The sequence below is a fragment of the Alligator mississippiensis genome, chromosome 1 (assembly GCF_030867095.1).
Source record: "Alligator mississippiensis isolate rAllMis1 chromosome 1, rAllMis1, whole genome shotgun sequence".
NCBI classification, from domain to species: domain Eukaryota; kingdom Metazoa; phylum Chordata; order Crocodylia; family Alligatoridae; genus Alligator; species Alligator mississippiensis.
The window spans coordinates 214890133-215007796 of record NC_081824.1 but is presented as its reverse complement, the minus strand read 5'-3'; the positions used below and the strand labels follow the sequence as shown (position 1 = coordinate 215007796).

General features: G+C 42.8%; 3 protein-coding genes and 1 long non-coding RNA gene across 6 annotated transcripts; 2 read left to right on the top strand and 2 right to left on the bottom strand.

The window, feature by feature from the left end:
• Positions 1-383: 383 nt before the first annotated feature.
• ACTR2 (actin related protein 2) lies at positions 384-32969 on the bottom strand. 2 transcript variants are annotated; one of them, XM_019500825.2, is made up of 9 exons: positions 32848-32969; positions 24130-24240; positions 18129-18344; positions 13030-13102; positions 8128-8264; positions 6280-6429; positions 5226-5371; positions 4756-4888; positions 384-3386 (listed from the first exon to the last, which is right to left on the bottom strand). In XM_019500825.2, the coding sequence occupies exons 1-9, from the start codon at positions 32893-32895 to the stop codon at positions 3216-3218; spliced, it is 1185 nt and encodes a 394-aa protein (XP_019356370.1). In that variant the 5' UTR covers positions 32896-32969; the 3' UTR covers positions 384-3215. The 2 variants fall into 2 exon arrangements, with proteins under 2 accessions (XP_019356370.1, XP_059575906.1); XM_059719923.1 differs by lacking the exon at positions 32848-32969 and adding an exon at positions 30634-30729.
• A 42-nt stretch (positions 32970-33011) lies between these two features.
• Positions 33012-76927, top strand: LOC102575296 (N(4)-(Beta-N-acetylglucosaminyl)-L-asparaginase). Of its 2 annotated transcripts, XM_019500843.2 has the most exons (7): positions 33012-33220; positions 35017-35155; positions 36913-37069; positions 40983-41028; positions 69873-69940; positions 73589-73693; positions 74891-76927. In XM_019500843.2, exons 1-7 carry the CDS (start codon positions 33109-33111, stop codon positions 74990-74992), a joined length of 729 nt encoding a protein of 242 aa, XP_019356388.1. In that variant the 5' UTR covers positions 33012-33108; the 3' UTR covers positions 74993-76927. The 2 variants fall into 2 exon arrangements, with proteins under 2 accessions (XP_019356388.1, XP_059575914.1); XM_059719931.1 differs by lacking the exons at positions 69873-69940; positions 73589-73693; positions 74891-76927 and adding exons at positions 52591-52629; positions 53628-53880.
• Positions 76928-84275: 7348 nt separating this feature from the next.
• On the bottom strand, positions 84276-87180 carry LOC132246594 (uncharacterized). Its single transcript, XR_009457989.1, has 2 exons — positions 85197-87180; positions 84276-84623 (listed from the first exon to the last, which is right to left on the bottom strand). It is a non-coding gene; the product is annotated as an uncharacterized LOC132246594 (long non-coding RNA).
• Positions 87181-87629: 449 nt separating this feature from the next.
• On the top strand, positions 87630-112338 carry RAB1A (RAB1A, member RAS oncogene family). Its single transcript, XM_006264903.4, has 6 exons — positions 87630-87824; positions 100647-100719; positions 104563-104658; positions 108309-108404; positions 109725-109856; positions 110153-112338. Exons 1-6 carry the CDS (start codon positions 87802-87804, stop codon positions 110348-110350), a joined length of 618 nt encoding a protein of 205 aa, XP_006264965.3. The 5' UTR covers positions 87630-87801; the 3' UTR covers positions 110351-112338.
• The last annotated feature ends 5326 nt before the right edge of the window (positions 112339-117664 follow it).

The window sequence follows — 117664 nt, the reverse complement described above, 5'->3', positions numbered from 1 at the left end:
GCATTTTGCTCTATAATGTGACCTGGGGTCAGTACATTTCTCAGAGTATTCCAAAGTCAATGGAAGTTGAGAGGTCTTAGCACCCCTTTGCACATTACCATGTACAGAAAGTGTAACACTTGCTAGCCTTCAACTGGGGGACGAGTCTTGATAAGATTACTTTCCACCCATGTTTCTTTTCCAATCATTTAGGAAACATAGGTCCTCTGAACATGGGGTGCCAGTGCATAACCAGGAGCAATTAACAGTGGGTTAGTTCAATGCATCAGATTCCCCAGGATTACCAGTCTGTAATGTTTCATACTGAAAAGGTTAGTTACAGGAGAAAAAAAAAAAAAAAATGACAGATTTGTGATTTCTGAAAGGAGACAAAGCAAACGAGCCACCTTGAAAAATGTGATTTTATTTTTTCGTAATTGAAAAGACCTGTCAATTTAATGGTGTTTCCATTCATGATCTCTCATATGGCATTGTATGTTTTGTTTTTAACATTGCTCAGAACTATATAAAAAGCCATTTGTGTTACTACATAGGTTAACATCCTAAAACATTGCATTTTCAAAGCAGGTTAAGTTTAAAAATAGGATGTTCCCAAGAACTCTCACAACTGCAGAGGCAATTTTAATGGGAGCTGAAGCATATTGCAAATTTGAGCATTTGGTCTTCAAAAAGGTTTAAAACCAGATCGCTTTTGCAGCAATAGGAAAGGTCCAAACTGACAGCCCACACAGGATAGGAGGAGCACCCAGAGCAACTGGAACACTCGTTCAACACAGACATTACCCAATGGTAAGTTGGTAAGAGCAGTCTTTCATATCCAGGGTAGCAATCATTTAAAGTATTAAAGATTTTCTTTTAAATAATTATGCTGAGTTTCCACAGAAACCCAAGTTACCGCACAATCAAGTGGTGCCTCACTCGTCACATGCTCACGGTACTGTAAGTACTCCAGTGCAAGGGCCAGATTCTGAAAGGATTGCAGGGTCAGGCCCTATATTTGTGAAGTCAGATGACAGATTGTCATTCTAAAAAGAAAAGTCCTTATGTCATTCTTTGGTTTATTCCCATGGTTCCCAACACTGTGTCCACAAGCCCAGAAACATACACCACATGAGAAGCCATTGCTGCTAATTTGTTCTAAAAGCAAGTCCTCTACTACTGTCTGCTGTATAGCATTTCTAAAGGATTTTTTGTGTATTGAGTTTACAGAAAACTATAGGAATTCAGAGTACCCCTTACATTCTTGTCCCCAGAAGTCTAGCGACTGTTTAAAGGTATGCTTTGAGGCATGACCAGCATGCCTATAAATTCATATTGTTCAAGCTGAGGGTAAATATTGCTGAAAAAACACCCTCCTATAATTAAATGGTCATTACTAACAGTAGTTCAGCGACTATCTTAGCGTTAAAAGAAATTCAGACATTATGCCTTCTGCATATTAGTCCTCTAAGCCAAAAGGAAGGTCTTGCCATCAACTTATGAAAGAAAAGTCTCTGAAATTAAAAGGAAGGTTTGAGGGCAAAATATTGATATCAAAAGATGTGTATCACTGAGATGCATGCCAATAGAATGCATACTGAACTCTGAAAGTCTAGTTCCTATTTTTTAAATAGATTGTAGCTATCTTTTCCTCAAATGTGATAAGGAAGAAAATACCTAATTTGTTAGTTCCACGAAGAGTGAAGCAAAATTAACTATCTGATTGGCATGCAGATATGCAAGCAGTTTTTGCTACACTTCACATTGAGGTGACAGATTTTATTCTGAAGATGTTAACAATATTTCTGTTTACAAATAAAGAGACTGGTAACTAAACTCAAACGAGATGGCTGTTGATGACCAGTGACACCACCTATTTTTCAGTAGAACTCAGCTTTAATGTGCTTTTATAGAAAGACTTCCCAACACTGGTTTTGCTTCCTTCCCAATTCCACAGAAATAGCGCAAAAAAAAAAAAAAATCAAGACCGGACAGATTGAGTTGTTACTAGTTGGTAAATAGCCACAAGTCTCGTATTCCAATGTTATTTTTGATTGCAACAAATATAGGTAATTCTTTATAACCTACTGCCAGTGGCTGTTTATAAATCTCTCTTTGTTTTAACAAACACTGGTCAGTAACATGAAAGATTAATTTGCAATAACTACTTGGCACTAGGTTAATGTACTTGCTAAGTTGTGATATACACAAAAGCACTTACAGAAATGTCAAACTTCTATAACTTTGTTGGGGTTTTAATGTCACATATAATTACAATTTTCACAAGCATTTTTTTAACATGTCCATCTACCAAAAAAGAAAGGCTTTGGAGGCTCCAGTCCCAGCTCATCTTTTAAATTTGTTAGGCAATAATTTAACAATCCTTGCCCTCTATACAGAGATACAGGATGGTACCAAAACTTAACTGTAAAAAAAGAAAAGAATTTGCAAATTAAATTGACTCCGAGCATTCCACTGCAAAAAAGCAACACAGCTGTGAACAACTGGAAGGCCACAAATCTGAATTTGTCAAAATGTTCAAGATTTCTTAATGTTTATTTTGTGGTAAGAACTGATTAACTATTCGCTTTTCAAGAAAAAAGGTCAGCCTGAAAACCCTGATCTATTAAGTCACTTAGTTTAAATAGTTCCAAGTAAATGTTAGCCAGTTTAGAAGGCTAATGCATATAGAACATCCAAATGTACTCACTTGGCTGCTTAAGCTGTGTGTTTAAATCAAAATTTCTAACTGTGGTAAAGAAATGCCAACATAGATGAAGGCCAAAAGATACAAAAGGTAATCATGAGAATAACAGGTGGTAAAAGCTGAGGCTCAAAAGTTTTCTTATGTTAAAAAGGCACGCCACCCTCAGGGAGCTAGACACAAAAGCTTAGCAGTATTACAACAATAAACCATGCCAGAAAAGCCTACCAAATTACCCAAGTGCCTACTGGGAGGGAACAATGAGGAAAACAGGCCACTCTTGCTCTGTTCTGTTTGCAGGGAAATGGTCAATTTAAATAGGCAAATTTAGCCACATTAAGAAACATTAAACAACAGCTACCCCAAGAAACCAGAACAAAACCTGACCTTTGGGTCAAAGACCATAGACAGGTTTTCCCATGTCATGTAGCTGAGTGAGTTCAGATTGGCAATGAAAGGGGGTTGGGGGGGGGGGGGGGGGGGGAGAAAAAAAAAAAAGCTTTAGACATGTGACAGGAATAAGCACTGAGCTTTATCGAACAGTCACACCAAGCTTCTCCAGCACACGCACTCCCTTTTCTTGGTATTCTTGTCGGGTCATCCAGAAGTTGTCTTTGTCTTTCATGATGTCTGCTAGAACTGCACCACCTAAGAATACCATGTGCTTTCGACGAGGTGGATCTTCAATTCGGATCTTAAATTTCTAGGAAGGAAAAGGGAGACCATATTGTTGGGACTCAACATAAAACCACACAAAAAAACCATGCCATTTGCTGCAACAGTGGAGTAGGAATTGTTCAATACGGAGAATGTGCACACAAAACTAGAGGGCTTAGCTGAGGGCGCTCAGTGTGCAAGCTTCCAGCTTGTGCAATCTGAAGGAAAATAACTATGATGCACCAGAAATTAGAGACAGACAGATGTATTTCCTAAAGTTACTTAGCAAACTATCCATTAAAACAACAAAAACCAAAACGACATGCACACAATGCCCCCCCCCCCAGCATTCAAATGTAAAACATGGATTTTGAATTTAGCATTTCATGAACAGCACGGAATTTCTAAAGTTTTTTTCCAGTGCGTGGCTAAGATTATCAGAAGAGTGGACTTATTCACAAAATACTGCAGGGTTTGTATAAGCAAAGTTAGGCTAAATCATGGATAGAGACAACAGGAAAGGAACAGTCTTATGCATATATTCTGACCACAAGAGGGCCTAAAGAATTCTCCTAGTGGATTTCAACTTTAACTCTCCTATAGAAGAATGAACCAAAGTAGCAAGTTATTTGGAATTTTTTTATTTGTAAAAAATTAAAAACAGACCAGGTCTCAAAGTTGGGTTAAGGTTCAGAAGTTAAATTATTTTGATATGGTTAATATTCTGTACATTTAAAAGATTATCTGGATAATAACTGAACTTTTTTTTTTGGGGGGGGTGAAATAAGCTGTTAGAGGATAGATGTTATAATAAAGGATATTTTTTTAAAATCTGGACATAATTCAACGTTAAAAACAACATGCATAAAGCATTTCCTCTATAAAAAAACCTGCTTAAAAAGCAGGCAGCAATGCAATACAGGTCTAGTTCTGTAACATATGAGCAATACTGTTATCTGAACATAACAGTAATCAATGAATAAAAGGGAAAGGGGACAGAAAATTGACCTGCACAGAGTAATGGTAGAACTGTTAAAGAAAAACTTGGCTACACGGGTGAACTACTCAGAGGTTAAATTCAAACCTGTGATATGCAGCATGCAACAATACTCCAGAAACCCCCCCCCAAATAAAAATCCCAGTTGATTTTGCTCATATAACAGTATTTTATTAAGATACAGGGGGGCTTTGAAACACTAAAGCTTAAGAGCACATTTACATGAAACAAATCCAAATTTCAAACTTCACTTAGTACCAGAGTATGGCCTTACTTCAAGTTCATTTCAAGAAAGACAGAATGTTAAGAGACATATGGCAGGAACTGTTCTTTTCTATTCCTGTCCATCTGGCTCCCTCTTGTGGTAATTCAGGATACTGGATGTAGCTACGAATAAGTGTGTAAAATCATTACTTACAGAAAGTTTTTCAACATCTCCTTTGAGAACTCGCTCCAGGTACAGCTGTTTAAGTTCACGTTCCAACCGTGAAGGCAGCCCAGGGTACATAGTGGAACCTCCAGACAGCACAATGTGCTTATAGAATTCAGACCTAAAGAAAAAGCATTCTTTCTAGTGTCTCCTTGCATAACTAGTAGATACCCGTGTATAAACAAATGTAAAACCAAGAAATACAGACAATTATCACTGACGCAAAGCCTATACATTCAACAGTAAAACAGCTATATTTTTCTTGCTCAATATAAACTCTCCATGAACAGTGTCCTAGAGAGCAGAGATCTTAAGCACAGGTAGGTGTTCTTCTCCTAATTATTTTGTTATTTACTTTTAAGCACTGTAACTTTTGTTCTTTAACTGATGTTATTCTGGTCTATCCTTTTTTGTTGACAGAAGTTAGAGAGAAGTATTATTGAATGTTCTGCTCTCACCTGGTGTCAATGTCAGCAGCCTGGATGGTGTTAAACAGCAATTCAGCAACACCAACCCCCTCTACATTGATTAAATGAGGCTGAAACAAGGCTTCTGGTGCCTCAAATCGTTCACCACCAACTTTGATAATCCTGCCATCTGGGAGCTATAGAAAAGAGAGCACAATTTTAACCTCATTTTAAATTTCTACACTGCTTAACAATATGAAACAGAAAATAAATCTTTGTCCAAATTTGCAACAGCAATACCAAGTCTTGCAATTAATTTTGTGTGTTTTTTCCACCTACGTACAGAAGTTAGAAACTTTTCAAGTTTTAGCCACATACCAGAGAGATTCTTTGTAAGCACAGTTTAAGTTAGTTTTAACGTATCATGAGTTACGTTAAAAAACGTAGTAGTAGGAAAAGTTACTGTGCTTTTCACTAGTCAGAACAAGATATCAGTTTTCAGGATGTCTCAACAGCTAGATGTATGAAGCTAGAGATCTGGCAACCATCTGCTGTTCTCCCAGTTTTCTATTTTCTCCAAGTTTGCTTTGGTAATACAGTAATTTGATTTCAACTATTGATTAAAAAAAAGGAGTAGAAAATCTCATTGACAAAAAAAAAAATCATAATTTTGCTGTTGAATACCCTCCACTTAAAATATTCTGATAGGACAACATTGGCATGGCACATATGGTACACCCTGTAAGAGAAGGCAGCTTTAAGCAACTCCTCTCATAAACCATCCTGTCAGAAAAGAAAAGAAAAGAAAAGAAAAGAAAAGAAAAGAAAAGAAAAGGGTAAAGACATAAGAAAAAAAGAACCACGGCTGTTAAAAGAGAAAGACATTAAAAAAAAAAAATGGATGTCCATACACTTGAGAGATTTTGGACTTTAGTAGGTTTCCTTTTTACTGTTGTTGGGGTTTTGTCGTCTCTAACCGTTAGAAAAGCTTATGACTTTACATCTATAATGTTACTATTTTTTTTTTTTTTTTTTTGACGAACACCAGTATTTAAGTTAAAACTATGATTTTTCTATTCCTAAATTACTCTCTCTCATTACTTACCGTATAAGACTCAACTAATACTGTGGTCTCCAATGCCAACTTCTGTTCCTGTTCTATGTTGTATCCCACATAACATAACTTTTCCTTGATCATTCGAACAGTCTCAAAATCAGCAGAATGGTTGAAGGCATAGCCCCTCAGTAACAGCAGCTGTTTGAAAATATTCAAGTAAAGTTGGAGTGACTCAGTTTTGTATCAGTGATTAAGTGTGAACATACATTTAACTGATTTTTTATTCAGGGACATACTGACTTCAATGAGAAACATGGCTGAGGTCAAAGAAATCATGCTTGTAACATAAAATAAGAACAGAGGTCAAGTTACTCATTTCCAACAGCAGAAAAATCATAGGATTACTCTGGAAACTGGAAATCACATTTACCACTATAGTTCACTATAAATGATTTTTTCAAACAAAAGAAAAAGGCAAAAATCAGATGCTTCCTCTGAACTAATTAGGTGCCACCCTGCCCTCAGAGCTCAAGTGTGTTAATATCACTTATAATGGTACAATTCATTTTAATTTACCACTTTAATTGGACCAGAGTTGCTATTTCTACAGAGCCACATGAAAAAGCTAGCAAAGCTGTTCCTACATCTTAGAAAGTCTTTAAAGGCTGACTCCAATTTTAAAGATCTACAAACACAGAAAATGCCCCCATCACTAGACTGGCTAAATCCCAAACTACACCAGAGCAAAATACTAGCTTTAATATGCAGGTCAAGAAGTATGTATTTTTGCCAAATAAGACATAAATCTTTTTTTTATAATATAGTCATTAAATGATTAAATTTGAATCAGGAGTGGATTCACCCATCTTGTGAAACTGGACCATGTGGAGTCCAAATTCAGACAATAATACTTCTTATCCTAAGGAACTAGGAGAAGGTGCAAGTTATACTTCAATTCAAACTGGAACTTTGTATCTTAGTATAAATCCAGCCTATTTTGGAAGTTTCTAAGGAAACATGATGTCATCTAGTACACCACATCTCAAGCCTAGCTTCTCCTGCGAGGTAGACATGATCCAGGAGCACCCTGTCTGTAATCAGTTTGCTGTTCATATTTAGAATGTGGTTTATATAACCCAGGGGTGTCAAATTCACCTTGTGTCCCATGCTGGATCTGGGGTGTGGGCCTCTGTGCAGGCCAAGTACAGCCCAGGACAGGAGGTAATGGTGGTATCAGCTCTAACCTGGAGTACGTGGCAGTGGCATTAGCAGCTCTGGCTCTGACCAAGAGCATGTAGCAGTGATGCGAGCCCCCTGAGACATGCCTGTGCTGGAACTGGAGCTGAGGCTGCTCCTGAATGCTCTGTGCCACTGTGGCAGCTCCAGCACAGATCACACGGCAGGAGCCATGCGGCCAAGAAGGTAGGGCTGAGGTAGTGGAAAGAGGCAAAGGAAAAGGAGGGCAGACAGGGTTGTGGCAGCCTTCACTCCCCCTCCTGCCACTAAGTGTCACTGACACCAGGGCTCAAGGGCCCTGGATTCTGCAACAAACTACTCCTCCCAGCTACATTACCCAAAAATCCAGTGACCAACTGGCAGTCTGGCTGGCCAGATAAGAGTACCCCTGGGGGCTGGATCTGGCCCACAGGCTGTAAGTTTGACACTCTTGATGTAATCCACAGACTAAAATTGTATTTTAAAAGAGGATTCTGGAGCAAGAGAGAGATTCCATAGCAAATTTTCCTATAATAGCTAGGAAACATTCTTCTTTCTGAACAACTTTTAGTAGCTTGTGGAGCAAAGTATTTGATTTTAAAATCCAAATCTTGAAGACAATATAAATGTGCTTTCATTAAGACATGGACAAACTCACGTTTTCTTTTTTTTCTAGTTTACCTTGATAAGGTATCTGGTAATATCCCTCCCAGCAATGTCTAGTCTTCTGGTGAGATGAGGAAGAGAGAAACCTTCATACACGGGGCAAATATGAGTTACACCATCTCCAGAGTCCACAACAACACCAGTCAATAAGCCTAAATAGGACGATATTAGATCCAAAGGCAAAGATTATTAATTAATTGCATTATTTCACACCCCTGTAACTAAGGCAACCTAGCAGGCATGCTAACATCCTGATGAAAGAACTGGCTTAATTAAGACAAATTATTTCCTTGACTTTATGGGGAAATCTGTTCCCACTTTAAAATAAAGTGTGGAGCTAAAATAAGTGCGCTACTTTATTATACCCACTTATTTCAAGGTTTATTTGACAATTCTGTATGAACTTCCCCAACTTCCCATCAAATTGTATTCCAATTAAATAGAGAACACTCAACTTGTTAAATACTGGCTAGGACAAGCTTCTTGTTTTCTGCACTAATGTGCAATTTAATATTGGCCTCATTTCTAAACAGTGCTTACCTGGAGCTCATTCGCGTGGCAATTTAGCTTGTCCAATTTAGCTTGTCTGAATAATTAAAAGCAAAAGTCTTAATTTTTTGGTCTGTGCTCAAGTGCAATATTTTATAAATCTATAGGGAATTTTTTAGGCCAAAGTCACTTCCAAAAACTGAAATGTAAAACTGTCCAGTTCATAGGTTGCACTGTAGTTTTTCAAAGGGCAGTGCTTATTTAGAAATTTCCTACCCTTATTTCCTACCCTAAGGAAATATAATACTACATCAAGGAGTATTTCTGTTGAGAAGATACAACACCATGTGACCAGTCAGAAAGTGAAACTTGCTTCTATTGGGGTCAAGCAAGCAAAGTGTAGAAGGAAAGGTGAACAAATGTTGGAAAATAAGTTAGATGTAGAATCCTTCATTTTTGTTTCTGACATGTTAACATAAGCAAAATTAGAGACCTTTAACCTGAGAATGTCTTTTAAATATGGTTTTTAGGACAGGTTATATTAGATATTTTGGATTTTGATAAAATGTTGGATTTCATAAGTCACTCTCGAGTCTTGACCCTTTGAGGCTGAGGATATTTTGAATCAATTACACCAAGGACACAGGAGTTGTCCCAATACTGCATAATGAGACGAAGTCATTTGGAATAATCCTTAACTAATCTACCAATGAAATATTCCTCCAGAAGGCTAAAATGGAACAAAATCATCACTGCAGCAAGAAAAGAACTAGTCATAATCACAAGAGAATACTTCACTAATACTGTTGTGGAATCTTGGTAATAAAAAAATTAAATCTTTTGTTATTTTAATATTAAAATGACCCAAAACTCAAGGTAAAAGCAGCAGTTACACTTAGCAGTCATAATTTAATAGCAACCACATAATGCACTGAAATAATCTTTAATTTGAAGGCAAAAAAAACAAGTATAATAATACAAAAGGTCTCTAAAGCAGTGACTAATACTACATACCATCTGCATAGCAATTCCTAGGAAAACAGGGCATGTAAAAGGAAAACATGGATCTCTTTCAAAGAACAAACACCGTGTTTGTCAACATCAACTAGACTTAACCCTTCTGGATATGGATTACGTATTTAGAAGTCTCACAGGTCCCAAACACTTGTTTGGCTGGTAGTTTGCAAGTGTTCTACTTTGTTTGATAGCTAACTTGTATATATAGTAATTGTCTGAGCAGCATTCATTGACATCCATATGGGCCCACAGACTTTATTTTCCAAATCTTCTTGCCTAACCATCAAGCTAACAAAAAAGAGGAATCTGATTTTTTCATGTGTTGAGCACCTGCAGCTCCAGTTGACAAAGAGAACTGCAAGTGTTCATCACCACTGTGGGAGGGGAGAAAAGACACCCCAAAAAATGATCAGACCATTATTACTTAAAGCCTTAACTTTTGGCATATTCAGTGGAAACCTCTAAGGCAGTCCCTTGATGCTGTGTGAAGAAAATGGCTGCAGTTCTCTACACTCTTAGGACTTCTGGTCTCATAGCCTGGAAGTAGCTTGAGATTCAGTTCCCTGATATGGAATGGCAAAGTTTATAACCTAAATTAGTAGTTTTCAAACTTTCTGAAGTCATGAAACACTTTCAAATCATTTCTGCCACAGAACCCCTACTTCCTATCCTGTGAGCTGATGCAGAGAGTCTGGCAGGGGACTGCCTCGGCTACTTCTTACTTCCAATCTCCTTGTGGAACCCCAGCGTTCTTCAGAACACGGTCTGAGAACTGCTGACTTTAGCCAGTGATAGCTAACCTTTTTGACAGGCCTGCTAAAAGTTAAGGCCAGCCCTCTCCCCAAATGCCATTCTGATCCTCACTCCCCAGAGACACACACATGATAGATTGCGTCCTAGGCTCTGGTATGGAGGCATAAGGGCTTGAGCCTAACAGCCATGGGGAGCAGAGGAGGACACTGCTGTAAGAGAAGCATCAATGCCAAGAGCCAGGTTAGCCTTTCAAGGACTCTGCCAACCACTACAGTTTTATGTAGTGAAGAAGGACCCTAAGTCCTGAAATTCGTGGCAGCTGCAAGGCCAGGGAAGGGGACACCTGACACCATCTTGCAGCAACATCCTGATCCTGCTCCACTCCATGCAACCGAAGACATGCCTCCCTGCCTCTATTCTAGCATCTCCCTTTACTGAACACCTGGGACTCATGTGCCCCACATGACAACTCCCTATGCTACTTGTTACAGGTTAGCCATCCCCTAACCTAAGCTAAAGTGGGAATGCTGAGTACATCTCCCTTTAAGTGAAGGAAACGGATCAGAAGAAAAATCCCCCCCCATTAAAAGTGTGCGTCAGATTTTAGCCTGGAAAGAATTTCTATTGTTCAGGTAACTCAGTGAAAGGGACTGAGGGAGGGGTTTTGGCACCACCTTAACTCAAGCAACATAAATATGTCAGCTGGATGAATGTTATCTTTTTCACTTTTCTTCTCTTTTATAAGTTTTGCACTTTGGAAAAGCTTGGGATTTTTCTCCTACTCCCTCTTTAAAAAGGGGGTCAGGAGGGAATCATAGTTGGCACTAGATGAAGTTGTTTCGACTGTTCTTCTGCTATAACTTTAGTCTGTAAACGTATCCATGTTCAGCTGTTAATATCTTGTTCTTAAATCATAGAAAATATGGGTTGGAAGGGACCTTAGGAGGTCATCTAGTCCAACTCCCTGCTCAAAGCAGGACCATCCCCAATTAGATCATTCCAGCCAAGGCTTTGTTGAGCTGGGCTTTAAAAACCTCCAAAGATGGAGATTCTACCAGCTCTCTATGTAAGCTGCTCCAGTGCTTCACCACCCTCCTAGTGAGAAGTTTTTCCTAATATCCAACATGTGTAGCACAACAGACCAACATATACAAGCTCTCTTAGTTTATTGTTCTTGACTTAAAAGTTGAGGTTACAGCTGTTATTGGGAGAAGATGGTCCATATCCTACCATTTAAAAGATCAAATTCACCATGGACCATGGTAGGTACAACGAGACGAGATGAAAGGAGTCACATTAACATGCACGCTTGAAATTTACTCTTTCAATCCCAGCCTACTGCAGTTAATAGCAAACTGACACTTAAGTCAAAGGAGGCAGAATGTCACCTCCACTCTGATTTATTCCAATTTATCTACAGTAGCCAAGCCTATTCTCTCTACTGAACCTAAAATAAACACAAATCACATAAACCTTTTCACAACTGTTCAGTAAATACTAAAAAGCGAATACAAATAAACGGTGGGTCAATTTGCACTCCAAAGAGAATGCAAATAATGCAACCAGCTCTCAGTAACTTTTAGGTTGCAGGGAACATGGATGCAGCACCACGAAAGAATCAGAACAATTGAGACATAAGCCATCATAGAAAGTTAACCAGAATTCACTGCAATTTGATTCAATTAGGAGGAGTCAAAGATAATGGGGTTGGTCTTAAAGCATCTTCTTGAAGTCCGAAGATACACTAAGGGCTACCTGAAAATTACATTTCAAATGTCAGAGATGTAAGGACGGTTTGACTACATTTTAACAATAACCTATATACTTTGGTTTACAGGGAAAGGAGAAATAAATTACCAGCAACGAGTACTTCTGATCATCTGTTTTTCCTTATAAACCCTACAATCTTGACTATCCAGTCAGCTGTGCTTACTTATACAGGGTCTTCATAAAGTCGTTGTACACTTTTAAAACTTTAGAAACTTAGGTTGTACGTATGATAGAAACAATCTGTGAACAGCATTTAAAAGCAAATCTATTACAGTTTTAGGACAACTAGAGTACACAATGCTAGACTTTAGGTAGTAATTAATTTATTCTTAAATAAGATGGAGCTCCATGCCACTATGCTCTGAATGTACGACAGTTCCTAAATGACGTTTTCTCAGAGAAGTGGATAGGCAGAGGTGGACCAATTGCTTGGCCACCTCATTCACCTTACCTGTTGCCTTTGGACTTCTTTTTATGGGGACATGTTAAAAGTGTAGCTTATTTGTCAAAACCACATTCTTTGGTTAAACTTAGGGATAGGATCACCACTGCAATTAGTGCAGTAACTCAAGAGCAACTGGGAAGTGGTTTTCAAGGAGTTGGAATATTGGATTGAGCACTGTATCACAATGGATGGTGGTTATGTTTAAGTCTAGTATTGTGTACTCTAGTTGTCCTAAAACTTTAATAAATTTGCTTTTAAATGCCCTTTACAGATTGTTTCTATCATACCTACAACCTAAGTTATTAAAGTTTAAAAGTGCACAAGGACTTTATGAAGACCCTGTATGTAGTCAATTAGGCCCAAGATCTTTTCTGCACACCATCCTGAAACTTCAGCCAAATAATACATTAAGAAATCAAACATTCTAAGTTACCTTTACTTACCTTGGGCATACAAAGTAAGGACAGCCTGAATGGCTACATATACTCCAGAAAACTGGTAAGTCTCAAACATTACCTAAAAAAAAGAAAACATCTAATAAATACAAAAATTGCTAAACCTTTATATATTCTTAAAGGACATTTAATTGAGTATTCACATATTGCATAATCTAATCTTTACTGTCTCATATATTCTGCAGCATTCATCATTATGTCACAACCTGGTGCAATGACCACAAGTTGATCCTTTGTACTTGTCAATCTTTACTAACTTTTTGGAATGCTAATATGAAATCAGATTTTCAGCATACGAAGATTAGCGTGATTTACTTTGCCACAAGTAATACTTAATTTTTACACAGCAGTTGCTGCTAATGCAAGTAAAATAGTAATAATACCAAATAAAATTGACAAAGGCATTCCACAACTTAACAAGGAAGGGTTAATGCTGTTTATAAAAAAAAACAAAACAATTTCTCTGTGGCTTTATGAAACTTTGAAAATAAACCTAATCAATGAGTGGGAGGCAACAGTTGTAGAGCAGCCAAGTACTTTATTACTGAAGTGTGACTTTGGAATGAAATGTTTGTTAAAGGTGTATACACCTCTATGACTGAAGTGATAAAGCTAACTTTTTTTCAGGTGCCAAAATTACTTGATTCATTCATTCAATTAGCCTTTGTTAAATGTGCAAGAAGGCTGCTGAAAGCTATAAAACAGGTCCAAACTTTAATAAATCTGCACACAGGACCAATTGTGAGTGTGAGTGCAAATACCACAAGGCTATTCCCTACAGCTGTTCCTTCCTGCTCTATGTTCTTGGGTGAAGACAGAAAGGAACACAGTGTTGCCAGCTCATTTTATTGTGGTCTCATGACTTGGTGCCTTAGGAAAACACAAATCCTTCAGAAATGTAAAATGAAAAACAGTATCAGGTTTCATTATAAAAATAAGTTCCTCACCTTGTCATCATGGAGAAAATGTGAACGTAAATATATGCCATAGGGTCAGAAACCAGGTGGCAAATAATGAACCCCTCCCACCCCTTAAAAAAAAATAATTAAAAAAATAAAACGTTTTCTGAATGTTGGGGCCTTACTAATGAGTTTCTAATGTTTAGGGTACTGCGAATATATACTGTATTTACTTGAATACAAAGACAACCCTGAATATAAGATGACCCCAGCCAATAATTTGATTCTCTATCTGGAAAATTTATAAAATGAGTTACAATTTTCCAGATAGGGAACTAATTATTGAAGATTTAAGTTGAATTTGTCTACCTCCCACTGCTACAGCAGAAAAAAATAAATAGGGAAGAGGAGAAAGGGGAGTCTGTGCTCAATGGCCACCATCTTATTTAGATGAGCTGTGCTAACCTATCCTTGCAGTAGACTCTAATCAGCATGTCTGCCCATCACAGGCTGTGTGTTTTATAGTCATGCTCAGTGTTAGCTGTGTTTAAATGAACTTCGTAGTTGGTTTCCATTACTAAGTACCTGCTGCTTTTGGCAGCAGTTTAATGATAGACAGTGTATTTAGTGAAGTTTCTTTGTATGCAAATGTAAGATGAGGGGTTCCCCCCTGTGCTGATGGGGGGTGGGGAAAACACCGTCTTGCATTGGAGTAAATACAGTACAAATAGTTACGTTCATTAATGCTGCTTATTGCATGTAATGCAAGGTAAAAGTAACTCTTTCAAATGCACTAACATCCACCCGGAATAGGCAAACAGACTTCCTGGATTTAAAAAAAAAATGGCAAAGCAATGCTTTAAGCTAACCACAGTTGTTAGATAGAGCTCTATTTAGTCCTTGTACATACTGTCTTGTATGCTACTCAAATGCCTTTATTTATATAGATTAAACTATGAAAGAAGAGTATTTACCTTATGCTCAAGGCTCTATAAACCATTAAAATATTTTAAGTACTAAAGAAACACTCCATATATAAGAGGATAGTGGTTCATGGAATCTAGTCCTCACTGAAGACAACTTAAATAAAAGCAAAGGAAACAATTTTTTTTGCTGCTATGAGTCAAAAGCAATTGACCATTTCACCTCGTCTCAGGCTTTTTACAAGACTCGAAGAATACCTGGATGTATTTTAACTTGCACAGAACAGTGGCATTTGCACTATGTGGTATTCTGAAGCCTTTTCAGTAGCTTTCAGCATCTTAAGTTGATTAAACTAGAAGCTCACTTTCCTACTGAAAGTCAACAGGAGCTAGGTGCTTTACTGCCATTTCTGCCTTAGAAAAGAATAAACTGGGAGGGGACTTTTCTAGGTCAGTGAGTAGGCTACAGCATATTACTATTCTTCTATTTTATATGGGAAGAAAATGATTCAGATAAAAATTAAAAAATTACATTTTTTTATATTTAAAAGAACTGGAACATATCTAAAATACTTCTGTGTGTGTATTTTTATGCCTCAGTTTAACAGGATATTTGCGCAAGATTAAAGCCCTAACTCTTACTCCCTCCCCCCTGCCTTTTTTTTAAGCATGCCATCATATTTAGGAATGGCTGCAGAGTTGAAAGAATAAATAAGTTATTTTACAATATCAAGAGCTGACAACTGAAAATCTGCTAGCTCAAGCACATTGCAAGCGACTAGGAAAACCAGCGTTATCTAAACTAGTTTTGTGCGAGCACACTTGAGAAAAAAGAAGTTGAAGACACCAAGTCCAAGGAACGTACCAAGACCAAACTGTAGATCACCCTGCCACAAGGTTATAAATGTTTGCAAGGCAGAATGGATGAGCTTCCTGACATGGAAGACAAATTTAGCAAAATACCCAGGTAGATTGTCAGCGTTCAAGTTACCACTAGTTAATAACAGGCTTCTGTAGCTTCTGTTATTTAGCGTGTACGCAAAGTAATTTCCTAAACTAAAAAGGCAGATATATAGCATTTTACCGCAAAAAGGAAGCAAGGAAAAATTAAGCAAGCAAAAATAAGTAACCTGACTTAAGCAGTAAGTGCCTGCCAACAGTTGTAACCCTAGGTCAGTCGAGGCCTGTAAGCAACCTAAGTGCAGACTGAGTTTATAAATGAAAAACTGCAATAGAAAAAAGGTATGCAAAATTTTAAACTGTCAGTAACCAAGTAAAATAAGCATATAGGTTGCTTCCTTTACACTTTGCAATGCAACTCCAAAATTGGAAAAAAGTAATTTGCAAAGGCAAATATTTATTCTCTGACATCTATAATTGTCATTTCACTACATGACAAATACATGTTGACAGATTTAATAAGTATTAACAAAATTATTCTATTCAGAAGCAGCTTTCCTTCTATTAAGAGCAAGTTTTGTTGCCAAAATTATCTATTTTTCTCACATTACCATCTTTCAAAGAACTGTGCTTAAGACAAAATTACTAAAAATAGGAACCAAAATAATGTAGGCTTTTCATGGAGGCACTTATAAGCCTGTAACAGATTATTATACCCCAGGAAATTATGCACAGAAAAATTCAAAATTCTGTGCAGACAATTCAAAATTATACAAAATTACATTATTATTATTATTTTTACATATTAAACTAAATATAACACGATTTGTACTTTCTTTAGAAATATATGCAGGTACTTGTGTGTGGGGGGAGTGTGGGGTGTAGTTGGGGGATGGATGTCAGATGTGTGTGTGTGTGGGGGGGAGGGGCTTGTGAAGGTGAGTGGGGGGGGGTTGTGGATACGGGAATGCATGAGGTTTGTTGGGGAGCATATGGAGTTTGTGGGTGGGTGTGGACTTCCCCTGCTACACACCCCACCCCATGCACAACCCCAGTATAGCTCCCCTGCCAAAATGCCCCCCCACCTTGCCGCAGCAGGCAGAGTCCCAAGCAGCACATGGCTCCAGCCAATCCTGGGGGTGGCACATAGCCAGCCCAGTTCAGCCTGCTTGCAGGGCCTTTGGGCCAAACTGGGCTGGCTCCGTGGTAGCACATGGGGCTCTCAGCACTGCAAGTGGAAACCATGTGCAGCCCCAGGCACTTAGCTGCAGCCACACGCTGCCAGGGCTTCTGCCTGCCCTCGCCAGGTGCACCCTGAGGGTCTACCACCAGCTGTTGCCACCATTGGGGTGGGGGAGGACATGTGGCAGGGTGGCCTACACACACCCACAAACTGCACACCCAATTCCCCTCTTCTGCACGCAGAAGCTTCTCTTCCCACTTACCAGCTACACCACAAGAATTATGTGATTATGCACAGTCATGTTTTACGCGCAAGTTTATGTGGGTGTATAATTGTCTAATTCCCTGGTGTGTAAATTATGAGTAGACCCTAAACGATCTCTCCCACTTCAGGCTGCAATGTGGCATTCAAAGGCCAGAAGCAAAATCATTTTTTTTTTTTTAATGGTTTCCCACTGGATAATCCCAAGCACCTAGTAAAGGTTAGGTGATTGTTGGAAGCAGCCGAGTCAACATTGTGCATTCTGCCAAGTAAACCTTTCTTTACTTCCCCATCTACAGCATTAATATTTTACTCTTTCCACTGTAAGCATTGCTGGCCTACCAAAAACAACTGGAATTAAATTTATTTAAGACCTGAGCTGCCAGGATGTTGAGGAAGTCTCCTTTACCAATCCAATATATTAAAATCAGCATGACTGCTCCCCCACACTTGAAGGCAAGCATGAATTTATTAAACGTTTTTCTAGACTAGATCTGCTCAGAATACTTCAGGATTATGGCACTGAGGAAAGGAGGTTAATGAAGATTAACTGCTTTTTTGGAAGACCTTATGTATATATTAAGCATCAGTCTACTTTATGCACAAATATGCATGAACATACAAGAATATCCAAACTTTCAGTGCCTAGAGCTCAGTAGTTTCTCAGTGAAGAACCTTACATGGAATGAAAACCAGCTTAAACTTTAGAATTAAGGAAGTCTGTTTGACTTTGGTTAAATCAAGTTTAGTAAACTGGGTTAAGATACTTTCTGGCTAGAAGTTAAGGGGAAAACTGTGAGACTGAATCGCTCTTAAGTTGTTTCAATACAGTTGTACCTGTTAGCTATACCTTAGTACCTGTCATCATCATCAGCTGCTGCTCTCTACAAAGAGATTCCCCACTCTGGTCAAAAATCATACCTCTACAATCTTCTCCCTGTTTTTTGTTGGATTCATCGGTGGTTCTGTGAGTAATATTTTACAGTTTTTTGTGTCAATGTTAAGTTTTTCTGGTCCAAATGTATAGTCCCAGAGGTGTTTCATATCATCCCAGTTCCGGACTATGCCATTCTCCATTGGGTAGTTAACTTCCAGCATGGAACGCAATTCACTTGCTTCATCACCAACCATAAGATCCTATAAAGTCACAATATTGAGAGATGTGTCTAAGTTTTTAATTATTCTTTTGCAGTTTGAATATTTTGTGCACTCTTCAGTTAAGTATATGCAAGCTAATTTCAAGGAATGAAACATTCTAAGTACACACAATCAGATGCAAGTTGGAACAAATTCTTCTCTTATTATATCAAGCTGGCATACACCCACACTAAATAGGCCTTTTTACTTTGAGCCATGTTTGGAAAATTTTACATGTTTAAATAAACCTTACCTTAGGAAGCTGCCAATATACCCTGCGTATTTTGTCACAATGAAACACTAAATAGACCTTAGTATGTATAGGCTCTTCACCACTGATATCTCCAGGATTCCTTTATCAAATATTCATATTTGAAAAGACTGAGATGTAAAATAGCACATACGGGTAGTAGGTGGGGTTGGCAGAGTAATTTTCCATGCATGCTGCAATCTTCTGTGCACATTACCAAAATAGGAATAATGAGTGATGCATAAGCATACAGAACAGTAGCAAAAGCAAATAAGGGACTGGAAGTTCCACGCTAGACGTTGAAACAGTAGTCTAGATTAGACCGTGCAAGTTGGGTTTTAAGAGGATAGACAGATAATTATAACCCAATTATATCCAATTTGTTCCACACCAAAAACTAAAGAACCCAAACCAAGAAAACCCAGTAACATACTTTCTTATCTTATGAATCACACGTGGGCATAAAGTTTGCACAGTAATTTCCAAACTGATTAAATAGCCCTTATATTTATTCTTTACTTGCAACTTAGTTATGCGAAATATAGCACATCTAAGTTAGCAGTACAAGAATAAATGTATTTGCCACAAGTATAAAGGAAAGCTGAACAACAAAAGGTTACTTTTGGTTGCTCTTCCCTATAGATTATTACGCTCTTCCAGAAAAAGTCTCAAGACCTGGCCTAATACCTTATTTAAAAAAAGAAAATTCAAATTTCATCCTCTTTTCTAAGAACACATTTCTATAAGTACCGATACAAGTACAATTCTATGAATTCTATTTACATTCCATTCTATGAATTTCTTCCTATGAATTCTATTTACAATGTAATAAGGAAAACAGCTGCTTTTGAACAAAGAGCTGCTCTGGTACAGAGCTTGCAACCATTGTGGGACTAACCTAAGTCTCAGCATGAACATGACTCAGCTGATCTCTTTGTCCAAGACAAGAGAAGCAAGATAAATATACGTTGAAAAATCCAATTGGAATTGTAAAACCATTTCTAGCTTTAATAATCTAAGGTGTTACTGGTAGCAAGTAAGGAAAGCAGTTTATAATGTGGTTTATATCACATGCCCCCCATCAAGTCCCTTACTAACTTTTCTGGATTTTATAGATCATTTTTAGAACATTTAGCACTTCTATAGGAAGAAATCAGAAATCTAACCTCCTAAGCTTTAGAAGGTTCATGACTAGATGAACCTTCCAAACCTATTACCAAGTTACTATACAACTATCACAGAGTTCACATAATTCTGATTTTATTTAACAGTTGCCAGTTAAAAGGACCTCAGTGAAATTTGTTTTGCTTTGGATTTGTATACCTAGGAATAGACATGGCCAAAGGAAAAGCTGCAATTCTAAAGCACGATGAAAGTCACACAAAACCCTCAAATCATCTTAAACAAAATTAAAGGGAGGAAAAACAATTCTCTTCAGGAGCATGCTAAAAAAAACATCCCACACACACAAACCCATGGGGGAAGGGAGAGTAGCATTAAACTCTTAAATAGGGATCAGTGTCAAGGTACATAATATTTTTCATCCCTTTGTACTGGGACCAATGTTTGGATAGCTGAAATTTGAGAATCGTTTCCAACCCTCATTTTGTTGTATTAGATAAAGCAGTTTAAAGTGTTAAGAACACCAAGCTGACTTTCACCCTAGAAAAGTGTTATTCTTGCATCTACACGTAACTAGAGGTCATGTCACATTCAGAAGCAGTAAGATAATCTTATGGAAAAAGTTGCTGTTAAATAAAAGCAATGAACAAATTTTAAAATAAGTATGTATTCAAATGTAAAATGTGGGACAAGACAAAACATTAAAAAGCGTCAAAAGAACATAACAGCTACCAGGTCCCATCAAGCAAAAATGGGAAACAAACAGCACGGGGGGCACCTCACTTACCATCTTTTTGTTATTCTACTTCAACAGGTCAAGAAAGGTGAAGAAAGAAGGTAGAAGCAAGAGAGTCAGAAAAGGCCTAAATGAAATCCTCAAATTATTTAAAGTACGCAGCAGAAATAAAGCAGAAAAGAGATGTACAGCTAGAAGTGTTCTGAATTAGTGTAGTTAGAGATGAGCTTATGCTCAGTGATATTGCTGCTCTTCCCAGACAGAAATGGCTACTTGGAGAGACTTGTTTCCATTAGTTACCAATATCTCATTTTTATTCACAGTATGCGACTATCTCTTCAGAGAAGCAGAATCCTTTACATATCAATTTTCCTTTATAATGAAATTTCATCCAAGGTGGAGGGTATATCTGGAACAGACAAAACTACATGCCGTATTAGAAGGTAACTAATTGCTAACAGACTGCTAAATAACCTTATTAACCTTTATTTTTGTGCAAGATGTTTATCATCTCACTCCATGGGAATTGAATTTTACAATAGCAATACAAATATTAAGATAAAAAAAAACCTGTAGCTCCTTCGACATACTGAATTATGAACAAATGGAATCCACAAACAAACATATTTGGTTAAATATTCGGGGTTTGGTTTTTCTAACTGAAATACATTATCATGAAGTGAAGTAGTAACAGTGACTTGGAAAAGTTCTGGCAGGCACTAGCCTGTTGTGCTAAAAGGTTAGGAGAATTACCAACCATTGTGGTACTCTGAGATACGCATTTCTGTGAACAAGCAGAGACAAAGATGACACAAAAGCTACTTGAACTTGTGGATTTCTTTCCCCTCCAAAAAAGTGTCTCCTTTTGGTCATGTACACTTACTGAAAACTATCAGCTTCAGTAAGGTATATTTACTTGTTCTGTTTAGAAGTAAGCATATCAGGACAATTACTGTGTATAGGCAGCACTCAGAAAACCCATGTCCAGTAGCAGAAGGGGGGAAAAAAAATTAGGTGAGATGACCATTTTCCTCACCTAATCAAAATGTGCAGAGATGGGTTTCCTTTGATAGGAACTGAGAACTATGGTATACAAACTAGAAATAAAAATGGAAGAGCTGAACCAAACAGTTTGGCAATGTCTACCCAAAATTTCTCTCTTGTTTGTTTTTTTTAAACACTGGCCCAAGCAAAATGGATTTTTAAATCCAGCTGAAGCCCTGGCATAGTTCAGGCTTCCTGAGCCAAATATTTTCAGCAAACCAGGTTCAAAAACTGCTGAAGATACTTCAAAAGCTGTATGAATAAACAAGTGCCAAAAGCATGGTTTATACCCAAACTCCATTGCTTTAGCCAAGCTGGAATTTTGGGGAAATTGTGCCAGGGAAAACGGAACCATTGTGTACTCATTTCTCTGAACTGTGGGGCTGTGAATATGGAAAACAGCATTCCCCCCCCCCCAATGGAGGATGAAGATGCTGTCAAACATGTTTTTTTTTTTTGGGGGGGGTGGGAAGAGGGGTTGTGAGAGTTTGGTTTTTTGTTTGTTTGTTTTTTTAAAAGAGCCCTTCTTTGGGGCCCATTTCACTCAGTTCTTGCAACTGGCTCACACAAAAGCCAAATATGCTCAGAATATTTTTGAAAAGTTAAATTAATAAATCTTATCAGCCTTCTATACTCAGGACTCTAAACATTCATAAAGAGCTCTACTGTTTGTAGTTAAATTAATCCATTTGAGTGTTAGTATAACTTTTTTTAATTTTTTTTTTTTTTTAAACAGCAATAGTAAAAATTTTACAAGTCAAACTTCTTACCAAAAATATCCCCCATACGGTCAGAAAGGGAGATGAGAGGTGTGTGTCACATGGCTTCCCCCTCAAGTTTTTTTTTTTTTTAGCCTTATCTTATGGCAACAATTGCTGTAAACTGTTTAAGAAAAAAGATCAGGGCACAAAGCCCTGCTCCCCATTAAAACATATTAGAGTGATTCCATGTTTGGGAAGGCAAGCTTCGCATACAGTGGGTAGGTGTAGAAAAAACCCTCACCTCCTTCAGCTGATCCTAGCACCTTTGTTAACACTAAGTCAAATTTTGACATGTTCAAAAGCCAGATGGCTGCACTGGCAAAGTGAGCCCTTGCAAAAAATACATCAGAACCCTAAAGCTTTTGGTCTAAGCAAGGTGCAGATCCACTGATGAGTATCAGGCAAAATTCCTTGCTGGGAAGTTCAGCGCCTTGCCACATCCAGCTGTTCTGTAGGGCAATGAGATTTCTGCCAGGACTGTAGCTGAACTCTGCTTGGGGAATTTAAATTTTCACATCATGTTCCTGCAAGCAGATGTCTGAAAAATATGAGGCTTCAACAAACCCTAGTACAGCAGCTAGAAAGATGGGGGCACTTCCCTTTTTTCTGTCCAGATCCTCCTACTTACTGTGAAAGGAACAAATCTCTTGCTCTGCAGCTTCTGACTGTTTGGGGAAGTTTAAATGAAGGATCTCTTGCTACTCTAGCTTTCTTACCTGCATTTTGTAAGATCTTTCCCCCAACAGAATAACTAGTGCTGCCCTCTGCAGCAGGAAACTAAGATATAACTGGTAGTTTCACTGCTGTCTATACAGTTTGAGTTCTCATTAGTGACACGGAATGGCTCACTTCACTCTGCTGCTGCATTGCTAGGTAGAGTTCATTGAAAACCAAAACTGAAAATAAATAAACTGAACGTTTGCTTGCAGACTCAAGAAATCTGCACCATATGTACTTACAGCCAAAGTGTTATCTTCGTAATCCCAAGCAGAAACTTAGGCTCCCAAGTTCTCTGGGAAAAGCTTCCCAGTCCGGGCCAATATGTAGGTTTATTTTCCAAACCTAAAATACCACCTGAGTTCTTAGACTGTAAGCTCCTCAGAGTAGGGACCATGTGTCTCCCTATGCCTTGTAAAGCACTAACTTCACTATCATTAATCAAAGCATAAGGAAAAATAAATACAAGCAAGGTTAGGCATCTCACACAGGATCAGGTGGTCTTGCTTACAACTAATTTGTATTATGCTATGTATTTTTTTTTTTTTTTTTTTACTATTCACGAAGTAAGACATTGACAGTTATAGTCATTATGCATTGTCCTAAACAAGTTACTGGGAGACTGAGAAAGGCAAGGCTTTACTGAAGAGCAGCTCACAAGGGGCCTCTCCCTCGGGTAAATGAAAAATTAGTGAAAGAAGGGCAAGCTGCCAAGGAATAACTTTCATTCACCACAGCAATAAGTGCAGGAACACAGGCAGCTACTGTAAAGCAGCTAACACACTACAGAGCCATGCCATCTTCCACCTCACATTAAATTGCTTCTGTTCTCCCATAATCTTGAATTAAGGCTGAATGGCAACACAACTGCTTTTGCCTGATTTTCCCACATCTATTCACAAGATTTGAGGCCCCTTCTGTTCATAACTGCACCCCACCCAAATCCCAAGAATCCCACCCCACCCCAGTAGTATCTCTCTACCCTCTTGACTACCACATAATGACCCAACAGAGAAAAGTTTCAAAGTTCAATAAAGCAGTGAATCAGAAGGACTGCCAGAGGATGGCAAACCAAAGGAAAACATTTTCATGCATTACATAACTGAAAGGCTACTCTGAATGTTTCTACCCACTATAGTAGAAAAAAAATATTACCTTGATTTCAATGTTTCCCACTTTGGCAGTTGATCTTATTATTGGTCTTCCAACCAAAGCTGGAAAGATGTGTTCTGGAAAATTGGAGCCTGCATATCCACACTTCACAAACTGAAAAGAGGGAAGAAATTTCATAGTTTGAATAATACACATATGCAGTACATTGCTTTGTTATTAAAAATAAGCTTACACATAGGAAGAGATTCTAAATTTGAAGAGAACAAGTCCCAGTGAGAGTCAGTAGGAAAATTACTCCCCCTAGAACAGCAACACACACAAGTACCTTTTAGAACCCTGTTTCTGAAGCAGATTCTGAAAAGAACACCGATTTCACTTGGTAGACGCACTGATCTCAATTATACAACTCACGTTCCCTTCCACACTGTGCGGGCCGGGAGTGATCCGGGCCCTTTTTCGCGCCGCGCGGCCTGTGGCCAGCAGCCCGGGCACGCTGGGTCGGAGAAAGCAGACGACACGCTGGAATTAGGCATGGACGCGTAATGGTTGATTCAAGATTGTTTACTTACACCGAAGATAGTCGCGGTGTAGGCTGGACAGTTTCCCAGGCAAAGCTCCGCTTAAATCCTCGTTTGAGGACTCCGACAGTACTCGGATCACTCCCATGGAGTTGTCGAGGCTCCGTGGATCCTTTTTGCGCGCAGGGAAGAGGGATACGTCGAGGATTGCACTCGGCGATGGGGAGAGGCTAGAGGCTGATCAGACCCCTGTTGCCTGCTTGAAATACACTGGGTCCAATAGGCTCCGCAGCACTTAGAGATCTTCACAAGACATGAAGTCTCCTCCTCCTGGTGTTCGTGGAGTCCTCCAACTTAGGCGGAAACCACTCAAGCCTTTTATACGGCTAGCAAGCCAATTGCTAGCCGCCATGCGTGAATAATTTAACGCAAGCCAATAACGGGGCTCAAATTAGAATACAAATGGCGGGAACTCCTTGCAACGTGCATTTCTTAGCTGCAAAGAAGAAATGCACACTGCAAAGAAAGCTACAAATTGGCGGGAAAATAATTCAGTGGTGCCAAAGCACACAAAACAAAAATCACACCCTTGGGTTGTGACACACACCATGCGACTCTACATTTAGACAGACTGATTATTCTCAAATGGATAACCTTTCAGGGTTGACCCACTAACAGGGGGAAAAAACCCCAACCCCCCCCCCCCGTCCGATGTGGCTGATAAATGGCTGTGCATGTGCCCAGCTGCAGCGCAGCATGTAGGCAGCTTGGAGAGCTGCATGCAGCTGGTAAGTCTGATGTGGTGGAAGGGGATAGGGGATGGAAGGGGTGTGGAGGGGCAGATCAATGTCCCCCACCGTGAGAGAGGAGTGGGGCTGGGGCAAGCACTGCCCAGTCGGGGCAGGGCAGAGTGAGCAAGTGTCAGACCAACAGCTTGTCCAGGGGGCGTGGGGAGGGGAGGGCCAGCTCCCGCTGCTGCGCGCCACTCATCCAGGAGCCTCTGATCCAGCATTCACCTACTTGTCCGGTGACTCCTGTCACTGCTCCCGCAGCTTGTCCAGGAGAGCGGCACGTGCCTCCGGATCAGCACTAAGTGACGTGGGGTGGGCTAGGGCTGCACAGGGCTCTTCCCACCCTGCCCCATGCAGATCTGGTGGCACAGGCTCCCCCCATGTCCTCCCGGATGAGCAGCAGTGGGAGCAGCAGTGGCAGCCAACGGACCAGTGGGCAAGTGCTGGACCAGCGGCGCACAGCAGCAGGAGCCACCCCTCCAGCCCCATGGCCAAGCCATGGTTCTGTCCTGTGCCCACCGCACCCTGGCTGGGCAGCACTTGCCCCAGCCCCCACCCCACTCCTCCCTCACCACAGGGGCCTTGATCTGCACCCCTCACACCCCTTCCCTTCCCACTCCGCTTCCACCACACCAGACTTACCAGCTGCATGCAGCTCTCCCAACTGCTGGGCTGGTATCAGAAATTGGATCGGTATCAGCTGAAGTGCCACCTTAAAAATCGGCTATCAGTATCGGCCCCAAAAATCTCTATCAGCGCAACCCTAACTATTACAGTATACATATAACTGATTTCTTTTAAATCGTTCATAGAAGCAAATCAGTGCATAATGTCAAACCCATCCAATCCCAAAACACATGCAATCTGCTTTGCAGTCTCAAGTTCTGCAAAGTCCTTGAACTCAGTAAACCTATTACTGGTAATATGAATTACTTTATTGATTAGTAATGGCATACCCATGTTTTCATATGTCACTCCTGTCATTCCCTCCCCCCTCAAAGTTTCTCTCTACCCAATTTGTGAACTGGACTATAAAGATGATGGCCATAACTACCATAGCTCCACATGTGTACTAATTCATGCTTCTCTGGAGTTCACATCAACTGAGATTTTCTAAAAATACAATGAGGAATCTACCTCTCTATCAAAAATGGTAGTATATGCATTACTGCATTTCTGTTTAGAAAAAGGATATGAAACTTGTCATGGGAAAGAGCCAACTGGTAGTTTAATTAAAATTCCCTGGACTACAACTAAAAAACTGAAGATATACCCATGCCTCTGTCCACAGGAGAGCTCCCATCAAGCAAAGTCCACACAGAGTTGGTTATTAGGCAAAGTAAACACTAACATTTTAGTGAACAAGTCTAATTTTCATTCCACGGCCTGCCATGGGAAAGCAAGAGGGGGAAGTATTTTTTTTGCCTGTGATTGCTCTCGCTTTTCTTTTGCTTCACTTATTTTTTTTTATTTTGTCAGCTCCAACAATAGACCCATTTTGACGTTTGAGGAACGAAAGAGCTTTACTTAATATTTTTGTCTCCTCTGCAAAAGGCAAAACTAATTTCCAAGTAGGAGAAGGCTTTCCAGGAATATAAAATAAATTAGAAAGACAAGTTCTTGTGATCCCTTCTGCTTGTGTTGAGACCACAAATATCTAGAAATTATTCAAATTTGATCTACATCTAAAAGAAAGTGGTGCCTGCTGACAGCAAGGAAGGGGCGCTAGTTATTTTAGGTCTGAACTGGATAGAGTCACAAAACCTATCTGTTTGTGTGTTTTTACACTTAAGAAAGGGTATTTAAGAAAGCCTGAAGTGCTCTCAGGGCGCACTGATTAATGAGGAATAGCTCCTTACAAGTCTATTACTCCAAACTCGTACCATACACAAAACCTCAGCAATCTCACAATATTGCTTTTGGTTAAACAATATTACTATATTGCTTAGGACCCCTGATCATAGACCAAGATCCTATGGATGCCCCAAAGAGACAGTCCCTCCAAAAAACTTGCAATCCAACAGACAGCAACAGATTAGCAGGACTGTCGCATTTCCTATGCACTTGTGAAGTTACAGAATATTATTCTGCCTCAACATACCAGGTTTTGCAACAGCGTAGGCTTGATGAAAATGGGGTAACATTACCGTTACAGATGAAGCAAAAAGCCTTAGGGAGCATCTGAGTCTAGTGTCAATGATGTCGTGGGCAGCATAAAACTTAATTTTTTTTAAATGATGTTTTCCCCTTATCTCTATGCTTCTAAAGGTCCTGCACCAATCTGAACTGTCACTAGCTTTGTTCACTGGGTTCATAGCTTTTTATACAGCTGGCATGCCCCAGAAAAGTAAACATATAAAATATTTTATCCCTGTTTAAAAAGTACCACTCTCCTGGTTTAATGCAATTAAGTCAGCTGGAGAGAAATTCCGTGAAGGAGCAGGTATCATTCACTGCCCAACACATTTCATAGCTTCTCATGGACATCTGTGAAATTGGATGCATACAGCCAAAACCAAAAACAGCAGCATTATATCCACAGATGCGTCTATTGCTTTTTTCCTTCCCTCACAATATAACCTGCACACCTGAAACTTGAGATGCATTATCGCAGGATGCTTTAAAAAGCAGAATGGTTTTTACAGCTTGTGTTAAGTGCGACTCTCTCAATCTGAGCTGCCAGCGTTTCACATGCCTTGAGGACTGAGAAGGTAAATACCCTTTTCTGGCGCACTGGTTGAGGAGTTAGGCCATCACATGCAGCAGTAACCAGCGTTTGAATCTAATGACATTTCAAAGGGCTGTAGACAAATACCACTTGAAACGGGAGAGATTAACTGACACTTTGGACTGTTCATCAGCTGTTCTGATTTAACTTATATCTGTCCATTCTTATATCAGCATAAGCGAAGATAAACCACTATAACTTTAAGCCTCCTTCATTTGAGCTAGAGAGAAAACAAATTTTAAGTTGCAGTTGTTCAGCTCCATTTATACCAATACATAAACAGAAAAATGTAACAGTTTTTATGGCCATGAGAAGCTTCAGGTGCCAATTTGATTCGGAGACTTGGCCTGATTCATCAGCTGAATCTCCTAATTGAATCAGGAGACCAAAAAAAAGGTCTGAATCGATTCAGAAAAGATTCAGAGAGCTTTGGAGATTTAGGCAGTCCCCGCTCACTGCCACAGGGAGCTAGACGATAAGCGGAGAGAGGTGGCATGGGGACCCATCCCCTGCCTGCTCCCCCAGCCCCCCTTTGACCTCCCCCAAGGCTGCCCCACCTGGCCCCAGCTCCTGGTTCTTTAAAGAAAATGTCCTGCACTTATCAGCTATTGCAGTGGCCATTGGGGCTTCTGGGGGTTTGTGGCAGAGCCCCCACGCAGCGTGGGGCATTGGGGACCACCCCCCTGTTTGTTTGTTTTTTAATGACCTGACACTGGGGTGGGCATGGCAGCCATGGGAGGGGACTGGGGCTCATGGCAGAGCCTCCCACACAGTACGGGGCAGCAGGGATTGCCCCCCTGCCTGGCAGCAGCCAGCGAGTGGGGGCTTTTTAAGAGCCAGGATGAGCTAGGATGCTGGGGCTGGGAGAGTGGGTAGGGGATGGGGGCTCATGACAGAGCCCCCCACCCATCATCGGGCAGTGGGGAGCAGCAGGGATCAACCCCCTGCCTGGCAACAGCTGGTGAGTGCCCTGGGCTTTTTTTTTTTTTTTTTTGAAGAGCTGGGAGGCTGGGGCCAGGCAGGGCAGCCATTGACAGGGCTGGGAGAGCCGGGGAGGGGGGGGGGGAGCGGCGGCAGCAGCTGTTTGATTCAGATGCCAATTTGATTCAGGTGATTTGGGCAGTGATTCAAATCACTGTCCCCTGAATCGGCTGAATCCGAAGCGACAGGCCAACAGTTAAATATGAACCACATACACCAGAATAACTTGTATATTAGTTTGCACTTTTCAAACTTCAGTGTGAACAACCTTTACAATATCTGCTGGCTTTTTCCTATATCAGCCACTACAGAACAACCTGACATGCCTCTTCCCAGCAAACTGAATGGCTACTGTCGAGTAAGCAAAAGAAAGGCAATCAGAGACCTCTGGATTCACTCCCTGGATCTGTGGCATACAGTGGTTAGAGAGAAGAGAACATCAAAATGATTTAGATATTCTGAAAGACAGGATGGTGTAATGGTAGGACTGAGATATACCATTTTAGGCACTGTTCTGGGAAGTGATCTTAAGTGTTCTGTTAACGTTTTGAGAAAATGGGAAGATGAGAATGTTCAGAAACTGATTACTTCCACCTCTTTTTTTAAGTTAGTGTTGGCTGACAGCATTGATAATTTTTACCACAGTTACCACTGATAATTTTTTACCAGGTGCCACAGGAACTAGAAGGGTATACAGAAGAGAGAATGCTTTAACTTCTGGTCTCCTCTTACCCAGATTAGGAAGCTCCCTGTCCCCAGGTTCATAGTGGGCAGGGAACTTTAGTGAATGGGATAAATGACCAAAGTCAGCCTCATTTTTCAGCTGCCCTTGAAACGAAATAATATAAATTCCATTATCACTTTGTATCATCAAGTAAGATTCAAGTGGTTCAGACTGGTACATGTTTGCGATTTCCAGCTGAGAAGTTGTGTCACACCAGCAACCAATAACTGATGCACAAAATGCAAACAGCAAGAACGTGACAAAAGGACAGATCCCAGGGCATTTTAGATTTCTTGATAAAAAGACTACAAAGGAGGAGGAAAAAAAGTCAAATATGCCCAAGAAAAGATGGCAGGCACTTAGTTTCCCCAAAGATTATTATCTCTCCAAGAGCATCACGTTATATAATAGAGGGCACACCCCTCCCCCCCTTAAGGTAACCTGATCAAGAATTATAATCAATTTTGATTTTACTAATGCTTAAATACCCAGTATTCACCACTCTTGTGAAACTGGAACTCTCTCATAAAACCTTAACAATGGCACAAATCCTGATGCACCACATCATCATGTATGTACTCCTTGAGGTACCAGTCATCTGAATTCAGCATGGTGCAACAGATTCTTAACATTTAAATACGTGACTGCATCCGTCTTTACATAGTGAAGAACTTGACACTGAAATCCCCCCCACATCTTTGCAAGTTGTAAAGGTTGCACCTTATAATCCAAGAGAGCGTATTAAGAACAGCTTCTTAGTTTGCTTGATCTGTGCAAGATACCGTGTGTAAGAGATTATTTTACCATATATAGTTTCCTCTTCATAGCATTGTGGTTGAAATGACTTCTCTCACTTCCTACTGAGTCATCAAGTGGTAAGAACATGCAGGCTAAAGATATTCCTTTTAAACAAAAATAAGAACACCATCTACATCTGCTCACAAACCTGTTTTAATGACAAGTTTCATACTGAACAATCTTATGTCTCCCTGGTAAAATACTGTTATGCAACTCAGACAAAAGAATTCTAAATATAATTAGGACAAAATTCCAAGCCTACAGTAATTTGCCATTTGCCCTAGAAAAGCACAGAACATGCAGCTTAAATGTTCTAGATTTTAAAATGCTTCTATGGAATTTCTCAAAGTTCTTCCTATATCACGTGTCATGAGAATACACTTATGATGCTCTTTGTAAAACAAAAACAAAAAAAAGATTGCAATCTGACTGAGGCTGCATTTAACATTAGATGAACAAAAGGTCTGCAATAAGTATATATAAAACTTAAGTTGAAAATACTATAATTTAAAGTATGATCTATAGCTATACAGGTTTCCCTCTCCAACCATGGGGGTTAGGTTCCTGAAAGTTTCTGTGGTTGGCAAAACTGGCAGGGCTGGGGGAACAGGGGCTGTGGGTGGGGGGTGAGGAGCACCAGCAAGGCTGGCCGGGGGGGGGGAGGGGGGGGGTGTAGGGTTGGGGGGGGAGTGAGAGTCACAAGCAGGGCCAGGGGCATGGGGGGTATTTTCCAACTGCATCCCCCAGCTTCTCTAAAGCATGGATAATCAAACCGTGGTTGGTGAGGGAAACCTGTACTATAATTTGAAAATAGTTCTTGTTTATATGGTCAAATCCTTGGGTTCATTAGGCAATTTTAAAATTCTAATAATGGTGCTGTTGCTTGCTTCAGGAGCATTCAATCCCTGGCCTATGGGCCACATTTAAACCCTGGTGCCATGTTAGCCAGCCTGCAGGACCCCCTGTGGGTCCAAAAATTTGGTGGCAACAAAGTAGTGGCCAAATTTTCCATGAGGAGCCCTGCATGCTGATTTAGGCATATACAGCAGCGTGGGGCCCAATCCTAATGTATGTGGTCAGGCAGGGATGACACAGGGGCCATGCAAGTCTGTATATGACCCAATCCAGGTGTGTGGGCTGGGCAGAGGTACTGTAGGGCCCAATCCTGGTGCAGGGGACCATGACCAAGCCCTACACCACTCATTTGATCCATTGGACCAAAAGACTGAGCATCACTGCCTTACATAGCTCAGAAAAAATATTAGTAATAATTATTCTAAAACAGCAAACTACTTTTTTCTTTATAATAAATAAAGATGACCTAAAGATTCCATGCCCTATCACTATTAAATAGAAAATTATTTCTTTTCCTTAAGCACTTTCTTAGGGAACTTGGCTATTTATTGAGAGTTGTCAAGTCTTAAAATAGCAGTGTTGAAACAGCAGCAAAGATGCACTGTGTCTCATGTGCTCCTTAGCTTTCAGCATTATATATTTAAGGGGAAGGAGTACTTTAAAAAAAAAAAAAAAGAAAGTCTGAATAAAAATTACTTCCCCAATTGCCTGATGCAAAAGTTCTTCCTCCCTTGGTAATGTCAGTTTCTTTAGTTCTCTAAATGTTCCCAAGAAGGAGAAGGGACCTAGCAAGGCTACAATACCATCATCCAATAACTGCAGAGGTGCTAAACCAGTGGTTTTCAACCTTTTGTTCATTTGCGGACCCCATAACAATTTAGAATGGATGTGTGGACCCCTCCGAATTGTAAGTGTGGGTATTCACGTACATTTAATTGAGTACAGTCATCTTCTGTGGACCCATCAGGCCGCAGGATCCCAAAACGGCCGGATCCTTTCCCACCACCCAACGACCCCGCTCGCAGGCCCGACCCTCGCCCCCTCTTTGTCCCCGCCGCCGGCCGCAGGCGGGCGCGGAAGTGGCGGGGAAGGAACACCGCCCTCCACGCCCGTGCGCCCCGCCCCACTCCCGCCTGCCCGGCCCCGAGGAGCCCCGCCTTGCGTTACAGCCCGGGGGGGGGGAAGCAGTGCCGCCACGGCGGGGTAACCACGGAGCGGGGGTGGGGCAGCGGGGCTGGGGCCTCAAGGCGCCGCGATACAGCGGCGGGGGTGGGGTAGCCCTGGGCGGGGACGGGAGCCGGAGCCCCGGCAGGAAGCAGGCCGCGCTACCACGAGAGCCGAGCCGGGCCGGGCCCCGCCACTCACCCCGGTGCCGTTGTCACAGACCACCACCTTCCTGCCCAGCGTGTCCATGTCCGCGCCCGGCCAATCGCCCCACTCAACCGCCGGCCTCGCACACACCGGAAGCCACCGCTTCTAGCTCCGCCCTTGGCGCGCCGTGACTGACAGGCCGCCGCCAGCCAATCAGCGCTCTGCCCGTCGGTTTTCCCCCTCTCTCCCACCTTTTTTTTTTTTTTTTGCCGGTCGGCATGTTCGCCCCCTCCCCCCACTCCACGAGGCGTTGCCATGGCGGCGGCCGCGGGCACTTGGGCCTTCTCACTGCCCGCCCTGCGCAAGATGCGGGAGTTGCTGTTGCGAGGCGCGGACGCCACGGACTGCGTGCAGGAAGCCATGGCAGGTGAGGGGAGACCCCGTGCAGCAGCGCTGAGGGGTTAACACCTGGTTGTTGTTTGGTTTTTTCCCCTTTAAAAAGCAATGGGAGCTGGACTTGTGGGGATGGGCCGCGCGGGGTCGGAGGAAAGCCCCACTGGACGCCGCCCGCTCCTGGGAAGGAAGGAGGCGCAGGCGCAGCGGGAGGGGCCGGGCGCGCCGCACGGGCGGGACGTGGGAGCGCTCCACGGGCGCGGACAGACGTTAACGACCCGAGAGTGAAGCGCTTGGAGGGGAGCGGCTCCGGGAAGTCAAGTGGCTCCCTCAGCTTTACCTGGCTAGAAATGCTGCTGCTAAGTGCATGGTTTTAAGCTTGGAGTGGAGCAGGGGTCAAAAGTGGGGGGCACAGATGCACTAATACACCCCCCCCCACCCCCCCTTTGGATCTGCCCCTGATTCCTAAGAGAAACCCTGAGTTTTCAAGCCAGCGGTTTTAAATCTGTTGTGTCCTGCTGGGGGCTCTCCAAAGGCTTCAGCTCAGCGGCTGTGGAAACATGAGTGAAAATGAAGAGCTGGCATTTTCTGAATGTTGCCCTGAGTCTGGGAAGGGTGAGAGCCCCTGCTCTGCGTGCATCCCAGCATAGTTTGTTTGTCTCGTGACCTTGCATCCATCAACACAAACTTAAGGCACATTGTGTATAAAAGTGGCAGGACTTCAAGTGTCTGCCCTCATGGAGTTAAAAAAATACATGGTCAAGTACCCTGTACTGTTTTGGGGCAGTTGTTACTTTTCCAGGCTGACTGGAGCCCCCATCAGTCCCCTTCCCTTGCCAGTTTCTGTCCCCTTCTGAGTAAACAGGTGTTTATTTCTTTAAAGAAACAGACAGACAGAGCTCTTATCGAGTTTCCTGTCTTTTTGGCCCAGAACTGCTTTGCTTTTCAACTGCTTTGCTTGTGTATCCAAATTTCCCATCAACTGAAATGAGGCTACAGAAATGCTGTTCGGCTTTTTGGATAATTCCTGTATCGCTGGTGCTACCTAATGTTAGAACAAATGTCTTTTACTTCAATGTAGCCAAAGGCACTTGAGCACAATTCCTTTGTTTATGGCAGGGCTGTCCAGCTGGCAGTCCATGGGCTGCACATGGTTTGGGAAGGGTTCACAAGCAGCCCGCAGACCAGGGCCAGACACAGGCATGGGTGAACTGGGCAGCTGCCCGGGGCTTGGACAGATATGGGGCCCAAAATGGTAATTTTTCCCCGTTTTCCTGTTGTTGTTGTTGTTATCGCTGATGAAGAGTTTGCCCGGGGCCACAATGAGTCTAGGTATGGTGCTACCCCAGACTTCCACTAGGTCGTTGCTGCCCCTGTTATATCAGATGGGATCTTGGGGCTTCCCCTCCCCCAGTTTCCACTGCCTGACCTACCCCCAGGGGGGACAAAGGACATGATACAGTCCAGCTTAACCTTCCCCCACAACCTGTGGTGTCAGGGGAGCTAGCAGCCCAGAGCCCTGTTGTGACAAAGTGCCTCCAAAAAGTCCACAGGGAGTTGTCGGTGAGGCACGGCACTGCATAATGGGGTGGGGGTGCCCGCTTCCCCATTGTAACAGGATGTGGGGTGCCTATCTGTAGACATGGGGTACAGCCTGGGGGATGTAGGTCACTCTTTCATATGCGTATGTCAGTCCCCCATAAATAGTGTTCGTTTTGACCCTTCTGTACTGTTCAATTTCTTAATGGGATTTTGGGAAGCACTCGGATTTTTAAAAAATGGAAACTTGGGTCTAACGCTTAACTATTTTTAAACTTTACTTATCTCCAGCTATTGAAAATGATGAGGAGACAGGGAGTTATGTAGTAGGACGAGGAGGCTACCCAAACAAAGATGGATTAATCCAGTGTGATGCTGCTGTAATGGAAGGGCATTCTTGTCATTTTGGAGCAGTAGCGGCTCTGTCTGGGTACGTAATGTGCTTTAATCTACCTGCGGCAACATGCATAGATTTTTATAAGTATGTGGAAAGGTTTCATGTCCATAAAAGTGAGGGATTTGCATTGCTGGATAAAGCACAATAAGCAATTGCAGTGGAAGCCTCCTATCAAGCCTGAAATATTAACTAAACTGAAATCATCTGACTTGTTTTACACTGTGGTCCTGTAGATAGGACACTGGTTTGATAGGCACAAGAGTTGGGCTCTATTGCCTGGTCTGCAGTTGACTAACATACACAACCTTGGATGAGTCATTTGACCTGGCAATTTCTTTGTCTACAAACTTATCCCACAAACAAAGACTTATCCCACATTTGTAAAATGCTTGAGGTAAGGGGATGAAAGTGCTACACACGTTTATTTTCCATTGGGTCATATCCTGCAACTAATTTTCATGCAAGCTTCCAGTAATTTTCAATGATTGTTTTATAATGGCAAAGTATGGTCCAACTGAGGTAAGCTAGATTTCCAACCTCATGTGCTTAATGTAAAACACTAATGCATTAACTAATACAAGTGCTGTATATTAACTAGGTCATTTTAAATATGCAAATGATCTTTTGTCCATCTTAGTAACATTGCCCCCATGACTTTCGTAAATGACAGTTTTTCCAGTAATTGGGCTACTAAGGAAGAAAGCCATGCTCTAATTCATAACAGAGTAATTGAAAACATTTTTGTGTAAAGACGGTAATGTTGAAACCTGGCATGTAATACACCAGTAACCAATTAATTTTGTTAATCTGACACAGCAAGTAAGATTAGACATCAACAGGATGCAAGTTCTGTAATGGAAATAGGTCTGTTAAGGAGGACCTCGGGTGTATAGTACAGCATAGCAATTAAAATCCATTGCTATATTTGGTGCTAACTACTGCTGATGGTTATTGAGTGGTCTTATGGGATTCTTATGTTTCGTTATAGGACAGGTATAATGCAGGAAGGAATGTGTTCTGAACTGAATGACATTTTAAAGTTGGGTTTTTTTTACCAGTTTAATTCAGCTGGAGCCTGACTTCACATTCACAAGTGTATTTAAAATATGAGAAGAAAAAGAATGAACACATCTGTAATAGGAAAATAGGGATGTGTAACTTATAATGAGTGCAGCTCTGTTGTTAAAAATGATTCAAGTAGTAAGGAGTGTCAGGAATTGCTACAGTGATAAAGATGCAGAATAGGTTTAGACAACCCAGAATAAAAAGGGTCTGAGCTTTCTCTATGCTTAGTAGTGTTTCCACTGCTACACCATCAGTAGAGAATAATGGGTCCTCAATTTTAACCAAGTAACTGCATAAAAATCCACGAGCCCTGTTAAAGAAACAATGTATTTTTTGCGGAATCCTACTAATAGGTGGCTTAGTTGAACTCTAAATGATATGAAAGGAACTGACAGCTCTTTTATGGTCAAAGGATCTAGAGCAGATAAGTCTGTCAAAGAAAAACTTATAAACAGGAAAATTTAGGGGAAACACAGTACAGCACTAATTTGGACTGTCTAGGTTGAGTATATCCTGTTCAGACTGCTTTAAGGTTTTAAAAAAGTTCCAGTAAAAAGATATTTACTAACAAATTATGCTCTCCCTGTGCTTGGAATCTAATTGGTTTCTTGTTGGTTTTAACTTCCTGTATTTTTGGCACTTGTTTTTGTTGTTACACTGAGTTGAGAAAAAATAATCAGTACATAAAAATTCAATAAAAGTGTAAATCTTCCCTTTTGCAAAAGAGTTGGAACACCACTAGCTGTAGCTCGTAAAGTCATGGAGAGAAATACCCACAGCTTCCTGGTTGGAGATGGTGCTGCGGCCTTTGCAAGAGAGCAGGGCTTCATGGTAGAGGACAATGAAAGTATGATGACTGAACGGAGTGCAGAAGTTTATAAGGTACTGTCTACAACCAGTATACCTGATGTGAGTGGACTTTCATATGAAGATGTCTGTAGTTTATCTTGCTGGGCATTCATATGGAGATCATGCTAATATGGGCAGGAATTACCCATACACATAAAAGAGAGAACAAATTTTGGAGGGAAGTCTGTATCATTTCTTAGACGAGGCTAAGGAGAGGTGCAGTGAAGCACCACGTGCTGTCTGAAGGTGATATTGGGTGCTTGCCAGTAATTTTGCCATCTCAGATGTACTTATTGATGCAGGCCTAGTACTACTTTGAGTTGACTATAGTACATCTGTTCTGGGCTACAGGGTGCAAAGAGTGGGCAGGCTGTGGTTCACTGAATCTTTCCCTTAAACAATTCTTTGACAGTATAGACCCTTGAACCAAGGGTCAAAAACTGCTGTCATTAAGCTCTGTTCATAATAGCAGAGACAAGCATTTAGATGTCAGAAAAACTGATTATACACCCATTAATGTTTGGTTAGTCCCAGCTGAGTTTAGAAGAGCTTTAGAGCAGGTCTAAACTTCAAATTGGTAGCAGTCACTGGCAGACTATCTGCCAGCTGAAGATTGCTGGAGCACAGTACAAAGCAGCCACACTGTTTCCAGTTCTACCCCTGTACCTCACCATGCCCTCTTAACTATTGAATGTATTCAGGTATGTAGAAGTTACTACAGAATTGAAGCCAGTTTGTGCTTTTGGCAGAGGTAGGAAGAGAATTTGGGCCCTGAGTTTTAATTATGCATCTTTCCTTATTATTGAACTACCATTTCTACTGTGTTATATTATTCTGCTCCCAAGAGCAACATTAAATATTGTTGACTTCACTAAAAGTAGATTTTATAGTCCAAAAATAACCCTAACACTGACAAATCACTGGGTGGCATTTGGACTGTGAAATAGTAAATAAAACAAGTTGGGATTGTTTAGAAAATGTTACTACACATTATCTTCATGGACTGAAGGAACAGGTCAACCTGCCATAATAACACCGTATGATGCCCTGATGTAAAAATGAAATTCTTAGTTTCCCAAATCTCAGGAAAATAAGAACTACTGAAAACTAAAATTTGTTATAATGGAGATCTGATTTTTTTATATTTTATGAAGGATGTTGAATATTTTGAGAGACTCATGGGCATATCTGATTGTATTTTGCAAATATTTGTTATATTAAAATGTTTATGGAATGCCACTTTATGATAGTTGAAAAATATTTATTTTCTTTGCAAATGTAAGGTATTGATTGCCATTAAGAAAAAAAGGAAGAGTTTTGATTACAATTCTAGACCTATGTGGCCTTTTCCTTTCTCTGTTACATTAAGCTGTTCAAATACATCAAAACAAGCTTAAATGCTCTAAAATTTTCCTTAGATATTGCAGCCTTCTTTTTAGATTAGAGCTGCTCAACCCCCAGTCCATGGGCCAAATGTGGCCCCTGGAACCTTGACATCCAGTCTGCAGGACTCTGCCCTGGTTGGGAAATTTGATGGCAGGGGGAACAGTGACAATTAATACTACCAACCTTCTTCTCTGCCAAATTCCCACAGTTGGGTTGGGGCTGGGCCATGTTCCTTTCCTCCCCCTTCTCCCCCCAACATGGCTGGATTGGTGCTGGACCACATCCCCTTCCCCCCCATCCCCAGCTGGATCAGGACTGGGCCACACTCCATTCCTCCCACGCAGCCACATCAGGGTCAGCCATGTACCCTTTTCCCTGCAGTCAGATCAGGGCTGGGCCACTCCTCCCACATGGCCAGATCAGGCACTGCCTTTCTGTACTGCATGCTTGATATTGCCTGCAGATGGACTTAGCACCACCCATCTGGCTGTGGTGGGAAAAGTTTGAGCACCGCTGTTTTAGATCCATCCTTAAGTATGTGTCCACACTGCACCTCCATGAAAAGGAGTGGCTCAGGTATTTCTGTTTTACTGCCTTGAGCAATGTGCACATACCATAAGATTCTTAACAAGCTGACCTTACCACCTAACTAAGATGTTGAAGGAATTTTTATTGTTGTATAACATTTTTTTCATGGACTGTGGCAATCTTTCTCTATTTTTATATTGCGGTGTTGGGGATTATAGAATACTTTATTTTATTGGTTTCAATTGAAACAGTAGGAAAGATTTTAAAAGTTGATCTGTTTTTTCAAGTATTGGATAATTGCTTAAAGCAGTGACTCTCAACCTCTGCCTCAAAGGCCAGATCCCATCCATGGAGTCACCTCATTTGGCCCAGAGGATTTCTCACAGGTCTGGAAAGTTGGCAGTGTGGGAGTGGTGGCAGTGTTAATTGCTGCTCCGCTGATGTCAAATTTTTGGTCCCATGGGGACCCTTGCGGGCTGGATAATGTGGCCTTGCATGGTAGATCACGCTGGCCCAGTTGGGCAAGCACACAAGGTTGTTCTGCGATTGTACTGATCATGTGGTGTCAGGCCACTGTGTGGCCAAATCCAGGCATGTAGGCTTATGCTGGTAATTAGTTGGCACCTGTAGACCAAACCCACACACCAACCCTGCACTAGATCAGGTGCACAGACCCTGACCCTGCACTATTTGTCCAGCCAGAAGGTTGGGCACCACTACTTAAAGTGTAAGCATTGCTGCTTTTCTGTGTTGTATATTACATCCCAGGATCTTACAACACCTACAAGCAGTATTGCAGGTTGCAGACTTTATACAACTTAGGACAATACAAACAGTAATGAATGCTGAATACCATATTCAGGGATTGGCAACCTATGGCCCTTGGGCTGGATCTGGCCTGCAGAGCCATTTTATCTGGTGTTGGATCTAGGGAGCTTCTGCAATGTTTTGGTCACAGGGCACTTTAGCAGCAGGGGGCTTTGTCCCAGTGGTAGCTAGGCAGTGGGGTGAAGCAGCAGTGTTGGCATGGGGATATGGAGGGAGGGAGAAGTGGTGACTGTGTCTGACTGGTGGTGTGGGCTGGGGTGCAAGTGGCCACCCACTTGTTAAAGCAACCACCCTCTGAAATATTTTTCCAGCCACTGTAATATGATGATAAAACTAAGGCACAAAAAAAGCTAAAGCCAATTTTTTTTCAACAGTGGCCTCTTTCTTTGGATGCTTTGTTTTCTGGTAGCCATGTTTTTGCCCTTAAATCCTACTCTTAACTTGGCATGAACACAGTGATCCACCTGCACAGGGTTCATTAAAGGCCTTCATGCCTTCAGGATTTGAATTGCTTATATTGAACTTACTGAGACATGTGCAAAGCAAGTACAAAATGCTACCAAATTAGAATTTTTTACTCTCATCATGAGTATCATTTAATCTCACTTTGCATAGATGTAAAATACACACTTCACAGCAGTAGAGAATCAGGCTTCCTAACATCTGATTTGGAGAGGTGCTGAACAACCACAACCCTAACTGAAGTCACTGGGACCTAACTTCTGAAAATCTCACTCCAGATGTCTAAAGTTTGACAGCTGAAAATTAGGTTCCTCCAAATTAGGTAGCACTATTGGAAATGTAGTCTTAAGTGACTTTAGAGGAAGTTCGTAGTGCAGCTAGGAATAGAACCCAGATCATTTGACTCTGAATACTATTTGAAGGAAACATTTTCAGATAAAAGTGGAATTTTTCGCAGTTCACCCACAATGTACAAAGATTACTATTTAAATTTGATTCACTGATGCTAGAGGAAGTTTTGACTGCTGAAGTCCATTCTCTCCTCGCATCAAAAAAGGGGTTTTGATTTTGGAAGTCCATTTATGCTCAGTAAAGATCACAGGTTTAATAGCTCTATTTCTTCTAGTACACTGCTTCAATTTTTTTATATAATGATTTTAAAATCCAGTGTTTATCATTATTTATGTACATGTTCCTTGCCTTGTCAAACTAGCTTTTATTTTATTCTTCATTTCTCCTATAGGAATATTTAGAGAAGAAAAAAAGTCCCAAAGGACACGATACCTTAGGTAACTAATTGTAATGCAGTTTTTTTAATTAATCTGTGTTTAAATAATATAAAGATACTGTATTAAAGTAAACCCTGTGTAAATGAAGTCACTGTTAAACTGGCTTCTCTTTCTCCTCATCTATATGTAATCTTAGAGGTTATTGTATGTTAACTAAAAGTTTTTATCATCAGTAGCAAACAAATTGTGGTGGATAGGTAGTTGTATACTTATTAGCTGTTCATGCAGACCAAATCATAGAATCATATGGGCATTATATACGTGCTCTGGGAGTTGGGGGGGGGGGGGGGGGGGATGGGGATGGGACGCTTGAATTAGAGCGGCTCTGAGAGTCACTCTAATTAAAGTGCCCTGGGTGTTACATGTAGCAAACGTTTTTGAATGAGCTTTAAAGCTTCCCTGCCACCATTTTTCTGCACAGGGATGCTGATGCACATGATGCTGGGGTCTGATGGAGCACAGTAGACTCCAGCAGTCTCTTAATCCAGTCTGCTCCAGCATGCTGTAATTACAGTGTGTCGGAGGAGCCTCCCTGCACTTGTATAGGTGCCCATAGAGAAGTAGGGCTGGAAGGGACCTTCAGAGGTAATCCAGACCAATCTTCTGCCTGAGTCAGGATCATTCCTATCCAAACCATTTTATACAATCCATAAGCTAAACTCTACATAAGACTGCCATCAGCCCTGACACAGCACAGACATAATCTGTGCCATAATGCCACAGTTAAAACAGGGGAGCCATGGCAGTCAATGTCCTGTTTCAATGTGCTGCTCAGAAGATCCTGGGTAGAGAACCACACACCCACCACTACAGAGGAAGTCTAAAATCCCAAAGGTCCATGCCAATCTGACCACGGGGTAAAATTTCTGACCCCGAATATGTTGATCATCTGACCCTGAATGGAGGGGCAAGACCTTTCAGCCAAATATGCTTTCCATTTGAAGCATCTTAGAAGCTCCTTGTGCAGCCACATTGGTCTCTTGCCATTCTTGTGCTTCCATTGTGTTGGGACAGTTTCTCATTGGGCTTCCAATACTATGCCCTTTAGAAGCTCCCAGACCTCCTGGGTGCCTTTATTCTTCAATCTGTCTTCCCATGGCACCATGCCTATTAACTCCTTGAGTCAGATAAAATCTAGCATCCAGATTTTGCTGACCTTGTACTTTCCCTGTCTCAGGTTCTGGAATTCTATCGTATTGTGATTGCTTCCTCCCAGGTTATCCATTACCTTCACATTCTCCACAAGTTCTTCCCTGTTGGTCAAGACAAAGATTTAAGATAGATGATCCCCTAGTTGTATCCTCTACCTTCTGGAAGAAAAAGTTATCCCTCCCACACACACATCTTATGTTTGGCTCCATTGTTCTTCAGGCAGATGCCTGGAAAATTGAAGTCTCCCATCAGTACCATTGCATAGCTTTTGGGTAGATTGTCACATGCTTGAAGAATGCCTCATCTACCTCCACTTTCTGATTAGGTGACCTGTAATAGATCTCCATTATTGTATCAGTGCTGCATCTTTCATCTTCACCCAAATTAATTCTGTTTTGCTGTCTTCTTCCTCCTGAACCAAGGAGCAGGTATATGTTTTTTGACATGCAAGGCACCACCTTTTCTCCTGTCCCTGTCCTTTCAAAACAGTGTAACCCTCAGTGTTGACATTCCAGGCATAAGAGCTGTTCCACCAGGTCTCTGTGTTGCTAATTCTGAAGCAGTTCACAGAGGTGAATTCATAGTCCATACAAATTTTAGTAAAGATCCTGTCCTTGCTCTTGCAAATGCAGAAGGGCCTTAGCAGTCTCCCTGGGTGTGGTTCCCTGGGCAAGGATGTTCTTCTTGCACCAGGTGTCAGGTTCAGGTGCACAAGATGGCTGGGGTGAAATAGCTTATGAAGGATTTGAGATCATGTTATGTTATTCCATACTTCAGTACATGTGAAAAGGAAGACATTCTGCACATACAAGAGAAAGCTGAGAATTACAGTAATTGAAACAAGGAAATTAAGATATAGGTAGGCACTTCAAAATAAATTGAGTCAAAGTAGATCACATAGACAGATTTGCAAATAGTATATGGAAAATTTGGAGAGAAAATCTTGCCGGGTTTTGCTGGCAGATGCATTTGTGAATCTCCTACCAATTCCTTGATGGACATGCACAAGATTCTGCTGTGAAACTATTCTACAGGTGGACAGTTCTTCATTATTTCCTCCACTTTGTCTTGCTCAGTGAAATTAGTCTTGCTCTTCTATCTTTGTGGAGCTCCATAGGGTTTTTCCAAGGCTCAACAAGCTCAGCTCAGCTCTCTTATTAAAGTGAGAGAAGTAAAATAATGAAGTACAAAATCTTACTGCTGTTAGTTCCTCATTTCTTGAAGATTAAACTAGCTTTCCCAGAAGGAAATGACTACACAGTGGTATGACCATGCACTGGTGTTTTCACTTCTCACTTAAAGCTTGCAGTTTTATACATCTTCATTTTCTAATGAAGACTAAAAGCTAAATACTTTTTCTCTCTCTGTGCCTAAATGGCACATACACAGCCATTCAACTGCAGTTTTTGGCTTTTTATGCACAGTTTACAATTCAGGTCTGAGAGTGAAAAGTGTGCATATGCTTAGTGGGGCTGCATGCTTAGCAGCAAAGAGGGAGATACATGAGGCCAGGAGGAAGAAAATAAGCCAGAGGGTACGTGGCTGAGTAAGATGAGTGCTACCTTAGGTGAGAGGGAGCCTTGTGTTCTACCTTGGACCCTTACTCGCAGTGGAGTAGAAATCCCCCCACTGCTTTTTATCCATTTTATCCAAGGTGCAGTGGGTCAGACTCAAGAGTAGGGCTGGAGAAGGCCCAGATATTGCATAACCTGTGGCCTGGTGGTTAGAGCACTTCAGTGGGAAGCAGGAGAGGTAGGTTCAAACCCCTTCTAGGTCTCCCCCCCCCCCCTAAAACTTTGGTCTGCCACTCACTGGGGAAGTGCCCTGAACACTAAGCTATTGAGTTAAAATAGAAACATTGGACATATGGCCTGTGGCTGGGATTCAACTGGACAAATTGTTTCATCTGGATTGTGGGGCTCCAAATGGTACCAGGAGTTAAGAAGTGGGGCAGGTTGGAGCAAGGCCTGTCACCAAATTCTCAGTCACAGAGGCTTTCTGGGGATATCTGTCAGTGGCTGTGTGAGAAGAGTGTCAGCTATGTTACCCTTGTGCTGCCACTTGCTGTCCCACTACCTCCAGGTCTTGATCTGACTCACAAGGCTCCTTATGATTCAGATCTGGCCTGAGAGTTCAGATGGGTTTGAGATGGGAATATAGGAAGGCTGTCCTCCATTTTGCTTCTAGCAGGCACAGCATATAAAAAGTAAAAAAGAATCTAAAACTGCCTTGCTTTAAAAAAAAAACTGTACATAAAGTAAAATAGCATTCTGCCCTAAACTTACTTTAGATATTTATGACCTGACATTTAGTCTTAGACATTTGACCTAGCTTTTCAGCGGTACTGAGCCTTTCGCTGGGAAAAAAACAGATGTTCAGAATCCCTAAAAGCCAGCTATTCATTTTCTTTGTTTCAGTTAATGACTTTCTGCCAATAGCTTTATGTAAAATTTAAATAAATATTTAAAGTGGAGTAAGTTTGCTGCTGCTCAGACTGTCAAAGCACAAATGAAATAATACATTTAATCTCAAAGAGGAAACTAGCACATGTTGTTTGTGGAGTTCCTTCTGCTGGCATCTAAAAGATACCATGGTTTGGTTGAAGTCAAAAGCATGCCAAAGTTGAGATCTATAGAGGGAAATGACAGCCAGAATAAAGGGATGTGCCACTGCTTTTAGGTCCTGAGAGTCTCTTGGCATATGTTCTCGTGCTGAAAAGAGTGCTGAGCAGTTCCTAGAATTCTTTCCCTTGTATTTCAAAGGAAATGTACAATAAATATTTTACAGGGATTTTTATGTAAAGGATGTGTATTAATTATTGCCCACAGACATGTTAAACCTTTCACCAGTTGCATGTTGGACCTTACAAATCAAACACAAATATCTCTGTGACACTTGAAGAGCCTAGATCCTGTGATGAATAAGTACATAGATTCTTGAATATGTGATATGTTGGCTAGTGACATGAAATAGAGAAACATCATTGAATGTTAAGTGAGTGTTGATTTGTATTTGAAGTACAATATTGAGAAAATAACACAGAAGCCTGTGCTGTGCCAGTTCTAATAATTTCAAACAGAGCCACCTACAGGTATTATTAAAAGACTAACATTACCTAGAAGGCAATAATACTACTGTGGCTTTCTCATGAAAGTTGTGCATGTGGAGAGGGAAAAATTGCTCTTCCCCTTCTATTCCTTTCCTGTCCTTGAACAGTCTGTGCCTGCCCCTTTCCCAAACCTGAAAAAGGGCACTTCATGCCCAAAAAGTGTGTCCTAACATCTCTCTGGGTATACAGTTGCCTCAATAAGAGAGATTAACAAAAAACATTGTTTTTCATATATTTCCTGGACCATCACAACTATAACAACACTCCCACCCTGCTTGAATAGTTAGACAGTTTACCATATAAAAAGTAACAAAAAAACAACTACAGGCAGTCCTCAGACTTACAACACAATTGGTTCCTGAAAACCGCGTCTTAAGTCAAAATGTTGCAACTCAGAACCGATTTTCCCATAGGAACGATGTTATAAATGGGGGTTGGTTCCTGAACCAAGGCCCAATACCCTATTGTCACCAAAAATAACCCAGAATTTTGTACTCAATCAATTATAGATGTGTAATATAGCTACATTAATGTATTTATATTGTAAATAGCAGTCATATTGATTTGGAAGGACTTCTTTGAGCTGACTGCTGGACTTTTTGAAGGGCTCTTGGTTGGACTTTTTGAAAGGCTCTTGGTTGGAGTCTTCTCAGGAGTCTTGGCTGCACGTTTTTCTAGAGTCTTGTCTGCTTTCATAAAGAAAGTGTCTAAGGAAGTTTGGACAGTTCTCCAGGGAGATGGGTGGCACAGTGAACTTGTTCGCTGGAGTGGCATGGCATTGGATCAAGCATCGTATAGTTGAAACAGATGTCAAAGTTGAAACAAAATGTTGCTTTATAAATATCTGAAGTGCCGTTGGTTGCAACTTGAAATGTCTTCAGTCAAGGACTGCCCGTAAATTAATTTATTTAAAATTATAAATGCTTTTTTTTAGTATGAAAATTCAATTATATAGAATACATTAGTTTGATATGCAGGGATGTTAACGATTTTGTTTAAGTTATCCTGAATACATCTCCTACTTAACCTGTTTATGTCAAATATTTAGAAGAACTCGGTAGAAAGTTGTTAATAGTTAATTTATTTGTAAACATAGGTTCTTAATATAACATTTTGTTAAGTATAAATCATGGCAACTACTTTATGCCTAATAAGGGCTATAACAACAGAGCAGTAATGCACATATTGTAGCAGTCCTTACTCAGGCACATCTCCTTTTGAAGTTGGTATTATTGAAATTTCCCTGCCACATTGGATCTATGGTTCATCTAGTTCAGCATCCTAAATCCAATGGTAGCCAGCATCAGATGCTTCAGCGTACTGATAGGAGGTTAGCTTGGGCTTGTCAACGCACACTTTTTGTACTGATTTGACTATATTAAAGACCAGTATAGTTAAACTAGTACAACCAGTTGTCCAGTGGAGACCATTACATCAGTAGAAGAGTGCCAGTATCAGTACCGCTTATTCCTTAAATGGAATTAGTATGCTTAAATCAACACAAAAAAACCAGCCTTAAGTAAGGACTTAACTGTGGGTGAAATTTTTAACTGAGCTATAACTGTCTCCTTTATAGAATCATAGAAAATAGAGTTGGAAGGGACCTCAGGAAGTCATCTAGTTCAGCATTTCTCAACCCATGGGTCATAACTCAAAAGTGGATCACAAGAATATATGAAAGAGTTGTGAAGAACAAACTTAACAAAAAATGAATCAACAGACTTTAAAAATGGATTCTCCTTTAAAAGAGAAAAACATGGGAAACCACAAGTTTCTCCTTGCAGGCTGGCAGAGTTTCAGCCTGCATGGGGCTGCTTGGGGCTGTGGGGAGTAGGAAGGGGGTGATCAGGCAAGGAGCACCATGTGTGCATGCATATGTGCGTGACAGCCAGGCAGCGTGTAGAGCAGCTCCTGTAGCACCCCGCAGGTAAGTCTTTGGTAGAGGGCACACAGGCGACACTCCCTGCCACCCCACCTCCTCTCTGGGATGGAGCCATGGCCTGAGGGGGAGCAGCTGGGCCATGGTGGTGGAGTAGAGCTGCAGCCTGGTACACGAATGGCTGCTGGAGGGAGAAGGTGAGGGTAATGCGGCCTGCCTCTCTGTTACTCCCCGTGCTGCTGTAAGCATGGCTGGTGTGGGATTTCTAGTAGCAGTGGCAGTAATGAGTCTCACTGCCCCGTGCTGCCCTCCTGCGCTGAATCTTGCCTGCTCAGCTGTGGAGGTAGCTCCTGCCTATGCTCACCCAGCAAGGCTGCAGCCCCGTGCCCCCTGTGGGAGCATAAATCTGGGGGGACACTTGCCCCCCTGCTGTCCCTCACACTGCGGGGCTGGGGGGAAAGGGGCAGCAGGTTGGGAGTGAGGAGCACCAGCAGGGCTGGGAGGAGTGGGGCTGTGGGTTGTGAGTGGAGGGGAGGGGCACCTCAAGGCCAGGGTGCTTTGTTCATATGTTACATTTATTCTTGCTTTAGGTCAAGGATTCTTTCATCTGAATTGTTTTGTTTAACTGTATCCCAACTACATAATTGGTTCAATAAAAGATATCGCCCTTAGAAATCCTTGTCATATTGCAATATTTTCATTAACCACTTTAGCAAAACAGAGTTACTATTACTGTCTGACAGAAAACAAAAATGGGTAGCGTGGTGTTTATCACCTAGGAAAGGAAATAATAGTTATATTAGGGCTTGATTTTATGCCACTGAAGTCAGTGACAGGACTAATGCCTATCATGAAGCAGGGTGAAGTTCTTCAGAGATGTACTCGCTACTGTGTATTTAGACTGCTCTAGTTTGTTTTAAATGGACGGGTCTTTTTACATTCATAGATTCATAGACATTAGGGCTGGAAGGGACCTCAGAAGATCATCGAGTCCAGCCTCCCGCCCAAAGGGCAGGAAGTCAGCTGGGGTCATAGGATCCCAGCAAGATAAGCATCCAGTTTGCTCTTGAAAGTGTTCAATGAAGGCGCTTGAACAACTTCCGGTGGCAGGCTGTTCCAGACCTTGGGGGCTCGGACAGTAAAGAAATTCTTCCTTATGTCCAGCCTGAAACGATCTTGTAGTAGTTTGTGACCATTCGACCTTGTCATCCCTTGGGGCGCTCTGGTGAACAAACGTTCCCCCAGATACTGGTGGTCACCCCTGATAAACTTGTAGGTGGCCATCAGATCACCCCTGAGCCTGCGCTTTTCCAGGCTAAAGAGCCCCAGGGCTCTCAGCCTGTCATTGTAGGGTCTGCTTCCTTGACCTCTGATCATGCGCGTGGCTCTTCTCTGGACTCTCTCAAGCTTCTCCACATCCTTTTTGAATTGTGGGGCCCAAAACTGGACGCAGTACTCCAGCTGTGGCCTCACTAAGGCCGAGTACAAGGGGAGAATGACGTCCCGGGATTTGCTTGAGAAGCATCTATGGATGCAAGCCAGCGTTTTGGTCGCTTTACTAGCCGCAGCATCGCACTGCAGGCTCATGTTCATCTTGTGGTCAATGATGACCCCCAAGTCTCTTTCTTCCATAGTGCTAGCCAACATAGCACTGCCGAGCCTATAAGGATGCTGCGGGTTTTTCTTCCCAAGGTGGAGAACCTTGCATTTATCGGCGTTGAACACCATCAGATTCTCGTCCGCCCACTTGCTGAGCCTGTCCAGGTCAGCCTGGATCATCCGCCTGTCTTCTGGTGTGGATGCTTTGCCCCAAAGTTTGGTGTCATCTGCGAACTTGGCCAGTCCGCTTCTGACTCCAGTGTCCACATCATTAATGAAGGTGTTGAACAGTATGGGTCCAAGGACAGAGCCCTGGGGGACCCCACTGGTCACAGGACACCACGATGAGTGACTTCCCCTCTGGGTCTGACCCCGGAGCCAATTTTCCAGCCAGTGAATCGTGGAGGACCCAAGGCGACAATTGGCCAGTTTCTCCAAGAGACAATCATGGGACACCAGATGGAAGGCTTTTTTGAAGTCAAGATATATGACATCAATCTCATCTCCCTTGTCCAGGTGATAGGTCACCTGGTCGTAGAAGGAAATGAGATTGGTCAAGCAAGACCTACCCACAACAAACCCGTGCTGGCTATCCCTTAAGATGTTGGCGTCGGCCAGTCCATTAAGGATGGCCTCCTTAATAAACTTTTCTAAGATCTTCCCTGGGTTAGAAGTCAGGCTGATGGGCCTATAGTTAGCCGGATCCACTTTCCTCCCTTTCTTGAAGATAGGCACCACATTGGCCTTCTTCCAGTCTTCGGGCACTACACCAGAGCGCCAAGAGTTTTCAAAGATCCGCGCTAGAGGCTGGGCTATGATGCTCGCCAGCTCCTTGAGTACCCTGGGGTGAAGATTGTCAGGGCCGGCTGACTTGAAGGTATCCAGCTTCTCAAGATGTTCCTTCACAAAGTCAGCATTAATAGAGGGCAGGGGATCACCCTCACCCGGACTTCCCGGCCCTGTAGCAGGCATGGGCGTCCCATGGGGCTGATGAAAGACTGACGCAAAGTACCTATTTAATAGGTTGGCTTTTTCCTGGGCGTCAGTTGTCAGTTGCCCCATCTGGTTCAGCAGGGGTCCAACGTTGCCCCTGCTTTTCCTCCGGCTCCCCACGTATCTGAAAAAGGACTTTTTATTGTCCTTGATGCTCAAAGCTAGCTGGAGTTCAGTTGCAGCCTTGGCTTTCCTGGTCAGCTCCCTACAGGACCGGACCAGAGCAGAATAATCCTCCTTGGAGGTGACTCCCATCCTCCATCCTTTGTAGGCCTTTCTTTTTAGCCTCAGGAGGTCTGCTAGGTCCCTGGAGAGCCAGGGGGGCTGCTGTGCCCTCTTGCTGCCTTTCCTCCGAGATGGAATAGACTTAGTTTGTGCATTGAGGATCGCTCCCTTGAGGAGCAACCACTCTTCTTGAACTCCCCTCTCCCTGTGGTCACAGTCCCTTAGGGCCTCACTGACAAGCCTCCTGAGCTTGTCAAAGTCGGCTTTCCTCAAGTCAAGGACTTGCGTGTTGCTGACTGACTTGCCAGCTTTTCGGCGGATGATGAAGGTGATCAGCTCGTGGTCGCTGTCACCCAGCTTCCCATTGATCACTAGGTCGCCGACTAGGTCATCCCCAGTAGCCAGTACCAGGTCGAGCAGCGCTTTGCCTCTTGTTGGCCCATAGACTTCTTGAGTCAGGTAGAGGTCATCCACGCACGAGAGGAAGCTCTGCAACCGCTCAGATTTTGCTGAGCGATCCTTCCACGAGATGTCTGGGTAATTGAAGTCACCCGTGACAACCGTGGTCCTGGAGCAAGCTGCCTCAGCCAGTTCCTGGGCAAACACCTGGTCAAGCTCAGGACTTTGGGTGGGAGGTCTGTAATAGACTCCCACCATTGTGTCCCCTGTGCCATGTTCCCCATGGATTTTAACCCAGAGGGTCTCCAGCCGTCCACCCTGGTCGCCAATATTGGCTTGCAGGGACGCGTAGCTTTCCTTAACATAGAGAGCTACACCCCCGCCCCTTTTCTCTACACGATCCCTCCTGTACAGGGTATAGCCATCTATCCCCGTGGTCCAGTCATGGCTGGAGTCCCACCAGGTCTCCGTTATCCCTATGACATGGTAATTGTTTGCACTGAGCAGGAGGATGAGCTCCTCCTGCTTATACCCCAGGCTCCTGGCATTAGTGTACAGGCAGGCAAGTGCCCCCTGGGGGGCTCCTTCCTTGCCCACAGATTTTACCAGGGCTGGGGCCGGGGTGGGCTCCCTTGAGTGCCGTAATCCGCTGGCTTTGCAAGGATTGCTCAGCGGGCCAGCAGTGGCGGTAGTCCCCCCGTCCCCCAGCGGGCTTAGTTTAAAGCCTGGTGGAGCAGGTCAGCCAGTCTGGCTGAGAAGAGCCTCCTCCCTAGGGGAGAGAGGTGGAGTCCATCTCTTCCCAGCAGCTCGCTGCCTCTCTCGCCAAAGAGCGGGCTGTGGTCATGAAAGCCAAAGCCTTCCTGACGACACCAGCGCTGCAGTCTTTGGTTGACCGCATAGATCCTCCTGTCCCTTCTCAGCCCATAGCCTGAGACTGGGAGGATCGACATGAACACCACCTGTGCCCCCAGACCCTTAAGCCCCGCTCCCAAATCCCTGTAGCGCCTCATGACCTGGCTGGGAGTGCTCCGAGCAGTGTCGTTGGTGCCCACATGAATAAGGAGCATGGGATAGTGGTCTGTGGGTTTGAGGAGCTTGGGGATCCTCTCCGCAATGTCCCGGATGCGGGCCCCTGGGAAGCAGCAGACTTGCCGGGCTAAGGGGTCGGGGTGGCAGATTGGCCCCTCCGTCCCCCTCAGGAGGGAGTCTCCCACAACAAACACCTTACATTTTGTCTTGGGGAGAGCAGGGGCGGGAGCTGCAGTTAGGCCCATGTTGCCTGTGGGGGCCAGCAACTCAGCAGGCTGTGTTGGGGCAGCAAGAGGTGCGTACCTGTTGCTCAGTTCTGGTGGGGGAGGCGCCTTGGTGCAGCGGGCCTTAGGGCCCTTGACCACCTTGGTCCATGCCCCTGGCTGGACACAGCATTGATAATCGTTCTGACTTTATGAAGCAATTTATAGGCTGTCATCTATGCAAAATCACTGAATTATTTTTATTAGGTCTCTTAATAAAATGCTAACCATTTATGTTTTTGTTATTTACGGTGCAACTCCAGACAGGCGGCTAAAATGTGTTTTCTTATCAAACAAATGTTTGTTCATATTTTCCATGTCTTCCTCTTGAGTAGTTTCCTCTAAAGTAGTCACATTTTTTGAAATGCAGTTTAAGGTAGATCATTCTTTAAATAAGCTGTTCTGATTTTTTTCTATATCAAAATGTTTTTATAAGACCTTTTCTTTCTGCTTCCCTGTAAGGAGGCAAATAAAGGTCTCACCTGCAAAAACACATCCACATGACTCTTGATGTAGGCCTACTTATAACAGTAGTTGGGCACATGAACAGACCTTTTTAGGATCGGGGCACAGTCAGTTATACATGGGGGAAAACAATTACGTGGACTAGACACCAAGCATTGTTGAATATATCAAATAAAAAAAAAAAAAGGAGGAAACCTGGAAAAATGGCAAAAGCCATTCTTGTAATTTGTCATTTATATCAGTATTAGATGCCACTTGTAACTTGGTATAAAAATCTTTTCTTTTCTGGTTGTCCTTTTAATATTTTATATCTTCAAGAACATGCTTCAAATGTCTAACATGTTTCTCTGGGGACTAATTAATCTGCATAATAAAACAGGCCAATCTTTTGTGAAACAATTTATGGTTCTGCTTGAGAAGTAAAATTGTTCTTTTTATATTTTAATTAGGTCTAATTGCCTTGGGTATTCATGGAAATATAACTGTTGGTAAGATTAATCAAAACATATCGTACAACTGTTAACTTTGTGCCTTTCTTATGTCATGTGATTGCTGCTAACTGAATAATTGGGGTGGGCTTTTTTTTTGTGAAGTTCTTGTTTCCTGCCTGTAGGTAATTGGTTGTGAAGGGTAAGACAGGAAGCATTTCTGTTGGTGCTGACTAGCAGTTGGACTGGATGTGAGTGGGGAATGTGGCCAGGAGGTGGCAGTTCTGAGCAGCATCACATCGCTACCTATAGTTGTTTAGGTCCAGATCCTCAAAGCATTTAGGTGTCTGCCTCACTCTGATTGCAACAGGACTGAGGACTTAAGTACATTTAGGCTGCTTGCAGATGTTTAAAAAAAAAAAAGAAGCAAAGCTAAAATGCTGCTTTACTTTAAACTCAGCGTACTCCTGTGCCTAGCTCAGTGCGCCCCCAGAAGAGGCTTAATATTAGTTGGACCTGGCTTGCCTGACATCTATATAGATCAGGTGCTTTAGCAGGGCTTTTTTGGCTCTTTAATTAATAGCTGATGAAATCAGCTTTAGATACAAGCTCCAAAAAGCCCTACTGAAGCACCCAATCTAAACAGACACTGCAGAGCTGGGTCTAAGTAATTCACTGCTTCTTCTCGTAAAGCACTTTTTAAAATGTCTATAAGCAGCCTTAAATGCTTTGAAGATCTAGGCCTTAGTTCATGTATACAAGGATAATGAGCAGCTTATATATTAGAGGTAGTTTTGGCTCACTGTAACTTTTCAACTTGGTTAACATTTGGATTGAAAAATACAGAAATATACCAAAATTATCTAATAGTGACAGTGTTGTGTTCCAGCAATTTTCTATTTTTCTCAAGTTAGAAAAATTTGGGTAAGAAAAAACATAGCAACTCAAATGACAAGCAGAATTAAACCAGATTCAACATTTTCCCCGTTGTTTTTATGGTAAATGGGGAGCATGATCTACTTCTAAAATTTTATTGTACTAATTATGTTTAATAATAGGTGTATCTACTTCTGGAGCTCCTTTTAAATATCCTGGGAGGGTAGGTGATTCTCCATTGCCAGGATGCGGTCTTTATGCAGATAATCAGGTACTTAAAATCCTCATCAGTCATCAGGTACTAAAAAGTCCTCAGTGATTTGTACACTCTAAAGTAGTGGTAGAAACTCAGACTGTTGTTAAAATTGTTACTGATGGGAACTTTCTAATCCCATTTAACAGTGCAGAGCCCACAATGATTTTCTCATTGTCACAAAGAAGGACTATCTGATATAGTTGCTTTTTTCTCATATCTGAATTGGATAATGAAATTTAGCTGGAAAAAATAAAAGCAACGGGAAGCATTTTGCAGTTGGTGAATGCAACATCTTGGTCTTTATCTTTTCAAAGAATTTTAACTGTATAATTCATTAGGATGACTAAAGGTTGTCCAACAAGTTCTGCAACATGGTTAAGTTCCACCTAGTATCTGTAGCCTTGCCACTTATACATTTTATTGCAAGGCTTGTGATATTTGTTGATTTTTGCCAAAGTGCTAGGGCTTGAAGGCATTTGTTTAGGAGAGAATCTCTGCTTTCATTTTTTTAAAGTTTATTCCTAACCCTCATTGTAGTGGGAATAACATTGAAAATGGCCTGAGTGTAATGTAAAGGCTCAAAAACCAGAAGAAAGATTGAAACCCAAACTTACTTTTTTAAGCCACTCATTTTTGTGGGGCCTGACTCATTATTTTTGAACATTTGAAGTTAGCAATATTGTCTTTAATGTAAATCTGTCCTGCAGAGTCTGCATATTCCAGCATGCATTGCTCAGTCTCGTCAGACCTCTAAAGGAAGGTTATTGGGTGTGTACAGAAGTTGCTTTTTTCGTCATTTAAGTATTTTATTGCCATGACTTAACAGAAGTGCATAGCTTTACAGCACTTTAAAAATGGGTACAGCACTTCTAAATTAACCCTTGGTAAATGAAGTATTAAATTTGAAGTGCTGTATTTTGGGCCTGTGTGAAGCTTCACTAGACAATTTCGATTCGGCCTGATACAGGGGCTGAGTCTCTGAATCCGAATTGAATTGGGAGACCCATTAAAAGATCCAAATCGAATCGGAAGCCTCCAAATTGATTCAGAGATTCAGGCAGTCCCTGCTTACCACCGCAGGGAGCTGGACCTGGGCTCCATGCCGGTAAGCAGGGGGTTGGGGGCTGGAGGAGGGGACCATAGAGGGACCCCCGCCTGGCCCTATCTCCTAGCCCCCCCTGTGTGCCTCCCCACTTGGCCCCACCCCCTGCCCACTCCCCCAGCCCCTCCCCATGACTGCCTCGCCTGTCACCAGTGTCCCAGCACTAAAAAAAAAAAAAAAAAAAAGCTCCACACTCACTGACTGCAGCAGCAGCAATCGGGGCCTCTGGGGGCTCGTGGCAGAGCCCCCCTGCACAGCGTGGGGCAGCCCCCTGGCCTGGCACCTGTGCAGCAGCTGTCGCATCACGCAGGTGCAGTGTGTCTCACCAGGGTGCTGTGGGGCTCCGCACACTGTCCAGGAGCTGGGGCCACTCAGGCTGAGTGCTGCCAGGCTCCAGGACAACGTGCAGCACCCTGCCAAGCCGCCCTGCTCCTACGTGATGCGACAGCTGCTGTGTGGGTGCCAGGCGGGGGGACGATCACCGCTGCCCCCTGCTATCATGCTGCATGGGGAGGCTCTGCCACAAGCTCCCAGAGGCCTCAATTGCCACTGCTGTAGCCACTGAGTGCGGGGCTTTTTTTTTTGTTTCGTTTTGTTTTTGTTTTTTTAAGTGCTGGGATGCTGGGGCCAGGCAGGACAGCCATGGGAGGGGGCTGGGGGACTGGGCGGGTGGTGGGGCCCCACTTGCCACCGCCACACCCCTGCTGCTGCTGCCTGTTCAATTCAGAAGAGATTAGACCCGATTTGGCAGCCAACTCTCCAAATCCGAATCAGCCGAATTGAAAAAGGACAGTGATTCAAATCACCGAATTGAATCGCTGTCCCTCTGAATCGGCCAAATCGAATGCTTGCTGCTTCCCACAGGCCTACTGTATTTTACAGCACTTTGGCAACCTACAGAGCTGTAAATAACTTTTGTACACTGGTCAAATTTTTGGCAATTCCATCAGTATCCTGTGGGCTTTGCAAACTTGGTTAGTGCTTCCTGGCACCACCAGGGAAGAGGGGAGGGCACATCTTAGCTCCCAGGAGCACAGCTTGTTCTGCAGCTGGAAGAACTGGGTCTGTGCTGAGGGCCCTCAGGCCCTGTGCAGCTCCTGCCACCCCAGATGATCAGTGTCAGAACATGTTGCCTTTTAACAAATCAACACTCACCAGCAAAACTTTGGGGGGGTTGGAGGAATGAGCAAAAGACCCTGGAAGGGGAGGGGGGTTAGGACATGGTGTGGTGTGCATGTAGGGGCATGGGTTATGATGCATGCTGAAAGACCTGCATGCATGCTGAAGTGGCCACACACACGCAACCTGAGACCCTGCATGGCTGGGGACCAGGCACGTGGCAGTGTCTGCTTCCAGGGCCGGGGGGGGAGGAAGTGGCGGGCAGGGAGCAGGCTGGGTAGGATGAGAGGCTGAGTAACAGCCTGTTATCTCAGCCCTGTCTTCTCCACTGGTCTGCTACTGTCCACAGTCTCCTGCTGCTACAGGATGCTGTGGAGCACCCCCTTCTCCTAGCTTGGAAAGTGCAGGGAGGTTCAGAGGCCCCCCTGCCACCGACAGAGTACTGTAACTTTATAGCGCTAGAAAAAGTGCTCTAAATTACAGCGCTGTAAAACGTGCATAGAGCACTTCTGTACACGCCCATTGTTGCAGGTAAAGTGTAAGCAGCATTTACGCATGATAAAAGAACTCCCTGATTTAGAAGCTAGAGGTCTTTGAACAGACTCACTTGCTGCCACATTAACTAGCAGCTGAATACATAGGACAAAAACATATTTAGCTAAACAAGGATTTCTACCTAAAGCTATGGGTATAATAATATTTTTTCAACATATTCCCTATGTCCTAAATCCTGCAGTTAGGTTGTGCAGGCACCATTCTACCTGTACCCCAAAGGCACATAGATCTATCTGTATGGATCCAGTTACAGGACCAGAATCTAGACATAGTAGGAATTGCTCTGATACCTTTAGATTGCTCCTTTTGTTGAACAAATGGTTTTACCTAAACAATGTTCCGCTCAGGGCTTCTATCCTATCCTTTAATAACTAACTGGGCATGGTGATTTAATTTTCTCAGAGGCTCTTCTGCTGTATTACTAACAGGGAGCTGCTTTTCCTCAGACTGCCAGATTGGGTTACCAGTCTCCTTCTTTATTTCTTCATCCCCTGTGGGAGGTATAATCAAGAGTTAATATGTGTCTTTATTGTAAAGCAAAGCATCCTCTCCTTCCTAAGTCCTAGTCGAGAGAAAACACAATAGTTCTTCCCTCAAATAGTTATGCTGAGGTAAAAATGACTTATGCTTTATCTCTACCCAAAGTTTGTGGGGAAGACTGTTACTGTAAAAAACCCTTTTTACAGCAAAGTATAGCTAACTAATATCATGCAACATGTGTGCAAGTGAGGGCCTCTAGATTTTACAGTCTTTCAGATAACCAAACTTTTAAATTTTCTTACATCCTTCTGAAGTTAAGGATTTGAAGGTGATTCATGTGCTTAATGCATTAATCTTGCACATCTGTAATTTTAGAGTGTTTGAATAAAAACAAAGTACAGTATTAGTCCTTGTTCAGAATGCATAATGCCAAGTTTCAGGTTTTAAACCTATCTTAGGTTTTAAACCTATCTTAGGCTTTTTTCAAGGTCAGGGTGACCATCTTTTTTAATATAGCCTACAAAACTGTGAAAGAAGACAGTGAAACTTCTCTTATTACTCTAGCAGACATTTTTGCGTTCATGAATCTAAATGCTTTTCCTTTCACTTTTGCAATGTTTCTGGGGTACAATAGATGAACTAAAATATATTTTGGCTATGAATAAATGCACCAGATTTGGGGTCCAGGTGTTTCCACTAATACCTGGGAATTTTTGGTTAAAGGGAAAGGTACAAATCTTCCTCTGAAGAGTCTGTTACAGATTCTTCTGCAGCAGTTTCTGCTCCAGTTAGCCTAGACATTGCTGCTAACTGTCTTCAGCTGATCATCTTTCACTGCCAACCATTTGGGAATCTGTCTAAACTGAACAAACAAAACTAAGAAAAGGCTTCTGAAAAGTGATATTAATGAGCAGAATCACCCTGTCAGCCCACTTATAAAAATGGTTTCCTATTCAAGGAAGTTCCATGGCAGAAGCAGACTGTCAATATCTCTGATATTCTATCAGAAAATTTGAAGCACTAAGCAGCAGTTCATTCTGGATCCCAGAAAGCAAGCGCCAATTAGAATTATCATTAGAAGTAAGCATGTGGAATATAATGGTTTAATCTCATATTGTTGAGGGGCTTTAAACATGTAGCAAATACACTCCTAAGCCGCTTCCAGATGAGTGAGCCAGGTGCCTGTTGCAGCACCTCAAAGCAGTTTGAGATGCTGCAAGAGGCACTCTAAGAATGAAAAATTTTTCCCTGCACTGTATATTTGCAGTGCAGACACTAAAATTTCTACCAGGAAATCCTGGTATCAAAAAATAACACGCTAGAAAAAAGTGGTGCAGAGTGCATTCCTGGAGAGTGCCCTGAAGCAACCAGGGGCTGCATCTTCCATTAGCACATGGCTAGAGCATCTCTATGGTTGCCACGTGCCCCTGCTGCTCCAGCATGCTGCCTTACCATGGTGGGGCAGATAAGAGTGAGGCAAGGCTGGCAGTGTGGATCAGACCCCAGGCTGTGTCCCCGGTAAGTAGGGACATGGGGGTGGGGAGACTCTGAGTGGAGGAACTGTATGGGAGTGGACGGGACTGCTTGGAAGAGCTTATCCTCTTCACGGTGCAGTCCCGCCTGCAGCAGCAGCTGTTGGGGCGCTCATAGATTCATAGATGTTAGGGTCGGAAGGGACCTCAATAGATCATCAAGTCCGACCCCCTGCATAAGCAGGAAAGAGTGTTGGATCTAAATGTCCCCAGCTAGATACTCGTCTAACCTCCTCTTGAAGACCCCCAGGGTAGGGGAGAGCACCACCTCCCTTGGGAGCCCGTTCCAGACCTTGGCCACTCGAACTGTGAAGAAGTTCTTCCTAATGTCCAGTCTAAATCTGCTCTCTGCTAGCTTGTGGCCATTGTTTCTTGTAACCCCCGGGGGTGCCTTGGTGAATAAATCCTCACCAATTCCCTTCTGTGCCCCCGTGATGAACTTATAGGCAGCCACTAGGTCGCCTCTCAACCTTCTCTTGCGGAGGCTGAAAAGGTCCAGTTTCACTAGTCTCTCCTCGTAGGGCTTGGTCTGCAGGCCCTTGACCATACGAGTTGCCCTTCGCTGTACCCTCTCCAGGTTATCCGCATCCTTCTTGAAGTGCGGCGCCCAGAATTGCACGCAGTACTCCAACTGCGGTCTGACCAGCGCCTGATAGAGGGGAAGTATCACCTCCCTGGACCTATTTGTCATGCATCTGCTGATGCACGATAAAGTGCCATTGGCTTTTCTGATGGCTTCGTCACACTGCCGGCTCATGTTCAACTTGGAGTCCACTAGGACTCCAAGATCCCTTTCCACCTCCGTGCCACCCAGCAGGTCATTCCCTAGGCTGTAGGTGTGCTGGACATTTTTCCTCCCTAGGTGCAGCACTTTGCATTTCTCCTTGTTGAACTGCATCCTGTTGTTTTCTGCCCACTTGTCCAGCCTATCCAGGTCTGCCTGCAGCTGTTCCCTGCCCTCCGGCGTGTCCACTTCTCCCCATAGCTTTGTGTCATCTGCAAACTTGGACAGAGTACATTTCACTCCCACGTCCAAGTCGCTGATGAAGACATTAAAGAGTATCGGTCCAAGGACCGAACCCTGCGGGACCCCACTACCCACACCCTTCCAGGTCGAGACCGACCCATCTACCACGACTCTTTGGGTGCGACCCTCTAGCCAATTCGCCACCCACCGAACTGTGCAGTCATCCACATCACAGCCTCTTAATTTGTTCACCAGTATGGGGTGGGATACCGTATCGAAGGCCTTCCTGAAGTCCAGGTATACGACATCCACCCCTCCTCCTGTGTCCAGGCGTTTCGTAACCTGGTCATTAAAATAGACTAGGTTGGTCAGGCACGATCTGCCCGCCACAAACCCATGCTGGTTTCCCCTCAGCATAATTTGCCCTGCCGGGCTCTCACAAATGTGAGCCTTGATAATTTTTTCAAATACTTTACCAAGGATGGAGGTGAGACTGACTGGCCTATAGTTGCCCGGGTCCTCCTTCCTCCCCTTTTTGAAAATGGGGACCACGTTAGCCCTTTTCCAGTCCTCCGGGACTTGGCCCGTGCGCCACGAGCATTCGAATATTCCCGCCAGTGGCTCTGCAATGACGTCGGCCAGTGCCTTCAGCACCCTCGGATGGAGCCCATCCGGGCCTGCCGACTTAAAGGCATCCAGTTCTTCCAAGTGACTCTGCACCACCTCAGGGTCTACGCATGGAAGTCTGGCGCCTTGCTGCTGCCTCTCTACAACCCCAGTGAGAGACTTGTCACGCCCCTCGCTTAGGAACACTGAGGCAAAGAACTCGTTGAGGAGTTCAGCCTTGTCCCCTCTATCTGTCACCAATTGCTGCTGCCCATTTAGCAGGGGTCCTATTCCTCCCTGGGCCTTCTTTTTACTCCCAATATATCTAAAAAACAATTTCTTGTTGTCCTTTACTTGGGTTGCCATCCTCAGCTCCATGGTAGCTTTGGCCCGCCTAACTGCCTCCCTACAAGCACAAGCAGAGGAGGTATATTCATCTTTAGTGATCTCACCCTTTTTCCACTTTTTATGTGCTCCCCTTTTGGCCCTTAGGCTGCCCTGGATTTCTCTGGTCAGCCATGGAAGCCTCCTGGCCCCTTTCCCTCTTTTGCCTCGCTCGGGGATCATCTTGCTTTGTGCCCAAAGGATCGTTTCCTTTAGGCACAGCCACCCTTCTTGGGCACCCATCCCATCAAAACTCCTACTCTGCAGTGCTTCCTTGACTAATCGCCTGAGTGCAATGAGATCAGCTTTCCTAAAGTCTAGCACTTTCACCCTACTAGTTACCTTACCCACTCGCCGTCTTATGTTGAATTCTATCATAAGGTGATCACTGTCTCCCAGATAGCTACCGATTTGGAGGTCCCCTATCATGTCATCTCCCGTTGCCAATACCAGATCCAGTATGGCATTCCCCCTAGTGGGACCATACACCTCCTGTGTCAGGTGGAGGTCCTGTACACAAGTTAGAAACCTGCGTGAGCGATGGGACCTTGCTGTCTGCGTCTCCCAGCAGATGTCCGGGTAGTTTAGGTCCCCCATGACTACCGCCTCTTTAGCTTTTATGGTCTCCGAGAGTTGCCTCAGGAGCCCCGCATCTATTTCTTCCCCTTGGTGTGGGGGTCTGTAACAGACCCCTACCACCAAATCCCTTTCTCCTTGCCCCCCATGTAGCCTAACCCACAATCCTTCTACTTCCTCAGCCTCGGATTCTGTCTTGATGAGGGTTGATGTATATTGCTCACTGACATAAAGTGCAACCCCCCCGCCCTTTCTTCCCCGACCTGTCCTTTCTGTACAATCTATAGCCCTCAATATGTACCGCCCAGTCATGGGATGAATCCCACCAGGTCTCTGTTAGCCCCACTAAGTCATAGGTGTTTAGTGCAAGCAGGAGCGCTAGTTCATCCTGCTTGTTCCCCATGCTCCTAGCATTAGTATATAGGCACTTGAGCCCTGCGACTGGCGCCTTTGCTGCCCCCCCGCTCCCAGTCCCATGGGGCCCATTGTTTCTTACCTTCTTGTTCCTTACCTGTTCTGTTGTGCTGGCCTCCCCATGGCTTTCAGTTTCCCAATGTTCTCCTTCTTCAGGCTGGGCTGTCCTTGTGGGTGCCACATGGTTTGGTGGTCCACAGCTTCCCCTGCCCTCGTACTCCCCTCCCCCCGACGAGCCTAGTTTAAAGCCCGCCGGAGGAGATCCGCCAACCTAGAAGAAAACACACGCTTACCTTTGGGGGACAGGTGAAGCCCATCCCAGCTGAGCATGTCCCTCGTCGTGATGTGCGGGTCATGGTCCAGAAAACCGAAGCCTGCCTCGAGACACCACTGCCGAAGCCGCCAGTTGGTCTCTCGGATGCAGTTCTCCTGCCGTCTTCCTCGTCCGGTCACTGGTAGGATGGAAGAGAAAACCACCTGGGCACCGAACTCCTTCAGCACGCCGCCCAGAGCACAGTAGTCCGCCATCAAGAGATCGGGGGTTCTCCTGGCCGCATCATTAGTACCCACATGGACTAGGACCATGGGGTAATAATCGGTGGGCTTGATCCTGGCCTGGATTACCTCCGTCACATCCCGAATCTTTGCTCCAGGGAGGCAGCATACCTCTCGTGCCGAGGGGTCCTGGCGACAGATGGGTCCTTCCGTACCTCTCAGGATGGAGTCTCCTATGACGAGCACACGTCGCCTCTTCCTCTGGGTCATCGTGGATCCCTTGATCTGTTTGGGGTGTGAAGAACGGGGTGTTTCTTCGTGCCCAAGGGTGTCCTCCTCCCCTTCCATCTCCTGCAGGGTCGCCAGGGCCTCGTACCTGTTCACCAGTCGGACTGGAGAAGCTGGTACCGATTCTCTGTGTGCCGCTCCGGTCCTGGCTGTGACCGTCTGCCACTCTGCTGTGGAGGGTATTCCCCGGGGTGCTTCTTCCTTTGGTGCCTGGGCCTGCAGGGAAAGGAAATAACTGTCAATTTCATCCTCCGCCTCCCTGATCCCCCTCAGCCTGCTAACCTCCTCCCGGAGCTCCCTCACCTGCGCCTCCAGGGCCCTAAGACGGGCACCTGCTGGACAGGTGTGAGGGCCCCCAATCTCTGCCCCCCCCGGCCCTGCTGGGGATCCCCCACAGGCCAGGAGGTAGGGGGACACCGGCTCCCCCATGGGCTCGGTCTGGGTGGAGGCCTCAGACCTGCCCCGGGTAGCCTTGTCCCCCTGGGCAGAGGCCCTAGCAGTACTCCTCGTAGACACCATTCTACAAGCTGCTGGTTGTAGACCTGCGCGGTGTCTATGCCCTACCCCTACAGGAGTCCCACTCCTGGCCCTCCTGGCCCGCCCTCCGGCGCGAACGCCCGCGCAAACGCCGGCGTGCTCTTACAGAGCGCGCCTGTTTGCGCGCTCTGTTCGCGCTGCGCGGCTCGGGAGCGCGGCTCCCTACCGGCTCAGCTATATGGGACCCGGGGGGCTTCCTCTCCGGATCCGGCTCAGCTGCGCCGGGTCCCTCCGCCCCACTTACCTTCGGGGGATCAGCTGCTGCTGCCCCCGCTGCTGATTCCTCTGTTGTTGCTGCTGCCGCCGCCGCCTCCGGTCAGTTGGTTGGTAAGAAGGGCACACGTGCGTGCGGGACACACGTGTGCTGCCTCCTCTCCTTCCCGCTGCTGGTTCCCGAGTGCTGGGAACTACGTCACTCCGTGGCTTTTAAAGCCCGCGGTTTGAATTACCCGCCCCGCTCCAACGGCCAATCAGACGCCCCGGGCTACCCGGAAGTGCCTGCCGGCAGTTCTGCCTCTACGCTCCCCCGCTGGGGGGATCCGCTGCCACAGGAGCCTGCTCCCCCCAAGGGTTAGCCCCGGGGGTGCCCCCTGGCCTGGGGGGACAGTCCCCTTCCTAGCCCTCCCTGTTTGCGCGCTCTGTTCGCGCTGCGCGGCTCGGGAGCGCGGCTCCCTACCGGCTCAGCTATATGGGACCACTCATGGCCCACTCCTGGCAGAGACCCCCAGCAGCGTGGCACCACCTCAGACCCAGGTGCTGCACATCCCATCCCTCTGGTGCACACCCTCAGGCAGAACTGGACCAGCACTTTCTGTTACCTGGGCTTCTTGCACTGCATGTAGAAGCCAAGCATTATCGGGCCAAGCTGGCTCCTGCCTCCATGGTGCCAGCTGGGGTGCAGGACACATGGAGGCAGGAGCTGGCCCAGCCCAGTAGCGTGTGGCTTCTGCCTGCAGTGCCAGGAGCCCAGGTGACAGCAAGAGATGGCCTGGTTCTGCCTGAAGACACACGCTGTGTGCCATGTGTAGCTCCTGGGTCTGAGGCAGCGTCACGCAGCCAGGGGTCTGCTAGGAGCAGGCCATGAGTATCCCAGTGACAGCTGCTGCTACTGCAAGGGGGCTGTGGTGCACTTTGTGGGGAGGGCGGGCAGGGGACCCACCCCTCCCAAGCAGTCCCCTCATACCCACAGACTCCCCCACAATCCACCCACACTACTCCAAACCCCTGCACAAGCCCCACACCCATCCCCCCCACAGCCCTTTTTCCACTCCCCAACCCCACATCTCCACAGTTCCCTCTAAACTGCGTGCATGCACAGGCACACACAATAAAAAACCATGCCGCGCAATAACTTTTTAATGCTGTGCATACAGTGGCGTATCAATGGGAGAGGGTGGGAGGGGGCCATGGCCATCTCTTTAATGAGAAAATGTGGGTTTTTATATCAGAAAATTTGCAATTTTTAAATAGGGAACACCAGGATTCCTGCTGGTGAGGCAAGTGGCAAGACCCAGGCTGAGAAACCTGCTCAGGGCCAGCACCAGTGACCCAACTGGAGGGCAGACAAGGTGGCTGACCTCATGGCCATTTGGGGTCAACAGTTGAAATGCTTCAACAGTTCAAAGTGGGCCACTGCAAATAAGCACATCTTCTGGCTGATAGCTGCCCAGATGGCAGGGCGGAGACACCAGAAGACATGACAGCAGTGCTGCATGAAGGCCAGCTCTGCAGCCACAGCCCACTGGCAGCTAGCCCAGAGATGCAGGCAGCTCTGCTGCAGTGTCCATACCACAGCCCAGGCAGTCATACAGTACCCACCTGGGTTTGACAGGCATGTAGCCCTGGGGCTGCAGGTCCAAGAGGGAATATGCTGCCACAGGTGGCAGCAGGTCACAGCCAGACAGCAGCCCCCACTGCCAGACTGCTGCAGTGGGTAGAGAGTGCAGGGGCCACTCTAGGTTAGAGCTGCTTCAGCAGTCCAGCTGGCCCAAGGAGCTAGTGTCCCCAGATACCAACTGGCTGGGCTTCAGAAGCTCCTGATGGCAAGTAGCCCTGATCTGGTCGCCAGGGCACCTTTTTGGTGCTGGCCCCAGCCTTTGGCTCCCCCTGGCTCAAGATCTGGGAGGAGCTGGGCAGGGTCAGTTTGCCCCAAGTGGCACAAGTTGCCCCATACCAAAGTGCATGTTCAGGCATGTGCGCTGAGGCACAAATCTCTGGCACAAATTTGTGCTGCTGCTGTTTGAGCTGCTACAAGCGCGTGTGCCTGCATGTGTGGACGCACCCTTAGGGTGGAATCAGACCATGCCTTTCCTTGCCTTTGTGCTGCCATAAAAAAAATTGTGGTGGTACAGAGTGAAAGCAAATAGGCATTTATAACTTTTGTTGAGCTACAAATGCCCAAATTTGTGGCTGTGATGGAAGGTAGTTATAATTTCTGCCACTTTATTGTGGCAGATGTCTTTTTGTTTTATAGAGGGATAGCACGGGTAGCCAGGAGCTGCCCAAACTCTCTAGTTGCTCTGGGCAGGGGCTGGCGGGGCCCAGTCCTGGGCACTGCTGAAATTCCCGAGCAGGATTGGGCATCTCAGGCCATGGGAGCACCTGTCCAGCTTTCCCTGCTTACCCAGATGCACCCCTAGGATCTCCAGGATGCATTTGGGTAAGTGGTGAAAGCCAGGCAGGCTCTCCGAGGGCTTGAGTGGCCTGATCCTGCATGGTGATTCCCAGGAATGCCTGTAAGCAGGCCTCTCAAGTCCCAGGAGAACAATTTGCCTGTTGTCCTGCGCATTGATGCTGCAGGACAATAAGCGACATTCACTTTGCCCAATTAAATGGGTCCCAGCACAGCTGATCCATCCTGGCACAGCTGATTCACTTCATTTGGCAATGTCTATTTCTAGTCTTAGTTTTTTGTGTCCTAGAACAGCTCAACAGAAGGTGAAACAAGGAACAGGGAAAGGAGACCATCCAGCAGGATATTTAGACCAAAGGGTAATGAGATGGTTCCCTAGCAAAGTCATTTTAATTTGTTTGTATATGTTAGCAAAGGAGAGGTATGTGAAAGAAACACTGTTCCCTTCTGCTTTCACTTTGTGGGCCTTAAGACTTTTGTAGAGTGCAGAGTTGGGGATGAGGTCATAATGTTGTACTATTCTGATTCTCTTTAAAACATGGTTATTTATAACTATACGATGAAAGTATATTTAGCAAGAATTCTAAGTATGGGTATAAATCTTCCTGTAATATGTTTTTAAACATTCTGTTCAGCTAGTGTTGCTGCTGTTATACATTCCAGATGGTCTCCCAAGTAATATAATTTTTTTTCTAGGTAGGAGCTGCAGCAGGTATGTATTGGAAAACAAAATATAATATATGCAAATAATCCACATAAACATACATCTAAATAATTTTTAATAAGCATATAATCTGAGCCAGAATTATTTCTATACCTCTTATCTACATATTTGCCAAATTTGCTTCTGATTACATCAGAACTCTATTATTCTGCCTTAGCAGTTGTCAAGGCTTTGATTGCCTTAGTATTCTTAGTGCCCTTTTCTAAATTGGGATATAAACATGTTAGAATGTGGTAATTTATACGAGATGATTAAATCTGTCTGAAAGTTTAGTGTAGAACATGCTGAGGTAAAGTGTTGGCCTTCCCTAGGCTTTAACTAGACCACCTTTGCATGCATCAGAAAATAAAGTTATTCCAGCCTAACTGCTGGTATATGCAAACTAGAACAGTCTCCTAGTATGAGTGTTGTGTAAAGGTCCTTCTTGCTGATTTTTTTTTAAACTTTGTTCTTCAGGAAAACTGACTATTTTAAAAATCTGAAGTACAAGGAATATATCTAAGGAAAGTCTATGCTTGCAAAATATTAAAAACTAATTTTAATCTTGACCTGAAAATTTTTTAAAAGTAGTAGTCTTTGCCCTTTTGTTACTTGATGATGTGCGAAGAAGGGCTATAAGGGTTTTTTTGGAAAAACTTGGCAGGAGAGGGGTAGGCTCCCACTTATTTTTTACCTTGGAAATATCAGGAATATCATCTTTGAAATTGTCCCCCATCAAAACCTGGGATCTCAGATTATATATATCCTTAGTTGCCACACCTTAACTAAAGAGAACACCTAATAGAGTCTTCACAAAACATTAGGTGGTGCAGCAAAATATTAAAATTAGTATAATTTTTTTAAAACTAAAATGTAAAAGCTTAATATTAAAAATATTAATGAAAGCAAAGGATTTGCAAACATTTTTATTACCATGCCTTCTCCCCTCGAAAGGTCACCTCTTTGGCTGCATGTAATGTCACTACCTTTCTTTCATCACATTCTTCTAGATTATAAGATTGCTTGAAAGGCCAAAAAGTACCTAAATTTTCAGTGTTAAAAAAAAAAAAAATTGAGAAAAACATGTGAATATGTTTCTGGTCTTTTATATATCAGAAAAAAACAAAAGCTCATATTTCCATTTCCAGAGCCTGGTTAATTGTCTTGCTCACACAGCCCGTGTCCTGTGAATCCTGAAGGGTGTGTGGTTCCATATGCCCTTTTTTTTTAGTTGCAGTAAATGATAGGAATCACCTTAACCATAATGCCGAGAGAAGGACAGCAGAGAAAGGTCACTTCTTTGTGACCCTTGTAGCAGGTGTGGGTACATGCATAGTGGGTGGAAAAGAGAAAAGCATTTGTGGAATGTGGTTTTAACAGTTGCTTTGGGTCAGTCTGATAAAGATCTTTCTTGGGTACCATATTACTGTGCAGGAAGGGAAAAGATAGTACAGAAGAGAGTTTAATCATAGCCCCATATTGAAAATATAATCACATCACCAGAGGCATAAAGTGTACAGAAAATTCAGTGTATTGTTCTGAAAATATTAAAGGATGATATCAGCTTAAAAAGAATCACATTTTTCTCTGGAAGACTTTGCTTGTTGTTTCTACAAGTAAATATCTTAGATAAATAAAACTGAGGGATTAGGAAGTCTTTTTTTTTTTTGCCCTCTGCCTTAGTCTGTTAACCCTTTGCATATGACAGTGCTTTCTGTACAATTATATTTCCTGGTCTTATTCCACAAAATGGTAACCTCACTCTTCTAGAGGGCTAGTGTGCATGGATTTCTACAGCAACTCTTGTAGGGTGTTATCAGAATCCAATAGAAATACTTAGCTTGACTTTTAGAGCCAGGGATGAAAAGCCAGGGCAGGAAACTAGAAGGACCATTTTTTGTCTTGTAAAATAAATGCACTGTATAGCAAAATTATTGAGGAAATAAACATGTATCCCACAATGCTGTTTTACCAAGCTTAGATTTTCCAGATCTCAAAAATGACTGACTAGTATGTCAACTTAATGTCTTTCTAGGATATTTGAAAATAAAAAGCTGTGCAAAAGTAGAAATCATTCTGCCATGCTGCAGTTTATGGAGGTGAGATTATTGAAGGGAGGAATAGGGCAGATAGATTTAATTTGATTTTTAACCTTTCTTACTGGACCCTGAAGGAGAGAAGTCCTGGTTGAACTCTTTTGCTACTGGAAATCTTCTTCCTGCTGTTCCACCTTAGTTCATCAGGCTGGGTAGCAACATATTTCAGATATCGAGGTACCATTTGTTCTTATTCTACATGTATGCCACTGTGTTTTAGTGGCATATAACAGTGGGTTTCATTTTCCTCAGTATTTTAGATACAGAGGGGTGTGATTTGAGCGGCTAAATGAATGAAAAGTGATGTTTAGTTTTGGCAAGCAGTCTTCAGGTAGACACCAAATCCATACAGAGGTTAAGAGTGTGGACAATATCCATAGCCATCATGGTCTTCCTTTGACATGTTCAAGGTGCTGGCATCCCAGACTGCATTCTTTAAGAACACTTTTAGTGCTCTGGGTTTCTCTGTAAATCAGTTGAAGATTCTTTTGACACCACAACAGCAAACCGTAGGGCAAATGACTGGCTTAATATTGCACTGGATAGAATCTCCTGAACACTTAGCACTTCCTTTTCCAACTTCCTTACCACTTTTGCATTAGCCTACTATTGTGAAACTTTGTACAGATTGTGTCATGCTTTAGGGCAAACAGATGCTTTTCTATGAAAGCTCTGGCTGTGTTAAAGAATTTTTAGATTTACAGGCAATATATTATCACCTTTCTCACTTGAATTCCCTTGATGCTTTAGCATATATTTATATATGGGACATGTATATTGTACAGTCCTTCTGTATGTCACTGAATTCATTTGACACCTCATTTAAGTTAAGAGACACTGCACGCCAGACTGGAACTAAGTCCTTCCAGGACCTGCAGTAAAGCTGGCAGGACCTGAATGATTGTCCTTAAAACTATTTGTACTTTCTGTGTTGTGACTGTAGCAGATTAGTCATTGAAAAACTTGTTCTAATGCCATCTGCACCTGCTAGTTATGCCTTTCAGCAGTCAGTCATTTCCTTTCCAAACGCCACTGGATTTTGATAGTAATGGGAACTTGGCAGTCCTTTGCATGTAAGCAGTAGCATTTGGCTTCCTCTTTTGGTTTTGGGCTGAGAAAGCAGAAGAGTTGTTAGGCTCCCAGTGATAGCCATTTGTGCATTGTCAGAGTATTCTTCACTTACTCCAAAAATCCTCTCTATAATAAAAAAGTATGTTTATTTTGCCATTTTTTGCTTTGAACTGTTCTAGTTATACAGACTGAATTGTAAACAACACAGACATACAGTAAAACTAGATTCCTCCTATGCTTTCTTAAGTGCCTGCCCTCTTACCCCTGCCCTCTTTTATACATTTTTAGTGGAGGAAGACAATCATGTAAAATAAGGTTGCCATTTTACTGCTTCTTCCCCCCCTCCCCTCCATCTCTACTGTAGTATAGATAGGCTGTTGCCTCATCTTCAGCCTGTAGGCCAGAAAAAGAGGGAGAGGGTTGCAGAAGAAGCGGTTGTGTAGGATGTATTTTGTTCCCAATGACCACACCATAGCACAGCTGCAAAAACTTCCGTTAGCTGGTTCTATGTGCAATCTGAGGATGTTACCCTCAGTAAAACAGTGCAAGTAAGCATCATCCACTTGCATACAAAGTATATCATTCACAATTGTCTCTTCTTCTTTTCCTGCCAGCTACAGGAGATGGAGACCAGATCATGTGTTTCTGTCCATGCTTTCATGTAGTTCTGCTAATGAAACAGGTAATTTTGTGTGGCTTAAAATCAAGGCAGATATCTTTGTGTCCTGACTACATGGCCAAATCTACAATACATATTTGTCACTGTGGTATTTAAAAAGTCTAGTGAACAAACAGTAATCAGCCCTTGTTAATTTTACTATTGTTTCTTGGTACAGGAAACTAAAACCAAAAGAGATTATGTAAGATAAAAGAACTCAGAACACTGTAGCCGGATCCTCAGCTGATATAAATTGTCTCAGTTCATTTGTAACTTGGTAATATACTGCATTAAAATACATAACAAATATGTATGTTTATATTAGTGCAGATACGGCATAAAATTACCAGAGCTTACTGATAGAATACAAAATCTTTTCACTTACAATAACTACCATCTCAAATTCCTAGAAAATAGGAGTACTTTTTTTGGTTCTTACTGAATCAAACAAAACTACAGTTTTTAAAAGTCCCTTTCCTCCCAGTGCAGACTGACATGTACAGTTACTATCTCTTATCAGTTGCTTATCTCAGGCCTTTAAGTACTTCAGCTGGTCTACATTTTTTTATTTAGGGCAAGATCTTGTCCTGTATTGTTGGAGGGGTACCATGTGACTAATATCCCTGGAGGCTTGCTAGGAGCTTTGTTGTTTATATTCAGAGGGTTAAACTTCATTACGATTTGTAAAAATGGCAGTGTGTTCTTTGCCTGTTGAAGCAGAGAGAGGATGTGGCCTCTTCCGTCCAGCATTTGTCAGGCACTTAAGTCTCATGCAGCATGAGACCATGACTCCCTAAGACAATGCGGGACCAGCTCAGCCTGTGGGCACAAATGCCTGACCCCACCACCACCTCACACATTCCCTTTGTATTTGCTTGGGCTCTTACCTTTCTATTCGGTGATTTTTGACCTACAAAATAAAAAAATGACAGTTTGTTTTGAAATCAGAAATCTGTGCCATTTCACCTCAGTTGTCCAGAAAGAACCCCTGTTTACAAATGAATCAAGTCAGGTCAAACAGATACCAGAACCTAGTAGCCCACTGAACTGACATGGTTAAGGCACACCAGTTTCTGTAGCCAACAGCACACAAGAGTGAGGTGACCGGCATCGCATCTGGCTGCCTGTGAGCCCTCAGCCCAAAAATCCAGCTGCCCATTTAGTTAGGTCAGTGAGGAATAGCATTTGTTTGAGTTCAGTGTGGGGCTCCAACTCATACTTCTGGAGCCACAGTGAAATGTCTGAACCACTTCATCGCCCTACCTCCACTTCACTGAAAATGAGTTAGACCCCTCAGGCTGAGTACAGACAGTCAAAAAGCTGAAGGCTGAATCAGTTCAATCTTCGCGGGTTAGTCTAAGCTGCATAGATTGAACTGATAAACAAGTGAACAGACATTCTCTTTTGATTCTGGAAATGTAGCCACATGCCTGCAGTGGCCCAGGCCAGAATTGGGGTGAGGGGCACCAGACCAAGCCTGCTGTGCTGGAGCAGACAGTTTGTGCCAAAGCTAGCCCGCCCACCCTGCAAGAAGGAGTGCAGGGGAGATGCGAAGCATCCTGGGCTGTGGGGGACTGTGAGTTGATCTAAATCTGGAAGAGATCTGGGACAGAAATTCAATAAATTTCCTTGAAATCAGTTACATTTGAGGGTGCAGACAGAAGTGACAATTTTTGCCCAATCTGGCCACAGAAAGCAGTCTATAGCTGCAACCAAACGTAAGTGCACAGCTGCAGACCACTTCAAAAATGGCCAGTTGGGTGAAAATCTGAACCCTCATTGCATGTGGGTTCAGATGAAGATATTTCGAAATGTTCTGTAAGTTGTGTTTGCCTGCCAAACTGAACAGAAGTGGGGAAAGGGTGTGGAAGGAGTTCGGTCTGGAGCTTTTTCATCCCCTGCAGTAGGGTGGGATGAGTGTATTGGAGCCACCCCCCTGCAAAGTGGGGTGAAGGGGCTCCAATACACCTACCCCACCCTCCAGCACTGTCTGGAGAACCCCTAGCATGAGCTCCTTCTGCTCCATTTTCCCCCTTCCATTCTGAAAACAGCATTGACAGGCAGGGAGGAAGGGCCATTGGTAAGGGAAACCGGCTGCAGGCTGGCAGCTAACAGCTACATTCCCCATTCCCCCTGGAACCTCCAGTGAACTTCTGTTTAGTCGGAGGGATTGCTGTAACTCAGAACACATCCTGCAAAGCGTTCTCAGTTACAGCAAGCAGCTGCACTTCTGTCTGCACCCTAATGCTACATCTGTCCAGGTTTATCTTAAACTGGTTTTGGCCATTTTGAAAGCAGTTTGTGTACTGAATTTCTGTTGTGTTACAGATTTGAACTGATTTCCAGTCATTTATACTAGTTTATGTGTAATTTCTGCCCCTAGCCTCAATGTTTATCCAATTTGAATTAAAAAGCACAGTTTCATGTATTGTAGAGTGGTAAAGCATCCTTTCTTTTCTTTCCCAGTCCTGCAACAATGCCATTTTTGATCTATCCCATGCCATTCAGAATGTTCTCTTCATTAGACACTTTAGGATATTTGTGCACATGCCTGCACCGCAGTGCCAGGCACTTTTAAAAGCACTCGGTGCTGTGTCACATGCAGTTGTATAAGTGGCAAAATGCACATCAGCGCTGAAAAAATGGCAGTGGTGCGCTTTTGAACTAAAACACATCAAAGGTGTTTTAGTTCAAAAGCACACCGCTGCCATTTTCTGTGCGCTGACATGCATTTCGACACTTAATACAACTGCATGCGACACAGTGCAGCACGTGTAAGATTTCAGGATCTCGATTTCAGACTCGATTTCAGGATCTCCTGACGCCTCCCAACACAAAAATGTATGTGTATAAATGTTCTTGGCGTCCTATCCTGAAAATTCCTCTGCCCCCCTGGGATTTCAGTATAGGATGATCTTGGCTGTCCTAGCTGCAGTATCTGCAATAAAAGTGAAACAGAGTAATTCTGATATCTAGCTTGGACAGTTTCTGTTCTACGCTACCCTGGAAATTCCTCATATTACCCCCATTCCTGTAAGCTGTTACCTTGTCATTACAAGTGTTGTTATTTGAAGAAACACTTCCATTTTAATTTTAGCGAGCTGTGATCATGTCAGTCAAAGTGCCTCTTATATTTTCATTGTATATTAATTACTTTTCTCTTGATATTAGTGCACTGGCTATTCTAATTCCAAAGGAAACTTTTTATTTTATTAATACTCTTACTGATACCCCTTCCTCCCTTCCCCACCCCTCCTGCAAAACCAAAGCTATTTAAATAATTGCATCTAATCAAGTTGTTAAAAGGACATTCAGAACTAAGAACCTGACTGCCATGAGCTCTCCTTGGGTGGAGCCCCACTGAAACCAGCAAGGACTGGCATGGGCACAGGGAACTGCTAGAATCAGACACAAAGGTTACGTGCTATCTCAAATATTCAGCATTGTGTCTAGTTATAGGAAGGAGTCTAAAGTACCTAGTGATTATTCATATGTGCTTAAATACAGTAAGGGGCAAAGTGCAACATTTCATATCCTCTGGCTTCTCTCTCTAATCAGTCATAATCATAATTAGCTGTCTAACATCATGTGGGTCTGGGGTTAGTAGTTAAAGTTACTTTGGTTAAAGTATATAACAGAAATATAAATGTCTTACTACTGTTTTTCTTTCAGGGTTTGTCTCCAATGGATGCATGTCAGACTGTGCTTGAGGATATACTCCAGAGAGTAGGAAAGGAAAATATGTTTGAACTTGGCATAATTGCAGTGAATATGAAGGTACAGCTGATTGTATTATCGCATATCCTGGAACACTTCCCTTTACAAAGCTATTGCACCATTGTGCCTTAATTTACTGCTCTCTCCAAGTCCTCTGGAATATGGGCAATATAGCAGAAATAAGTAGGTCAATTCTGCCCTGATTTAACAGTTCTATTAGGAACACAGAACTAGATGGGGCCTTCCAGGCCACTGAGTCCAGTTCCTTGGGTTCCCAGGCAACCACTGGGCCAAAACTGGCATTTCAAAGGCTCCAAGCTAGGGCTAAAATAAGCCTGGTATAATTGCAGTTCACTCTTGCATAGCCTTTTTGATCAGGCACACTAATCACTGCCATATTACTATCAGTGACCAAGAAGAGGAAGAGAGAATGAAGAGGCATCACTTGCAGCTTTTACATTATAGGTCTGCCCTAGTTTTCCTGGTACCCACAAGTATTCATAAGATCATAATAGTTTTCAAGATGTAGGGAATTAGGCAAAAGAATATAGAGTGCTTCTCTAAAATACCCTTTTTAAAAGATACATTTATTTGCACACACACAATGCAGTTCAACTTAGAGATGAGAAAGATGCACTCCTTGGTCCCAAGGGGCATACTGTCTAAATAATAGTGGTATGTTCCATCTTCATAAAAGCTTGAGATGGACATCAAATGGCAAAATGAGCCTTGCTATGGGGGTGGGGTGTGTGTGTGTGGGGGGGTGTGTGTGTAGATTTGTTTTCTACAAGGAATGTCTCATGTAACCAGTATTAAGCTTTAGTGGCTTTTTGTCCCTTCCCCACATGGAAATGTACTTGTTATAGACATCTATTGGTGTGACTGTATTGAAATCTAATATTTAAAGTTTTTTATCTGGCATAAAACAGTCCTTGGAACAGATTTTACATTGTGAAATATTGTGTTGAATTATATTTTAAAGTGCTCTCATTTCCAAAATATGACCTTTTTATATGATATAAAAAAAATCTTAATAGTTAATGAACATAAATAGTTCATTAACTGTGCATTACCAGATCTTTAAATAGATTTTAAAAGCTAAAAGAACAAATAATTTCAGTATGCTATCTTGAACAGCATTCTAATTATTTTTTTATCATAATAGCCTGAGAAATGTACGTAGTTCTTAATTTATTAGTGATGAATTTATAACTCCTGAAATTCTATATTTGTTGGCCCTTTTGTTTTTTGTTCCAGGGTGAAGCTGGAGCTGCTTCATCAATGCCATTTCCATACTGTGTCTGGTGTCAAGGACAGGATTCTATAGAGGAATTAATGCAACAACCCTGCAAGCTGTGAAAAAAATACACTACAAGAAAATTTGTCTATGTCATATAGGGCAGATTGTGAACCCCTTCTTTGTCTTTGCTATGGTAAGCAGTACAAGTACAAGATCCCACCAAGACCTACAGGGATCTGCTCAGTACTCCTGAAAACCTGACTGATAAACCATGGATATTAGATTTGGAGCTTAACTTTGTGCATCTTTAAAAAAAAAAAAAATCTTAGCTGAGATATTTTAGTCCTACATCATGCCACAAGTAAGCAGTGTCTGCCTTGCATCTTATTACTTATTGGGCTACTAATTTCTTTTCAGTTTTCTGACTGACTGTTAACTTGGAGCCCAAGTCTATCATTTTTTCTTGTGCTGAGTAGTATTTTACTCAGTGGGTGCATCTACATGTGCAATTAGCACATAGCAATAAACTCTAGCACAGTTTGCACCACAGTTTATTGCTCCTGGGCACAGCATTTTACATGTGCATCTGGGACACAGCAGCCCCTGGATGGCAGAGGACCTGGGGGGGGTCAGTCTGCCAGCTCGGGATTGCTCTGCCATAGCTCAACATGCTGCAGAGAGGCTGACCAGGGCACAAGGGGCATTTGTATACATACTTGTGCTGCAGTGCCAGGCACTTTTAAAAGCAGCAAAATGTGTGTCAGGCTGAGAAAATGGTGGCAGTGTGCACTGCTGCCACTTTCTGCATGCTGACATGCATTTTGCTGCTTATAAACACTTGATGCAGCGCAGTGTGCATCAACTCACATGCAGGGTAGAGTTGATTAATCAAGTGTGCTCCAACATGCCGGATCTCCGGCACATCCCAGCACAAAAATGTATGTGTATTAATGCCCGAGGGTGCTACAGTGCAAGGTTAGCCAGCAGGCAGTCACCACATTGTAGTACTTTCATGGCCCCAGCCAGTTTTGATCACCGTTTCCATGTGTGTTTTTGGCACATGTAACTACTACACTGCAGGATAGTACTCATCTTAGATGATACTTTCCTACAGTGGAGTTAATTGATTTACTGCCCCCCAGTACGGGCACACATGCAGAAAGTAATGCTTTACTGTGGAGCTAGGCAGCTGCATAGTAAAAGCGCACATGTAGATACACCCAACTAATAATCCCAGTAAATACAGAGGGCAGAATTGGGTTTTAATTATTCTTGCTGCTGCCTTTTGATGGAAAATGGAGTTGAGTGTTGCTTGTTTTAGCCCTTTTCTGTGTATATAAGAATATGGCCATACCAAAACACAGCTTAATGCACACTTAAAAAAAAAGGGGGGGGGGGGGAAATTGCGTGTTCACATGAAATAAAAAAGAAGCAAAATGGAATAAAAACCCATAAACAACTCAATTTACAGTTTAATTCCTTATTCTGCACCAGTGTCAAACCCTACTAAAGGATTTATATTTATATTCACTTTCACAAATATAGTGGATATTATAAAACACAATCAAATGAGATTTTAAAGTGACTAATTGACTAAAATTGAATTAATGGTTTACTTGTTGCATTCCTGCAAGTATTGCAAACCAAAGGCTAGATTCATTTTATAACTGAACTATGCTGTATGGACTAAAGAAATTTACTGGAATTCTTCCTTTGTACTGAAATGTATATATTGGAACTTTGACACAAAAAGTTGTTGATTTAATGTTTTTTGGATCTTCTGAGGATAGGTAACCTTTTATTAATCCTGATTTTCAGAATCTGTTAAGCATGTGTCATAAATACATAAAATAATTTTGTACTCATATTTTATAGCTTTTTCAAAAATATTTCTCTTAAGTCTTCAAAGATTTATAATATGTAACTCTTTCTCTGAACTAATAGAACAAGCATTTTTAAATACAGTTATTAACTACAGTTCTATAAGCTATAGCTGATTAATATCAACAGTGCACTGGTAAAATAAAGATGATAACGTTACACTTTTCAACAGATTTTTTTCCAAAGTCTGAACTGTTTCTGGCTCTTATTAAATCTAAAGACAATTTTATGAATAATAACAACAGAAAAAACATCCATCTGTTTTTTGTTGATTGTTAGTTTAATTTTATATGTGACTTCACATGAGGTTTAGTCTATCGCTAAGGAAGATATCCAGTTGTTATAATTACTGATAGGATAAACCAATTAGGAAAATACACTTTCAGGTCTCTCCAAATCATAGGTATTCCAAGTTCTACAATACTGACTCCAGTAAAGCCCTTGAGGTGAAATTCACCTATATGCAAGAGGTCCCGTATGAGGTCTGTACACCAGTCAAGTCTTCCTTTTAGGGATTAATATAAGAGACATCACAGTAAGCAGACCTTGTGTATAGAAGTTGTTTTTATCATTGGTCATAAATGAGTCCAGGTTGGGGAAGTAGACAGAGAGACGGTGGGCAAAAACCACAAACATACTGGTTTATGAGAGAGACACTTGGGGCCAGAGCACCAGGGAGGATCAAGGGACAAGTATTCGTATTACTTGGCCCAATAAATAATAAGAATAGGACAGAGGAAGAAGTATAGGGCAGAGGTGCAGTAGGGCAGTTCTGCACCCTGAGCACTGTCAGTGCATGGGGTAGTGTATAGGGTAGCAGTGGTGGCTGCCTGGCAGCTGCACGTTTGCTTCCCTGACCTCCATACTCAAGATTGCTACCCCAGTTGCCCCTTATAGTAGTAAGAGCCAAAAAATTCACCTATGAGAAGTAAAGGGGAAGTAGCGTACCAAACAGAGTAGTGATGTGTCCCCTCAGCAGGAGGTTAATCTGGTATAGAGCAAAAGACAGCAGCAGTGGGGGGTGGAAAAAGTTGTGTGATCTCAGATCTTTCTCTGATACAGATATTGTTGTACTTGGTTACAGAAACACAAGTGGCTCCTTGAAAGATCCTTGGCTTCCATCCCTGCTTTTATTGCACCCCTGAATTATAGTCCAACCATGCCTAAGGCAAGATCACCTCTATCCGAACTACCCCAATCCAGAATTTGCCTAACCTGAATTTAAGAATCTCCAGTGATGGAGATTCCACCACCTCTCTAGGGAAAAAGTTGTAGTGGGACTCTCAGAAGGAGATTGTATAATATAAGTTACAGGCTCCGTATTAAATGAAAGCAAACCAACATAAGCATTCTGAAGAAACTGATTACACTTCATAAATCCAGTCAAGAGAAATGGCCCATGTAGATGACTGGTGTCAGATGTTTTAGAGTTTCCAGATACTAACCAACATAATGAATTATACTGCAGTGCAAATATATGTCTAGTGCAAAAGAAAAAAAAAGTTTCAAAGCACCCAAATTCTGCCCCTGGCTATTTGGATTTCAGTGTTGTTACAGTCAGTGTGAAGCAGGGCAGGATTTGGTCCTTAATGCTAAATGCTGGTGGTACCCTCATTCTCACACAGACCACATTCTGTACTTTCTAAAGCTTCTGGGCATTTTTCAATAAAATGGCCAGAATACATTACACTGCAGTTCAGAAAGGTATGAGTCACCATGCCAGAGTCAGCAAAAGAAAAGGCCTACGTTAGATGGAAATAAGCACCGTGTCCAGGACTCCATGTACTTCATGATTATTCAGTCACTTAATCCAGGGGTTTTCAACCTTTTCTAAGGAGTGTACCTCTTCTGTGGCAGTGGCCAGACGCATAGCTGGGGGAAGGGGGTGGCAGCAATTGCACATTGCACAGTCGGTCGCACATGCAGCTTCACAGGCTGCTGACGGGCCTTGCACCTGGCCAATCGTGCACTGCCCATCAGCAGCCTGCAGAACCACATGTGTTGCATGGCAGCACAAAGTGGTAGACGGTGGTGGCAGCCACTGTGTGTGAGATCCCCCTCACCCTTTGCATCTGGCCAGCTGGGCAGCGCCTGTGTGACCCGCAGAGGGAAGCCGCTGCCCTGGGCACCCTCACGGGTCTGCTCCTGGAAGGCAGGGTGGTGGGTGGCAGCCCTCTGTCCCCGCCCACCCGCATGTATCCCCTAACACAGGGGCGGGCAATTATTTCGGGCAGAGGGCCATTACTGAGTTTTGGCAAGCCATCGAGGGCCACATGACAGGCAGCCAGGAGCAGATAAATATTAATTTCCTACATTTTTTAGGGGCCCCGTGGGCTGGATAGATTGGCCTGGCAGGCTCCATCTGGCCCGCAGGCCGCATTCTGCCCACCCAAATATCCCCAGGGGTACGCATGCCCCCGGTTGACAACCCCAAACTTAATCCAGTCCTTTGATGTACAGATCAGCATCTTTTTAATGCTATCAATTTAATTCTTTGCAACATCTCAACATATGTGATCTTTCCAGTGTGGTCACTATCATGTGACCCTCTCCTCCAAATATGTGTGGACTGTATGCAGATGAAACAAAAACATTTTCAGCTATTCCATTTTTTATACAAAGAATAGGAAGGAGAAAACGTTGACATTTTGGGGCATAATAACATCTTACTATTGCAGCATTAATGTGGGCTGTTTATAATTATGCACTGCCTTTCCCATATGCAGGCAGCTTTTGTTTTTTTGTGACTAACAAATATGATTTCTGTTACCTTTTGATCAAAAACAGTTCCATAGCATACAAAAATACTTCAAGTAATAATTGCTTAGAACATGTTAACACAGAAAAATATTAATAGTATAGACATACGGAAGTGTACCATTATGAATACATCCAGGACAGCCTGAGTCCTTTTGCATTATCAAGAAAATGTCTACTTCAACTTAAGAGGAAGGATGGCTGTTGTGTAGGTTAATGCTTTCCTCCATATAAACTCTTCTTTGGCTTATGTCCTTGGAATCATGATCACTTACTGTAGTGGGGCTGAACATGAATAAGGCTTTATCCTGCCTTTAAGGAGGAATAGAGAACTTTGCAATTTATCTCACCCAGGTCAGCAGAGAACTCATCCCTTGAAAGTCTGAATAATATTGGTGCCCCTAACTTCAAAATAGTCTGGGCTTCTTCCTGCTGAGAGAGAGAGATTATTGCTTCTCATTTTCAGTTTAGGAAATAAACAGGGTTAGGTGTCTGGTTGGTTGGTGGTATGTGTACAAACATAGGGCTGGCACCAGCAAGAAACCAGATTGACTTGTGGCTCCAGATTTGAGTGCTAAGTTAATACTGATTGCATTTTTGCTTTTCTGTTTCTCTGGCCAGTATATCAAATACAAACTTTTCAAGTGGAAGTTATCAGGAGTGGCACCTACCTTATTTACTCAAATCTAAGATGAGGTTTCCCCCACCATCAACATGGGGGGTGGGAGGGGAGGAAGGGAGCAGGCGGCTGCAGCCGTTCTGATTCCGGCCCCGAGTCCGGGTCAGAGCTAGAGTCAGACCTACAGCAGCTTCCTGTGCCATGCTCCACTTGCCCTCTCCAGCTTTTGCCCCCCCACTTCCCCCTCCCCTCGCTGTCAGGCACAACTCAGCTGAGGCTTGGGCTGGGTTCCCTCCCAGGCATGGAGCACATGGAAACTCTGTCCCCTGTCCAGTCTGCAGTGCCTGCACAGCCAGTGAGATGCGCTGACATGATTGCTTGGCCCTGCAAGTGTTAAACTTCCACGTGCTGTGCTCTAAGAGGAAACAGAGGTTGTGCAGAGTTGGACAGTATGGGTAGGGGGGAAGAGGCAGATACTTGGAAAGGACAAAGATTGTAGGGACAGGCAGAGGAGCAGAGGGCAAGGGTCAACCTGACTCCAGCCCCAGCCACTATTTTCCCTGCTGAGGTGGTGGGAGAGGGACAAATTTAAGACAACCCTCCAATAATTAGATTCTGTACCTGGAAAATTATAACAAATTTAGGAATTATCCATATAAGAATCTAATTATTGAGAGGGTTGTCTTAAATTCTGGATCAACTTAGATTCAAGTAAATACAGTGTTCCTTTCTTGGTCACCTGTGTGTCAATATTTGGTCTTCCATATGGTGCTTCAGGTTGCCTTAGCTCCAAAAATGTCACTTACACCCCAGACAGGAATTCTGTTCCTGGCTATGTAACATTTGCATGTACACAACTGCGTGCATAGCAGGCTACACTGTGGTCACGCATACAGGCACAGCCCATGTGCATGTCCCTTGTGGATGGACTTGTTGTGGCATATAACATCTGAAAATGTAGTTGAAAATAACTCACGAGGAGCAGGACTTAGAAACAGAGAAGGGCTAGGAGAAAAATATCTCCTAGCTTTGGCCCCTGTACCTCAGTTGCTACAGCACTCATCTAAGAAGCTAGAGGTCCTGGGTTCTAGGTCCCACCACTTGCATAAAAGAAGCTTGAACCTGGCTAATTTGCTTCCTAGCACAGACATTCTACCCCCCATGCCACAAGTCAGGCTTTCCCCATGTGTTTACTATAGTCATTGGAAAAAATGCATAGAGGACAGCATAGGGTGGAAGCTTCTGCTTCACCACGAGCAAAAATCCCAGCTAGAACTCAAGGCCTGCTTCTTGCCTGACTGGAAGCTATCTCACTGAACCTGGTCCTCTCCTGTCCCTGGCAATCACCCTTGTCATTCTGTTATAAAGATGGGCAGGCTTTCTTGCCCCCCGTCCCGTTCTATTTTGTTGCCAACACATGCAGAGTCTGTGTCTACACAGCTGTCTGTCTGCCAGCCATGCAACCAGAAATAGAATTCCCACCTGGAGTGTAAATTGCATTTTGGCATTTAAACAACCAGGAATGCCATGTAGACTATCAAATCTGGATGTTTAGACAACTAGGAAAGGAATAGCATGCCACTTCATGCATCTAAAATTAAATACCCACCTCCTGTTCCACTAACCTATGCACTAGTTCGGATGTAAATATAATATGTGATTTGCACTAATTAAATTCTACATTTGAGTAATCGTTCTGAGCTAATGTTCATGTTCTGTAAATTATCTAGGGCAGAACTGAGGATGCATTTATACAGTGCCTAGTACAATGAGACCCAATTTATTGTAGCTTTCAAGCTATACTTCCATATAATCATTACCAATAACTACAACTAGTATCTAAATTGGATCCTTTCATTTCAGTTGAGTAGCTGAAAGAAAGAAGTGTGACCTGATATTCTAAATTTAAAAATTCAACTTAAAAAATCAGTCAGTTCAGCAGACAGGCATTCAGTATAAAAGCAATACACCCAACCCTGAAAGACAACTACAATGTTCTGTCTGCTAAACAAGTTTAGCATCCTAGGACAATCCTCACTAATATATAATGCATACATTCCATGTTATATGCAGGTTCCTTAATGTATTCATATTTTAAGGCAGGGATGCTCAACCTTTTGGCCCTGCAGGCCAGATGAGTGGCATAGGGCTGGTCCATGCGTCAGACCCCATGTGCCAAGATCAGGGCCCCGTGCCAAGATTGGGCTATGCATAGCCTCGGCTGACCTCTGCATGCTGGAATTGGGCCCTGTGGGCTCACGCTGCCCCTGCACAGGCAGGATCGGGCTTTAGGGTCATGTACTGCCTCTGCCTGGCTCCACTTGAGAGGATCAGGCGTTGAGGCCCCACACTGCCTCTGCTAAGGCAGGACCGAGCTCTGGGGCCCTGTGCTGCCTCTGTCTGGCCCCATATAGTGGAATTGGGTCCCAAGAACCCAGGCTGTCCCCCTACCTGGTCCTGCATGCAGAAATTGGAGCCCCAGAGCCCTGTACTGCCCCCATCCAGAACCATTTAGAATAATAGAAAATGCGGGTTGGAAGGGACCCCAGGAGGTCATCTAGTCCAACCCCCTGCCGGACCATCCACAATTAGATCATCCCAGCCAAAGCTTTGTCTAGCCAAGTCTTAAAACCCTTCGAGGATGGAGATTCCACCACCTCTCTGAGTAACATACTTTACTACCCCCCAGAACTACTACATGCTAGGATTAGGGCGCTGCATTGCTTCTGCCTCACTCCCATGCCAGCCCAGGACTAGCCCCATAGGGTCCCACACCACCCCCACATGCCAGGATCATGTCCTGTGCCACCATGCATATCTCATCTAATGCACAGGACCACAGCCTGCATGGACCTGTGAGACCCAATGGGTCAAATGACATGGCATTGGAGCCTGGATCTGGCCACAGGCTGGACGTTGAGCACTCCTGTTCAAGGGTTTTACAAGATTTTTAATAGCAAAGTAATCATAAGGATTTAACTGGGCGGGGGTTGGGGGTAGCTTGTATTACTGAATATAAATGTAAAGAAACCCTAAACTTTTCAGCATAAGTTCAGTGTTTGTAGTTCTTTTAAAATATCCTTTTGATTGATTTTTAAAAGGAAGTCCAAATTGCCACATAAAGGTTTGATTTTTCACTATCTTCCTGAAACAAGAAGTTACACAATAATGTGCAGTTTCAGTTTTCTCGTGGTCCATTTTCCACTGCTATCAATTGAGTGACTCCCACTCATATCACTGGCAAACTTTTGAATAATCATTGGGTCTGCTTCCACAAATAATGGTTTGCAGACTTGTGACACTGACCATATCAGTGATTACCAGCTATGCTATTACGGTTACTCTTTTAATTTGTGGTGTGAAGATGAAAAGAATTACCAATTATAATCTTGCAATCAACCTGTTGATTAGTGCAAGTTGGAAGATAAACTTTGGCCAGTGTTTTATACTATGCCCTTTGTAATGAAACATCATAAGATAATATGCGTTTAGTAGGGATTTAAATTCCTGAGATGATTAAAAGGAGCTATTAAGACTTGCAAGGTTTAGAAATGTCTTATGAACTATATTAACACATTATGTGGCTATTTTTAAATGATGTGTTCCTATTGATCATCTTGGGTAACTGTTTCACTGGAAAAATAAAAAGCACAAAATGAGGAATAACTAAGATCAGACGCATAGCTTGATAGTCAAAGGGACTTGTTTTAAGTCTGAGATGATGGATCAGGAATCCTGAGATCTTCTTATTCTAAAGAGCTGAGTTGCTCTACATCTCAGGGGTATTGCTCACTCTCTCCAGGCCTCCATTTTCCCAACTCTGAAGTGAGCATTGTAGTATTTACTGCATGACAAAGAGTGTTGTGAGATGTAACTAATTAGTGCTTCAGTGTTTGGAGGTCTCTTGATAAAAGGTGCTCTTGTAGTCCAGTTATCATTATCAACATCACTACCACCATCACCATCATCATCATTATTATTACTATTAGCGCTGCTACAAAAAAAATCCCAGCTTGTGCATGTACACTGTACTGCCAAACCTACTTCAGATATTGTTTCCACAGTCAACCCAACCAAATAAATCATCCTGGTTTTTAGCAAAGTAGTTTACCATTTTTACCTGTGATCCAATTTTTTTCACTCAGTAGAGTTGGAAATCTTACCTATTTTTATTTCCAAATGCCCTGATTTATAACTTTAAATTGTTTGCAGGTATATTTTTACATTGAAAGGTAAAACATTTCAAAGCTTTTTCTGTTTAAAGCTGATCTGTAGTTTCTAACAAATCGCAGTGCAGCATACTGTGCTCATGGCTACTCAGAAAAACATAGACATGTACACCCAAATATTTTCAAAAGCAAATAATCATTTTGGGGGCCTCAAGTTTTTGAGTGCTCTGTTTGTGTCATTTTGAAGGACTGGGTACCCGAAAGGGAGGATGCTGTCACCTTAAAATCTTTCTTTGATGAGCTGACCTTAGGGGATAAATTTACCTGAAGACAGAAAAGAAAAGGTTTAATCAGAATAATTTGTCTAGTGAATTCAGAAATACATTTTTTTCCAGAAAAAGATAAAGGACAGCAAATCTCCTGTTAACCAGCTACACTGTGAGGCTGTATCAACAGTAGAAACCTAAGTAATTGGTAATACGACTGCTGTAAGAATGCTGTTGTAAAAATCAGCCACAAATTCACACTAGCCTTGCTATATTGGGCACGTTTTTATTCTACATACTTATTTACGTTGTACTGTACCACTTCCTGGATCTCGCTCTCAGTTCCTAGCACAGCTTCCTGAAAAAAAGGAGTTTGTGGGAGGCTGTAAAAGATCTTCTACAAGTCCAGAGGGACTACCAAAGAAATGGTTAGATTCTTATCTGTTTCTGGAAATGTCTCTATATTTTCAGGAACTGGTTGCATTTCCAAGCCCTGGTCTCAAAATGGAGGGCAGGATGCACACACAGCTCGTGATTCTTGCTCAGCGAGAAAGGCTATGCTTGAGTTTTGACGTGTAGTCATGACGTAGCTGGGATGGCTCTAACAATACAGTGGATAATGTTATGGTACCTGGGAAGAGCCAGCAGCAAACTTCTTTCTGAAATTCTCTCTCTTCCACTCACTCTCTCTCATGCACAGATAAATAGCTCTCTCTGTATGGAAAGTATCAAAGATGTTCACTGTAGGTACAGTGCTGCTGTTGGGTCTGAATCGGAGTGGAGGGAGAGAAGTACTTCCAAATCTGGAAAGAGAACAGTGGCTGTTTAACATGAGGAAGAAAATGAAGAAAAAGACTTATTTCTACCTCTTTGTTACACTCATTTCACCATTGCTAACAAAACCCTGAGGGCAAGAATTTCCGTTTCCTATGAAAAAGTGGAGATTTCACCACAGAAGCTAGTTCCTCCAGAGAATTAATGGACAACCGGCAACAGTTTAGTCAGAAAGTCCCTGGTTGGTGCTCTCAAGGTTGCTTGATCAAAGCTGCCACTGTACCTGAGATGACTGAGTCATTTCAATAATTGCAGTCTCAAGACTGTAAGGCTATAAGAACGTATGTCACTGTCTCTGCCCAGGTGTAGACAAACAGGACTGTTGCTGAGTGCATATACAGTGGTATGACATGCAAGAGCTTAAAAAATAATGAATTTCCTAATGGTCAGAGAACTGCCTTCCCACAGATCTGCACCGGCTTTGATGTACAAACAAACTCTCCACTACAACTCTGAGTGACCCTTATACACATTTTTGTCGTGAATCATAAAAGCATTCACAGACTGTGAAAGCCAAGGGCACTGGTGCCTTGTTGGGGTTGAAAGCAAGGTGGAGAGTAAAGTTGGGTGACTGATGTAGCAGTTATCTGCATTTTGGCTAATAGTAAAGGAGGTATAATCAGTGCACAGTGAAATGAAGCAGCAGTAGGAGGTCCAGTCATTTATGTACACACACAGAAAATGCATGTTTTTCCCCTTGCATTGTAACTCTCCTGACTCTCCTTTAACTGTGCTGTGCTGACTTGACTGTACTGAACCTGAACTCCTTCAACTTTTCCATGCGTGACACTTCTTGTCAGGCTGAGGGATGCCCCTTTTGGTTATGTTCTTGGATACCTGAGACCTTCAAAATGTCTGAGTTAGGCTTGATCTGTATTATGTCACTTCCCTAGATCTGCCTTTCAGAGTAGCTGTCGGCATCTTCACAGAACCCCTTCTTCTGAGGGGAGTGACTGGAGTACAGTTAGCTTCCTGTTTACCATTGAAGCTGACACTGGCAAAGGAAGCTCTGTGGAGCATGCGGTAGCATCTGCTCAGATGACTGGGTCCAGCAAATTCATCTCCTGAACAAGAGGTAGATAAAAGCAGAGGGACATCATAGGCAGACAAGGTTCTTTGGGTGAATCTGATATATTTTATTAGACCAACTTAAATAGTTGGAAAACAATTATTAAACCAGATTTTGATAATAAATCTGTTAACGCATACTATTGATAGGTTGTCAGCATACTACTGATGGTACGTGTACCGCAAATTGGGAACTGCTGGGTCGTGTATGACGCGATTAGGACACCTATTATGACACCCGGTTGGGTCAAACCCAGGGTCCATCTTGCCCTGTCTCCAATGGTAGGAAGTAGCTTTCAACTAAGGCTGAGCAGAAAAAAGAGGGTACATGTAGAGTGGCACCCATCAGACCTCTCCAGTTGCTAGCTGTCAGATCCTGAGGCAATGCCCCAAGTTGGACTCTTGCCCTGATGGACCTGACCTCCACAAACTGGCCTCCTCCCTGGGGAGCCCTCCTGGCCCGTGCCAGCGAGTCCCGCCTGCCCCTGACGCAGGGTGTATAAAAAGCAGCATGTGCGTTTATTTTAAGCCGGTTGCCTGACAGTCGTGGGCCGCCTCCTACTTTGCGTGGTGAGAGGCAGTGAATGCCAGCTCCCTCTCCCTCCTCTACACCCATTCAGGAGCCTACAAGCTTCCACCCGGGGTCCCCTCCAGTGCCCTGATGGCGTCTGGCACATCTCAGGGGAACCAGCCACGCTCCAAACCAGCCCTGCCTAAGCAGGTGCCCCTTCCCCCTTCCCCTCTGCCCCAGGCTGACCCTCTGCCAACCCCCTCCCCTCCTCTTCCCCCCAGCGGGGCTTCTGACTGAGACCTGTCTTGCCCCGCCCCCCGTCCCTGCCCGCGTGCGCCACGCCCTCCCCTTCCTGCCCGGTCAGTGACTCGCCTGAGCTGCCACGTTTCACTGCTGACGTCACCCTGCCGGCTCGCCCATAGCCAATCCCCGGCCGGGCCAGCCGAGCAGAGTCAAGCGAGGCGAAGAGAGAAAGGCGCGGTATGGCGCATGCGCGCGGTGCGGCGCGGGGCTCGCCGGGAAAGCGAGTCCGTGCCGCCTGCCGCCGCCACGGCTGGGCGGGCCGCCGGGGACTCGCTTTCCCAGCGCGCCCCGCGGCCTCCCCCCCGCCATGTAAAGCCTCCGCGGCGAGAGGCGGCCCCGTTTCCTGGTTGGGAGCTGGCCGCCATTTTGGGCTGAGGAGCGAGAGCGGAGGCCGCCCGTGAGGGGAGGGGGGGGACGCGCCGTAGCCGCCGCTGCCCCGTCGGACGCCAGCACCCGCCGGGGGGTCCGGCCGCCGCCGCCCAGCGCGCTCCTTCTCCTCAGGCCGCGGGGCCCCACTGACATGTCCAGCATGAATCCCGAGTAGTGAGTGAGGCCGGCGGGCGGGGCCGGGCCGCGGGGCCCTGCGGGGCTCGGCTGGGCCGGGCCGGGTGGCGCGGCGCCCCGGGGCATGGGGGGGAGGCTGGGGCCGGGCGCACGGGCCCAGCGGCCGGCCCGGGTCGGGTTACCGGCGGCCCATGAAAAGTTAATTATGTCTTTCTTCCCGGGCCGGAAGGGGGAGGCTGTCGGGCCCTTCTGCCCTTGGCCGGGGAGGGGGGCAGTGATTGAAGAATAAATGTATGAAGCCGGCTCCGCGGGCGGGACTGGGTCTCCCTGCCCCCTTGCTGGAGGCGGCTTGGGACGCTCACGGGTCCACCCTTTCTTTTAGCTGCAAGTCATGTGTGTGTCACATGGGTCTTGCAAAACACTCGGCCTCGGCCGGTTTGGCAATCGTGCGGCTGCTGTAGGGAAAGGCACCTGCGGAGCAGCCGACCCCGGAGGAGGAAGCGTTTCTGAATGGGAAATGCTGGGTTTCCACTTCAGAGAAAGAGCAAAAAAAAAAGAAAAAAAGAAAATCATAAAGTTGGTGGAATTCAGCTGGACGCAGAGTCCTCCTCTGCCCTGCTCTGGGAAGGGAGCTGGCTGGGGCCTCTGGCAGTGCTGGTCTCCTGGCAACAGTCAAAGCAGTGTGGGCCCTCCCCCTCTCGCTTGAGGACGATCCTTCCTGTTTGCTGTGTCCATTTAAGTGTACTAAAGAATAGAATTTTAAGAGTTGGCTTTCAGAGTTGCCTACAAATAAGGTAGTTGTTAGCATGGTGCTGCTTTGGTGAATGTGACTACCTTCCTTTAATCATTGATGATGGCCGTGCACTTGCATTTCACTGTGCTGTAGTGAAGCTAGTCTTACTTTGTCATTAGTACAACTGCAGCATGCAGGGGTGACTTTTTTTTTTAATTGTGGATTTAATTTATTGATATTTGTTTCCTTAGAGATGAAAAATCAAGAAATGAATGCCTTTACCTAGTTTGCTCTTTTGCAGCTAGTGGCTGCTGCCCTATGCGACTGGCTTTTGAATTCCTTGCTGCTTGTGATAACTAGAAGCATGCTGGTGATCTTGTGGGGAGAAGTGTAAATTGTGGGACATTTACTTGGAAATCTGACCCTGCATCTAAAATAAAGCTTCAGAATATGACTTATCTGAAGCTGACCAGACTTTACATACCCTTGGGAGACAGTATAACAAAATTGCTGGTATGGTTTCTGTGAAACCATTGACCTAAACTTCTCTCTCATGAATTTGGACTAGCAGAATATCAGGATGCCTTCACAGTTGCTATTGCTCTGGTCTCATCTTCTGGATTGTTAATTTTTTTTTTGATTGGCTATCAGTACTCGTAAATACTTGAGGCAGTGAAAAGAGCTACTCGGCACCATTAATCTGGGAAAGAGTTTCTGAAACTTTCCATACCCTTCAATAAATATATTTCACAGTGAAATTAACTTGCTTAGGGTGTTTAAATATACAGCAGGATTTAAGATGGAATATGTTTTTTGGGGTCCCTTAGCAGTGGAATGTATCTAGTTCTAAGGGACCAAGGGGGTTTCTGACTTTGGAAAATTTACAAGTAAAGTAACAAAGCAAAGATAAGGGACTTGCTAATATGAAGACCCTTGAAGTGTAAGAATTATTCTTTCTTTGAGGGGGCAGAAGTGATGGGCAACTTCAGTTTGAGAGAAGTGTTTTTCAGGGGGTTATGGACTGTGAACAGGTAGTGGGTTTTCATGTAGCAGTCTTTCTTCCTAGTTGTATTCCCAGTTATAGGAGATCAACAACTACCTCTCTGTCAAAGTCTTATTTGTAACTAGGAAGTGACCCAATGTGGTATTGCTGCATTATCTTGGTTTCTTTACTACTAAAAAGCCACTTTCACTATGAGGAAACCTGTACAAATAGTTCAGGTCAGAATGCGAGCTGGTTTGGTACTACTTAAAGCTTTTGTTTGGGATTACTTGTATCTTTATGCATTACATTAATTTTAAAGTGAGATGAAGTCTAAATTCTTCACATTACTAGGGCTTGGAAAGAAGGTGTTTGGTCTTCATGAAACATGCAGGAAAGTGTTCTCAAGAATGTGGCATTGGCTTGGCCACTTAAGGCAATAAAGTTCTAACTAGTTTATTGGTGCTAGATCTACAGAGAGGCTTGGGTTGCCTAGGTTTTATGTCTTCAGGTCCTTGTTATGCTGCTCCATGTTGGAGGTACCAGATGCTTAAAATTTAAGGCTTGGGGGGGGGGTGGGGGTGGGGAGTTGCATGTGCTGAAGCAAAACTTCATTCTTGTCAGTAGACATTTGTGTCTGAATCATGCTTAAGTCTCTTACAATTAACAAATAGGTGTTTGCTTGTCTCTTCCTGTGGGCCTTGATTTGTTAAACTGAGCCTAGTAGGTGTTTAACAGGTTATGCTTAACCTTGGGGGGGGGGGGGGGGGAAGGAGTGTCCCTTAGCCGGTAGGTTAGAGTTAAATTAATTGCCCAAGCTATGAATGACCAGATTAAATTCCTTCTCTCACTTGAGAGGATTTGAACCTGCATACCCTGCCTCCCAGGAGGCTGACCCAGCAACCAGGCTGTAGGGTGTTCTACATTGAAGAGATTCTAATATTTCTTGAAGGAGGGCCTAAATATCCTCTCATCCAGATAAATAGCCTAATGAATTGGCTGTAGTTGTGTGCATGCGTTCTCTCTCTGACCCAGGGAATATTTAATTATTCAGTGCAACATGGAACAGCTTCAACTTGAGGTGTGTCTGTATCCTTACCCTGGGGATTGAACCCACACCTCCCCAGGAGCGATCTAACTGTCCTCAGAGGAGGGAATTGCAAGCTGTGCATCTTCAAACCTTCCTTATTGGAAAAGGAGTGTGGGGAAGACTCTACACTGTCCTCTATTTTATTTAGAGAGAAACAATGCACTTTCCTTAGTTTCTGAAAGTTTAAGTCTTAGTTTTGAGAGGGCTGTGAACCTAACTGCACTCTGGAATTCTCCAAAATATTTTAATTTGGAACTGTCAATTTCTTGGTCTGGAAACTGAATTCTTTTAGCTCCTAGGATTTATGCTGAAGTAGTCAAGAGCCTTTTTTGTTTGTTTTTTTTGATTCTTTTAATGCTTATTATTTTATTTTAATTCTTCTCATTATTTGGATATTTTATGGATCATAAGTGCAATAATGCCTGCTCACAGATAATGTGAGGAACAAACACAATTCAAGTATTATGGGCTTTTTACTTCTAAAGTGTAGACAAAGAAGGGGGGGAGATTATCTACTATCTGAGGAACTAGTCAGTCAAATTGAAGCATGTGACAGTGGGCTGAGGCTTTACTGTAGAATAGCTGTTACATGGTAACTGTTCATGTGGTGAAAACTGGTGCAGATATGGGGCATGAACTGTTACTGCATGTCAGCTGTTCCTTGGTAAGCTCCTATCCCTTCCTAATTTGCTTTAACTTGATCACTTCTCCATGCCCTTTGAATAAGATTCTCTTTGTTCATCTTTCACTCAAACATTTGAAATTCTTCTGCTATGATAGAGCTAATAGCATGTGTTCTTTTTTTTTTTCTTTTTCCTTCTTTCTGTGGTGTATCACTTAGGCTGCTTCTTTAGCAAAAAGTTTAATGAGTGCATATAAAATGAGCCAGCCAACAGAGCTCTTAGTTGGTTGGATAACAGAATAAAGACTCAAGAGGCTTTGATGTTGCAATATGTTTCAGTGCTCAAAGAATGCTTCTGTTTAAACAATGTTCATCAAATAAGAAAGCATTGGAAATGCAAACCTGAAAGTCATACCAGCCTTGACTTTTGTAGGGAAACTAAATTATGATATCTAAGGTCCTGCCCACATTAGTTGTTACTAGCCAAGTTTTATCCTGTTAGAGCATATGGACTTTCTTTTCTAATGTGGATAAGAATCCTCAAGTTGTGCAGCAAAACTTCTATAAATAAGTATTCCTGGCTAACAGCCTCTTAAAGGTGGTTTTTACTTGTTTGTGAATCTCATGACCTGTCACTTAGCATCAAAAATGCATGGAGGGACCAAAGAGTCCTGTTTCCAACCAGTTTTGGATTATGCTTGTATTCACTTAACAAATGGGTGCTGGCTGGCACAGAAGCCCATGGTCTGCTCTGTACTTGGTACTCCTTCACTATCACTCAGGTATATGAATATCCCAGTATGTGTCCACGTGTACTCATGCACAGTTCCTGAAGGCTGCAAGAGGAGATGAGTGGATCTGTTTGTATGTTCCTATTCTGGTAATTTTTTACCTTTTCCTTGGACCCTCTAGTTCCTATTCATCTATCCCAAAGAGTCCCCATAAACCTAAATGTTGGGGGTGGGTGGATAGGAGAGGGCAATGAAAGGGTCATCTGGGCTGCCTATCCATAGGGTCAAGGGGGGTGCTTTAATTAGAGCGATTCCTGGAAGAACTGTTCTGATTAATGCCTCACCACCTTGTGTATTGATCCCCTGTGGGTTTAAAAATGGCTGCAGGATACTTTATCTAAACCTCATTGAATGAGGTTTAGATAGTGCTGCAGCAGCCATTTTTTAACCCATGTGAGGCCATGCTGGAGTGTTCTGATTGGAACATGTCAGAGTAGACTCAATTAAATCATGAACCAGCATGTGTATAGGCAGTCCTAATGTCTATGACAAACTAGAAACTTGGAGGATAATTGAGTGAAATGTGAAAGTTAACTAACTATAAAAATGCTTTTTTGTATAGGCACAGACTCTGTGCACTTTTTTACACTGACAGAAGCATTATTAATACTTTAATGTCTAGTCTACAAAGTTGGTTGTTGGGTTTTTTGTTTTTATTGAGATATTTTGGTAAAAAGGCTGCTTCCACATAGAAAATACACATTGGATAGATGGAAAGGACACTTTCTCCAGCAGTTAGAGACTTTAAAAGCTTGGTTTCTTGTTATTTGATGATGCCTGATGGTAACCACCTGCTGCTGCTGCTACAGGCCAACCTGCATTTTGTGGTCTCCCAAATGAGTAGTAACACTGGCTTCCTTATGTAGGAGTGCAATAGACTCATTTTAATTTGCCTTTGACTTGAAGGTCACTTTACCAGCAGTTAAGATGTACCAAACAGTACAATATTCTGCTTATATTTTAACCATAAGCTTTTTCTAGGTTGTAGAACACTACTAACTTGCCCCAGGGGTACAGTGGTGGTCAGTATCCTGCTGCTGCAGGTGTTGTCAAAATAGGCTCAAGACTCATGGAAGAAGGTCACTCTCCCTACTGCAGAGGAAGGCAAAACCATCTGCAGCTTGTGCCAGTCTAACTGGGGTAAAATTCCTTCCTGACACCAAATGTGGTGATAGGTCTGACCCTGGGAGGAAGGGCAAGATGCTCTATCCACAGACCTCCAAGTTTTAGTTTCAGCAGAAGCAATGGTACGCCCCTGTCAAAATCCCTGTCCTTGGATGCAGCCAACACCCAGTGCTTCTCAGGAAGGTTGAAGGAAGGGGAAAAACCCTGATATGTAGCAAAAAGGGGGTGGGAGCATAGAAATTCCTTCCCTGGAAACCTGCAATGTCCAGAAGTGTTGGAAGGACCCATGTAGCATAGACATAGCAATTTACTGATTTAATGTTTGTCCAACCTCCTTTTAAAGATCTCCAATGATGGAGACGCCACACCTTTCCTAGGCAGTGCATTTCACTGCTTCACTGTTCTAATAATGACAGGTTTTTCTTGGTAGCCAGTCCCTGCTTGGCAACTTCAAGGCATTGGTCCATGTCTGGCTCTCCTATTCTCCCTCTTCATAGCAGCCCTTCAGATGATTGAAGATTGCTATCATGTCCCCTCCCAAGTAACTTTTCTGTAAGTAAGCTGAACATGCCTGTTCATCAGCCTCTCCTCATTTGGCTTGCTTTCCACATGCTGCTTTTTTCCCCTCTGTTTACCTGCCTCTGGACCCTCTTTAACTTCTCCATGTCATTTAAAAAATGTGGAGCCCAAAACAGTACACTGTATCCTAGATGAGGCCTTAGTGCATAGTGAAGAGGCAGTATCACCTCCATTGTCTTATGCCTAATGCTCCTATTGATGTGGCACAGTTAGTTTGCCTTTTGTTCAACTGCATGTAGACTCGGTTCTTGATCTTCCGAGGCTCCTAGATCCTCCTGCATAGTGCTACCATGCAGCCAGTTGTCACCATTTTGCTGACTAAAACTGAGCTATTAACATGAAGATTGACTTCTATGCTGTAGAAACCTACAGCAGTGTTATAACAGACATGGATCCTTCACTTGACTCCTTCCAGTTTACACAGAAGTAAAGTGAGTCTGTGCTGTTGATAATTGCTTTGTCTGCAATAATTACAATACTAAAGCTGTTTTGGGACACCAGAGCACTTCCTTGCATAGACGGGGCTTTCTTTTGCATCGATGAGATTTTTTGTTTTGTTTTGTTTTTTGTTACCAAGTTTTGAGCTGGAAGTCAACATCAGATCTGCAGAACAGCTGCAGAAGCCTTCTTGGGCACATCATTGCAGATCTAATGCAACTTTTTTAAATGCTCAAACTTGAAACACTTTTTCAGGGAACTGATTTCATTCCAATTGACTTTGATTCTTAAGTATCATTGGGACAGATTTTCATGGTACTGCTGCTTTGACTTTAGCACTAAGAAAAAACCAGTATTATCAGAGTTACTATAAACAACATTTTCAGCAAACTTTTTTTAAAAATTTTTTCATAGAGCCAGACTTCTTTTTTCAGATACTAAAAGATAGAAATGCGCAGCTGGGAACCTTTCAAAATCTAGTCATTAATTAATAAAAGCTTATATAAAAGAGTAAAGGGGAATTGATCAGACCTTAGGGTTGATCTTCAGTATGTTCTATCCATGATGTGTCTACAAGCCAAGCAATTGTAATAAAAACTTTGTTAATATGCAAGAACATGTTAACAGTGCACCTGCTTTCTCTTAATGAGGATTTTAGTTCATTTTAGGAAAAAACTAGCATGTGATAAGAATACTTCCTTCCTGAATAAAAGATGAACACACTCTTGTTTGCAAACTGCTAGCTAATATTGAGCTACTCATTTTGTGAAAATAGTCAAGGTACATCTAAGTGCTCTAATTGTAAGTACCTTTCAGCTGAGTCCAGGGCAGTTGCAAAACTAGAGTTTTACTGTTGCGCACTACGGTGGCTGTGACAGGCTGCAAAAAGTTAGCAAGATCCTTTAAGTGCCTGCATATTTATTTTCACACAAATAATACTGCAAGCACTGATTTGGGTCTTATTGCAAGTAAACTCTTTTGGGGTTTTCATAGGGACCTAATGTGCCTCTATGTTTAGAGTCATAGTAGACCTATTCTAAAGGTTCTCAGTTGAACTGTTGAATCAGTTGCTTTTGACTTAAGGTGCAAGTGGTTCTCCCCTATAGCAGTGGCCTTCTTGTCTGTGAGCCTTCATGGTTGAGAGAGAGACCAGGAGTAGCCACTTCTGAATGTACTTTGCTCCTGACTCATATTGCTGCATCAGTCCCCTTGCTAAAACTCCATTAGTCTTAGACTGGCAACCATTTGAAGGCAGGTGTACTAATTCTTTGTGTGTATCATTTGATAGTATGGGGCAGCAGAACTGGAAAAGCTGAAGGGTGAGCTAGAACTGCAAAACAGTTGTTCAGTCATGTACCATTATGGTTTCCTTTGTCTAAAAACTTGTTTACTCATTTTAACAACTTGTTGGGTTGCATCGGTTAACACAGACCAACCTGCACCTTGGGTCTTGCCATAGATCAAACATGAGCTCCAATATAACCCTAATTGTGTGGTGATGACATCTCTTATACCCTATAGTCCACCTCTACACTTCATATCAGTAGCTAATTTAGATGTTTTGATATCCAAGGATTAATGAGTATTAAGTAGTAAATATTTATGAGCACAATACTCTTTGTAAGTGTGTTCATAATGTCTAGTACTTCTGGGTAAGTTGTCAGAATTTTTGAAGTTGTAATGAAGCTTTTTTTCAAAGTGAAATAGTTTCCATAACTTTGGATCTCCATGGATGGCAGTAAAATAGTGATGAACTGTTTAAAAGCAAAAAAAAAAAATCCAACTTTTTCCTGATTTATATGAACATATAGTCATTTTTAAGTATCCAAAACTAGGATTAAAAACTGTGTAAGCTGTACCTACTTGGACATCTAACATGACTTTGAAGTGGCTAGCTTTTATACAAAAAGGGAAACCTTTGCTAGAAGTAGATCTGAAGCTTTAATCAATGATGCTTACTGGCCAAAGCTCAGTCCAGAAATTTCTTGTTACTACTTTGGAAACAGCACTGTGGTGAAAATCCTAAACTAAATCTTACTCTAGGGGTTTGTTTGTTTTTTAAGTGGTGTGGGCACAGAGAAAACACCACATCTAACTCTGGCCGAGTGCTCATCTAAAAGGCAGTGCTAGGAGAAGTAACATTGTCAGTCAGACTTTGGATGTGAAGACCTTGAGCATGTCTATATGGCTTCTCTTTTGACCCCAGGGTCTCTTCTAATGAAAAAAGCTTGGACCACTTGCTCCCTTGAGTGCAGTGAAGAATAGTAGCTAGGTAGAATAGATTGGTCAGAATGTCTCGGGGCTTGCATCCAAACTGGGGGGACAGGAGAAATGCAGGAATCTAGGAATGTGTATAAGTGAATCCTTAAACTACCTTTAATTTACCTGCAGTACCTTGCAGGTAAGTCTGTGGAGGCTTGTCCAGGGGATCAGCCTCCCAGTGCTTAAAGGGTAGTGGCAACACTGGAACTAAAGCTCATTTGAAAAGTTTTAGTTCAAGTGCTGCTGCCACCACTTTTAAGCATGGGGATGCTTTTAGGAGCTAAGTGGGGCAAGGGCAGAGGCAGGCTGCCTACTGCAGGCTCTCTGCTATGCTTCCTTTTGTCCTGGGAGCTGTGCACTGATGGTGCTTAGGGGTGCACAAAGATTTTTGGGGGCTGATACCAGTAACTGATAAGGAAGCATATAGACTGATACTGATCCGATCTCCGGTACAACTGCGTTAGGTGGGGCTGGAAATGGAACTGCAGCAAAACTTGGCATGGCTGCAGCCTCCTCCCAGCACCATTGGACCCTGCTCTGAGCCCAGCTCCCGGCAAGAAAAGCCCTGCACAGCACCTGTTCCAGCCTGCCCCATCCTGTGCAGATCCAGGGGCACATGCCTGTGTGTGTCCCACCCCTCTCCTCCCCCTTTCTGGGGTGCAAGCAGTAGTGGGAGCTGCCCCCACCCCAGTACCTGTGCCTCTATCCCATGCCCCTCCCTGCCCTGGTTGGGCAGTGCCTGCCCCTGCCCTCACTGTGTTGATCTGCATCTCCTTTGGACTTACCAGCTGGAGGCATCTCTCCACACTGCCAGTTCTCCATGCTGTGCTGTGGCTGCGCATAGCACAAACTTATCTACCAAATTATCAGCCCCATTGGGCTGATGAACAATTTTCTTTATATTGGACCAATGTATCAGTGTATCTCTAGTTGTGCTCCATCCCCCTCCCATCCAGCAGCAGGAGATGCAACTTGGGCGGGCAGGCAGTATGTATGGCTAGCACAGGGCATCTGGGGTAAAAGGCAGTAGGGTGGAGAGTCCTGAGCCTACAGTAGGCAGCCTGCCTCCCCCCCATGCACATCTGGGGGGGCACATGCCTCCCACACCTCCCCAGGGTGCACAGCAGTAGGGAGCTTCTGTACCCCCTGAATGAGCTGCCTGCAGCTCTTTCCTGCTCCCTGCCCCAGCCCCAGGTTCCCATTCATTGCCCTGGCTGGGCAGTGCCCCCACTCCCTCCCTCACTCACTTGAGGGGGGCCTCTCCCCTGTGCCCCTTCCTCTCCACAGATTTACTGCAGGGCACTGCTCTCCACACTGCCCAGCTATATTCCTGGCCGTGTACATGCACACAAGATCTGTGGGCCCTGGCCAGAATGCATAGTTATCAGTACATTATCGGTTACACTGGCCAAAAAAAAGCTGATGGGTGATGATGTTAATTTTACTCTTTTGGTGTTGATCTGAGATGACACCAATATATCAGTGCACCTCTAGTAAGGAAGTATGACTTCATGGTATGCTTCTCTAGAATAGCTTATTCATAACTTAGTTCAGTTTCAAACATGACCCCTGGAGCTGGGTCATTTAGCCTGTGGCCTTGTGCATGACTCTTGCCACCATGCCAGAGCTTCTACCTGGGGTTGCCTCCACAAGTTGGTGTCTTGCAGACACCTGAAAAGCGGGGAATGCAGCCTTCCAACCAATTTTAAATTCAGTACCCCCTGGATATTGCTAATCACTTGAACTCCTTCTCTAGTCTGTAGCTGAGGTCCAACTTGGTAATTTTGTCCTGTATTTACAATGTCTTAAAGCGGTGAAGTTCTTATCTAAGCTGTAAAGTGACTGACATTGCCGTAGGATACCGTTTTAGATCTTGAGTGCCTGATAGGCAAGGGCGATATTGGACGTGGAGTAGTGGTGGGAAGTCTCCCTCCACTATCCCTTAGTTTGTGGCTTTATCTTATTATGGCTGTCTTTAGTATGACCTTAAATTAATGCCACATATGCTAAATGGATCAGCAGTTCATGGGGTGGAGCAGGAAATCTGAAAACAAGGAGGAAGAGGTAGTTGGTAAACAAAAAAAAAAAATGGTGCCTGTGAAATTTGATGTTTGGAAGGCTGTACCTTCAAATGCTTGGATTCTTCTCAGCCCAGAACTCTGAATCCTGGGAAACAGATTCATCAAGCACATGCATAAAGAATATATGATTTGAGTTGAATGATCTTCTGGTTAGATGACAAGTTGTCTGGTCCTTTTTATTATGGAAGCATTTTTTTTAAATGGCAGTCTAAACTTTAATATTATGATCTCTTTATAGAGAACTTTTAAGTGCATCTGTTGAATCTGAGAGAATAGTTGCCCCCTTCCCTCCCTCAATTCTCCCAATGCTAGTGGAAATTCTAGTGCTGTGCAGCTATATATATAGCATTTTACTTCTGTGTGAATGCTATTGTATTGACTTGTTTAGCTGAGGAATTTTTTAATGGTTCTTGATGTTAAGTGTAGCTGCAGAAAGATGCCCTGTTTCCCTGCTTTGTGTGTTTTTGAACTGACTTCCCAACCCAGTCTGAAATGTTGCTTTTTACATAACTGTCACTACTAGTTTTGCATTAGATGTCGTTCCCTTTTTTTATGCTATCAAACTCTCAGACACAAACCATGAAGGACCAGTTAAACATGCATCTTTCTGCTACTGTAACATTCAGCATTGTAGGGTTAAATTGAATTTATTGTTATAGAAATGTTAGTCTGTTTAGCATTTTGTTCTTATAAACCTTACTCTTCAGTGGGATGCTTTATCTCCTGTAGTGGTATGGATCTTGTGTTGACATTGTAGTCTTACTACAAAATGATCATCAGTCAGCTTGAGACTTGACCCTGACTTAGTTTTGCTACTGCTGCTGCTACCTGATCTTCATTCTTCTTTACATTGTAGCTTAATTAAAACAAATGAAATGGTATCTTTGATCCTTTCCTTGTGTAAAAATCTAAGAACATGAGGCTGTCTAAAATTCCTTAATGGAATATAGGAAAACCTGTTAACTAACAAAAGATCAATATTGCAATAGTAACACTTCAAATTTGGCATGCTGTTAAAAGCAAAATAGCTTTTAAAAGCAATCTGCTTTAGTTAACGTACTTGAGTTTTCAGATGTGACTTCTTAATATCGCCGATTCCAAAAATATAAATGCATTGGTGTAGTGGTAACTGGAAATCCTGTGCTTTACACTTTTTACAAGTTGGGAGCCCTTTCATTAACTCGGTTGCAACCCAATGCTTTGGATCACAAGGGCTAGGGTAAGGAAATCACAACTGATAAATGAATGTGCCTTGTGGCATTACCCAAATTTACACCAGACTTATGGGCTTAAAAAAAGAAAACAAATCTGGCAGTAGCAAGCATGTCTCCATCTGAATGGGAAGCTTGAGTAATATGGGATACTGACAACTACTTTCTGTTATGTGTGATTAAAAACAAACTAGCCAGTGACTGGTTACCTGCAGAACAGTTGTACAACACCCATTTGAACACTTGTTTGCCTTCTTTTTGAAATTCTACACTTAAGGACCAATTTAAAATGGACAGTAAAATTTGACAGTTTCAAGTTTCTTTTTTACTTCAAAAAATAAAGCTTTCTATTCTATACTGGCCAGGAATATGGTACTGATCTAAGCCAGGAGTTTACTCAAGCTTCTGGCTTGAATCCTAAATCTTATTACACTTTTCATCCTTTATCAGCTGTCATCCACTACAGTTTCATACACTTGTCTTCAAATGTGAAGCAACAAGACTAATAGCAGAATGTGGCCTTTCTATTTATTTTTTGTTACCTTATTTTTGTTCATGTTCATACAATTAGTATGAACATGGATCTTAAACTTTTGGTAAACTGGATAAACATGCCTATTACACAGTAACATCAATTTCCTCAGTTACCTGACAGTTCCAGTATATTAAGTAAAATAAAAATGAATAAAACAACATTACATGCAACCATATATTTTATCGATATACAACACTGAATCTTTATACCAATGTTTTTGACCAATTTTTCTCTGGTACCGTTTAAGCAGAAGTCAAAAGAATTGAATAGTGAACATGAGGGATCACTGATTCACTAACAAAAACAACGTTGTAAACGTTTTGGATCAAACTTTGGCAGTCTATTGGTATGAGAGATGAGTTTCTCATCTAAATCTTAAGTGGTGTATAACATCCATCTTTCTCTCTTGCAGTGACTATTTATTCAAGCTACTTCTGATTGGAGACTCCGGTGTTGGGAAATCTTGCCTTCTGCTTAGGTTTGCCGTAAGTTCAGTTCTGCCAAAATTTATGCCTTAACAACTGCTTAAAACCAGATTAATTCCATTGAGTACTGCTATATGACTTAACTAGAGCTTGTATGGGGGAGAGAGGGGAAGGGGCTTGGGGTACTCTGTTTATTCCTTTACTGTCAGGTGGAGACATGCTATTAGGAATAAAGTCATGATATCAATTTATGTATTGCTCTTAACCATGAATAAGTCATAACTTCAAGTGTAACTTGAATTGAGCAAAGAGCTGTTGCTTTGATAAGTGTGTGGGGCTTCTGTCTGTGTAGGTATTTAAATTACTTAATACCTGTGCTCTGACCGGCATTTCACTATTTGCCTAATGTGCAAAAGTGCTTATATTATAACTTTGTCCAAAGTCTTTAAAATGCAACAATTTAGAAGTCAAGGAAAATTTTTGCAAATATTTTCAAATTCCAGGTTGCATACACTGGAATAACAGTTGAACACTACCTTCAGTTTTGTTCAGTGTAGATTGTATGTTTTTGTCGGTGTTTAAAATGTATGATCTCAAAGACTGAAATGCAATTATTAGTGCCTCTTTAAAAAATCAGTACTTCCTTAAAAAATAAATAGAGGTGGCTGTACTTTTCTTCTAGAAGAAAATCTAGACTCGGACTTAAAGTTTGTTTGAACTTGTAGCAGTGCTGTGAAATGGCAGACTAGTAATAATTCAATAAAACAGATGGGACCTGGGGTTCAGGAGGGCCTTCTATACGCCCTTTGCAAAATGTGACCTCACCTGCTAAAAACTGGTGACTTTTCTTGACTCTAGCCTGAACAAATAGACATGTGCTTGGGCAGAGCACACCTTGGTGACAGCATAATGTAAACTTTTCTGGATGGTGACATGATGAGAAGCTCATCCATACATACAGCCAGCAGTTGCTGAGTCATTGTACAAATACTTGACTCTTTCTGCCCCTAACATTGCTGAGGAAAAAGGACTTCTATAAAGTAAATATCACTTCAGTGATTTGACCTGCATCTGTGCAATGCATTTCTGAGGTTCCCTTCCATGCCAAGGACTGATATGGGTCCTGTAGTGCAATAAACAGCCAGGTGTTTGCCTGACATGATCCCCAAGCCTTGAGTGCTTCTGACTAACTTGGTTGGTGTTGAGACAAGCCAAAGAACCACCCAATAGAAGTAAATCCTCCATTTAATAGGAAGAACATGGCAATTGCCACAATCTAGGAAACTAGCTCTGTGCCAAGGGGCTTGTAATTCTCCACTATACTCTTGCTGTAAGCCTAAAGCCATTCATTGGGTTCATGTCTGTATTGATGCCAAAATACTTAATTCTAAAGACTGTCACCAGCTATGCTTTGCATATATAGATCTACACATTGCTCATTTATGCAGCCTATTAAAGATACAAAAATCAACTTGTGCACAAAGCTGAAGCTCCATGGTAATGATACCAGTCAAGTAAAATAATGTTAAGGCTGCAGCAGTAGGATTGTTGCAATTCATTTTCCTCTAGGAGTAATGTAGTCCTTCTGAGTTTACTTGACATTTTGTTCTGAATTTTTACTTCATGCCTGCTTATAAATACTCAGTACTCGGAACAAGAGAATGAAATCAACTATATCGGAATTGAACGTGTATCTGCTGTAAAACTTTGGTTTTAAATTTAAATGTTGGCAACTTTGCATCTGGGATGATAGGCCAAGCAGCATCGGAATAACTAATTTTAAGTAAAATCTAGTCATTACAATGCATAATTGGCACTTTTTGCATAACTTCCATAGGCTAAAACAGACTTATTGATTATCTGATCATTTACCTGGCATAAATGCCCAAGTCTTAAAAGCAATTGGGGCTTGTGGTAGAGGTGATATCTTTTATTAGACCCACAAGATTTTTGCGCAAAAAAAAAAAAAAATCTTTTAATTGCAAGCTTTTGTTAGTGTAGTGTCATGCCTAAAAGGAATAAGCTGGTGTATCTTCTAGCACAGTTGCCCCAACCTTTTCTGGCAGGTGTCCTACAAATTAAGCTCTGCACTTCCAAAGTGTGTCCAATCTCCTTTCCTCTGCCCAGTCTGCTCTCCAGTTGCTCCCTGTTACCTCCCCCATTCATCACATGCTAAAACAGGTTGCCCATGTTACTTGTAGCATATGTACCACAGCTTGGCTACTATAGAATACCATTGCTCTTTCCTTTAAGTTGTTCTGCACAGATGTTTGCTTCTTACATTCATCCTTGGTTCTAACTTGCTGTCTGGTTCCTTCCCTTCATGGCAGTTGTGGGTTGGTTGGCTTTTTGTTCCATAGCTTCAGCGCTGATAATGAAGATATGAATTGCTTAGCTCACTGAAATTCTCAGTGGATTGTATTGTTAAACTTCCAGTAAGATGCAATTTTCTCATCTGATTGCAGACCTGTATCACAGGAGCTAGGTGAAATAATAGCTGCATTTTTGTGAATTACCTTTTTTGACAACTTCATAGATTTCATGGACATTAGGGCTGGAAGGGACCTTGGAAGATGATAGAGTCCAGCCCCCTGCCCAAAGGGCAGGAAGTCAGATGGGGTTGTAGGATCCCAGCAAGATAAGCATCCAATTTTTCTCTTGAAGGTGTTCAATGTAGGTGCTTAAACCACCTCCGATGGCAGGCTGTTCTAGACCTTGGGGGCTCAGACAGTAAAGAAATTCTTCCTTATGTCCAGCCTGAAACAGTCTTGCAGTAGTTTATAACTGTTCAATCTTGTCATCCCTTGGGGCACTCTGAACAAACATTCCACCAAATACCGGTGGTCACTCTTGATAAACTTATAGGTGGCCATCAGATCACCCCTAAGCCTGCGCTTTTCCAGGCAAAAAGGCCCCATGGCTCTCAGCCTCTCATCATAAGGTGTGTTTTCCTGACCTCTGATCATGCGTGTGGCTCTTCTCTAGACTGTCTCAAGCTTCTCCACATTCTTCTTGAATTGTGGGGCCCAAAACTGGACACAGTACTCCAGCTGCGGCCTCACCAAGGCTGAGTACAAGGGGAGAATGATGTTCCGGGATTTGCTTGAGAAGCATCTACAGATGCAAGCCAGCATTTTGGTCACTTTACTAGCCGCAGCATCACATTGAAAGCTCATGTTCATCTTGTGGTCAGTGATGACCCCCAAGTCTTTCTTCCGTAGTGCTAGCCAGCGTAGCACTGTTTAGCCTGTAAGGATGCTGCAGGTTTTTCTTCCCAAGGTGGAGAACCTTGCATTTTTCAACTGAAGACTTCTTGTGTATATCATTAAGTAATAATTCTCCTAACTTTAAAACTGTAGTTGGCTTGTGCATGTGTGTGTGTTTTTAAAAAAAAAAAAAAAAAAAGTCTTCATCAGTGACTTGATTGAGGGCATGGAGAGCACCCTTTCCAAGCTTACAGATAATACCAAATTATGGGGCAAAGTTGACACCAGAGGGTACAGAACAGATCCAGGTAGAACTGGACAGGTTGGAAAAATGGGCAGAGTGAAATAGGATGCAGCTCAAGAAGCTATGCCACTGTAATTATCTCTTTAAAAAAAAAAAATAAAAATTAGGTCTTAATATTTTGTAGGATGCTTTTTCAAAAGCTTCTAAATGACATCCTTAAAATGTGACTGTTAGTCTGTCAGTAGGATTGAGCATCCTTGTTAATTGCCCTATTGGACTACACACAGCATAGCATAGTCCATGCCCCAAAACATAATGTTATAGAAGATGGTCAAATTAATGTATTTTGCTTGATTTGTATAGTTGCCCTACTTTCTTACAGGAGAGAACTTAAGATGTGCTGACTTCTGGTGATCATTAAATGCAGGTTTGTTTTTTGGTTTTTTGTTCTAGGATGACACGTACACAGAAAGCTACATCAGCACAATTGGTGTGGACTTTAAAATCAGAACTATAGAGTTAGATGGGAAAACTATCAAACTCCAAATAGTAAGTAGTCTGACTTGTCACTGTGTGGCCTGTCTGTTTTCTGACTAGTGGATGACCTCTTTATTTTCATGTACACTTATTTGATTGTTAAACTAGGGTTTATGTAACAGTGTGTGTGTGTGTGTGTGTGTGTGTATATGTGTGTAATAAAATATATATTTGAGCTACACACACCTTGTTTTTGATAGGATTGTCTACTTGTGCATATTATAACACTTCTAGTATGCTCAAATGGTGTCCTTGAAGATGCTGGTCTTCCGACTTTCAGTCTGCTTGGAGTTGGGGAATTGTAAATTTAGTCAAACTTCTGTATCTTTTCCTTTTCCTGTACTTCACTAAAGGACACGGATGTGTGCTAAATCAGAAGTGATCTCAAGACTCAAATGGCATGAAATCTGCAACACTAACGATACTTTTCTAATGCCCTAAACTCTGCGACCTATGCAAATAAGTTATGAACTTTTGCAGACCTCTTTCATAGTGATGTTTTTAAATGCAGAACTAACCAAAGTGGTGATCCTGCTTCAACTTGCATCTGAGGCCTTGCAGAAAATTGAACTAGAACATCTGTCTGAACATCTGAGTGTTTCTGGCTTGCATAGCTAGCATTAAATTCCCAATTATCAAGTCTTCCAGATATTAGAGTAATGTGAACACTTCATTTTGGCTTTTCACTTGCAGTAGGGGAAACCAGTTTAAGGGCTTAATGGTTCATGCTTGGTGCTTTGTCTTGCTCTTAGTGCTTTAAAATTGGGTAACCTACATGTTATTCTAACTGCAAGTGAACTTGCAGTTCACTTGCTTATTACGTAACTCTTGGATAAATTTGCTTCCATACTGGGCAGTACTGACAAATGTAGTGATATCAGACCTAACTAAATCTAGCAAAGCAGTGCAAAAGCATTCTGGATGACATGGGTGAAATATAGGTTTCAGGCAAATCTATAACTTTCTTTCAGTTAACTTTCCCACTGAAAGGTTAAAATTTTAAACAACTTCTGATCTCCAGAAAAATCTTTAAATTAAACTTCAGTGTTCTTGGATTGTCAGGATTTTATTTCCCTGCACATGCTGATGACAAACTTCTGTTCTGGTCAGATTTGCATCTCTATGGTGCACGTGCCATGAGGTGCTAAGAGCTCCAGCCCAGCAAGTGTTAAGCCTAAAATTATATGAACCCTGTCTCCCACTCAAATTAAAAGTTCAAAATGGGCCAGCATCCTTTAAGTCCTTGGACTCAGTGGCAGCAAGTTTGGTATAATGAGGCTACCCTGGAAGCATAGACCCTATGGCTCCAAGAACCCCAGAAGGAACCAGTAGGGTATACATCAGAGGCGTCTTTCTGTTTGGTGAATGGCTGTCAAGTCAAAAGACTTGCTTATAAACGGTATCTGACAAATGAAGATGCCACAATGACATGTCTGTTTACGGGCATCTTTCTTTGGCTTAATAAGTTCAGTCCTTGTGTTTAATAAGTGTTAAATCTCCTCTTCGGGTCTTCTCCTAATGTTAGATATCTAAAAGTTACTCTACTCCCAAATGTGGCAACTTTTTAATATCTAGAATGGTGCAAACTTTCCTGCCAGACAAAATCAGTCAAGACCTCTGTCAACTTGGAATGTTTCAGGATTTCTGTTACAAAAAGTTAGCTTGTTCCTGAAACTGATCTGTGACTTCTTTTTTGAGAATGTCCAAACAAAATGTTTGGATTCAGCCAAACAAATTGGCAAAAGGTCTCAACTTGCAAATTTGGAAATGTCCTAAAGAACAGCTTTAACTGAAAAATGTTAAAACTGTCACTGGCCAGGTTCAAAGCAGGAGAATTTTGCTTTTGGTAAAACTGTTGTACTTTCAGAACTAACTAATGCCTTTGGATGGGCTGCAAAAGTATGCTGCAGCCAGTTTTTATGCTTTTAGCAGTTGGTGTAAGCTGCTTTGTAAAATTAGTGATAGACTGGTTCATCAGGTGCCTCCCTTCTACCTGATATTTTTTTTCCCCATGCTTGCTAGCTTTTTGTTTGGCTCCTTTTTGAGTAGAACTAATTCTCAGCGGAAAAAGACAGACAGACAAGTGTTGTAGACCAGGGTTTTTTTCTTTCTCCATTGAGATGTGTAATGATTTGCAGGAAGTTGTTGTGGGAGAGCCCAGATTATAGGGGTAATTTAGTGTATCATCCAAAGCGATTGCACTCCATGTAAAGTGCATGAAATTTTGTCCTATAAAATGTAACTTTGGACTTTGCTGTGAACAGTTAGCATAGACTCTCACAAGTGCAGCTTGCAAGACAAGGGGGTGTTGCTCCTGTTACAATAGTAAGAGCAAAACTCAAACTTTGAGGAGGAAGTATAGCATCAGTTTGAGCAAAACCCAGCTTTTATGCAGAAGAATAACCTTATTAGAAACTCCCAAGTCAAACTGCTTGAAATTCAGTTTAGCCACTTAAGGAAGCAGTGCTTGGAACATTTTAAGGCATTTCACATAAGGAAATTACCCCTGCAATTGCAGGGGTAAAATAACACCATTGAAGTGCATCTGTAAGGGGCTTTCTAAAGTTCTAATAACTACTTGACTTGCCTAATTAATATACAAAGGATAGCAGGTGTTTGAACTCATGACAAACTACATTCTGTTGCCTAAATCTTTTGTATTAGGGAGATAACCGAATACAGTCAACCCCTTCCCTGCTCTGAGGAGGAGAGCTTAGCTTTTACTGGGGGGCTTCTGCAGTCCTAAAGGAACTTTTTACCTGTATGGATCTAGAACTTACTTGGCTTTGCCCCTCTTCTGTCATTGTGCTGCCAGTTAGTGCAGAACTAGGACTGTACTATGTATCTAGATCTCCTATAAATTTTTCAGTGCAGAATGTGTGCCTATCTTATGGGCTGGGGCCCATCTTCACTAGCCTAGCTGGCACAAAGGGGCTGCAGCAGAACTGTGACTGGCCAAAAGCATGTTAAGACCTACAGGGAAAGCATCATTTTAGGAACAAAAAGACAAAGTGTCTAAACTCAAGAAAACCTAGTTAACTTGCATCCGTCTCTGGCATGCTCTTGTCCTATTATGATAGAAAAAGGTTAAAGCTGACAAACTAATAGAAACCAATTCCAAATCAGTGTCCCAGAGGCAATCTACCCAAATACTACTTATTTCCTTTTTTTTTGAGTCTGGATCAGATCTAGAACTTTTTTCTAGATGTAATTGACATTGCAAGTTGTGATCTGTGGCCTGAAAGCCTTAAGCCAGCTTAAGGTGGCTTGTTTTAGTAGTCACTACTATCTTCACGTTGGCCTGGGATAACCTGCCTTCCTTTAGTTATCCTTATTTTCAGTCTGAAGAAAGCTGCCCAATTTGTCCCTTTATGCTAGCAAGGCAGTAGTTTGTAGTTTTGGTAGTGGGCCTGCAGAAAATGTTTAAGTAACTGGATTCTTTCCTTATGCTGAAGGAAATACTGTAGTGGTGTCAGTAACATGAAGCTCTAGAAATTAGACTAGGCTGTGTTCAGTTGCAGACAAAGTTGTATTTATAGAGCAAAATGGGGATGGAAAAGTTCTTCAACTTTTTTCAGTGCTGTTACTTTTTTATATTTGATGGCAAGATCTATGTGGTAATTATAGCTGCATCCTCAGTGTAACTTGCACTCTATTTGTAGTGGGACACAGCAGGGCAAGAGAGATTTCGAACCATCACTTCCAGTTACTACAGAGGAGCCCATGGCATCATAGTTGTGTATGATGTTACAGATCAGGTAAGTTCTAAACAATGCATTATTAAAGTGCTCTCTTAGCAGCTTGACCTACTGACCATACAAAGCCAGTTATCTTTTAGGCATTGACTTTTTTTATTTAGCTCTTGTACTGAAATACTTTGTGTTTGGCACTAGTATTTGGAGGAAGGACACCTTGTTATTGCAAAAAAAAAAAAAAAAAGTGGATCCATCTCTTTCCATAATGCACCACTTGTTAGGCTTCAATGCTTAAGTCTACTTTTAACAGCTCACTCTTTGGGTGACTTGTGTCCATAGGGGAGGGATATGCAGTTAAAGGCAAGTTGCCTCTTTCAACAGAACTTAATGGGTTATTGTTAATGTACTGGCATCTGCAGAAGTTTCAAGCTTCCATGAAAAGATAAATGGAAAAATGTAATTCCCTAGCTTAATGGAGGAATATATTTCCAAGGCCCACTTGCTCCTTTATGACATTAAGTTTCTTTGACCAAAAATTTCTGTGGTAAGACTTGATGTAACCTGCTACCAGAGTGATTGATTGCTGTTGCTGGGTATGTCATCTGACTAGGCATTTTATGAAATAGCCTTGTTGACTTGATAGATCTCCAGAATGTAACAGATATATCCGGTCAAACCAATCTTGTAACAAGTTGATAGCTGCCCTTATTTGTTTGCTGTTCAAAAGTAAGGGTTAAAAAAAATCTCTGTTCTCATGACCTTTGAGGAGAAGGTAATGAAGATGGGCTAGAGCTCTGTAAGCTCAGTTCACAGCACAGGGAACAAGACTTCAGTCATTTTTTCTAATTTGACTAACTGCTCCCCAGTCTCGTGTACAATTCTGTTGTCACCTAGGCAGAACTTCCTTTTAATGTCAGACTCCTGTAATAGAGGGCTTCCTCTTTTTCCAGTTTGGCATGTGGTCTGATTTGTATTTATTTGTTCTTTAAGGGCAGTACATGTGCTGTTTCCCAACTGCTTGGTGCCCTACTACAGGAAGCCAGTGGGGTTGAACGTTTATTGGGGCCTGTCTTTGTCTGGAGGAAAACAGTGGAGTGCTGGGGATCTTTTCAAGACTTATTTTTGCAGTATCTGAAAGCCTTGGAATATGGGGGACAATGGTTAGGCCAGAAGAACTGGCCTGTGGCAGGGTTATTTATACAGAGGCATAGACTCCTTGTGTTGGAGTCCTAACAGCTGGAAGGCAAAATACAGGTGTTTGAATAGTTTGCATAGCATCCCTGGACATATAATGTACTTGCAATGCACTTGCCAAGATTTGAATGCTTCTAAATCATCAAAAGAAAGATAGTGCCCTTAATGTGATCCTTTTTTATCTTCTAGGAGTCCTTCAATAATGTAAAACAGTGGCTGCAAGAAATAGACCGTTATGCCAGTGAAAATGTAAACAAGTTGTTGGTAGGGAACAAATGTGATCTGACCACAAAGAAAGTAGTAGACTATACAACAGCAAAGGTATGTCGGCTAGATTAAAGGTCCAGCATGTAAATGTGCTTTTTGGGACATGCCACACTGGAGTCCATGTTACTTGCACACCTTGATGCTAATAGAAGCTATGTGTGCACCTTTTAAATGCAGACCCTAATGGTCCTCAAGGGCTGCCCAGGGCACACAGTCAAATTGAGGGAGTGGGATGGCATTATGAAACCAGTAGCTCCTTTACAATGTAGTTTCCACACAGGTGTATAGCTTTAAGCATGTTCTGAGCCTTCCAATGGAAGTACTAAAACTTTATTCACTTTCATTCACAGGAATTTGCAGATTCCCTTGGAATTCCATTTTTGGAAACCAGTGCAAAGAATGCAACAAACGTAGAACAGTCTTTCATGACCATGGCTGCGGAGATTAAAAAACGAATGGGTCCTGGAGCTACAGCTGGTGGTGCAGAGAAGTCCAATGTTAAAATTCAGAGCACTCCAGTCAAGCAGTCTAGTGGAGGTTGCTGCTAAAATCTGCCTCCCCCTTTTTTGTCCCACAACAATGAATTTGCAATCTGAACCCAAGTGAAAAAAAAATTGCCTGAATTGTACTGTATGTAGCTGCACTACAACAGATTCTTACCGTCTCCACAAAGGTCAGAGATTGTAAATGGTCAATACTGACTTTTTTTATTCCCTTGACTCAAGACAGCTAACTTCATTTTCAGAACTGTTTTAAACCTTTGTGTGCTGGTTTATAAATGTGTGTAATCCTTGTTGCTTTTCCTGATACCAGACTGTTTCCCGTGGTTGGTTAGAACGTATTTTTGTTTTGATGTTTATATTGGCATGTTTAGATGTCGGGTTTAGTCTTCTGAAGATGAAGTTCAGCCATTTTGTATCAAACAGCACAACAGTGTCTGTCACTTTCCATGCATAAAGTTTAGTAAGATGTTATATGTAAGATCTGATTTGCTAGTTCCTTCTTGTAGAATTATAAATGGAAAGATCACACTATCTGATTAATAGTTTCTTCATACTCTGCATATAATTTGTGGCTGCAGACTATTGTAATTTGTTGCACAATATGTAACAAACAACTGAAGAAATGTTTAATAAATATTGTACTTATTGGAAGTAATATCAAACTATGGTGATTAAATATTGTCTTAATTCTTATGGCTAAGGGGGAAACTAGGCTTGTATTGTGCCCAACATAGATATGTGCAGCCATGGCAGTCCAAACCCTCAGACCAAACACCCTTCCCAGCAAATAAGTACAACTGAAGACTTGTCAGGGTGTGTTAGGCATGTATACTGTACCTGGAACATGACATAAAACTAATATTCATGGGAGTGTAATGCATTCTGAATGTACAGTATTTTCCCTCCCTTGGTCTCTGAACTTTAATTTATTTCTAAAGGACTTGATCTAGGAATTCTTGTCTACTTTGCTGTGTAGAGGTGGAAAACAGTATTTTTTTTTCTTAATGTTGAATGACTTTCAAATTTAATAATTCAAGTTGATGTAATGGTCTCTTCTATCCTGTTACTCCCAGACTCTTAATTGAATACTGTTTTTGACTTGGTGCAGCAGCTTAGTTTATTCTTCTCTGCAAAAGCATTTGAAGGGATGAAACTGTGGAGTAATCTTAAAACAGTTAAGTGAGGAATCCACCAAAAGACTCCTGTACCTCAACACAGAGGAGTTAATTTAAAAACAATTTGAAGTTAACCAGCAGCAAGGTGTGGTGACTAGCTTATTGTAACTAAATGGACAGTGGGATGTGGTGTTTTTTTTTTCTTTTCTTTTTTTTGTACAGAACTAATCAAATCATTAGTGCCTGATGTCTGATTATATATAAAGCCACAGGAAGCTAGCCTATAACACTTCCTATAAAGGTAAAAATGTTCAGCTTTATCTAGAACTCCAGTGTTCAGCTTACTTTTTGTAAATATAATCTCATGTTAAAATGACCTTGTAGACATTCCCTTTGTAGTAGAAATACACCCCATGTGTTAGCAAAATTATAGCATAGGTATGTTGTGAGGTGCAAACTGAAATACACCAGTGCAACCCCCCTCCTCTAAAATATGGGGAACAAATTCTGGGGCAACAGCTACTTAAAAACAAAACAAAAAAAAAACTTAGTTGCATCCATTTAACAGGCAGTCCTAATTCATGTGTCAGTGTTTTATGATTAAGTTGAACTTCTTTTTGTTGAAGAACCTCACAATAAAGTGGTGTACTTTGTATTATAGGTATGTGCTTGTTGGATCAATTCATACTAATGTAAAGTGACCTGCTCTTTTTAAAAAGCAGGAGTGGCATTTGGGTGATCATTGCTAATATAATGGGAAATGAGCCACATCTTTTTGAAGGAGGGGTTCAGGCAAAACATTTCCTTGAATGAGACTGCATAAGTGAACTCATTTATTCCTAAATGTTAAGATGCCTGCTAAATAATGCAATCCAAAACCTACTGTTAATATACAGTAATAAAGTATTGCAAAACCAACTTTGGGCTATACCATTAAGTTTTTGTTCTGCTAAATGACTACAGTGGACTTTGTTCCATTTATGGTTTCTGTGAGTGCTAAAATTTGAGGGGAAGGGGCTTAACTATGGCCTTGCCAGAAGAGAGATGGAGAACATCAGAATGTCCCTTTCAACCTGAGGAATCCTGACTCCATTCAGTGGAGTCGGCAGGGCTCCCAGGAACTTGCATATTACAGTACCGTGCAAGCCTGTCATGCTTAAGTGCAACTGAACTAGTATTTCCACTTGATCTATGCTCCCTGTAACAATGCTGCTAGGAATAAAGCTTATTTGATGTATTGCCAAACAGCACTTCCTCCAAATCCAAGGCACCTACTCTGAGCCACTATTCTGTTGCTAGAACCTGGAAACTATTACAGATAACAGCCAGAACTCAATTCTCTAGCTATATCCAGGCTATACTCTTTCCTCCTTTGCAGTGTCATGTGGCAGAAGTCAGTCAGTCTTTCTTTATCCCATCAAATTGGGAGGGGTCTGATTTATAACTGCTTTCCCATGAAGGTGTCCTTTTCTTGAAACATTGGGAGTCAGGAATGCTGGACTACATAATCCACAGCAGAGGGGAAGTGCTTGTTTCACTGAGGATTGCTCATTCCAATATAGACTTCCTCCACTCCAAGCTCACTGGCTGCCTTCTGCAGAAATTGCAACATCAGTCATCTACTCCTGCAGTCATTTGTACCTGATCTCCCTCAAACTGAAGGAGTGGATCAGTCCGACATCTTGCCAAAACCTTGCAGTTCTTTCCTAATACTGACTTGTGCTCCCTACCCAACTGTAAGATGAAATTCCTATTAATATCCCCACCTTTCTAAACTACTGGACAGCTTCTCTTCTGTTCTTATGTCCGAGATGTATCAATGTGGCGTATTTTTCATTTGTTCTCTTCATGCTGTCCTTGCCCCCATCCCCAGAGACTTAAGTGATATAGAAGACTTGCCATGAACTTGCAGCTGTTGTCTAAGCATCTCTAATAAGCGAAACTTGTTACCAATGGGTCAAACAGTCTCCTTTAAAAGGGATGGTAACTGTATCTTTGCTCCATCCTTTGCACTTTAAGTATTTGGCAATTGTATAATGGTGTGAAAGCAAGACAAAGGATCCTTATGATTTCTATTCAGAGCCTTAGAGTTAACCTTAGCTGAGATTTTTTATTTGTTTGTATTATTATTATTATTATTATTATTATTATTATTATTTTGTTTTAATCACCCTCCACTTCTGGTGTTCACAGCAGGGCAAGATGCAGGAAGTCTCTAGTTAATTATTCCACTAAACCAGGGGTTGTCAACCAGGGGTATGTGTACCCCTGAGTACTTGGGGAAGGCTCTAGAGGGTACACACAGGTGGGTGAGGGGCATGAGGACAGTGGTGCCCAGCTGCAGGCCACTCAGGTGCTGCCTGGCTGGCCAGATGTGGAGTGGGGAGCTAGTGCAAAGGTTGACAACCCCTGGCATTGACTGACCACTGGCACTGATTTTGCAATTAGTCTATAGAGGTATATGATCTTGGGTGTGGTAACTTACCTGCCACACTGCACTTCATAAATTTATCTTACAAAGGAGTAAGTTTCTCAGATTTTTCAAAATAAAAGCTGTTCCTTCCTCCCACAATTGTACAAATCTGCATTAAAACAAACTTTACTGCTGACCCTTCTCTCCACAAGAAGGGGTGGATTCAATATGTATTTATTTGGAATGTAGCTGCCTTCTATGGGGCAATTTATTTAAAGGCAGTGGAACAGTAAGATGCTAATAGCTATTGGTTGGTTCCAGCCTGCTTACAAATACACATGCACCTATGTGTATTCTATATATATATATGTAACAAGCTGCTTTGAACTAATATAAGTAGCTGAAACTATTGTTGCAGCTAGCTATAAAGGTACCTACACAGAGTAAACCATTCCTTTTCTTGCTACTTGTGTAAGATGCAACAGTGTGGGTGAAGCACTGCTAATTTTGGCCATATTTTCACTAGACTATCGATCAATAGAAGAATGGATGGCTGTAGGGTTACAACTAGAAATGGGTTAAATATATTTTGGCCACAAGTCTGTATTTTAATTCAATAGAAATAATTCTTGTGTCACACCTTCATTATTTTTCAGTCAGAAAAAAAAACAAAAATTTTAAAGGCTTAGGGGCTTTTGGCATTTAAGTAAAAATGTTTGCACTCTTCCCCTTTCGGAATTGATCTTAAGGAGGCACAACCCCTTTCCTTCCATCTCTTCCCCCCCACCCCCCCAAATAAACTTCTATAGGACATGAAACAAACATTTGTTCAGCTGACATCCAAAGAGAAGCTCCCTCTTTTCCTGTCTACTTTTCAATTCAGAAATTTGAGAAGGAAAACTTTCCCATCAAATTAATAGTTGGAAAGAAAGGGGGGGAGGGGCTTTGAAGAAAAATGATGGATTCCCTATACACCTTTGTATAAAAGCTGAGAATTCCAGTTGCCTGGCTTCCAAATATCCTCAAATAAAATTTGGTTATACTTGTCTTATAGCTCTAAAGTTAAAACAGGGAGGAAGCAAAACTATGTGAGAGGCCCTTTCAGGTTATGAAATGAGAGAAAGCCAATGCTTGGTTGTTGTGCAGGCTGTCTTCAAGGCCTCAGAACACCAAAGCTTGTGCAACCAGTTCAAGATGGACACTGCTTCATACTGCTGCAACAGGGTTCTCAGTGTTGCCTTCTGCTGTTGCTCTCTCCTCTGTCAATTCCATTTCAGCTTAGCAATTTTCATAAACAGTGGCCTAATCCAAGATTGCATCTAGGCATGGTTTTCATGATCAGCATCTCCCACCATGGTACCTGGTTCACTGAAAAGTACAAATCAGTTTTGAGGCAGGATGGGGGGTGTTCCCATCCCTTACTACATACGTGGGGTACAACATGCTAATTTCATTTATGTATCATGGGGGTAATGTTATGGATGAGTACAACTTAAAGAAGACAGGCAAGAGAAAAAAAAGGTAGTGGTGGTGCTCCATGTATGAGATGTGTGTTCTGAGGTGCAGTGCTTAGTAGAAGGTAGGTCTGGTGAAAGCTCTTCAGTCAGTGTCAAAACAGAGACCAATAGGGGTGCCATCATGCAGGGTATCTACTATAGACCAGGAGGACGCAGCAGATGAGGCTTTTTCAAACAATTAACTAAAAGTTTCCAAATGGAAGGCTCTGGTTCCCATGGGGGTCTTTAAATTACATTTTGTGGGAAGGAAACAGCAGTGCACAGACTGTCCATTCAGTTGTGTGCTAAGGATAACTTTTACAGGTGGTGAGGAGGCTAACTAAGAGGAAGGAGCTCCTCAATTTGCTGCCCACAAACAGGTAGTTGAGAATGAAGGCACAAAAGTTAGCAGTGACCATGAAACAGTAAGAGTTCAAGATCTGAAGGAAAGCAGCTAAAAAGCAGACCTTAAACTCAGAGAACTGTTGGGTAGGATCCTTTGGAAGGCAAGTCTGAGGGGAGAAGGCACACAGGAGAGTTGGATGTACTTAAAGGAGGGCCATATTAAGGGGCCAAGAGCAAGCTATTCTGATGCAAAAGACAGGAAGTGCAGCAGAAGACCGACCACCTAAAGAGTGAATTTTTCAATTAGCGACTCAAATCCCACCAAAAAGTGGACACTTGGCCGTATTATTAGAGAAGAGTCTAAGTGTACTGCGTGGGCTTGAAAGAAGACAAACAAGAAGGCCTAGGCACAAATTGAGGTGCAACTAGCAAGGGCTGTAACAAGTACCAAAAGGGCATTCTACAAGTGTGTCAGAAATACAAGACCAAGGAAAATGTAGGTCCCTCACTGAATGCAGCAGGCCATCTAGTAATAGAGATTTAGGGGATGACTTAAATTATAATGCTGTCCATCTTCATGAACAAGTTTTGCTATCAGATGTTGAAAGCAGTTGGCATCAAGGCTAGGGGAAAAGAAGGAGCCTAGGAGTAGTGGGAGTCTGGGTTTGGGATTATTTAGAGAAGCTGGATATTTTAAAGTCAGTGGGGCCAGATAGGATGCATCCTACAGTATTCAAGAAATTTGCTGAGGTAATTTCAGAGCCATTGGCTATAATTGGTAACTCAGAGACTGGCTGAGGACTCAGGTGACTGTGAAAGTGCAAACAGTGGCCACCTTTAAAAAAAAACAAGAAAGAAGAAAATAGAATTTCAGACTAGACTGGTCAATCTGGCCTTGATCCCTGGAAAGACCATGGAGCAGGTAATCAAGGAATCTTTCTAAGCACCTGGAGAACAAGGTGATCAGAAATAGCCAACACTGATTTAATCAAGAACAAGTCATACCTGACCAATCTGATTTCCTTCTATGATAAGGTAAGAGAAATCCTGTGGATGGGGGGAGAACAGCAGTACCTTGCCTTTAGCAAGACTTGACAGTGCCCCCCCCATGACATTCTCATTAACACGCTAAGGAAACAGGCCAAATGAAAGTACTGCAAGGTGGATACATAACTGCTTGGATCTTCATGCTTAAAGGGCAGTCATCAAAGACTAAATATCCAATTGGGAGAAGGTATCAAGTGGGGTCTGTCTGAGGTCCAGTATTGCTTAATAGCCTCATTAAGGATTCAGAAGATATGAGTGCATACTTAGCAAAGTTGGGTGGAGTTGCAAACACTCTAGAGAGTAGGGCTAGGATTCAGAATGATCAGAATAACCAAGACAAATGGTCCGAAATTAAATCGAATTACATTTATATATGCTAAATGTTGCACTTAGGACAGAACACATACAAAATATAGATTGAGGAATAATTACTAGGCTGCAATACTTCAAAAAGGTATGTGAGGTTAGAGTGGGCCATAAGCTTAAGGCCCGCTGTAAGGTTAGAGAGCATGCTCCTGTTACAAAAAACAGCCAATTGTACACTGTGCTAGGGCATCTTATTTGCAAGTGAAGGGAAGCGATTCTGCTCTACTTGGCACTGGTGAGGCTTCACTTGGAGTACCAATTCTTTGACTCCAATTTTTGGCTCTACACTTCAAGACAGATGTGGCCAAATTAGAAGTAGCCAGCCGAGAACACTGAAACTGATTAAAGGTCTGGGAAATACACTTTACAATGGAACACTGGAAGAACTGGATTTACTCTGGAGAAGAGAGAAAACAGGATTAGTAACAGTCTTCAAATAGCTGAAAGGGTGGCTGTATGGAGGATGGTGATAGACTATTTATTTTCTGTGGTTGCAGGGGACAGGACAAAGGAGCAATGGTCTCAAATTGCAGGAAGGGAAATTTAGGTTGGATATTAGAATTTCCTTGCCTCAGGT

Excerpts from the sequence above, each read along its gene's own strand:
- ACTR2 (XM_059719923.1), bottom strand. The coding sequence starts at position 30,714 with ATGTTCTTACCACTTGATGACTCAGTAGGAAGTGAGAGAAGTCATTTC. Across the intron at positions 6,430-8,127 it reads TTACCAGATACCTTATCAAG|CTGCTGTTACTGAGGGGCTA; the intron begins GTAAACTAGAAA and ends ATTTTCAAACAG. Across the intron at positions 3,387-4,755 it reads GAGATGTTGAAAAACTTTCT|AAATTTAAGATCCGAATTGA; the intron begins GTAAGTAATGAT and ends TTTCCTTCCTAG.
- LOC102575296 (XM_019500843.2), top strand. The coding sequence starts at position 33,109 with ATGGCGGCGGCCGCGGGCACTTGGGCCTTCTCACTGCCCGCCCTGCGC. Across the intron at positions 33,221-35,016 it reads CGTGCAGGAAGCCATGGCAG|CTATTGAAAATGATGAGGAG; the intron begins GTGAGGGGAGAC and ends ACTTATCTCCAG. Across the intron at positions 37,070-40,982 it reads GGAGTGCAGAAGTTTATAAG|GAATATTTAGAGAAGAAAAA; the intron begins GTACTGTCTACA and ends TTTCTCCTATAG.
- RAB1A (XM_006264903.4), top strand. The coding sequence starts at position 87,802 with ATGTCCAGCATGAATCCCGAGTA. Across the intron at positions 104,659-108,308 it reads AAACTATCAAACTCCAAATA|TGGGACACAGCAGGGCAAGA; the intron begins GTAAGTAGTCTG and ends CTCTATTTGTAG. Across the intron at positions 109,857-110,152 it reads TAGACTATACAACAGCAAAG|GAATTTGCAGATTCCCTTGG; the intron begins GTATGTCGGCTA and ends TTTCATTCACAG.